At 38.5% G+C, this 144,179-nt stretch overlaps 1 protein-coding gene across 7 annotated transcripts; it reads left to right on the forward strand.

Annotated features, from left to right (window-relative positions):
- Positions 1 to 14,533: 14,533 nt before the first annotated feature.
- EFEMP1 (EGF containing fibulin extracellular matrix protein 1) lies at positions 14,534 to 84,704 on the forward strand. Of its 7 annotated transcripts, none has more exons than XM_012171221.4 (11): positions 14,534 to 14,687; positions 15,864 to 15,951; positions 20,074 to 20,122; positions 20,286 to 20,687; positions 66,905 to 67,027; positions 70,971 to 71,090; positions 72,030 to 72,149; positions 73,348 to 73,467; positions 77,877 to 78,000; positions 78,080 to 78,275; positions 84,076 to 84,704. In XM_012171221.4, the coding sequence occupies exons 2-11, from the start codon at positions 15,871 to 15,873 to the stop codon at positions 84,235 to 84,237; spliced, it is 1,497 nt and encodes a 498-aa protein (XP_012026611.3). In that variant the 5' UTR covers positions 14,534 to 14,687; positions 15,864 to 15,870; the 3' UTR covers positions 84,238 to 84,704. The 7 variants fall into 7 exon arrangements, with proteins under 7 accessions (XP_012026611.3, XP_042102070.1, XP_027822617.1 ...); XM_042246136.1 differs by having other exon boundaries at positions 14,534 to 14,623; positions 15,801 to 15,951; XM_027966816.2 differs by having other exon boundaries at positions 14,534 to 14,623.
- Positions 84,705 to 144,179: the final 59,475 nt, after the last annotated feature.

The raw sequence follows: 144,179 nt of genomic DNA on the forward strand, positions 1-144,179 counted from the left end.
GCACCTTCCCTCCAAGCCAAACATTCAATAAAAAATGAGGATGACAACAAAGACCACACTACGTATTGTCTTTACTGCTCATTCCACAAACATCTGATGAGTATCTACCAAGTGTAAGGTTATCCTCATTTCTTCAGCAATACAAAGATAAAACTCCTTTCAGCTCCAGGTGGGTGGGAGCTGGGCTCTAGCACAGGCTATGGGCAGTATCTTGGGAGCTTGCAGTAAGGGCAAATACAAGGGTCATTTGACCAAAGACTATAGAGCATAGTGCTAAGCAGAAATGATATTAATATAAAAGGTAATCTCCAGGAGAAACACCAAAATCAAAGTCAGGTTAACCAAGCAAATTGTTAGTCCAAAGGAGGATACAGGAGGATAAGAGGCAACAGGTAGAAATCAAGATAGAAAGATTCATAGACTAGGGACCGGTAGAGAAATTTTCTAAGGCAGAGGACATTCTGCATAAAACTTCATAGAGCATGTTCTGCAATGTGGACTGGAAGGGAGGCAAATAAACATAGTCCCTGACTTCAAGAAAATCAGAGCCTGGCAAAAGAGATAAGATCTATGTCATCCTGCACACTTACTTGTCAGCTCCACCCAACAGCTCCTTAAGCCTTGAAACAGTGCCTCAGTCTAATGCTCAATTTGTATTGCATGAATAGATGATAACAATGATGGTTATGTGAAAGAGACCAAGGAGGCTGTAGATAAAGAGATTGGACAGGGAGGTGGAATGCTCCAAAGACAAGGTATGAAGACACCTAGTTCTAGTCCTTGGCTCTACTACTAACAAGGGTTAAGCTGGACAAGTCATCTAAGTTCTAATTCCCTCATGGTAATTGGAGCAGATGACTGCTAAGATTCCCTTTTTCTTCTTTTTCCTTTTCTCCATAAAAGGAATTCATCTTTCTTAGATCAGATTGGAAAGTCCTTTCTTATCCTGCCATTCTTCCAACTGTACTGAATAAATTCAAGTATTTTATAACTCTTGGCCTTTTAAAAAATTAACTGCAATTGAATCATCTGAATGAACAGAGTTTTGTTTTTTTTTTTTTTTAGGTGGACTTTTTTTTTTTATTTTTTTATTTTTTTATTTTTTTATTTTTAAATTTTAAAATCTTTAATTCTTACATGCATTCCCAAATTGAACAGAGTTATTTTTTAAAAAACCAACAACAACTTAAACCCAAGCAATATCTTTGTGATATCTCCCTTGCAGATATATAAACTTTTAGCCTCTTACCTTGAATAGAGTTTCCATATTTGCCTTATTTAATCAATGATAAAAGTCAGATATTTCATTCCTTATACTTTTTCCGTTAGCAGCATACTATAAATTCCAAGAAGAAGGGGATTTTTTTTCCCTTTCTACATTCTACAGTGAGAAAGAAGTTAATGCTAGTTTATCAAAATAATTTATGCCTTAAAATTCCTCCAAGGACAGAGAGAAAATAATAATGTCCATTCCATTTTAGGCTTTGGTCTCAGTAGTTCCATTGGTATAAGATAAGACATACTAAAGGGGGAAAATCATAAATCAGTTTTAGTAACTCTATTACACATTTTAAAAACCATTTTCAAAGAGATTTGAAACCTGCTTTGTTATCTTTAATCAGTATCAAGATACAAGTTTAAGTATTCACAAAAGGACAGATAAGGGAGATTTTCTATTCAAATAAAAATTCACAACAAAAGGGAAAAATACTTCAAATAAGGTAAACAAAATTGGAAAGTAGAACACAGAAAATTCTTAAAGTCAACAGAATATTATGGAAAGATTCCAAACTCACAAAAGTGGGAGAGTGATGACCCATTTCATTAAATTACATATTGAAATAAAGTTACTGATTTTCACAGGACGTTATTTCTAATTTCATGCTCTGCAGTCATTTCAAAATTCCATCAGCCTTGATTAGTCAAATGAAGTTTCCGGAAAAGCTAATTTTGAAAAAAGAGAGGGAGGAACTTGTTGCTGGAAACAAAATAAAGCTTCACATCTGTGTCCGCATCTGAAGTTGCTCTGTAAGATCTGATAACTTGTTAGAAAGCAACTTTGGTTTTTTCGAGGGTTTTTTTTGCCAGGCCATGGATTTACATCATACATTTTTTTCTCTCCAAGGAAATTCTAATTACTGGTTCCAATCATTTCTGATTGATTTGCTTTTTATTCATCCAAGGTATTCTCTGCTCTATGATGAAATCAAGCCTTCAATAAAATTCCAAAAATTTCAGAACAATTTACGAGCTCCAGATGACTGAAAGTTTTCTCATGTCCGTTTGGCATTTAGAAAAAGAGTTTCACCAAATATATTCTGAAGAAGAATACATCTGGCATTCACTAAAACAAAGAACTCACCAATGACATAATTGAGGCAAATTAATATCACATAAAAGCAAATTTGCCAATATTCTTTGAGGCCAAAGCTGCAATCCAACTTCCATGTATTTCAACAAGTCTTCTTCTAAAGCACAGGCCACCAATCACATAGGTTAATGTTTGGTGTTGTTTCAGCAATCAATTTCATAAACACACATTATCTTCTGTGGAGTGTGTGTGTGTGTGTGTGTGTGTGTGTGTGTGTGTGTATTTGAAAAGACTCAGGTGTGTGCTGAAAACCCACTTAAAATTCATATTTTCTCTTGGCCTGATGCTGACTCCAATTCAGCGACAAAAAATAATATTAAAATAAAAGAAACTTAGCACTAAAAAGACTATTAAAGACTACTTATTTAATAAAGACAAGTATATCAGAAACTCATATGTGTATTCACCACAAGAAAATTTTCTTGGATAATAATGATAAACTTAGCTATTAAAAAATGCTGAATTTTTAAGCATCAATATGAAAGCAGCCCAAGAAAATAAATAATTTAATCAACATTATTCTTGCAAAATGACATTACAGGGGCTACCAGTAGCCAGTAATCAAATTTTATCATGATACTAAGAAATCTAGTGTTTAACAAAAAAAGCTGTTTTTATGAAAGGCAAAGGTTTGTACAGGCAAATCTGATCCCAACATTGGCTTCTCTTTCAACATATTCATAACAGCATATACTCTCACAAACCAACTGGACCCAAATACTGTCTGATTTGGTTATATGGCCAAAAGTTATAGGCCATTTCTGCTGTTCATGTGTTGGTCTCTAGAATACCAGGGGTACCCAAAGCTGGACACAGCATGCACCTTAATCAGCCACTCCTGGACGGAGGAGCATGGTAGGCTGCAGTCCATGGGGTCGCTGAGGGTCGGACACGACTGAGCGACTTCACTTTCACTTTTCACTTATATGCATTGGAGAAGGAAATGGCAACCCACTCCAGTGTTCTTGCCTGGAGAATCCCAGGGATGGCGGAACCTGGTGGGCTGCCATCTATGGGGTCGCACAGAGTCGGATACGACTGAAGCGACTTAGCAGCAGCAGCAGCAGAACTGAGCTACACTCACAGGGCATCTTTCTTTTAGATATAAATGGAGACTTAAAACACAATGTGTAGTCATCAACATCTGTGAATTCCTTCTAAACTGTGATTGCCGTGCCCCCTGCCCCCCACCCACTCCAACCAAACAGATCTTCAAATCTTTCAAGGTGAATTTATTGCAATCTCCAATTACAGTCTGCTCAATCTACATATCAGTTTGAATCTCTGTAGTGGCAACACAATGCTTCTGTTCTGTCCCTGAAATCCTAAATTCCGTTGGTGGTGGGGAAGGAGTAACAGAGATGAGAATTCAGAACAAGGGTTCTGGCACCAGACAGCCTGCTTTTTGAATCCCCACTTTGCTGCTCACTACTATATGAACAGAGCAAGTTACTAAACTGCTCAGTGACTCAATTTCTTTTCTAGTAAAACAGGCACAATAATAGTTCTTTTACACATGGTGTAATGACTGTAAAAATGGTAACTACTACTATTTACTACCAGTAAAGAAGTATAATTTTATAAGCCACTTAGATCCATTTATTCAAAAAATACTATTGTCTGAGGACATTGTTCAGAGTGGGGCCACAGATTTCCATGACCCAGTCATCAAACTGCAGCAGACTAAGCGTCTAGACCCTGATTCTTCTAAATATCCCATAAATTAGAGAAAGTTACACACAAAAATATGAAGAAATTTTTTAACCTTAATGACCTCTTTCATTCTATCATTCAGTTAATCTGATTATCTGACTTAAGTCACCATGATCAGTAATAACAACTACAGCAATAGCTATGTGCAAAGAATTGTACTAAAGCCTTTATGTCCATTTTCTTGTTTAATACTCATAAAAACTCTATGAGCTAGGAATTATAATTATTCCCATCTCACATATGAGGAAATCAAGGTCCCAAAAGACTTAAGTAACTTTCCCAAGTTCACACAGTGAGTGAGTGGCACAGCAGGACTTGAACCCAAGCTCTCTGGACCCAAGCCCTACACGACACTAACTCCTCATTGGGGGTTATCTTAGGGTATGTCCATTATTTCTGAACCAACTACTGCATCTATAGTTTTGATATTTATTGGCACAGTCTGAGCCACATGCTCACTCAAAAAGTCAGAGGAAAAATAAGCTCCCTACAAATTACTTGAAGTGGAAATTCTCAAGACCAGATGGCGGTGTCTGGATTGAAGAACCATAAGAATAAGCAAGCAAAGGATACAGAAGTTCCCAGTTATCCATGGTTTTGCTTCCCACAGTTTCAGTCACCCAAGGTCAACTATGGTCTGAAAGTATTATATGGAAAATTCCATAAATAAACAACTCAAGTTTTAAATTGCACCATTCTGAGTGTCATGATGAAATCTTGAGCTGTCCTGCTCCATCCTACCTGAGATCCTAACCATCGACATCATCTGCCTACATCCAATCAAAGACATCATCATGGTCCAATGATCCAGGATCACCAGAAGCAGATACTACTTCTGACTTATTGTCAGAATGTCAATAGCAGCCTAATGTTAAGTCACAATTTCTGTTGTCATTCACCTCATTCATCTCGTCACGTGAGCATTTTATCACCCCACATCATCACAAGAAGTGTGAATACAATATAAGACATTTGAGAGACTACATAACTTTTATCGCAGTATATTATTATAATTGTTCCATTTTGTTACTAGTTATTGTTATTATCTCTTGTGAAAGTGAAAGTGTTAGTCACTCAGTCATGTCCGACTCTTTGCAACTCCATGGACTGTAGCCTACCAGACTCCTCTGTCCATGGAATTCTCCAAGTAAGAATACTGGAGTGGGTTGCCATTTCCTTTGCCAGGGGATCTTTCCAACCCAGGGATTGAACCCAGGTCTCCCACATTGCAGGCAGACTCTTTACTGACTGAATCACCAGGGAAGAGTTGTTGTCTCTTACTGTGCTTAATTTATAAATTAAACTTTATCATAATTATGTATGCCTAAGAAAAACATAGTATATATAAACTTCAGTACTTTCCATAGTTTTCAGCATCCACTGGAGGCCTTGGAATGTACACTCTCTGGATAGAAGGAGATGACAGTATAAATGAAAATAAAAGTTCAAGGTGGATGCCCCAGGTCCTGGCCTACCTTGTAGCTCAGAGTTCAGTTCAGTTCAGTCACTCAGTCATGTCTGAGTCTTTGCGACACCATGGACTGCAGCACACCAGGCTTCCTTGTCCATCACCAACTCGCAGAGCTTGCTCAAACTCAAGTCCATCAAGTCAGTGATGCCATCCAACCATCTCATTGTCTGCCATCCCCTTCTCCTCCCACCTTCAAATTTTTTTCAGCATCAGGGTCTTTTCCAATGAGTCAGCTCTTCGCATCAGGTGGCCAGAGGACTGCAGGTTCAGATTAAGTATCAGTCCTTCCAATGAATATTTTTCAGGACTGATTTCCTTTAGGATTGACTGGTTGGATCTTGTAGTCCAAGGGACTCTAGAGAGTCTTCTCCAACACCACAGTTCAAAAGCACCAATTCTTTGATGCTCAGCTTTCTTTATAGTCCAACTTTCACATCCATACATGACCACTGGAAAACCATAGCTTTGACTAAATGACCTTTGTTGGAAAACTGATGTTTCCACTTTTTAACATGTTGTCTAGGTTGGTCATAGCTTTTCTTCCAAGGAGCAAGCGTGTTTTAATTTCATGGCTGCAGTCACCAACTGTGGTGATTTTGGAGCCCCCAAAAATAGTCTCTTACCATTTCCATTGTTTCCCCATCTATTTGCCATAAACTAATGGGACCAGATACCATGATATTAGTTTTCTGAATGTTGAGCTTTAAGCCAACTTTTTCACTCTCCTCTTTCACTTTCATCAAAAGGCTCTTTAGTTCTTTTTCACTTTCTGCTATAAGGGTGGTGCCAACTGCATATCTGAGGTTATTGATATTTCTTCCAGCAATCTTGATTCCAGCTTGTGCTTCATCCAGCCTGGCATTCCTAAGCAGGGTGACAGTATACAGCCTTGATACACTCCTTTCCCAATTTGGAACTAGTCTGTTTTTCCATGTCCAGTTCTAACTGTTGCTTCCTGATCTTCATACAGATTTCTCAGGAGGCAGGTAAGGTGGCCTGTTATTCCCACCTCTTGAAGAATTTTCCACAGTTTGTTGTGATCCACACAGGCAAAGTCTTTGTCATAGTCAATAAAGCAGAAGTAGATGTTTTCTGGAACTATTTTGCTTTTTCAATGATCCAGTGCTGTTGGCAATTTGATCTCTGGTCCTTCTGCCTTTTCTAAATCCAGCTTGAACATCTGGAAGTTCACGGTTCACGTATTGCTGAAGCCTGACTTGGAGAATTTTAACATTATGTTGCTAGCGTGTCAGATGAGTGCAATTGTGTGGTAGTTTGAGCATTCTTTGGCATTACTTTTCTTTGGGACTGGAATGAAAACTGACCTTTTCCAGTCCTGTGGCCACTGCTGAGTTTTCCAAATTTGCTGGCATATTGAGTGTAGCACTTTCTCAGCATCATCTTTCAGGATTTGAAATAGCTCAACTGGAATTCCATCGCCTCTACTAGCTTTGTTCATAGTGATGCTTTCTAAGGCCCACTTGACTTCACATTCCAGGATGTCTGGCTCTAGGTGAGTGATCACACCATCATGGTTACCTGGGTTATGAAGATCTTTTTGTACAGTTCTTCCGTGTATTCTTGCCACCTCTTCTTAATATCTTCTGCTTCTGTTAGGTCCATACCATTTCTGTCCTTTATTGTGCCCATCTTTGCATGAAATGTTCCCTTAGTATCTCTAACTTTCTTGAAGAGATCTCTAGTCTTTCCCATTCTATTGTTTTCCTCTATTTCTTTGCATTGATCACTGAGGAAGGCTTTCTTATCTCTCCTTGCTATTCTTTGGAACTCTGCAGTCAATGGGTATATCTTTTCTTTTCTCCTTTGCCTTTAGCTTCTCTTCTTTTCTCACTTATTTGTAAGGCCTCCTCAGATAACCATTCTGCCTTTTTGCATTTCTTTATCTTGGGGATGATCTCGATCACTGCCTCCTGTACAATGTCATGAACCTCCATCCATAGTTCTTCAGGTACTCTGCCTATCAGATCTAATCCCTTGAAACTATTTGTCACTTCCACTGTATAATCATAAGGTATTTTGTTTAGATCATACCTGATTGGGCTAGTGGCTTTCCCTGCTTTCTTCAATTTAAGTCTGTGCTAATAAGGAGTTCATGATCTGAGCTACAGTCAGCTCCCAGTTTTGCTTTTGCTGACTGTATAGAGCTTCTCCATCTCCAACTACAAAGAATATAATCAATATGATTTCAGTATTGACCATCTGGTGATGTCCATGTGTAGAGTCTTCTCTTGTGTTGTTGGAAGAGGGTGTTTGCTATGACTAGTGCATTCTCTTGGCAAAACTCTGTCAGCCTTTGCCCTGCTCCATTTTTTAGTCCAAGGCCAAATTTGCCTGTTACTTGAAGTATCTCTTGACTTCCTACTTTTGCATTCCAGTCCCCTATAATGAAAAGACATCCTTTTTTGGTGTTAGTTCTAGAAGGTCTTGTAGGCCTTCATAGAACCGTTCAACTTCAGCTTCTTCAGCATTACTGGTTGGGCATAGACTTGGATTACCGTGATACTGAATGTAGCTTGCAGAGGCAAATCTAAATCCAGAAGTCCTGACAGCTCATGCAGAATGAGTTGTCTGCCAGTCAGAGGAACCTGGAATCATGGGCTCAGTGTTCTTTGTGTCCTCAGGCTCATCAGCACAGAAACAACTTAAACCACTAGAGAAGACAATCCTTCTACCATCTCACCAGACCTAACAGCCAGGTTCTGGACTTTGACATTCTTCTTTTACTGGCACTAGAGAAGACAATACTTCTGCCACAATTTACTAGACCTAACAGCCAGGTTTTAAACTTTGACATTCTTCTCTTACTGGCACTAAGTCATTTCTCCTTATTTTTCTGGACCTAGGAATTTTTCCTTTTTGTACTTAGGGGGCATTCTATGCGCAAGACTGCTGATGGCCTACCACTGTAAGGAAAGAAATGACGAACAGGCAAAAGCAATGTGAGAAATACAGGTAAGCAGAATGTGACAACAGGTAGGTTCAGTATAATAACTACAAATAAATGTTGTTACCCAGGTCAGTGTTTGTGTAAAACTGACACAAAGAAGTTGAGCAACTGCTATGATTACCCAGCTAAAGCACAGCAAAAATCCAGGCAAGAACTCCTGTGTCCTCTCATATTTTCTTTCTACCACACCTTTTCTCTTCACTTTTGTTTGTTTTGGCCACACCACACAGTTTTCAGGATCTTAGTTCCTGTACCAGGGATAGAACCCAGATCTCAGCAGTGAAAGTTCAGAGTCCTAACCACTTGCCTGCCAAGGAGTTCTCTTTTCTATACCTTTAAGTTTGCCTAGGATTGAGGGCTTTCCAAGGATATAGAACTTTCAGTGCAAAAACTGGAAAAGTCCTGGGAAACATGGAATGAGTCAATCACCCTGCCATTAATCCCTACATAATTGTTTCATCTTCACTGCCTTCTTCACTGCCTTCTTAACATTTTTTCACAGATTTCATTTTCCAGTTACCCACATACTAGTGAAAATTATTAATCAGGTTTTAACCACAAGATTTGTGGCTCCATGACTCAATTAAAGCCTGTGGGTCCTTGAGACTTCTAATTATTTTCAAGGAATTTTTTTTAAAAGGGAAATAAAAAGTGAAGTCACTCAGTCGTGTCTGACTCTTTGTGACCCCATGGATTGTAGCTTACCAGGCTCCTCTGTCCATGTGATTTTCCAGGTACGAGTACTGGAGTAGGTTGCCATTTCCTTCTCCATTTAAAAAGGGAGCAATATGAAAATTTTCTTTGTGATACATATAGTATAATATTTGGCAAACTGGAAAAGAGATGGCTCCCTTATCACTGGTTATTTTTCAAATCCTATGAAGAGAAGCCAGCGTTGTCTGCCAGAGTAGTCTTCCAGAGGCAGTGACTGTTAAAGGAAGATCTCAGTTCTTAAATCTTGAATATCACAAACACACACACAAAGGTTAAAGGATGGAGGGGGATCCAGAAGCTGATCCAAGCAGAGTGGTTGAAATGCTCAACGTGTACCAGGACAGAAAGCCTGGGAAGCTCCCCAATAGACTCTCCTAAGAAACAGCCAAGGCCTGGCACTCTGGAGTGCAGGACACAGGTACAACACTTCACAGGAACCAGAGCTCCCAGAGTGGGATTCTTCCCCTGTTAACAGCGAGATGTTTTCTGTTTCAAGTAACTGAACACCTGACTCAAACTGGCTTGAGCCATAAGGAAATATATTACTTCACAAAACAGGGGTGCAGAGTCAGTGCAGAGTTCAAGTCTGGCTAATTTGGAAGCTCAACAATCAGGGCCACATTATAACTTTCTGGTCCCTGGTAGTTTTACCTTCTTGGGCCCCTTTCTCCATAAAAATTATATTTTACAATTGTAATAGTATAGGGACAAATATAATCCAGACTGGAGGATATTTATTTATTCCTTCTGACTTTAAAAATTAAAATATTGTGGAGAGGACTTCCCTAGCGATTAAGTGGTTAAGAATTCACCTGCCAATACAGGAGACATGAATTCAATCCCTTCTCTGGGAAGATTCCACATGCCATGGGGCAACTAAGCCTAGGCACCAGAACTACAGAAGCTCACCTAAAGCCTGTGCTCCACAACAAGAGAGGTCACCACAATGAGAAGCCCACGCACCACAACTAGAGAGTAGCCTCTTGCTCACCAACTAGAGACAGCCCTCAAAGAGTAACAAAAACCCACCACAGCCAAATATTAATTAATTAATTCTTAAAACAACACTGCGGAGGACCCCTAAAAGTATCATGATTTCTAGGGTCAGTTGGCTCTCTGAACAATCCATCAAGATCCAGGTTTTCTCCATGTGGTTGGCCACACACAGCAGGTATCGCCTCTATATGCTCAGGCTGGCTTACCTCTGGGCTGTGTTATGGCTGCCATAACACAACGGCAATGGAGGCAAAGGGCTCCACTGTTCTCCAGTGAGGGCTTAGGAGACCTTTCACCTAGGAAAGAAATCCTTCCCCTCAGTTATGATTGGTTGAGGTGGGACGATGGGCTACCCTGAAACAACAGCCAGAGAATGCCATTGCTGATTTCATTACCTTAGACCTGTCAGGAGATGCCCTATTGTAAGGAATACCTGAAGAATCCTGGGTTAAGTTAAGATGGAGGAACAGTCTACTATAGCCCATCACACTATATATTCTAATATCTCAGAACAATCATTCACATGTATTTGATATTTACCATGAGTTTCTTACCTAGTCCCCACAACCTTAAGAAAGAAAGTATGTTATCCTTCCCATTTTATAGAAGCAGGAACTGAGGCTTATAGCACTTACAAGATTTCCCAAAGGTAAGATTTTATAAATAGTAAATAAAGAGGTCAAAACATAAAAGAAAAAATTAATGTTAGACTTCATCAAATTTAAAAATGTTTGCTCTCAAAAAAGCAGCATTAAGAGAATGAAAAGGCAAAACAAAGACTGGGAGAAAACATTCAAAAATCAGACAAAGAACTTGCAGGGAGAACTTGTATTTTTAAAAAAGCTCTTACTACTAATAAGACAAAAAAACAAAAATAAAGAAATAAATTAAAGATTTGAATGGGCTCTTCACAAAAGAAGACATAATGGTGGATAATGAGCATATAAAAAAGTTCAGTATCATTAGATATCAGAGAAACATAATATAAAACCACAATGAGCTGCCACTTACACACCTGCCATAAAATGGCTAACATTATAAGTTGCTCACAATATCACAAAGTTTCACATACTGCTGGTAGGAATGCAAAGTGGTATGGCTACTTTGGGAAATACTTTGGCACTTTTTTATAAACTTAAACATACCTATACCATATGACCCAGAGATTCCACTCCTAAGTATTTATCTAAATGAAGGGAAAACATATGTCCACACAAAATTTTCTACATTAAATGTCCATGATGGCTTTATCCACAAACAATCCAAATACCCATCAACAGGTGAACAGATAAACAAACCAGGGTATATCCACACAGTGGAACAATACTCATTTATTAAAAAGGAGTGAACTTCTGATATACCTAACAGCAAGGATGCATCTCAAAAGTATGCTGAGTGAAGGAAGCCAGATGCAAAAATGTACATGTTCTAGAATTCCATTTACATGAACTTCTGCTGAGAAATGGCTGCAGAGAAGTGAGGGTATAAGTAAGGAGAAAGATAAGGAAGCTAAAATAATTTGTGTGGAAGATGGTGGTGGCATGGTCATGAAAGAAGTTATGAGAAGTTGTTCAGTTCTGGATACAGTTTAAAGATGGAGCCAATAGAGTTTTCTGAAGGACTGACTGCAGGGTGTGTAAGAAAAAAAGAGAAACCAAGGATGACTCTGTGATCTTGGATCTAAGCAAATGGAAAGATGAAATTGCTGTTCATTGAGATGGTGAAGCAGGTAGGCAGAGAAGGTTGGGAAGAAGGGTGAAAGTCAGCAGACTGTTCAGTTTGAAATGTCCATTAGGTGCACAAATGAAGATAGCAGGTCAGGAGTTGGATGTACAGGAACAATTCCTGGCTGGAGATAGAAATTTGGGAGTTTTAACCCCCTTTTTTTCCTGGGGAAAGGGCTGAAGATAGGTAAAAAGAACTCAAAAAGTAGAAGAAAATGCCTAGACAGATCTTCTTACTGTACAAAAGCAAAGATACAATTTACTAAAGTTTGGAGGTCACTAATGGGTCAGACATGACTGAGCGACTGAACTGAACTGAACTGAACGACTGGGGAAACAAACACTGAAATTCTAGCACCAAAATCTTCAATACTATTACCAAAACCCCATACACTAAAATAACTGTGGTGAAGCATCAGAGTGGTGAAGCTCCTCTGATCTTGTCCACTGTTGTGGGACTTGCAACCAAACTAGCAAGGCTGGAAACCTACTACATACCCCAGAGATAAGGACAGAGGCTTCCCCCCGCCACCCCCCAGCCCCCCAGCCCCTTAGCCCCCCACCCCCCCACCCCCCCACCCACCCCCCGGCAGCCTCTCTCTCTCTCTCTTGCATTCCCTATCATTAGCTGCCCTTTGGTCTGCAGGGAAGGAGAAGGAGCTATTGGGCGGAGCCTCTGTCCCTGCTGAGGGGGTGCTGAGTCAACAACTTCAGCTTGCATATTGTCTTATTCATGAAACTATTTTCTTCAGAAGTCATAACTGCCTTGGAGGCAAACTATTAATCTGACTTTAGAGTTGGAGCTTTCAAAGATAACCACAATCTGTGTGGTATGATTTGAAGAAGCCAGAAAAAAAATTTTTTTTTCTCTCCAAATTCCTGAAATGCCACCATTAGTATGAAAGGTGAGAGTGAAATATCCAACTTTGAATGACCAATGTTGGGGACTCCCATAAATGAACCAGTGGAGAGAAGAAAAGCAGTAGATGATAAAGGGGTGAGGGGTGTGGTTGAGAGACAAAAAACAACGCAACCTCACAATTTTGTGTGAGTTCTACTTGGCCTATTCCCAACACCTCGCACACAGTAAGTCACAAATATTTGTTGAATTGAAGGAGGAAACAGACAGAACAGGCTCCATCTTGAAAGCAGGACTCCATCTTGGGCCAGACTATGGACTTTGAGCTAAATGCCCAGTATCTATGGAAACGATATACCAACTGGAAAACCAGGGCCCCTGGATGGAGGAGCCCCAGGGCTCGTACCTAGACTCTCTGTTGCCTAAAAGAATACCCTAATTATCTGTGTAACCAAATAGAATCATAACTTCTATTATGCTTATTGGGGTATGACCACAGGCCTATTGATAATTGTCCATTGTTAACTACCTAGGCTTAAGGCATATGAATCACGGGTTACCTTTGATTGTATCTTTCTTTTCCTTTGTTCAGACTAGTTTCAGGGAACTTGGGGAGGTGGGTTGGGCACCCCACTCCAGTACTCTTGCCTGGAAACTCCCATGGACAGAGGAGCCCGGTAGGCTGAAGTCCATGGGGTGGCTAAGAGCCGGATAGGACTGAGTGACTTCCCTTTCAATTTTCACTTTCATGCATTGGAGAAGGAAATGGCAACCCACTCCAGTGTTCTTGCCTGGAGAATCCCAGGGATGGGGGAGCCTGGTGGGCTGCCATCTGTGGGGTCACACAGAGTCGGACACGACTGAAGTGACTTAGCAGCAGTAGCAGTAGCACTTAGGGCATATAAGGTTTTCAGAAAAACTGGTCAGGGTCCTTGGCTAAGAGAAGACTCTGCCTTGGGCCCCCCCAGTGTAATAAACTGCACTCCACTATCTGCATTGTCCTTCTGAGTGAGTTTGTTTCCCAGAACGCATGGCTACAACATTATGAATGCTCTTTTTCTATATTTGAGGAAGTAGACACTCCCCTGGAGAAGGAAATGGCAACCCACTCCAGTGTTCTTGCCTGGAGAATCCCAGGGACAGCAGAGCCTGGTGGGCTGCCGTCTGTGGGGTCGCACAGAGTCGGACACGAATGAAGCGACTTAGCAGCGGCAGCAGCAGCCACTCCCCTATCCCCTCCCCCACCCCAAAAATATCTTAAAGATAAGGCAAAAGAACTAGTCCTATAAATGGGGTTAATTTACTCTCCTAGGATTCACTTATTGTGTGTGTGTGTGTGTGTGTGTGTGTGTGTGTTTAAGTAATTTCTCAGGACGCTCACAAGCTCTCTAGGAGAGCAGTTTTCCACTCCGTGGGGCACGAGAAATTGCCTGGGAGGCTGGAGCATCACCAAGGCCTATTCAAATCCCAAACATCACATGCCAAACGTGCCATCTTCTGCCTAGAGTTCCGGCGCGTCTGGGAACTAAGGGTGAGGGGTTGGGAGGGGCGGGCAAGCGCCCTCGGAGGAAGGGGCGCAGACCCAGCTGCGCAGCGCGCCCTCCCTCCGGGTTTGCTGCGCTCAGCTCAGCCCTTGCGCCTCCCTCAGCTCTCTCCTCCGCCCCCCTTCGCCCTCCCCTTTTCCTCCTTTTCTCCTCCTCCTCCTGCCGCGGCCGCTGCCAGACCTCGCCAGTTCAGACCCACGGGGCTGCCCTCCCCTGCGCTCTCCCCTCGCTGCCCGGGCCCGGAGCGCCGCGCGGCCGCGCAGGTAGGAGCCCCAGAGCGGGGGTCACACCAGCGCACCCAGTGCCCGCGGGGCCGCGCGCCGAGGAGTAAGTGGGGTGACTTGAGGGGTGCAGTGGACCTGAGGACTGCCCCCACACAGTGCAGGATCTCTAAGGCAGAGAGGGAGGTGGAGGTGTGAGGTCTCGGAATGCGATCTGTCAGGATGTGCGAGCACTAGGTGACATCTGTTTGGATGGGCATGTGTGTGCGTGCCGACAATCAACCGACAAGGCTTTGCCCGAAAACGAAGTTTTAAAAGTTTCAGGGGGCCAGTGTGTGAGATTTAAGCCGCACCTGGATTCCACCGGAACTGGTTAGAAGCTGGAGCACCGAGCAGCTCCCCAGAGACAGCCGCATGTTAATATAGTTAAGAAAGGGGACCTCGCCTCCCTGAGGACGCCTGGCCGGCCGCCCTGAAACTGGTACTTTGGGCTGCGGTGTGGTTCCCCAGTTCTGGCCTTAGACAGACCGGATCCTGAAGGTAGCATTTCGGGGACCGAGACACCCGTAAGGCGCGAGGGAACTAGACGCTTGGGCTGCTCCTCTACACCACCTGGGGCTTTTAAACAAAGCTGCTCACAGAGAACGCGTGGAAATGCCACTTGGAGAGTTTGCGCTGGGGAATGTGAGAAGGAGTTCTGAAGGGCAGGTATTTTACTATGGGAGGAGATTGCTCCGGAGTTTCGCTGTGGTATTTTGTTAAAAAAAAAAAAAAAAAAGTTTGAAGCCAAGATAATTGATATTGGTTCACAAGTTTTTCTACTGAACTTTGCAAGGAACTTAACTAGCTAAAGGTGAGCTTATAGGGAAAGCCTTAACGTTCAGAGGAATATGAGATTTGCTGCCCCACTTCCACCCTCGAAAAAAAAATGCACCGTCACCTTTGAAATTAATTACCCTGTATTCTTTCTCTTTCACCCCCTTTCTCGAGCCTATTGTAGGTGCAGTGTAAGTTGCGTATCTTACAGCTTTTGTGTATGTTCATCGTAGCCGGACAATGTAAATCGAAATGTAATTCTGCAGCCGTCTTCAGCCTTTGGTGTCCCGTTTGGCCAAGGGGAAGTTGAGGAGGGGGTGGGGAGATGAGAAGTAGATTAGAAGTTGTGTATGACAGAGCCTCAGCCTTCTACACCTTCTCTACCTTGCTCGTTACTTTACAGCTGAAGTTTTATTTTCCTCCGCTGCAGCTGCTAAGCATCGGTTTGTACTGTGTTTTATTTGAGATTCACGATGTTGAAAGCCCTTTTCCTAACTATGCTGACTCTGGCGTTGGTCAAGTCACAGGACACTGAAGAAACCATCACATACACGGTAAGGGGTGATGGAATTTGAGACAACTGCGGTTCAGTGGGATTCTGTGGCACAAGGGAGACTTTATCCAGTCCTGCCAGTCTATGTGGGCTATTCTCTGTGGAGGGTAATAAATTAAACCAGCGTTAGCAAGGTTCACGTTTAAGATCCGTTGTAAATAGCCCGTCCTTTCAAAAGTTCACTTAGATCGCCATTTGAGATAGGGACCAAAATGTAAGGATTTATGCAAGGCCAAAAAGGGAAACTCCTTTAAAACAAAAATCAAAGTAAGCTACATGTTTATATTCAGCATATTAATGAGTATAAGTAATTGGAAAACATGAATTACAATATATATGCAGATAAAACCAGAACTCAAGGAGTAAGACTCAAATAGGAATGTTAAATATCATAAAGCCCATCACCTCATTTGTGCATGTGACTTATGTTCTCATGTAAGTGGATTTTCTCGACTTTATAAAGGCTATTATTCACTTACAATCTAACTGATAGCTCATATAAATGCCACTCAGACATGTGTTACCAGGATGCAGTATTTGGTAAAATGCATTGTGTGAAATTTGGTTTTGTATTTTCTGATTAGCATATCTGATATTTCCAAGTAATTTTTATTCATTAGCTAATTGTATGAGTACAATCAACATTGAATAAAATATTGAAAATATCATCATCTAACCACCCCTCCCCACCACTGCCCAGAATGGATGGTGAGAACAGAGAGCAGTGCTTGCCTCACTTCTGTTAAGTTTGTTTGCACCTCTGTTTTGTGTTTTCTAGTCTTTAATCAGTGTTGTGAGGCAAATGACATTTGTCCTGGATCAGAATATGAAAAACATATTTTTCTACTTGCTCCCAACTTAAAATTAAGTAATCTTACTCAAAAGAATGTTGAAAAATTTTGAAAATAAAACTCTTAAAAGTGAGCTAAAGTTAATTACTGATAATAAACATTATCTCACTTTTTTGATACAGTAATATCCCTAGAATGTTAGTATTCATCTGGCAAATGTTCCTTGTTGTCCAGATCAACTATAAATCAAATGGGGTTTAGTATAAATATTTTGTTAACTTAATGGTAAATGTAGTTGCTTCCTCTGCTGAAGATAAATAAAGCAAGAGAAATGAATACATGTGTTGTTTATCTTCAGATGAAATTGTTTTGTTCTTCGAGCTAAACTTACTACCTTCTTAGGGAGTTAAAATTAAATTAGCTACCCCCTTTTATATTCATGTAATGATAGATTTTATTGCTTTTTACAATTGCTTATCTTGTACTCCCTTCCCTTTGCTAATCACCTAAACCTTACTCATCTTCAGCAAGAAAGTTCCCTGTGGTTTAGACACTGTAGTTTTAAGACCGCTAACTAGGGTTCACCAGTAGTGTACCAGGTTTCTCAGATATGGCACCCTTTCTGTGCCAAGATTAAATCTATTCTCTTTTAAACTGTATATGGCTATTAGTTCATGGTTAAAGGACAAGATGTAACTTTATTTTAGTAACTCCCTATGGAGACACTATCTCTTTTCATCCTCATAGCAAAATATGAGCTAAGTGGCATGCTCTTACTTCTACTAACAGTAGAACTAAAGATTAGAGAGGTATCTAAATTAAGGACTACACAGCCAATAAGTGGTGAAACTAAATTCAGTCTAGGCTTGTTTAATATGATCCATATTGAATGTCCTGGAACTGAAACCCTAAAACAAACTGCAAGTCTCCTCTATTTAGCATACAAATTTATCAAGTGAACTACCATTCTACCTGGCTTGAATGATACTTTTCAGAAGGATGGGATCATATCCACAAGACAGCCTCATATTCTCCTTTCATATTAAAGATAGGATCCATTCAGTTATGTATTCGTCTTGTACCTGCCCTGTGCATAAGCAATTCTCATCACTATCAAAACAATTCAAGCTTAATTGTTTACTAAAAAATTTCAGACCTTAACCTTGGGGAATTTAATCTGAGAAAAGTACTGTTGAAAAGTACAAAGTATTATGCAGCTTATACATGTTGCTAAAGAAATACAAAAGCAGAGAGGTGATTAATGTTCATACTGGCAACCCACTCCATTATTCTTACCTGGAGAACCCCATGGACAGAGGAGCCTGGTGGGCTACCACCCACAGGGTTGCAAAGGTTTGGATACAACTGAAGCGACTTAGCGCATGCTGCCTTCAGGCTTACTGAAGGAGTTAGAACTTGCTGCTACTTCTTGAAGGAAGTGAGGACTTTGGATTATTCTAGAAAGGCTGAAGAGGCACCTGAATCAGAAAAGGTAGCATAATCAAAGACTAGAAGGGAACATAGCCAAGTCAAGATCAGGAGGTGACAAGGGGCTGGGTGGTGTGGAGAACCTAAAGATGGTAATAGTGGAAGATGAGGGGTCCACAGGCCCCTGTGAGCTCTTAGATGGAGGAGCAGTGTAACCAAGAGAGCAAAGAAAGGTTATCATAGAGGCTTGTGTGCTGAATGTAGTGATATGGAGACCAGCTAAGGAGATTTGCCTTCTCATGAGGTCAGGAAGGCTTACACCAACATGGGAGATATAAAAATGGACGCAATAACAGCAGAGCTTGAAGGAAAATAATGGAAAAGTTGATGTTAAAATTGTTATCCTGGTTCCTGAGAAATGTGGTATAGTCCCTTGGACAGTGTTGGTAAAAGTAGAAGCATTAGTTTGGGAGATAAAATGAGTTTAGTTTTCACCTTATTAAGTCTCAGAAGTCAGTAAAATATCTAAACTCATCTCTGTCTCCATTCAGCTATTTATTTGCCAAGCATCTGTTGTTTGCCAAGCAACTCTTGGCTCTTATGGAAGAATTTAAGTTTATTTGTTTGTTTACTCTACTTTTGCTTAATCCTTCCTAAAACCTCTTCCTCAAATCTGCATGTGATCAGATGTTTTCTTGAGCTTAAGAATTCTTCAGAGGCCTCATCAGTTAGACCAGCATGTCTCAAGAAGTAGCCCATAGATAACTTGTATCAGAATCACCTGAGATGCTTGTTAGGAATTCAGATTCCATGCCCCCTACCTGACCTACAGAGTCAGAGCCTTTGGTTGGTCCCAGGAATCTCATTTTAACAAGCACCAGACTTTCTTAAGCATAATAAAGCTTGAGATTCACTGACCTTCAAGGTCAAATTCAGTTCCCGCTTGGCCTTTCCAAAGAAAGGCTTCCCAGGTTTGGCCCTGCCTACCTCTCGTACCTCACTCCATCCACCCAGGACTACCGGTAGCTCCTTCCAGCTTTGCACCTTTGCTTATGTGGTCCCTCATCCTAGACTTACCACATCTCCCTGGAAAAAAATCCAACTCACTTGTAGCTTTGCCCACAAAGCCCTCCTTTCCACCTTGTCATGCCTATCCACAGTCCTGAGCAGAGTCCATCACTCCTTCCACAGGTGAACTTGTCTCACGACACCTGACATCTTGCTTCAGCTAATCTACCTGTCTGTCTCCTCTTCAGGCCTGTGAGCTGCCTGAGAATGGGAACAAGATCTTAATCATCTTTGCTTTCCCAGAGACTACGATGGTGCCTGGTGTGAAAGGGTACTTGACAGATGGTTCTGTCAGTGAGTGAACTAGAGAGGACCTTTAGAAACTGAAGCTGGGAGGCAGGCCATGGTATGAGAAGATGGATCAGGACTTAACTGAATAGGAATGATAAGGAAAGTCAGGTGCTGGAGTGTTCTAAGAGGATTTAGAGAGAGGGGGAATAGTCAAGGGCTGAATAAAAGAACTCAGTTGGATTTTTTTTTTTTTTGGTAAAATTTATAATGTGGAAGAAGGGTCAAGTAAAGCAAAAAAAAAAAAAAAAAACCAGAGAGATTACAGAGTATTAGTATCAAGACAGAAAGGAATTCCAAGATGGTTATGGGCAACTGGATCCAATGGAAATGCAACAAAAGAGCTGAGACAGGTGGTGATTGAGAAGGGATCTCTGAAGCAGTCCAGTGCACAGATGTGTCTTTTTTAAAAAGCTACAGAATGTTAAACTATCTTATCATCTATGTGGGACCCTAGTACCAAGACTGTTGCCATAAATATGAAGCTTTTAGAGTGACTTTTTAGAGAGTGGATACTCAATTAACTGTCTCCTGGCCCCTCTTCACAGCAATGCACAGATGGATATGAGTGGGATCCTGTAAGACAGCAGTGCAAAGGTGAGCCAGCTTCAAAAACGTCCCATCTGACCATAGCTCTCTGTCTCCATCTAGTATGTCCTTCATGCCCCACCTGTATTATACCCAAAAGGTGTAAGCATGTGTTTACATGTTTGGTTTCCCCTGTAAGAAGATTCCTGACTTATTTTATTACTCACCACAGATATTGATGAATGTGACATTGTCCAAGACGCTTGCAAAGGTGGAATGAAATGTGTCAACCACTATGGAGGATACCTCTGCCTTCCTAAAACAGCCCAGATTATTGTCAACAATGAGCAACCTCAGCAAGAAACACCAGCAGCCGAAGGTGTGGGTGCAGCTGCAAATGCAGCTGCGACCTCTAGTACAGGCACTGGGGGTGTGGCAGCCACTGGCATCGCTGCCAGTGGAGTGGTGCCTGGGGGTGGTGTTGTTGCCAGTGCTGCTGTTGAAGTGCAGACTGGCCGAAATAACTTTGTCACCCGGCGGAACCCAGCTGACCCTCAGCGCATTCCCGCCAACCCTTCTCACCGGATCCAGTGTGCAACAGGCTATGAGCAGAGTGAGCATAACGTGTGCCAAGGTAAGCATGACTTTCTATGCTAATGAAAAAGTTCTTGCCCAAGTGCACCTTGTGGTGAGAAAGACAACAGCTCTCATTTATTGAGAGCTTCCCCCTCACCATTCTTTGTGCTAAGTGCTTTGCCTGCATTATCATATTCAATCATCACAAAAATCATAAAAGGTAGTTGCTGCCCGTGTTGTCATCATTTTACAAATGAGGAAACTGTGTCTCAGAGAGGTCACCAATGGTTCTCAACCTTAGCGGCACATATTTAGAGTCACTTGGGAGCCTTTAAAACTTCTCCATGTCCAAACCACACCCTAGCCCAATTAAATAACACTCTCTGGGGATGGGTTCCAGGAATCAGTATTTTTTTTTAAGCTCCCCAAGTGGTTCCAGTGTGCAGCCAAGTTTAAGAACCAGGGGTTACACAGGTGGTGAGTGCAGAGCCAGCCTTCAAACCCAGACAGATGGGGTTAGAGTCACAGCTGTCAAAAGGAGCAGTCAAATTACTCATTTGGAATTTGAAATTGTGCTGTCAAGCTACTCCACAAATGCCCCCCTTTAAGGTCTCTTAATTGAACTTGCCAGTGTCTTGTTTTCCTCACTGAGGAATAAAGAAATGGGACTTCTGCCTGTCATTACCTTTGAAGGAATCTTCCCCCACTCACACTTATATCTATTCTTAAGCTCTCATTTGAGCACATTTTGCTTATATCACTTGCACCATGGCACCATCTGCCTGGGTTTTTCTGTTTATTCTCACAAAGAATACACATCCGGTAGACTCATGCTAGCAAACTGATAAGAATCTTGGGCTTTGAAGACGTGTAGCATATGAACTAACTGGACTGTGCTAAGGGATTTTCTTCCTCTTTGCCTACTTAGCAAACCCTTTTAGATCTGCCTGATGTGGCCATAGAAGCTTTGGACTACTTTTTCACTGCCAGGTGCTGGCTGGGTATACCCCATATACACCATAAGTGCCTGGTACACACTGGCCAATAGGAAGGGCCTAGGAGTTCTTACCTTCTACTTACATAAGTGAAGAAGAGAGCACCTTCCTCCCTCAACACAGAAGGGTTCAACTGGGGTCACCTACCTGCTGTATTAAGTGAAAGAAGCATCTTTTGGTCTTCTAGGACGCTGCCCCTTATTCACGAGCGTTGAGTTTTATCTTCTGTATAAAAATATAGTAGATTTTAAATGGTTTATAGATGAAGTAAGGAAACCTATCAGGCTCTGACTTTTATTATTTCATATTTTGCATTCAGATTTTCAGTATCCCACATCAAGAGCTAAGCCATGCTGTGATGGTGTCACTTTTCAGAGTGCCTATCTTATTAGCATCTGTTTTGTGTTACTGTCATGAGTCAGAATTCCAATTCAGCATCTGCTTGATATTCAGATATTTAATTTAAGGATTATGTCAAAGAGATAACCTCATGAGGTTATTTATATATATATATAAATAAATATATATTTACAAATAAATATATATTTATATTTGTATGGTGTGTGTATTTGAGTGAATATTGGTTTAAAAATACCTTGAATTTATTTAAGATAGCAACTTTTAATTGTGTTATTTAAATATATAATTATATTGGAAGGTTTGGTGGTATTTTTCCTGAAACTGAAAAGGTTTGGTGAAAGTTTTAAAGGATTGACTTTTACATATTGAATTATTTTTTTATACTTTGGACATATGTTTGAATGGTACTTAGGAGGGGAAGAAAGCAGGTAAATTCATTTATCAGAAACTACAAAGTAGTTTATGATCCATTATTGACAGTTGTGGTTAAAAGCAAGAAGAATGCCTAGAATCGAATGAAGTTCTAGAATAAAACATATTCAGGATTTACAACATGCATTGGTTACAGTAAAAACTGTATAATAAAAAGTGAATAATAAAAATGAAATCCTACTTAATCTTTCTTAAAGATTTAGACTACCTTACAAAGTAAGGTCTTTTCTTCTTTGGGAATTTCTTTTTCAGTTATAAGCTAAAACTCTTAAATGCTTATGATAGATGCTAAATACATATTCATTGATTGTGTGCACATGAGGCATTTCCAACCCAAACTGTTTTGCATAATTCAACCAATTTCTACAATTTGAGATTGGGGGGTCTGTATCATTAAAAGCAGGGTTAAAAGTTTTTTTGGATGACTTAAGGCTTAAGTTGGATTTCTTCCCATCACACACTTTTGCAAAGTGCCCATAAATGTGGATTTACTAAATTGTTGATAAAAGGGGGTTATTTCATATGATAACAACAGGATAATCTGTCTAGGGAATCTGACTAACATAAGTCGAGTCACACTTGTGCCCATTTATTACTGAGCTGATCAAACATGCAGTCCAGCTTCTTCTAATTGCCTACAGATGTATGACATTCTCATTCCAGGCCAGCAGCACAAAATAATGTTTTATAACCAATGTGAAAGTGTAGGGACTTCTGCTTAAAACAATAATGTGCTCCAAGGACCTATATTACTGACATCATTGTAGAGTTTGAGGAACTTTCTGTTTTAATAAAGATCTCCATTCTCCTTTTAAATGTTGCATACTTATGACTAGTAATCCAAACACATTTACCATGATTGCTGGATCAGAATAAATGAATGCCTAAGATGAGTCATATTTTTGTCATAAAATTATTTCTTTTTTCCGTATATATTTTTCAACAGGTACAGTTTATCATTATATAACTTAAAGCTGAGGACATTTTTAATGTAATGACTGAAATCTGAACTGTATTTCAATGTTAGTTAACTGTGCCTTTGCATGCACTATTATCAATCACTGTTGGCACTTAATAATTTAAATACCACTAGATAGTTTAAAATATTTCTATATTAGGGACTTCCCTGGTGGTCCAGTTAAGACTCTGCATTTCCAATGCAGAGGGACAAGAGTTCAAGCCCTGGTCAAGGAACTAAGATACCTCATGCCATGGGTAGTGTGGCCAAAAATAAAAAAGTAAATAAAGAAATGTATTCTATTTTGTAAATATATTTTTAACCAGCTTTCCATGTTTTAACATTTAGTCAAAACATGATTCTTTAACCTTTATTCATCTATTTGTCCAGGTTTTTTTCAATTTTATGCAAAACCAAGGGGTTTAAAACATAACATCCAATTATCAATTCACAGTAAGCATTTTTTTCCAGGTAATTTTTACCAAATGAGCATGATACTGGGGAAGTCATTCACACTGAGAATTTCAAATGACAGGTGGCATCTTTCAGTTAAGTTTAGTCGCTCAGTCGTGTCCAACTCTTTGTGGCCCCATGAATCACAGCACACCAGGCCTCCCTGTCCATCACCAACTCCAAGAGTTCGCACAAACTCATGTCCATCGAGTCGGTGATAGCATCCAGCCATCTCATCCTCTGTTGTCCCCTTTTCCTCCTGCCTCCAATCCCTCCCAACATCAGGGTCTTTTCCAATGAGTCAACTCTTCGCATAGGGTGGCCAAAGTATTGGAGTTTCAACTTTAGCATTAGTCCTTCCAATGAACACCCAGGACTGATCTTTAGGATGGACTGGTTGGACATCCTTGCAGTCCAAGGAGCTCTCAAGAGTCTTCTCCAACACCACAGTTCAAAAGCATCAATTCTTCTGCGCTCAGCTTTCACCGTCCAACTCTCACATCCATACATGACCACTGGAAAAACCATAGCCTTGACTAGACGGACCTTAGTCGTCAAAGTAATGTCTCTGCTTTTGAATATGCTATCTAGGTGGGTCATAACTTTTCTACCAAGGAGTAAGCGTCTTTTAATTTCACGGCTGCAGTCACCATCTGCAGTGATTTGGGAGCCCAAAAAAATAAAGTCTGACACTGTTTCCACTGTTTCCCCATCTATTTACCATGAAGTGATGGGACCAGATGCCATGATCTTAGTTTTCTGAATGTTGGCAGCTATCAAATTTCATGAAGATCATTTCAGTGTCACATGCCTGGAGTCATGTAAAAATTAAGCTTTAGAAATTAATTATTTTTCCATGAAATATCATCCACTTCAAAGATAACAGATATTCATCTGTTCCTAAAGGAAGTTGGATCTTCAGTGCATAGTCACTATTGTAATCTTCAAAGGATATGGAGTTAGAAAACACTAGTTCAAGTTGAGAAAGAATTTTTTTACCATATATAACATTCTAAGAGCCCCATTCTTGTAGGGGGGAAAAAATAAGAGAAATAAGAGAATCAGTTGCCCAATTGAAAGGAATTTGTCCACTTAATTGAACTTTCAAAAATTACATGTAGAATATTTTGAATGACTAGTAATTAAATCATTACTAAACTCAGCCAGGGTTTGCAAGTATCATTACTTACTTGCTTAAGAAACCATGCCATTAGAAAATGAACTTGATAAAATGTCTAATAAAGCTGATTGTGGAGTCAAATCCAGAGTGCAATTCCTGGCTTGTATTATATAAGGTATAACTGAAAGATGTGAAAACATACCCTAAGGTTTCCAACCATCTGTGTCTACCCAAGACTGTCCTGATCTGAAAACTAAATGTCCCACTTCCCTGGAAATGCCTCAGTCCTGGAGAAATGGAATTGTTGAGCACCTCAGCAAACCCCCGTAAACAAATGTTCTGCACACCACAGCCAACAGTGGGAAAGTTTCAGTGTTAAAGCCACTTTTTCAGGTTAAGGCATTGTTTGTCCAGTAAGACTGTGTTTTCAATTTGTTTTAAACTTTGAAAAACAATATTTCATTGATCTTTATGTACCTGGACAGAGCCTTTCTTTGCAGTTGTCAGGATTCTGCCCATTTGTCAATTTCCACATTGTTCTAGATTGCATGTATAGGATACCTAGACATTAGCACCTACATACTTGGATATATGTCATACCATAGTTAGTTCATCTTTCCTCATTTCCACTGGGAAAAATTTTCACTCAGCTAAATTAAAAACCATACTTCAACTACAAACTTTTGTTTGCCAAATTTCTTTTTTCAGTTTTAGCTGTATTTTCAACAATTTTATTTGATTTCTGTTATTATTACCTATGATGCAGGAGCAACTAAAAAGCTAAAAAGAGAAATATGCTGCCTTTTGTAAAGCCTAAAGGAATTAAAAAATTATACTTAGGGTTAAAAAGCTCCACACTCTTGGAGACCATATATTATCTTCTGCACATTTCTTTGTAAACATAACTAAAGTACTGTTTTGAAAAGGAAAAAAGTTATTATCTATACAACTACTTTAAAAAAGAGAAATTTGAACTAACACATAGAGATTCTCAGATGTTAGGGACATCTCTTGTTGGCTTCTTTCATTTGAAACTTAAATGATATCATATCCAAAGGAGGATTTATAAATTACAGTGTAATCAAGTAGCTTAGCATACTTGGCATTGTCATTACCAAGCAACTTTCAAATACTAGCCTTTCGTTCATCCTCACTACTGTCATTAGGGTCTCTGGTTGCTCTGCTTAGTTTTGTGAAGAAGTGCCTAATTTTTGTTATATATAATTATACAGCCCAGCAAAGAGCTTTGATCTCAGAAAATAGATATTTTGCAAAAAGAAGACTATAATTGAGTAAATTATTATATTAACAGAAAAGAAATATTTCAAGCAGAATGTAAAATGGGTATTTCACCTACTAATAGTTTATTGTGTTTAGGTGTTAATTATCTTTGAGTATCTTAAAATTCTCTAAGGCCATGTAAATGCATAGAAGTTGAGTTTATAGGGAAAACTTAATTACTTTTTAAATAAGCTGATGCCATATAATTGCATTGATTTCTTCCTGAAAAATCTAGCATTGTTTCATGATTTATATCTCCGAACACTATAGTCATCAAATTTCAGTTAATTTAAGACATATTTTAATACACATTTGTAAATAATATGTACATCTTTGTGATTCATATATAGTCAGAAAATTCCTTCATAAAAATTGAATGATAGTTACTTGAGGTAGAAGGATGGAAGATATTGATATGATCACACTTCTGCCACAAAAGACTGCTGCTGTTGCTAAGTCGCTTCAGTCGTGTCCGACTCTGTGCAACCCGTAGACGGCAGCCCACGAGGCTCCCCCGTCCCTGGGATTCTCTAGGCAAGGACACTGGAGTGGTTTGCCATTTCCTTCTCCAATGCATGAAAGTGAAAAGTGAAAGTGAAGTCGCTCAGTTGTGTCCGACTTTTAGCGACCCCATGGACTGTGGCCCACCAGGCTCCTCCGTCCATGGGATTTTCCAGGCAAGAGTGCTGGAGTGGGGTGCCATTGCCTTCTCCGTCACAAAAGAATAAGTTATATAACTATTTAACTCAATGACTTTCTAAATGTGGTTTCCAGACCAGAAACATTAGCATCATCCAGTAACTTATTAGAAATGCAAAATCATGAACCCCATCAGAACTATTGAATTGGAAACTCTAAGGATGGGGCTCAGCAATCTATGTCTTAACAATCCTATGAGTTTGATCGCTACTCAAGTATGAGAACCAATGGTCTAACATAATTTTAATCTCAGGAAGTTGCATTCAGTTGTAAAAATCAAAGGGTGGGGTAAGAATACTTTATGTGGGATATGGGAAGTAATGAAGAGAAAACATCAAAAATGCTTTCTGTTTATGGGACAGAATAATGTGTCTACTTCTCTCACCATTCTTATTGCCATCACCAGTGCCCTCATCCCCAAACATGATTGACCATGAGTCCTGGTTAGGACTGTATTCCTGAACCAAGAGCATATATGTGCAATCTAGAGGAAAGAGGACATCTTCACAAGAACCCAGAGGTGTTTGGCCTGTCTGTGGAGCCTGCAAGTGTGAAGGCTTCTGCAAGTGTGCAATGCCACACTGCTGTCCTGTGCTCAGTCACTCAGTCGTGTCCGACTCTTTGGGACCCCAACGACTGTAGCCCACCAGGCTCCTCTGTCCATGGACTTCTCCAGGCAAGAATACTGGAGTGGGTTGCCATGTCCTACTCCAGGGGATCTTCCCAACCTGGGGTCAAATACACATCACTGGCAGGCGGATTCTTTACCACTGCATCTGGGAAGCCCTGTGAAATATTATAAATGCCCTTAAATTGTCAGTAGGTGAAACTCACAGTTATGTTTTGCCTGTGGTAATGATTGGTGCTAAGTGATACCCGTACCTTCTAAAGACATCCCCCTTACACTCGAGGCACAAACGTTGTGTGGTGGTTCAATTCATGTAGAGTTGCAATAGAGGAAGATGTTGATTCTGATTTTGGCCTTAAAAGTGTGCTTTATTTACCAAACTGATAGGAGATCCTTTCAATACCAGATACATGGCTGACATCCCCTTTAGATTCTGTGAATGTCATCAAATATTAGAATACTATTCATATGAGTATCTTCTGTTCAATTAAAACTTTATCGAAGATTTACTTCCCATCAAAGACAAGATTCTTAAAACTAGTTAACACTTAATCTGCAGAATGAATTTTCCTCACCCCATAGAAGCAAAAAGAAGCAGATTATAGTAGAATTGCAAGTCTGGGTAACTTCAGGAGTATGCACTGGATATTCATTATCTCTTTCTCCAGAAGAAAATGTCAAACTAGAGTCTCTGAAATCAACAAATAGCCCCATTGGTAAAGATTGCCTGTGCACTTGTTGAATTATTGGCACAATTCTGTTCTTTGAAACCAAAGAGTAAACAAAATTTGTCCCAAATGTGTTTGATTTTGCACGAATGTACAAATAAGTAATCTGTGCCACATCTGAAGTTCATTAGCATGCTTCTTTTTCCAGGAGGTAACTGCAAATTGCACACTCAAAAATAAAACTGACCAAGAAAACTGCATTCAAATATTGGCAGAAGAAAACAGCTCTCATTGTAAGCATTTAGCCACAATTGCAGACTTGTAGCTTGAACCTAAATGATCTGTAAACATTTAATAAAGATGAAGCTAAGGAATGACATGAAAGGAAGGCTGAGTGCCAGGATATTGGCAGCAGCATGGATAGCTTATTGCTATCAATTTTGCATAACCACAGATTAAAAGGAGGGACAGAGTGTGAATTAATGTTATATAAATGTGTACTAAATAAACTTGAAAACAAGATATTTGGCTAACTCAATTCTAAAACTTGAACTACCTTTAAAATAATTGTATGTTTATACTAATCAAGGGTAACCAAGCAATATCACGAGTGAAACTGATCAAACAGAATGCAAAACCATTCAGTTAATGTTCAGTAATTCCATCAAATTTTAAGAATCACTTTTTGTTGTTAAGGCACTTTGGTAGAATCAAAGTAGGAGTGGACATTGTCCTTTGGGAATTTGCCATCATCAACCCATGAATTATCAAATAACAATAAAAGAAACAAAATATAACTCTGGAAAATAACTCATGGGACATCACAAGAAGTACATAATGAATTGCCAGAAGTAGTAGCAAAATCAATATGTGATACAGGTATCCTTACAATTTACTAAAATCCACATTTGGACAGAAAAAAAGAACATGTTCCCAGATGTATGGTGAAGAACAAAAGTCTGGTTCCTTCCTGGAATGGAGTATTTAAAAGAGAATAATGAGGGGAAGTTGAGAGTTCTGAAGAGGAAATTAAGAGCCAAACAGCGAGGGAAGTAAGCATCATGTAGACAAGCCAGAACAAGGGAAAAACAGCTTTGAGTCCATGTTCCTCCTACTCAAGAGCGGTTTCCCAGGAGACTCCCCCAGAAGCAGGGTGCTGCTGATAGGAATGCTAACAAGGTTAGGGGTAATGGTATGTGGAGGAATACAAAATTAGACAGTACCCATGATGCTGAAGCACTGCAGAGCAAACATTTATGACTGGTTCCATCCTCAGTAACTCTCCCCAACAAAATACTAGTGTGGTCCTCCAGCTCTGTCTCAGTATCTTCCTAAATTATGTCCCATTTTACTTATTATTAAAATGGCACTAAGCAAATGTTTTGTGTTTGTGTATGTGTGTGTGTTGTTTGAATAAATGAATGTATTTTAATCACTAGAGAATTCATGCTTTAAGTTTACTTGAGTTCTAAAATCATCCTTGAAAATTAGCTATTATGTATACCATATATGTATAAATTATATTTCCCAACTCTGTATGTATCAAACTTTTTATTAACAATAGAGGTCTTAGATATCTAGTACCTGTCTTAAGCTTAAGACATTTGAAAGAAGAAACTATGAAATTTATTCTTTATATTATGGATTCTTAGGTTTTTAAAAAACATTGGCAAATAAATAAGTTGCTATTATTCCTAAAGCAAAAGTAATAATAAGAAACATAAGAAACACTATAATTCTTTCAACTTTCTGAAAAGCCATTTAACCGGTGATTGCATCTCTGTATCAGCTATACCCTTCATCAGAAATATAATGGTGAATAATGAAAATACAGTTGGCTCAGGGAAATGTTAATATTTATGGTATTTGAAGTGAAATAATCACAAGGCTAGAAAAATGTTTATGTAAGCTCTCCAATATTGTGGCGGAAATCAGGGCACTGGATAAAACTCTGTAAAATAAGAACAAAAAAGGAAGAAGGGATCAGAGCAATCTCTTTTGGTCCTGTCCCTTGACTGCAAGCCACAAACCATCTGTAGGTTTTTTGTTGTTGGTTTTTGGTTATGTAATTTTAAAAAATTGAAATATAATTGACTTACAATATTGTGTTAATTTTAAGAGTACAACAAACTGATTCAGTTGTATTTTTTAGATTTCCATTATCAGTTATTATAAGATATTGAATATAGTTCTCTGTGCATGTATGCCCAGTCCTTCAGTCATGTCCAACTCTTTGGGACCCCAAGAATAGCCTGCCAGGCTCCTCTGCCTATGGAATTTTCCAATCAAGAATACTGGAGTGGCTTGCCATTTCCTTCTCCAAGGGATCTTCCCGACCCAAGAATTGACACAAGTCTCTTGTGTCTTCTGCATTGACAGTCGGATTCTTTACCACTGAGCCACCTGGGAAGCACATAGTTCCCTGTGCTATACAGTAAATCCTTGTTGCTTATCTATTTTATGTATAGTAGTTTGTATATGTTAATCCCATACTTCTAATTTATCCCTTCTCCCCCTCCATTTCTCCTTAGGTAACCATAAGTTTGTTTTCTATGTCTGTGAATCTTTTTCTGTTTTGTATATAGATTCATTTGTATTATTTTTTAGATTCCACATGTAAGTGATACCATAAAACATTTGTCTTTTACTGCTTCACTTAGTATGATAATCTCTAGGTCCATCTGTTGCTGCAAATGACATATTTTATTTTTTTATGACATATTCCACTGTATATATGTATATGTGTGTGTGTGTGTGTGTATGGTTGTTGTTGTTGTTCAGTTGCTAAGTTGTGTCCAACTCTTAGTGACCTCATGGACGTCAGTGTACCTGGCTCCTCTGTTCTTCACTATCACCTGGAGTTTGCTCAAACTCATGTCCATAGGGTTGGTGGTGCTATCTAAACATCTCATCCTCTGCCACCTGCTTCTCCTGTTGCCTTCAATCTTTCCCAGCATCGGGATTTTTCCCGAAGAGTCAGCTCTTCGTATCAGGTACCCAAAGTATTGGAGCTTCAGCTTCAGCAGCAGTCCTTCTAATGAATATTCAGGACTGATGTCCTTTAGGATTGACTGGTTTGATATCCTTGCTGTCCAAGGGACTCTCAAGAATCTTCTCCAGCACCACAGTTCAAAAGCATCAATTCTTTGGCACTCAGCCTTCTTTATGGTCCAACTCTCACATCTGTACCTGACTACTGGAAAAACCATAGTTTTGACTATACAGACCTTTGTTATTAAAGTGTTGTCTCTGCTTTTTAATATGCTGTCTAGGTTCATCATAGCTTTTCTTCCAAGGACCAAGCATCTTTTAATTTAATGGCTGCAGCCACTGTCTGCAATGATTTTGGAGCCCAAGAAAATAAAATCTGTTACTGCTTCCACTTTTTCCTCTTCTATTTGCCATGAAGTGATGGGACCAGATGGCATGATCTTAGTTTTTTGAATGTCAACTTTCAAGCCATCTTTTTTCACTCTTCTCTTTCACCCTCATCAAGAGGCTCTTTAGTTCCTCTTCACTTTCTGCCATTAGAATGATATTATCTGCATATCTGAGGTTGTTGATATTTCCTCTGGCAATCTGAAGTCCAACTTGTGATTCATCCAGCCTGGCATTTTGCATGATGTACTCTGCATAGAAGTTAAATAAGCAGGGTGACAATATACAGCCTTGACATACTCCTTTCCCAATTTGGAACCAGTCCATTGTTCCATGTCTGATTCTAACTTTTGCTTCTTGACCTGTATACAGGTTTCTCAGGAGGCATGTACGATGGTCTCATATTCTCGTTTCTTTAAGAATTTTCCATAGTTTATTGTGACTCCATAAGTTTGTTCTGATTTCCATTGTGTAGTCAATGAAGCAGAAGTAGATGTTCTTCTGGAATTCTTTTTCTTTCTCTCTGATCCAGTGAATGTTGGCAATTTGATCTGCCTTTTCTAAACACAACTTGTACATCTGGAAGTTCTTGGTTCACATACTCCTGAAGCCTGGCTTGAAGAATTTTGAGCATAATCTTACTAACACGTGAAATGAGCACAACTGTATGGTAGTTTGAACTTTCTTTGGCATACTACATCTTCTTAAACCAATTGTCTGTTGATGTGACTTCAGCTGTTTCCATATACTGGCTATCATAAATTGTGCTGCTATAAACATTGGAGTGCATATATCTTTTCAAATTAGTTTTCTTCTTTTCTGGATATATGCCCAGGAGTGGGATTGCTGGATCATATGGTAGCTCTATTTTTAGTTTTTTAAAGGAACTTCCATGTTGTTTTCCATAGTGATTGTACCAGTTTACATTCCCACCAATAGTGTAAGAGAGTTCAATTTTCTTAACACTCTCTCAAGCATTTTACAATCTGTAAACTTTTTGATGATAGCCATTCTGACTGATATAAGGTAATAACTCATTGTGATTTTGATTTGCATTACACTCGCATCTGGTCCAATCACTTCATGGGAAATAGATGGGGAAACAGTAGAAACAGTGTCAGACTTGTTTTTTGGGGGCTCCAAAATCACTGCAGATGGTGATTGCAGCCATGAAATTAAAAGACTTGGTTGCTCCTTGGAAGGAAAGTTATGACCACCTGCTACTGCTAAGCTGCTAAATCACTTCAGTCCAACTCTGTGCGACTCCATAGACGGCAGCCCACCAGGCTCTGCCGTCCCTGGGATTCTCCAGGCAAGAACACTGGAGTGGGTTGCCATTTCCTTCTCCAATGCATGAAAGTGAAAAGTGAAAGTGAAGTTGCTCAGTTGTATCAGACTCTTAGCTCAGGCTCCTCTGCCCATGGAATTTTCCAGGCAAAAGTACTGGAGTGGGGTGCCATTCCCTTCTCCATGACCAACCTAGATTTCATATTAAAAAGCAGTGACATTACTTTGCCAACAAAGGTCCATCTAGTCAAGGCTATGGTTTTTCTAGTGGTCAGGTATGGATGTGAGAGTCAGACGGTGAAGAAAGCTGAGCACCGAAGAATTGATGCTTTTGAACTGTGGTGTTGGAGAAGACTCTTGAGAGCCCCTTGGACTGCAAGGAGGTCCAACCAGTCCATCCTAAAGGAGATCAGTCCTGGGTGTTCATTGGAAGGACTGATGCTAAAGCTGAAACTCCAACACTTTGGCCACCCCAATTTCACCCCATGTGAAGAGTTGACTCATTGGAAAAGACCCTGATGCTAGGAGGGTTGGGGGCAGGAGGAGAAGGGGATGACAGAGGATGAGATGGCTGGATGGCATCACCGACTCGATGGACATGAATTTGTGTGAACTCTTGGAGTTGGTGATGGACAGGGAGGCCTGGTGTGCTGCAATTCATGGGGTCGCAAAGAGTCAGACATGACAGTGACTGAACTGAACTGAATAATTAGTGATGTTGAGCATTTTTTCATGTGCTTGTTGGCCATCTGTATGTCTTTGGAGAACTGTCTGTTTAGGTCTTCTGCCCATTTTTTAATTTTTTTTTAATATTGAGCTATATAAGCTGTTTGCATATTTTGTATACTAACCCCTTGCCTTTTGCATCATTTGCAAAAATTTTCTCCCATTCTGTAGGTTACCTTTCATTTGATAATGGTTTCCTTTGCTGTGCAAAAGGTTTTAAGTTTGCTTGGCTCTGTTTGTTTATTTTTTATTTTATTTCTATTGCTTTGGGAGCATGATCTAAGAAAATATTGCTGCAATTTATGTCAGAATATTTTGCCTATGTTCTAAGAGTTTTATGGTGTCATGTCTTGTGTTTAGGTCTTTAAACTATTTTGAATTTATTTTTGTATATAGTGTGAGAGAGTGTTCTAGTTTCATTGATTTCCGTGTAGCTGTACAGCTTTCCCAACACTACTTGTTGAAGAGGCTGTCTTTTTCTCCATTGTATATTCTTGCCTCCTTTGTCATAGATTAATTGACTGTAGGTGTGTGGGTTATTTCTGGGCTCTCTATTCTGTTCCATTGATCCACGTGTCTGTTTTTGTACCAATACCATGCTATCTTGATTACTATAACTTTGCAGTTTCACCTGAAGTGTGGAAGGGTTATGCCTCCAGCTTTGTTATTTTTCCCCAGAATTGCTTTGGCAAGTATTTTTATGTGATTTTAAATGGGATTTTTTTTTTTTTACTTTCTCTTTCTGGTATTTCATTGTTAGTATAAAGAAATGCAGCAGATTTATGTATATTAATCTTTTATCCTGCCTGTCTTGCTGAATTCATTTATTTAGTTCTAAAAGTGTTTGGTGGAGTCTTTAAGGTTCTCTGTATAGAGTATCAAGTTACCTGCAAATAGTTTTACCTCTTGTATTCCAATTTAGATACCTTTTATTTATTTTTTTTGTCTGATTGCTGTGGCTAGGAATGAAACCATTCTTTTAAAATCTATCCTGTTAAAATGCTAAAGGGTAGAATCCAGGAAAGTTACTTAGTTGGTTATAGGTGACTTAAAGAAGCACACTTATGATCTGGTCCCAAGGTAGGAAGAACTGAATTTCCAGAGAAGTGAGAAAGAAATCCATAGATCTGAGAGTCCCAGGAAGAAAGAATGCAGAATACTGAGGGGACCCTGGGAGCTAATAGCTAGCTTGTACTTAACTGTACATGAATTAGGAGTGTGAAGGAGACAACAGAACTAGAGACAACCATGAAAGCTGTGTGTTTTGCTTTATGTGTGCCCAGCTAAAGTGGCGGAGAAGGCGATGGCATCCCACTCCAATGCTCTTGCCTGGAAAATCCCATGGACGGAGGAGCCTGGTAGGCTGCAGTCCATGAGGTTGCTAAGAGTCGGACATGACTGAGCGACTTCACTTTCATGCATTGGAGAAGGAAATGGCAACCCACTCTAGTGTTCTTGCCTGGAGAACCCCAGGGACAGGGGAGCCTGGTGGGCTGCCGTCTATGGGGTCACACAGGGTCAGACATGACTGAAGTGACTTAGCAGCAGCTAAAGTGAGAATCATGGTGGAAACCACAACTTCCTTTGTGCATATAAAATCTCAAAAAGCTCTAGGGATGTAGTGAAATAAGTTTTGTACTCTAAACAGCTGTGTGCTGCAGATAATCTAATCCTACTCCCTTGAGTGGACAGTGGAACACAATCTAAAATAGGAAACAACTCCGGGCTCCCACTCATTGTCCAACCTGGAGACCAGATCTGTCACTATGTGGATCAGGGAAGAATTTTTGTTTGGTGGTGATCAATTAGATCTCACTATTTTGCCATAAGTCCTCCTCTTATACATACATTCACAAAATGTCATTAAATTGTCATTAAATTGTTACTGTTCACTAAAAAATTTAAGTATCTCAATATTTTTAATATACCAAAATAATGCAGAGCAGTATAAGTCTGCTTTCCAGAGTCTGTTATTCAGTCCTTTGAATTTGTTTATTTGAAGAAGCTTCGTAAAGAATTAGTTCAAAATAAATCATTCTCCTAAAATATGTGAGCAGTTTATGTATCTGGCATCATTCAAAACCCACCAGTAAACTTTTTTCCTAATCACTGTTTTTCATCATTTGAGGCCTAAAGAGATAATGTTGTGTAAGATGGTTTACTCTGCTTATCCATGTCCTGCCCTGAGAAATTTGTGAGATCAGAAGGTACCTCTTTTAAAAAAGGAAAGGATATTCCAAAGGAAGTTGTTAAAAGACACCTTAGAGACCTGCCTACACGGCCTAAATGCACCCCCTTCCTTGCCTGGATTTAGTTCGTTCCAGCTATTTACATTCACACATGTGCACATATATACACATACCTACTCAAGTTTAGCCCACACAGATTCATGTGCACAAACATGTAATACACCATTTTTTTTTACAGGAAAGTAACATATATGAAAATTAAATTGATCAAAGCTGAAAATGCTTCTAAAAGGATTCTCTCATTATTCTTGTAAAATCAACTCTAGGAACTGCTTTATAAATTCCTGTTTTTACCTATCACAAGAAAACAGGTCACCTTGGACAGCTACTACATGATTCAAGCAACAAAAAACATGTTGGATGGAATATATAAAGAGTCAACAAAATAGAAATAAAAATGTTAAGACATAACCTCTAAGATTGTGTTCTCTTACACTTCTACAGCATCCTGGCCATGTCTTGACTAATCTTTCTTAGAGATTTACCAAGATTCTATCTTGACCTATCTTTGTGTTAGAAAATAAGAAATAAACAACTGAATTTTTAACAAAATAAACTTTTTTGACAGACCATCATAGAGTGAATTAGAAAATAATGTATCTGGGACTATTATTGAATTGCCATACTCTTTTATTCTTCAGTTCAGTTCAGTCACTCAGTCATGTCCAACTCTTTGCAACCCCATGGACTACAGCACGCCAGGATTCCCTGTCCATCACCAACTCCCGGAGCCTGCTCATACTCACATCCATCGAGTTGGTGATGCCATCCAACCATCTCACCCTCTGTCTTACCCTTCTCCTCTTGCCTTCAATCTTCCCCAGCATCAGGGTCTTTTCTAACGAGTCAGTTCTTCGCATCAGGTGGCCAAAGTATTGGAGCTTCAGCTTCAGCATCAGTCCTTCCAATGAATATTCAGGACTGATTTCCTTTAGGATGGACTGGTTGGATCTCCTTGTTGTCCAAGGGACTCTCAAGAGTCTTCTCCAACACCACAGTTCAAAAGTATCAATTCTTTGGCACTCAGCTTCCATTATAGTCCAGCTCTCACATCCATACATGACTACTGGAAAAACCATAGCTTTGACTAGACAGACTCTGGTGAATTATAGTCAGGATGTAGCCCAGAATAAAAGTTCACTCAACAGGCAAGCCAGAAAATTCCAGTCATTCTCAATTAAACTTCCCAATAAAAGCTATGGACCCTTTTTGTTCATGACCTGGCATATAAGAAGAACCCTAACCCAAGCAGGAAGGTAGCCAGAGAAAAAAGTTTTCCCACACAAGCTGGTAAAGATGCTGGGCTTTGTTCTAAACTTCGATTGCAAGACCTCTCTTCTTTAGTGATGGGGGTATAGAGGTGCTAACGATAAAAAGAACCTAAATGAAAGAAGGAAATTTAATTGTGGTGCAATTTATACCAGTCCATTCTGAAGGAGATCAGCCTTGGGATTTCTTTGGAGGGAATGATGCTAAAGCTGAAACTCCAGTACTCTGGCCACCTCATGCGAAGAGTTGACTCATTGGAAAAACTCTGATGCTGGGAGGGATTGGGAGCAGGAGGAGAAGGGGATGAAAGAGGATGAGATGGCTGGATGGCATCACTGACTCAATGGACCCGAGTCTGAGTAAACTCCAGGAGTTGGTGATGGACAGGGAGGCCTGGAGTGCTGCGATTCATGGGGTCGCAAAGAGTCGGACATGACTGAGCGACTGAACTGAACTGAATTTATACAGCTAATGATAATTCTGAAAGGCTGGGAAAGATTATTTGGTGACTAGTTCATTTTGAAGTGAAGTGAAAGTCGTTCCATTGTGTCCGACTCTTGGCAACCCCATGGACTATACAGTCCATGGAATTCTGTAGGCCAGAACACTGGAGGAGGTAGCCTTTTTCTTCTTCCCAACCCAGGGATCATACCCAAGTCTCCCATATTGCAGGCAGATTCTATACCAGTTGAGCCAAAAGGGAAGCACAAGAATACTGGGATAGGTAGCCTATCCCTTCTCCAGCAGATCCTCCCAACCTAGGAATCCAACCAGGGTCTCCTGCATTGCAGGCCGATTCTTTACCAATGAGCTATCAGGGAAGCCCCTAGTTCATTTTTTTAAAATGTTAATTAGAAAAACCATCATAAATTGGAGTTCAACTCTAAGTAAACTAAAAAAATATTCTCATTGATTTTTCAATTTAAGCAGAAAAATAGATTGTGTAAGCATGCCAGAACAAGTTTCCAATAAACCAAGCTATCACCAAAGGTTAATACCCAAATAGAATAATCACTCTTAGAAAAAGAGCTTGGGTTATTTAGTTGACATTGAAAAACCCAGCCCCAAACAGTATTAGGATTCTAATAGGGTTGTAAAAGAATTATTGGAAAAGCTGACTATAATGTCAAAGTCAGGAATAGGCAGAATTATACATTTCCCAAACCATTATTAATCCATAACAAAATTGTTATAACTGTTTTTCTTGGTGAAATACACTGTTTCTGGTCTCATATTAAAACGAAATATATATAGGGATAGAGAATAGAGAAGACATCAGTAAGGAAAATTGAATGAGTTATTTGATTAAATATGAATGATGTTTTTTCTTTTCTCAAGAACTTAAAACATCAAGTAGAAGTCCTGAGAAGTGGGTAAAACCAACTAGTAAGCAACTACCTATTCCTCAGTATAAATCTCACATTAGGAAAAGAAAAATCAGTGCAGAGTCAAGTCAGCCTTTGCAGTTGACTTGGAGACATTTTAAAATCAGTTTAATAGATGACACACTCTGTTATGTCAACTCTATTACTCAGCGAAAAAGAAAACACCACTTTCCCCTAAAGGAGAAGAGATACTTTCTCTTCTCTGTTGCTGTTAGGTGAATCTCTTAACTACAAAGATCATAATTGGATAACTACTGATGCTGAAAATTCATGACTTAAGTGTTGCTTGTGCATTGATCAATTTTAAATACAAAAGTCCCCACTCGTCTGCAAATACATTTCAAGACCTCCAGTGGATGCCTAAAACCATGGAGAGTACCAAACTCTATATATACTGTTTTTTCTTATATATACATACCTATGATAAAGTTTAATTTATAAATTAAGCACAGTGAGAGATAAGGAACAATAACTAATAATGGTATAAAATAATTATAACAATATACTGTAATAAAGGTTATGTGAGTGTGATCTCTCTCATTCTCAAAATATCTTTTTGTATAAATTTAATACTGTTTTCATTTTAACTTAGCACTTATTGCACACTGACCATGGCTTTTACAGTTTGAGTTTTAATAGCGAAACTAGCACAAATTTTTTTTTTCCTTCCTCACAATTTCATATTTAGAAGATTCCTTCTTAATGTAGATCTTAGCAGCCTCAGGGACAAATTTTTTTTCTTTCCTTGTTAAGTCAAGAACTTCCACATTTTCACTTAAAGGAAGCACTTTATAGTTTCTCTGCAGCATACCCTAATTGCTGGCATCACAATTCTTGAGCTTTGGGACCAGTGTTATGTGAAATATGATTAACTTGAACACAAGCACTGCAATACCCAAAAGAGTGGATTTGAAAGCTAGATGTTACTAACTGGTTGCTGGGCAGGATATGCTAGATGAAGGGATGATTCATGTCCTGGACAGCATGGAGTAGGATGGCAAGGTATTTCATCATGCTATTTAGAATGGTGGGCAGTCTAAAACTTATGAATTATTTATGGAATTTTTCATATAATATTTTTAGACCATAATTGACCATGTGGGTAACTGAAACTTCCAGAAACTGAAACCAGAGATAAGAGGGGCAACTATATAAACCACAAATTAAGATGAAACAGTGATGCCAGTTATGAAAATTTCCCTGGCTCCTCTGCTGAGTGATTCAAGGTAACAGTAACACTCTCCCCCCAACACCCACCTACCATCCCCACACACCACTCAGTATGAAAATTAGTTATCTAAGGAAAAAGCAAAAATGCAGTGAACACCTGTGAGGGTAGATGCCAGTACAATATTCACACTTTTGTGGAGGAAAAAGCAAAATAAACAGCTGAACCATATCCTTCTCTTCCAGGAACCTCCCGTTTCCCTGGGAGATGAGCAGCTGTAAGAGGAATGAGAGTCAGAAAAGGAGATGTTGAATGAGTCTGTGAGAGAGAGAAAAATAGAGCAAGGTAGAAGAGTAGAGGACAATGAGCAAAGATAAGACTATTCTCATCAAAAATGGGTCATACTGAAGATTCTTGTAAAATAGTATAACAAGGACCACTTTTTACCTATGTATATAGTAGGCATGCAGAAGGCAATGGCACCCCACTCCAGTACTCTTGCCTGGAAAATCCCATGGATGGAGGAGCCTGGTAGGCTGCCGTCCATGGGGTCACTAAGAGTCGGACACGACTGAGCGACTTCACTTTGACTTTTCACTTTCGTGCTTTGGAGAAGGAAATGGCAACCCACTCCAGTATTCTTGCCTAAAGAATCCCAGGGATGAGGGAGCCTGGTGGGTTGCCATCTATGGGGTCGCACAAAGTTGGACACAACTGAAACGACTTGGCAGCAGCATAGTAGGTATAAATGTATATTTTCCTCAAAAGACTGATGAAGGTGAAAAAGAAAAGGTGACAACTAAGTAAATCAGTTTTGCTGTTTTTATGAAATTGGCTAAGGGAGTCTTTAAATTTGAGATTCAATTTTCTAATATGTTTCTGAGAAACTTCTATATGCTATGTGTGGTAGACCACCAATTCTGGCCTAAAATTTTAATGTACATATGAATCCCTGGGATCCTATTAAAATGAAGGTTCTGATTTACTATGTGTGGGATGAGACCCAGGATTCACACTTCTAACAAGCTCCCAGATTTTGTTGATATGAACAGAGCCTACCTTCCAGTAGCTGGCAATTTGTACTTCCCACCAAGAAACTGATATGTCTAGCGATTCTTCATTCTCTTTTTTCTGCAGTTATCAAAGTGGGTATACTTTGGATAAAATTAGATCTGCATGTGGTGGGGCTTTTTTTTTTTTCCCAAAAATATATTCTTCTTCCCTGATTACTCAATGTCTCCAATATAAATCCCACTGTAACAGTTACAGCTCTAATACATAGATATTTCCTTTGCTTACTAATTAATAGAATTTTCTCCTGTAGTGGGATGTTTTTGTGCTTGAATGCTCAGGAGGATACAGAAAGTAGTTTGACAGGAAAAGAGTGGCAGAAATTCCATAAAACTTAGTAAGAGAAAAAGGTTCCCATCTGAAACTTCCCCAAGTGACTTTGACTGTATTAAACCAGTTAACCTCTCTGAGACTCAGCTTTCTCAGCTGTTAAAATTAAGAGTTGTCTCTTCCAGCTCTCATTCAAAATAATTTTAAAAGAATGAGAAAGAGAAAAAGAGAGGTAGAGAAAGTGTACTTTGTCTAGCTACAAGCCCTAGAAGTGTGGTCACTATATGGTTCTTGAACTATTTCTATTGATAGGAACTCTTTGCCTTTCAGTTGGCATTTTTTTATAAGGAAAAGCATACTAGAGCAAGTTAAAATCTGCCCTGAGAAGAATGCAGGTGTATTCTGTGATTATAATAAAATTAATGACTCAGAAGCAAAAAACCAGACATTTCTAATGATTTAAAGCTTTACTGACAAAACAGTTCACACCTAGTACTAGTTGTCTGCTGGAAGTCTGGACCAAATCACTGAAGCTTTAAAAGCTAGATCACTGCAGTCTTCCCCCGCAGGCACTGACAGAGGTAATTATTGTGGTTCATGCCACAGCTAAGGATTCCATTTCAGTCCTAGCTTGTAAAGGAGTTGGGTTGGTTGGTATGTGTGTGTCTGCAGGGTAAATATACTTTTTTGCATGTATTACTATCAGTTCAGTTCAGTTCAGTTCAGTCACTCAGTCGTGTCCAACTCTTTGCAACCCCATGGACTGCAGCACACCAGGCCTCCCTGTCCATCACCAACTCCCTGAATTTACCCAAACTCATGTCCATTGAGTCGGTGATGCCATCCAGCCATCTCATCCTCTGTCGTCCCCTTCTCCTCTCATCTTCGATCTTTCCCAGCATCAGGGTCTTTTCCAAGGAGTCAGTTCTTCACATCAGGTAGCCAAAGTACTGGAGCTTCAGCTTTAGCATCAGTCCTTCCAATGAATATTCAGGACTAATTTCCTTTAGGATTGACTGGTTGAATCTCCTTGCAATCCAAGGGTCTCTCAAGAGTCTTCTCCAATGCCACAGTTCAAAAGCATCAATTCTTCAATTCTCAGTCTTCTTTATGGTCCAACTCTCACATCAAATACATGACTACTGGAAAAACCATAGCTTTGACTAGACGGGCCTTTGTCAGCAAAGTAATTTCTCTGCTTCTTAATACGCTGTCTAGGTTGGTCGTAGATTTTCTTCCAAGGAGCAAGCATCCTTTAATTTCATGACTTTAGTCACCATCTGCAATGAGTTTGGAGCCCAAGAGAATAAAGTCTGTCACTGTTTCCATTGTTTCCCCTTCTATTTGCCATGAAGTGATGGGACCAGATGCCATGATCTTAGTTTTTTGAATGTTAAGTTTTAAATTCAAATTTTTCATTGTCCTCTTTCACTTTCATCAAAAGGCTCTTTAGTTCCTCTTTGCTTTCTGCCATAAGGGTGGTGTCATCAGCATGTCTGAGGTTATTGCTGTTTCTCCTGGCTGTCTTGATTCCAGCTTGTGCTTCATCCAGTCTGGCATTTCACATGATATATTCTGCGTATAAGTTAAATGAGCAAGGTGACAATATACAGCCTTGATGTACTCCTTTCCTAATTTGAAACCTGTCAGTGTTCAATGTCTGGTTCTGTTGCTTCTTGACCTGCAGAGATATCTCAAGAGGCAGTATTACAATATTACTATAGGAATATTAGTACAACAGAGGATGAGATGGCTGGATGGCATCACTGACTCGATGAACGTGAATCTGAGTGAACTCCGGGAGTTGGTGATGGACAGGGAGGCCTGGCATGCTGCAATTCATGGGGTTGCAAAGAGCTGGACACGACTGAGCGACTGAACTGAACTGAACTGAACTGATGTCATATAGTATAGTACACTAGTACTATACAGTGTACTATATTATACTACATAGTATAGTATATATGTTTATGTATTTTATATATTAAAATATGTTTATGTATTTTATGTATTTAAGTAGTTTATTTATTACCTTAAACTCATTTAAAATGTAAATGTGCCAACACTGAATGTTACAAGTTCTTTATTATTTTCTTTTTCTCTTTTTATTGCTTTTGAATTAAGATTTCCTGTCTTCACTGTGGGGCATGAATACCTTTCAGCAAAGAACAACCTGTTAAAAGTCTACAGGTTCGTTCATTTCACATTTCAAGACTTTTTCAGCCTCAGACTCAAACTAGGCTTATGACCAAAGGTCTTTCCTGACTTTGTGCATTATTATCTGTTACACAGAAACCATAACGAAGTCTATGAGTCATCTCTTGCCACATGACAAATTGACCTAAACATAGCAGCTTGAAACAACAAAAATTCATTATCTCAGTTTCTCTAGGTCAGGAATCAAAGTATGGCTTAGCTGGGTTTTTAGGCTCTGAGTCTTTTATAACATGAAATTGTCTCAAGGCCTGACTGGGAAGAATCCCCTTCCCAGCTCACTCAGCTAGAGTTTGTGGTAGGATTCATTTCCTGCCTCCATTCCTCATGAGGTCTTCCTCCATCAACTCCTAGCCACATATACCTCTCCATAGAGCATCTCACAGCACAGCAGCCTTCTTCATCAGAGTAAGCAAGAGAAAAGGCAAGAGGTGTCAGCAAAAGAGAGAACACTAATAAGACTAAAGTCACAGCCTTTTGTAATGCAATCACTGAAGTGACAGTCCAGAACTTTTAGCACATTTTGTTCATTAGAAACAAGCCACTAGATCAGCTCACAGTCAAGGGTGTGAATGCCAGGAATCTAGGATCATTGAGAGCCATGTCAGAAGCCTACATAATCTGTAATTAAAATTCTCCCTGAAATGATTCCATCTAAACCTTTAGAGTTAAATCTAGGATTTTAAATGGTTTCAAAAGGCAAAATATGGGTCAAAAAGCAAAATGCACCCACCTCCCCAGCAGTTCAGGAGAGTGGATGACTCATTCAGATATGCATCCTGATGGGTGCGGTCCAAACAGGCGAAGTCCTGTTCAAAAGAAGAGCCTCATAGCTTCTAACAGCTCCTTTTGAATGAATGTACCCTTCTCTTCTTCATGGACGTGGAACTTCTAGAATGCTATCAATTCTCTCCAAAACCACTCTAAATAATTATGAATATATTCTCTGACTTTCAAATGTTTTAGTTAAAATCCTGCTTTACTCCACTCTACAAATAAACAATATCCATGAAACAAGAACTTTATGAGCAAACACAAAAACTCCCTTTATTTTTGCAGATCAGCATGTATCCACATGCTTGTTATATAAAAGAAATTTAATAAACACAGTTCTTACTTCACGTGAACTTTTGTCCTAGACATCTGTGATATTTGTGTGTTTGTTAGAGGATCATGGAAAATGTTCTCCATCTCTCAAATAGAAATCGCTGTTATGTTTTGGTCACATTTTTCTTCCTACAACCTATTCAAAAGCCTGCTCCTAGAGTTGCCATTTTTGTGTTTAAATATGTTTACATCTTTTCTTTTGCCTCAAATTTCTACTAGGAGACCTGTGATGAATATAACCTAAGGTTACAATAAATAAGTTTTGTAAGACTTAAAAATTCAGCGGCAATAAAATCCAACATGAACTGTCTTAGGATTTAAGGAGCTGGTGTCTTGATAGGAGACAGAATAGTGGTTTGTTTTTCAACAAAAAGGCAATAATGAGGTAGAATAGCACTCTAAGGGGAAAAAAAAAAAAAAGGGAAAGGGTATATGAGCAAAAATAGAAAATCACCATGATGGGAGATACTAAGAATTGAACAACTTATGAAATCAAATGGTGACATGTAGGAAAGGCCATCAGCCACATCCAATCTCCCTAAAAGAATATTCTGGTAGCCAGATTGTAACTTAACCAGAGTGAAAGAACCAAGAAAAGGCTAATGCAGCTATTAAATGGAGTAACCAAAATCCAAAGGAAAGGGGTTTTTTTTTTTCCCCTAAAAGAAAATGGAAATGAACAAAATGTTCTTAAATTGCTTTTTAAAGTACATAATACAGCTCTGTATGGAGAGCAGTACATTTTCTCCTTGGTTCACTCTTCCCCAGAATTAGTTTCCAGGTTTTCTCAGGTGTTTCTGACGCCAATAATAAAAGGCTCTATGGACCTGTTGAGTGGGTAGTAGGATAATAGGTGCCTCAGCAGCCAGGTAGCAGCCAGCCTCTGGCCTTGGGCCTGGAGCATTCCCAGGAGGCTGGACTGGTTCAAGAAGCAGGCAGTGAGAGCTGGGGCCGCTCTCATGGGGCTCTCAGTCAGATCTGGTTCCCTTTACCATGAAATACAGGGTGGAGGTGGAGTGGTGGAGGGAGCATTATGCTCATAATATCTCTTCATATTCAGCCATCCATTTGCTAATACATTCCCTTGACATAAGTAGCCTCACTAAATTCCTCTTTCCTCATCACTAACTCTAAAATGACAGTGTAAGGATTATCCTTTCTGCCACTTAACCGTGAAACAGCTCCAGACCAGTTTGTTGCAGGCTCTTCTGAGCTTAACCACATAGCTCACAACTGAGTGGATAATCAATCATTCTATGACTAAATCCATCTGGAACAAATTTGAAGAAGTGGCCATGTAGGTTTCTTTTGAAAAAAATAAAAAAAATTAAACTGAAACCAGAGTTGATCTTTTCAAAGGTTCAGGAAAAAAATACATATATAACTTAGCAATGACTTTTCCCTCCAGAATTTGTGCATGCTCTCTTAAATAAGATTGGTTTTGTCCTGGACCCATTTTGCATTTCATTTAATCTTTGAGAGAAGCGGTCCTCAAATGCTTTTGGAGGAGAGTCCACTTTCCAGGGGATAAGGTCATGATCCCTCCATGGAGAGAAGGAAAAGGGGACATTGTGTGGCCAGGTAGTCACCATAACTTCACGCTGATCTTAAATTCCTAAACACACAGGACTCAATAGAGAGATTATGGAACTAAAAGAGCCCATTTCTGGCTATTCTTTCTGGACTCACTACTTTTTTGCCCTGCAGACATCGAAGAATAATTTAAATATCAGGAGTCTTGGCTTTTAAGAACTCTCCCTTTCTTTTCCTCGGTAGATTCCAAATTGTTAGTGTAAATTTAGGATGTATTTTTTCCATGTGTACTCTGAAATTCATACCATTCGTACATTCATTTGTTCAATTTTTAGTCACTTATTCATCAATTTTTGCATCAATGCATTCAGTTAATATGTGTTCAAACTATACTAGATGTTTAGACACACCACCTTTCTTGCAAGGACTTTTCAGTCTATCTGAAGAGATTTGTTGTTGTTCTTCAGTAACTCGGTTGTATCCGACTCATTGTGACCCCATGAACTGCATGCAACACGCCAGGCTTCCCTGTCCTTCACAATTTCCTGGAATTTGTTCAAACTCTGTATCGTCCTTGGGGTTGCAAAGAGTCAGATATGACTGAACAATTTTCACACTTTCGCTATGTCCATTGAAATAGGTGATGTCATCTAACCATCTCATTCTCTGTCTCCCTTTTTCCTCCTGCCCTCAATCTTTCCCAGCATCTGGGTTTTTTCCAGTGAGTCAGCTCTTTTCACCAGGTGGTCAAAGTATTGGAGTTTCAGCATCAGTCCTTCCCAGGAATATTCAGGGTTGATTTCCTTTAGGACTGACTGGTTGGATCTCCTTGCTATCCAAGGGACTCTCGAGTCTTCTCCAGCACCATAGTTCAAAAGCATCAATTCTTTGGCACTCAGCCTTCTTTATGGTCCAGCTCTCACGTTCATACGTGTCAGATTTAAAAAATGAAATGAAAGATAGATAGAACACATTGGTGGTCGCCAGAGGTGGGTGGTGGAGGGTGGGTGAAATGAGTGAAAGGAATCAAAAGGTACAAACTTTCAGTTATAAAATAAATAAGTCATGGGGATATAACATACAGCATGGTAACTATAGTTAATGACACTGTATTGTATATTTGAAAGTTGCTAAGAGAGTACATCCTAAAAGTTCTCATCATAAGAAAAAGGATGTTAACTAGATTTATTGTGGTGATCACAATATACACAAATATTAAATTGTTATATCCCTGAAACTAATATAATGTTGTATGTCAATTATACATCAATAAAAAAGAAAATTAACCAAATAATTCAGCTCAACAATTCAAGTCAACAAAACCCTAGTTAAGTGCCATAGTCCCTATGTAGTAAATGGTAAATGATGGTTACCAAGAAGCACTGGAGGGGGATGAACCTAGAGTCTGTCATACAGACTGAAGTAAGTCAGGAAAAGGAAAATGAATATTGTATATTAATGCATATATATGGAATCTAGAAAAAATGATACTGATGAACCTATCTGCAGGGCAAGAATAGAGACACAGATGTAGAGAATAGACTTATGGACACAGCAGGGTAAAGAGAGTGGGACAAATTTAGAGAGTAGCATTGACATAGATACACTACCATGTGCAAAATAGATAGCTAATAGAAAGCTGCTATATAACACAGGGAGCTCAGCTTGATGCTCTGTGATGACCTACAGGGGTGGGATGGGGAAAGTGGAAGGAAGGGTCAAGATGGAGGGCTATATATATATATATATATATATATTTATTTATTTATATATAGCTGATTCATGATGTTGTACAACAGAAACTAACACATTGTAAAGCAATTATTCTCCAATTAAAAATTAACTAATTGATTAATTTAACAAAAAGAACTGGAAGGGTCCAAAGGAGGGATTGGTTGCTGCAACCAAGGGCCAGTTAAGAGTTTTTTGTAGGGAGCAGATGTTGACAGATGTGAATAAATCTGAGAAGAAAAAGGGCAGGCTCTGCTAGATGGACCTGAGTAATGGTAACAGTACTGTATTACTGTTCAGGGTGATGGAAAGAGGGTCTTCTACAGGGGAAGCAAGAAACACGACAAGAAAGTCATTGGAGAAAATTTATATAGAACCTTGAATTCTTGTTAAGCTATTTAGATTTAGTACTGTCAAAATTAGTAAAATGTTTGAGCAAGGAGTGATCTAATAAAAATGCTACCTTCAGATAGTTGTAAGGTGAGGGGGAGAAATAAGCATACACATATGGTTAAATGTGTTAAATCACCTCAATAGGACTGGGGTGGGGAACTGAGACCAGAGGGCATATGTTAGTCTGATTTGCTTAAAACTGAGTTTTTAAGAAAGAATTGTACATAAATTTCAAGTTAATACATACAGTAATGATGCTAATAATTGGTATAAAAAAGTTTGCTCCATAAGGACTATTTTCAGAATCATAATAATAATTTAATACTTTGTTAGAAACTATTTCCAATAAACACATTCATTATTTTTGCATGCAAGTGCTTTTCCTGAGTCAAATGATGATTCAAAACAAGTTCCACTTCAAGTAGGGTAAACTGTTTATAATATTGTTTAGCAATCCATTTATTCATAGGTTTTACCAAAGTAAACATCAAATTTGAAATTAATCACATTCTGGTGTAATTCAGCTCCTGTACCCAATGAAATAGCCAATTAGGAGCTAAGTAAGCCCTTAAATGATCTTCTGAACAATCAGCCTTTGTGCTTCGTGCCCACATCCATTAAACTGTAGAATGCTCATTAGTTATACTGTATGACTGAAGGAATATGGAGCAAGTCTCTAACCATAAACTGTCTAAACATAGACTGTTAACAACAGTTTCTCTTATTTTAACATATTTAAGTCTGTGACACTGCATATGCAATGAATACAACTGAAGTAGAGTCATACCCTAATTAAATAAGGGTTTTGCAGTTATAGAAAATTATGGCAAGAGGCAATTATCCATGGCCCAGACTCCCCTGTGAGTCTCCTACTATCCATTTTGTAAATCAGCATAAACTAAAGGAGTAATCTGATTATAAACAGAGGAGAGCAACAAGTTCTCATGATATGTCATGAGAATATGCATGGAAAATGCATTTTCCAGTTAAAAATGATCTTCGTTTAAAAATACAAAATGGGGAACAGCAATTTTAGAGTGGGAGTGAGGCTAGATTGCTAAGCTAATACAGAAAGAACTTAAAACCATAAGAATATATAGTTTAGCCTATAGGGTACTCCAGAGGAATTTTAACTAGATTTAGAGATCACTAAGTCTTGATACTATTTGGTTGGGGGTGGTTGTTTTGGTTTGGTTTTGGTTTTTTTGAGGATCTACTCATAGCTAGAATTTTGCAAAGACAAAACACCTGACTTGTCTATGTATTGATCTAAGTGTCCATTCTGGAATACTTCATAAACAGTCATGCTTATGCTTTTCAAGAGTGGGTCTCCCGGAGATGAAATGTTAGTTGTCTAAATTTGCTTTTTAATGATGTTGGATTTTGGAATAATAAAATGGGAGGTAGAAATATTTTAACATTTGCTTTGTTTCTTATAGTTTGGGAGATGGCACAAGACTACAGAGACATCCTATAGCTGGATCCCTAATCATAATTTCAAAGTGTGAGATTATTCAACAAGCCTGAGTTGAGTAACTACTGTGTGCAAAGCATAGTAGGTATTGAGAATACAAGGATGAAAGCTTATGGTGCCTGCCCATAAAGAGCTAACAGTCTGAGTAAGAAGACAATAATACCAATGTGACATTTTGAGTCCCATTTCAGAAACTTCCCAGAGAAAGTATCACCAGACCTCAGTCTTAGGAAGTTGTGGGGATTAGCCTTTAATGAACTGGGGGAAGGGATAGAGGGAAAGAGAAAAAATGTTCTATGCAGAGGGAACAGCATTTGCTAGTCATTAAGTGAAATACAGGAGAAATAAGTGCTCTGTATAGTTCAGTGAGCATTTTAAATGATAAGCAAGTCAAATCAGGAAGGGGCCTGAACATCCTGTTAAAAAGTTTGGATTTCATCCTGAAGATAGGTGGGAGGTGACATAATCAGGTTTGTTTACAGAAGAGGCACACACATCATTTGCTTTTAAAACTTATTTCTAAATTATAAATTTGTTAACCTGGTGAGATAATTTTATTGTAGCTAATTAGAACTGGTTTAATTCTTCATTTCATACCAGTGCTACAAAGGCAAATTAAGTATGAATTTCATTATAAAAATGGCACAGTCCTGTTTATAAGTTTCAATCTTTATCAAACATAACACAGTGGGAAAAATATCTTAGCTCAAGGAAAAGCTTATAAAGTCAAATCCAGCCTTAAAATTCCACTCAGCATTTAGTCATTGTGCTAGGCCATTATGATTTTATCCACACAGAATATAACTGTAAACTCTTAAAGGATTTTTACTACTTGAGATCTGTTCCATCTTAAAATTTGTACTAAAACTTACTGGAAAACTAGTTTGAAAATAAAATTGTAACTCAACCTCTCTGTAACTTTGCAGAAGCTACAAGAGTTTCCACACATTCACCTTATTTGGCATAGCATCCCTAGCCTTATAAAAAAAAATTGTTATAGTGACAATATAATTGTATAAATGCTATGAAAGTATCGAGTGTTATTTATCTTAAGTGTTTTGCCAGTTTATAATATAATAGTGCTAGAAACTACACATCAGATCTAATAGAGAGCTCAACTGGTACCTTCAACAAATTGAGGCTATAAAATTATATAGGCCACTGATGTGTGCCTAGGTTTATTCAGCTGTCGGTTTTTCCTAATGGAGTGTGCCAAAATTCAGTAGTCAGAGAAAAACTTATTTAGGACCCTAAGCCAGACAAAGTGCCAGAGGCACTCCTTCATCCTTAAGGTGAGTCTAGTTAAGCAGGAGGGGATAGGAGCAGCTGTCACCAAGATCTCTCCAAGACAGTTGATGATTTGTGGATATGGCAGTCCAGGAGCTCAAATGGACAGGTTACTTTCTGCAGTCATCTTACACTGGGCAAAGGAACCTGGGAAAAGAAGCTTCAGGAAGGTGGATAGGAACTGGATAGAAGGACAATCTATCCTGTTAAGGTAGAAGGGTTGGGGAGAGGCTCGTGGGCAAAGGCAGACAAGTGGCAACATGTGTTCGCACCATGGAAATATGTAGCCTGGCTGATATTGAGGGTCATACAAGATGATATTGATGAAAAGACTAGTTTTTATATGAAATTACCTGTTATAGTATAGTGAGGTTCATCCAGTTATACGGACCTTCTGCATTTTATTGACGTCCATGTGGATTTGCATTAGTCACAGGATTAAGTTACTGGTGTTGGGGTTCTGGGGACCTGGGTAGCATCAGATCACCTCATTGAAGAGATGGAGATGGCAGGGACAGTCTGCTGAGCTCCTGAGGGGTGCACTGGAGAGTCACAGCCCTGGGTCAGGGAAACAGCACTCACAAACCATTGCTAAAGCAACAGTGCCCAAGGCCTGCACTAGTAGGAGATCCTCACACTACCCTTGGATGTGGCATCAATCAGAATTCTCAAGGTAAAAGAATGGTCTGCCTGACTGAAGTGAAATTAAGAAAGGGCAAATACAGGATCAACTAGAAATGCAAACTGGAATCAAGATCACCAGGGGAAATATCAATAACCTCAGATATGCAGATTATACCACCCTATGACAGAAAGCAAAGAGGAAAAGAGCCTCTTGATGGAAGTAAAAGAGGAGAGTGAAAAACATTCAGAAAATGAAGATCATGGCATCTGGTCCCATCACTTCATAGAAAATAGATGAGGAAATAATAGAAACAGTGAGAGACTTTCTTTTTTGGGCTCTAAAATAACTGCAGATGGTGACTGCAGTCATGAAATTAAAAGATGCTTGCTCCCTGGAAGAAAAGCTATGACAAACCTAAACAGCATATTAAAAAGGAGAGACATTACTTAGCCGACAAAGGTCTATATAATCAAAGCTATGGTTTCTCCATATGAGAGTTGGACCATAAAGAAAAATGAGTGCCAAAAAATCGATGCTTTTGAACTGTGGTATTGGACAAGACTCTTGAGAGACCCTTGGATTGCAAGGAGATCCAACCAGTCAATCCTACAGGAAATCAGTCTTGAATATTCATTGTAAGGACTGATGCTGAAGCTGAAGCTCCAATACTTTGGCCACCTGATGGGAAAAACTGACTCATTGGAAAAGACCTTGATGCTGGGAAAGATTGAAGGCAGGAGGAGAAGGGGACAATAGAGGATGAGAAGGTTCTATGGCATCACTGACTTAATGGCCATGAGTTTGAGCAGGCTCCGGGAGTTGGTGATGAACCAGGCAGCCTGGTGTCCTGCAGCCCATGTGGTTGCAAAGAGTTGGACACGACTGAGCAACTGAACTGAACTGAAATGCAAGATCGAACACTGAAATAGGAAGAAAGAGTCAGAAATGCAGGATGGAAAAGGTGGGATAATAAGACAACAGAGAATGAAGTCACCCTTGTCACTTGCTGATTTGTCACACTGTCACCATAAGCATAGTGTCTTTCCTCAGGCTTTAAATTCTTTAATTTTTCCTATTAATTTTCTATGTTTACTTTTAATATGAGAACAAGAATTTATCATATACACCTATATAATCTATATATGGATATAATGAAAGCATTTAGAGGTCATTTGGTATCCAAAGGAACCAAAATTAATTTTCCCAAGTTTATTTTCCTCATATGCCATGTTTTTTTGCTTTATTAATAGCATAACTTTTAACCAACAAAAATTGGCTCCAGATCAAACATTCCTGTATGATATGATTGAATGGGTGTTTCATTAACTACAAATGATATACATCACCATTATGTCTTGTGGAGATTCCTCAGATCTCCTCATTTGAGAAGTTAAGCACCTGATGCTTTCATCTTAGAATGTGATGCTGAGCCTTGTCCCTAATGAACAAACACCCAGAAACATTTGTCATGACTTTACATGTAGCTTTTCCCACATGTTTGAAAATATTCCCCATCTGTTCTCAAGTTCTGATTTATAATTTCATTGACACCTTGAGAAATGATGACCATATCCTTGACATGTGCTGTGCTTAGTCATTCAGTTATGCCTGACTCTTTGTGACCCTATGGACTGTAGCCCACCAGGCTCCTCTACCCATGGGGATTCTCCAGGCAAGGATACTGGAGTAGGTTGCCATGCCCTCCTCCAGGGGATCTTCCTAACCCAGGGATCAAACCCAGGTATCCCACAAATATAATAATAAAAATTGCTTCTGAAATTTATATTTTTCACAGTTTTTTCAAATCTATCAGAATTACATGTAGGTTCTAATCAGAGTGCCAATTAAAGCTATGTTTGCTAAACATTAATACTTCATAAACATTAATACTCCATTTCTGTGGATGGGTCCTATTGCCACCAACTGTCCTTTCATATCTCAAAATATGAAATGCAAATGATGTAGACTCTTTCTGTTTTGCCAGATCACATTTGTGTAACTGTTTGCAATTTCCCTAATGAGAAATAACTTTAAGAAAGAAAGGGTGATTTTGCCTATTCTTTCATCCATGCATCTGGAATATGCCAAAGGAAGGGAAGTCATTCGATGCTATGGTTGTTCCTCCTAAGTGGATTTCAGTCATGACCACCACATTCAAAATATGACACTGAGCAAGGAAACCAAGATAGGATATGTAATTATATACCAGGACATCTGCAGTTTTCTTGCTTCCTTCCACTTGTCTATAACAGAAGTACCATCCTGATATACAACAACATGTAAAAACCTCACAGTGTTAAATACAATTTATTGAGCCCTTAGTGTCAGTGAGGTGCCATTTGGGATGTGTATTACTTCAGTCCATCCTCACAAGAACCTTATGAAATGCATATTATCCCTACTTGACAGACATGGCAGTGAGACTTGGAAAAGTTAAATGACTCTCCCCTGACAAATATCAAAAAACTGGTGTTGCTTGGAATTTGAATTGAGACTTGTTTGACTCCAAATCCCATGATCTTACCTACTCTTGTATCTCAATCATATTTCATATCTTTCTGTCAGGGAGGTGCACAGGGAAAAAATTTATTCTGTGGTTCCCAAATTTTCTAAAAAGATTGAGTCCTCCCATAAACTCTTAATTCTTGGTATAATAAGGCTAGGACAAAATCTAGCACAAGCAACTAAAGAAAGAAACAATCTCAAGTAATATAATTTAAAACTTAAAAATACTATGTACTGAGAAAATAGTTCAGTTCAGTCTCAGTTGTGTTTGACTCTTTGCGACCCCATGAATTGCAGCACGCCAGGCCTCCCTGTCCATCACTAACTCCCAGAGTTCACCCAAACTCATGTCCATGGAGTTGGTGATGCCATCCAGCCATCTCATCCTCTGTCATCCCCTTCTCCTGCCCCCCAATCCCTCCCAGCATCAGAGTCTTTTCCAATGAGTCAACTCTTTGCATGAGGTGGCCAAAGTATTGGAGTTTCAGCTTTAGCATCAGTCCTTCCAATGAACACCCAGGGCTGATCCAACCATGGATTGGTTGGATCTCCTTGCAGTCCAAGGGGCTCTCAAGAGTCTTCTCCAACACCACAGTTCAAAAGCATCAATTCTTTGGCACTCAGCTTCTTCACAATCCAACTCTCACATCCATACATGACACTGGAAAAACCATAGGCTTGACTAGATGGACCTTTGTTGGCAAAGTAATGTCTCTGCTTTTTAATATGAAATCTAGGTTGGTCATAACTTTCCTTCCAAGGAGCAAGCAAGTCTTTTAATTTCATGGCTGCAATCACCATGATTTTGGAGCCCCCAAAAAGCAAGTCTGACACTGTTTCCACTGTTTCCCATCTATTTCCCATGAAGTGATGGGACCAGATGCCATGATCTTCATTTTCTGAATGTTGAGCTTTAAGCCAAGTTTTTCACTTTCCTCAAGAGGCTTTGGAAGAAGCACAAGCTGGAATCAAGATTGCCAGGATAAATATCAATAACCTCAGATATTCAGATGACACCACCCTTATGGCAGAAAATGAAGAGAAAATAGTATGGCTATTCAAATTCCAAAAGCCATGGAAAGAGATCTGTAGTTGAAGGTCACTGATAGGGGACCTCCTTACAGCTATCTGGCAGCTTCACAGTCATCCACATTGACCATATTATATATGTGCCTGAAGTAAAAGGTTTTCATTTAAAGGTTTCCATAAACAAATTGTTATATTTCTAGGAAGAAATAATTATAGGCTAATTTTAAAATTAACAATATGAATTACTCAATTTTTCCATTTTTCTTCTAAAATGAAAACTTGGAATATGATAGGCTCTATGGATGTGCCCCATGCGGTAACCATTTTAAGTGTATATAACAGATCTAAGAATATAGACTTTTTTTAATCTGTGTTTATTCATGCCAAGAAATTCTCTTAAAGACTAAGTTTGGCATCTACCTTTAACACATAACTGGCACAGGTCCACCTCTCTTTGTAGTCTACAGACAGAAACCGTGTATAGGGCATGTTTCCCCACAAGATTTTTTTTCAGAGTTTAAGCTGGCAATCAAGCATTAAGCTTCTCTAAATTCTGGGCAAGTATGTAACTTTACAGGTACACAGTACTGCCTAAACATTGAAGAGAACTTTCTGTGCATCCCCCTCTGCTAACAGAGCCATTTAATCCTGTTCAGAAGATGAGTCCATTTTAAATCCTCCTTTGATTCTACAGATTAGAAGGGGAAAAAGGAAAACAAGGGACGAAGAAACAGTCATGGCTCTCAAGAAGCCAGAGCATGTTTTTCAGGTTTTCCAGGATCCAATGTTGTGTGTTAGAAAGGGTAGAAGTGATAAGAGCTGGAAAATGAATCCGTTTTACAACAGCATTCAGGAATTCAGCAAAGTGAGCTTTAACTTCAGATTTTTAAAACTGAAAGAAATTTCAGAGAATATATAGTATTTTTCCTTCTAATGGAAATGGAGGGCAAAATGCCCCAAACTCATTTAAAAAGTCCAAAGACTATTTATATGCTAGCTTGAGAAATCTTTAGCATCAAAACTCACCAGGTCATAGTTTTAGGGAACAGTATTTTCTTTTGCCCCTATTGCCTTTAGGTACTGTTTGAACTAATAATCAGGAGTTATTTGAATGCTATTGCTTCACATCACTAAAAGTGTTTTAACAGTGGGTAAGGGGATATCCCATAGCTTATCTAGGTCAAACACAATTTATCGGCAAATTAAATTCAAGTATGCATGATAATTCATGAATGACTTGGAGGAAATGGTAACTATAGTATCAGTTTGGAACAAAACCAAAAAGTCAAATCTTACTTGGTATGATGGCACATGAAACACTTGGGCACAAGCTGATAGTTGCTTGCATTTAACATTTTGAACACTGAATAATCTTCTGCCTTAATATGGTAAAGCCTGCAGAGTCTTCCTTCCTGAAAAATTCTTAAAACTAACAAGGAATTTGTTAGTATACTGTATATATTTTGTTAGTATTTGTTAGTAAACTATATATACCAGTAATATATAGTATATTATACAGTATAGTATAGTATAACATATAGTATATATTAGTATAATAACAAGTCTAGGATTTCTTAACTACTTCCTTGCTCAAGGAAGAGAGAATGAAAAATAAAACACTTAAGATGAGATCTTTCCTTGTTATACTTTGTCATAGAGTAAGTTTTTCAGATGTTAGAGGAAAAATTATAAAAGTATAAAAGCAAACATCACAATATATATTGTGTATACACAAAGATATATGTATGTACACCATATGTCAAAGAGAGAAAATATAGATATTTCATCTTATTGAATCCTCACAACTTTCTACACTGGGGTAGATGCAGCACCTATTTTTCAGTGTTTTTATCAAAATTTTCAAACTTAAAGTTGAGTGTGTGATAAATGAACATTGATCATCCACCATCCAGATTTAGAAACTATTAATATTTGCATGCAGTACCTTAACACCATCTTTAAACACAGATAACTGGTCAAATCCCACCTCTGCCCCTGCCACACATATATACACACACTACTGGGATTAAAGTTACACCAGTTGCATATTTCCAGTGATAGGAACCTTGTTATCTCTTAATATCTTAAAATGTTCAATGACCACAACATTTTTTTCTTTCACTGAACTAAAATCTGCCTTCCTCGGATTTTTGTTTATTCTAGTTCTGCTCTTTGGAAAGACATGGTCAAGATCTTTTTCTTCTTCTTTAAGCAGACCTTCAAAATCCTCAAGTCACTCTCACAGCAGACTAGCTCAGATACAAATTTCATTTTGTAGACTGGGTACAGTGTGGGGGGAAGATAAGGATGATGTAAGGAGAGTAGGGGCTATAGTCCTTCTTAAAGGCTGGCATTTTCCCCGCCCCCTCAGGCCTTGATACGTAACATTTTCATTTTCACTTAGTTTGAAATAGTCTTAAATTTCAATTTTGTTATCTTCTTTAAATCATGAGCTCTTTTGAAGTGTATGTCCTTCTTTTCCAAAAGAGAGTGATTTTTCTAGTTTTGTCATTATTATTGTTGTTGTTTCTATCTTACTTGCCTTGCAGTTAGAGAATAAAATCTGTATACTGCAGTTTTTGAAGTTTATTTAGACTTAAAAGCAGCATATAGTTACTTTCCATTAATGCTTTCTCAATATTTGAAAAGGTTATATATTCTGTACAGTGTTCCATATATGTCAGTTCAAAGATTTTAACCATGTTATTCATATTTTCTATTCATTTTTGCAAATGTGTGTTTATTCTTTTAGTTACTGGGAGAGATTGTTAAAATCTTTTACTGTATATAGCCATTTGCCCTTTAGTTTGACTCATGTTTGCTTTATCTATATTGAAGCTATGTGATTAAATGCAGTTAAATTTAGAATTTCTACATTTTTCTGGTGAACTAAACTTTTATCATTACACAGTATTATTTTTTATCCTTTCTAATCTTTTTTTCCTTAAAGTCAACTTTGTCTGATATTACTATTGCAAAGCCAACTTTCTTTGGGTTAGTGTTTACATAGTATATTTTCCATCTTTTTTCTTTAATCTACCTGTGTCCTTATACTTAAATCATTTCTATTGAAACAGCATATTTGGGTTTTGTTTTTGTAATCAACCTGAGAACTTTTGGTTTTCATAAGAGCATTTAATTCACTTACCTTTAATGTAACTATTGATAAGTTTAGGTTTAAGCTACCATTTTCTATTTGCCTTTTTCTTTTCATTCTGCATATTATAGTTTGTTTTTCTTCCCTTTCTTTTTTGCTTTCAAACTAAAATGATGGACTATTTTGTATTATTCCATTCTCCCCTGTATTATATTTGAGTTTTATATTCTTCTACTATTCCTTTTAGTGCTTTCCCTAGGGAATACTTTAACATATACCCTTGACTTATCTAAGTCCAGAATAAACTGGTTTTATTTATTGGTTTTACCTCTTCCCAGACTATAGCAGGACTTTAAAATACTTAAAATCCATTTATATTCCTGCCAGCATATGCACTTTATTCCCATGTAATTTAATTCTAATTTTTTATAAATTATGAAAGACCTTACTATTATTGTTTTATAAAGTCAGTATTCATTAAGATTTACACACACATTTATCCTTTCATTGCTTTTCATTGTGCTGAAATTTTGAATGAAAAAGAAAAGGAAATTTAGCACAAATTTGGTGTCACACACCTCACTCACTTCATCCTACCTATCCATTTGGAATTCAGAAAACTGGAAGGGCATTCAGGCATATGGGGAAACATTATGCAGAAGCATCATAAGTACAGTGTAATGAAATGGGTAGGAAAGTACACACAAGAACGGAACATGCTCTGAGGGCAAGAGGCACAAAGATATACTTTATTTTCAAAGTCTTAGGTAGTTAATGATTTGGAGAAGTATTGCCAAGTTACATTCAGCAAATTTAGTAGTATGCCTCAATTTAGTGGGCACAAAAGCTGTTTATTGTTAAATGAACAAGAAGTATAATGTAATTGGTCTCATACAATTAGAAGGTCCTCAAGCCATGCTTATAATTGGCATTGCCATAGCCAGCGGTTTATGTGACCTCAAGTGATGACTGGGCTGAAGGAGTAAGCCAGGAATGTGTGTGCCTTGGGCTAGAGAGGCTGACTAATCTGGCTGTTAAAGCCTTAAGGATTGGGGCCAGGAGTCGAATCACAGTGTTCAGGGAAGGCATGGTGGACTCCTTCGAATATACTCAGCCTCCATTCAGTTCATCACTCTCCAGTGGTGTGATCTGGAGCTGGAAATAGGAGGGAGGTGGGAGGGGCAAGATGAAGTAGTGGGGCACCAGAAAACACAATTGAAATATAAGTGCAAGTGAGGTGAAAATCTCTCAGTCATGTCCAACTCTTTGTGATCCCATGGACGTCGCCCACCAAGCTCCTCTGTCCATGGAATTCTCCAGGCAAGAATACTCGAGTGGGTTTCCATTCCCTTCTCAGTCAATGCAAAGGCATCCCCTAATAAAATGGGATCACAACTCCTCTGAAGGCCATCCAGTGTAAAGTAGGTCCTTGACATGTATGGGATGGGCTTGAACTTTCACACAGAATCCTTTATTCCTGGTACTGAGCCACCCTAGAACAAAGACTGATGGTACTGCTTGTTTCAAAATACAGTTTTACCTCCACTGTATTAATGATTGATTATAGATTAATGATTGATTGTAATATCATTCAAATACCAGGGTCATCTTTTCTCAAATATTTTTAATGGATTATTAAGATTAAGAAGAAAAAAGAGAGTTTACCTGGATGTGACATATTCACAGAGATTCCAGAGAACACTCCTGACAATTAACAACCATTTACCAGTAGAAAATGTCTTTCCCTTAAGACTGAAAGTAATAAGCTTCACTTTGACAGTGTGCAAAAAGAGCTGAAGAATGAGGATTAAGGTCTTTGAGTCCTTGCTTGCTGTCTTGTTTTGGCCTGATGGGTCCATTTGGTTTGTTTGTAGTAGAGATGAGTCATAAGTTGATTATTTATGTTTACCAGTTGATTTTCTTCCCCACATTCATGAATGTTAGATATGACTTCATGAGGTTAGACTTGAACCTCATGTCTAATCTCATCCAACATCTTGCAAATGAACACCTCTAGACAGAGGAAACTAGGTGAGAGAAGGTCATTTGAAGTGCAAATCCACTATCAGGGCTGACAAGGCAACCCCAATACACATACCATGACTTTTCCACATGGTGATAGCACACTTCAAGGGTCTGTTAGAACTCGGTGCGGTACCAAGGACTTCCAGTATAGTTGATTGACTACTCTTCTAAAAGGAACAAATGAACTATCTGGGAAGCTGATATTTCTTGATTTTGGTGATATTTTTGTTTATCATTGAAAGCAAACCAAACTATTAACAATCTGTCTTGCCAAAACAGATAAGAATCTAGAACTATAAATCTACTGCTGGCCATCAACAAAGACAGTCCTCTTTTGTTACTCAATGTCAGTATTTATTTTCCCCACTAGAACTGCTTAGCTTGGGTGAATTCTAGCTGATAATTTCAGAAGGGTGAAAAGCTAACTAGAACTGGGCATCTGTCCCAGATAAATCTGATTCCAGGGCTATTAAAGAAGCAGCAAGGGAAATAGAAAGTCTTTGACAAAAATTGTTGATAATTGGCTAAGGACTGGGGAGGGAAACGGAAGACTTGGAGAGCTATGAATGTTACTCTGATGGAGCAGAAAGATGCAAAGGAAGAATCAAGACCCTAATGATTAACAACCCTCTCTTTAATTCTAAGAAAAATTATATATATTATATACAGTAGAACTTCTACTATCCAGAACTCTTAAGAAATAAGCCTTTCTGGAGACCTAAATTACAGAAGCAAAAGAGAATGTTTCTTGACTCCATGATTTCTCTGTTCTGTGTTACCTTGAGCAGGTCACTTACCAACCTACATTTCAGTGGCATCCTCCTGCCTCATCCAATAATTGTGGATAATGAGACCATTATTCTACAGGATTGTTATTAGGATAAAATCAGAGACTTGTAGGTCTTATTTCCTAAACAAATAATAGATGTTTAAATACTATTAATGTTTACCTATTTTTATACCAGTTAATTTTAGAATTTTAACAAATTTGTATGTGAAGCCATATAAAATATTACACATTTTATCCTTAATAGATTTCAGTCAATATAATATAATGCCTTGATTACTCAGGCTATCACTATCAATAGCCATTAATGGATGAAACAGCAATAAAATAGCAATGCCTCAGCACTTGCTGAAATAGATGCTATCTTCCAGGATTGTACTGAAAAATAAGATTAATATCCAAAATAACTATAAGATCTTCACCCAATGAATCTCTTTTTTTCAAAAAGTTTCATAGATTAAGTAGAAAGTGTACTTTGCTAGGAATTAATTTATTATCCTGTCACTATAGAAAAAAAAGAAGGAAAAAAGAAAAAAGAAAGGAGGAGGGAGGGAGGGAGGGAGGGAAGAAAGCAGCTAGGAGTAAAGAAACTTCTCCTTACAGCAAATGTGAATCTTGACCTTTTTCTCCTACTTCTTTTCATTTATGAGATTAAATTAGTATTGTTGGTGAAGACATAATAAGGTTTTAGAGCCACAAAGATCAAGAAATAGCAGCAACTTGAATTTAACCATTACCTTTTCTTTGCTATCAAATAATATTTTACAGTGGCCCACTCGGAACTAGTAAAGATCTGGTTATTTTACTCTAAGGATTTATGGTCTGGAATTAAAAAGATGTATTTTGAAAATTCTGAACTAATTAAAAATCTGTGCATATCATTAAGGACAAACAGTCCATTTTACAGACAGAGAAACAGAAAAGGAATTGATGTCATGGCCCTAGATCACAGAGGCATTGACAGAATAAAAATAATTTAAGTCCCTTATTTCTATTTCAGTGCATTCTCATAAAATACAACATCTAGTGAATGGTGGCTTATTCCAAAGTAGCTCTAAATTATTCCCATAATGTAAAGCAGCACAAGAAAAGTATAAGTGGTAGTATAGAGCGTTTAAGGTACACAAAATCTTTGCCCATGAAAACACACTGAAGTAACTCCATGTCGTGGTAAGTTATCAAATTATGGAAAGAACATTGCAAAGATTAAAATGTTGCATAAGAGAGAGAAAGCAGCATGAGTCAGGGGTTTGGGAAATATGAGTCATACTGAAGGGCAGGAGCCAAAAACATAGAGAATGAGGGCCTAAGCAGGGACTTAATGGACACCACAGAGATGTGGACACAGTTGCCTCTACTAACTCTGAGAGAAAACCAAATATGCAGTTCCATAGACTGGGGATCAGTGCGATAAAAAGGCTAGGAGTGAGAGCTGAGCGAAGATCAGCTGGATTATTTAACGCAGTGATGATGCCAAAGTCAGCAAGAGAGGGACCTACAATAGTATAAATCACTAGAAGGGAGAGTGTGGGCACATTTTTGAAAAATGAAGGAATCACCAAATATTGCCATTAGCTATTCTTAATACATTAGAATGATGAAATGTGAGTTGATTTATGTGTCGTGATATTTTAGGAAGCACATTCTATTATTTTGTACTTTGGTAATGTTTACATTAGGCTGTGTCTACATAGTTCAGAGCTGCTTCCTGTGGTGTTCAATCTAAACTCTAATCACACCTTTGCTCTGCGCTCTGTGCCGTGCTCAGTCGTGTCCAACTCTTTGCAACCCCATGGAGTGTAGGCCGCCAGGCTCCTCTGTCCATGGGATTTTCCAGGCAAGAATACTAGAGTGGGTTGCCATTTCCTCCTCCAGGATATCTTCCCAAGCCAGGGATCGAATCCACGTCTCCTGCATCTCCTGCATTGGCAGGTGGATTCTTTACCACTGTACCACCTAGGAAGCCCAATCACACCTTTAAGGCCTTGAATTTTGCTCATGACTTGAGTTACCATTTTATGAGTGCCTTTAACCAGGCACTGCACCAAACTCCTCATACACAGTACCTCCAGCCATGCTGACTCCAGCTGTCTGCCATTCTTCTCAAGCAAACCAATTCTATCTTATCAGCATTTTCTAATGTAATCTCCCTTCTGCCTAGAAATAGCCTCCTATTTCTTTTTCTTTTCAAATTTTTTTCACATGTGTTGTTTTATTTATTTTTGCCTGTGCTGGGTCTTCATTGCAGCATAGGCTTCTCTCTAGCTGGGGTGTGTGGGCTTCTCATTGCAGTGGCTTCTTTTGTTGTGGAACACAGGCTTCAGGGTGTGTGGGCTTCAGTAGTTTGCAGCTTCTGGGCTCTAGAGCACAGGCTCAGTAGTTGTGGCACATGGACTTAGCTGTTCCATGGCATCTGAGATCTTCCCCTGACCAGGGACTGAAACCATGTCTCCAGCATTGGCAGGCAGATTCTTTACCACTGAAGCCATGAAAAAAGCCCCTAACCTCCTATTTCTCCCAATCCACATACCTTACCTTTTTCAAAATGCAGCTCAAAATTCACCTCCTTGGGCCAGCCTTCCACCTCTGATGCTGCCTTTTTCTTCCTAGCTTCTATATTTCTCTACTCCATTGCTTTATAGCCATTTCCATTTGCTGACATTTTGGTGTGTTTCTAACATTTTACCTGTTACTCTGTCTTGTAAATGTTTAGTTCGGTGAGATAAAACACTGACCCTACTTTGTTTAAATTATAGGCATCCATTCTTAGAAAACAACCTTGATTCATTCATCCATTATTGAACTATTATGTTTTGAAAACCCATCATGTTTCATGCACTCTATAAGGTTCTAGGAATACAGGAAAAAAAAGTAATACATAGACATTGTCCTCAAAGAACTTGGTTTCAAGGCCCAAGAACCATGATAACTGTCTACCTAAAGAACCTAGTGAGCTGAACTGTCAAAGATAACTTACAAATAGTTTAAAAACAACACAAAAACTCCTCTCCCCAGAGTACTATTTCCTAGATTATCAGGGAAACTGTGGCTTACCTGAGTAGTTTCCCGTATGAATAAAGAATTGCTTTTGCCAGTAAGGTATTCCCACCACAGAGGACTTTTATAAACATATCTGGGAAAGCTAGGTCTGCTGGTACATCTGCACAGAGATGGATATTCTGCTTTGAGTTTCTAGCATAGTAGTATATTTTAGATGCATACAAGTAGAAAAGATAATCATAAAAGAGTATAACAATGTAAAATTATTTTTGCATGATTTTGTATAGATGTGTAGATAAACAATAACAGGATCTCAAAGAACAACTTTCAAATTAATAAAACCATGTTATTTAAATAAACCAACAAATTTACAGTCTTATTGAAGATAGTTCAGAGAAATCTAGTCTATCTACACATAATTTCAGCATTACATAACTTGCAAAGAGCAAAGGAGATAAATATTCTAAACTCGAGTCAGAAAAGCCATAAATGAAAATGTAGTCTGTTCATTTACTAGCAGATGGCAGCTCAAGGTATAAGATGAAGCATCCCTTCAACTCCTTTGGAAAAATTTCTTGAAGGGGATTTCATGCAATTGTGTTTTATTGAATTTCAGGGAGATTTTCCATCTGAAAGAATTAAAACTAAAAGTGAATCCAGGTAAATAGAAAGTATATTAAAAATATCACCAGTCCTACGTGAGGTAAACCCTGTTTCAGTTTTGTTTGTTATTGACAGAGAAAGGAATATAGTGGCAGTAGAGATGGTGGCATTTTATTTGCTTTTTGGGTTTTTTTTAAATTAAATTACTTTAATTCACCTAATACTTTTATTAAATTATCCTTCTTAGAAGGTAAACAAACCTGGCTCTTAAAAAAGAACTGGTCCAGGGAGCATGACTTTTATGTACGAAACCTATTTAATGATATATTAATTCCACTGGAAATGTTAGCCTATTTATCAAAGAGAACTGAAAGACAAAAAAAAAAAAAAAGAATAGGAAGGAAATCACATCAGGAATGCTATGGGGTGGAGGCAGTTTGCAAAGGGATGTCTCAGAAAGAAAAGCCACAGTCACTGGTGAGGCCTCCTTTAGAAAATGTAGCAGCCAACCCAAGCCCTTGATCTTCCGCCAGCATGTACTGAGGAAACTTGCCACATCTGAATCTCACACTGCTGTATCTCTCAGGGCTGTTATCACTGCAAATGCTGGCAAATGTTCTTGACATAAAACAATAGGAATTCTGCTGTCATTTCTGTATTAGCGAGTCATAAAGCTCTGAAGAAACCCCAGTAGACATGTTTTCATCAAGTGCATATGAGAAAATAATAAAAGACACACACACAAAAAGCAGATAATCTCAAAGAAAGATTGCTGTACCTTTGCATAGTACCTAGAAAGGACAGAGTTGTAATCACTGATTTAAAAATAGCAATAAAAATTTTCAAAACAGACAAAAATAATAACAAAAATTTTGCCAGAACTTTAAACCCGTATAATAAGAATTATGTAAGTAGATGCTTTTATAGGTTATTATCCAATAAACAGCCAGGCACCCCTCGGGGATTCTTTATCTTCCCTCCCTCTTTCTCTTGGAAAGAATCCCTCTTGTCTTTTCCACACCCAGCTAACCAAAGCCGATATCTGAGGACAACTCTCTTATAACCTGAGCTTCCTACATTAATATGCTGGGTAGTGTAAGTGCAGCAATTATGCTTGAAAATAAAGGAAGATGAAAGGCAACACACCCAGGGCTACTCTCTGAGCCTCTTAAAGGGAAGGCAGGATTTAGGAATAAATTCTAATTACTGATGGTTCATTTTCAGTACTGATTTTTGGCCCACTATTTCCTCCAAAGCACTTCCATGGGTCTACCACAGTGATGATTCAAATACCCCAAAACCTCTCTCAGTTTTTATGTAAAATCTGTCATCTAGGAATTACAAATTTTAGATATTTTTGAAAGAAGCTTAGAGTCTTCAGTTGTTGAAGAATGCCAATATTTCATAATCTTTTCACTGTGCTATTTAACCTCATAAATATGAGATTCAAATGAATGCAAAGGTGATGTGGAAAAGTTCAGAACTAAATTTCACTTATAAGTTATTCCAATATGAGTGCACACACACAAATCCACATCATATTTTTCCCCAGACTTTAAAGGTTTTATTTTGTATTGGGGTAGGGCCGATTAACAATGTTGTGGTAGTTTCAGGTAAACAGTGAAGGGATTCTGCCATGCATATACATGTTGATCTCAAACTGAACATTTTTTTTTTACTTTTCTAGAACTAAATCTATCTACTCCTTAAGGTACATTTAGTAAATTATTCCAAGATGTGAAATGCTTTGGTAAAATATGTATTTTAAACTACACCAGCCTATCTCTCCTAGAGAAATATGATTAAATTTAATCCCTTTTATTTTGAAATCTGCAATGAAAAGTTTATTCATCCATGTTATGCTAAAGTTTATGAAAAAAAAAAAACAGCAACAAGCAATGCATAATATTAAAGCTTTATTTTTACCTAGGTATTAGGCAGATTTTTAGAGATTGGTCACTAGAAATTATTTCAAATGTGATATATTGAGTGGAAAAGCAAGTATCATACAATTTAACATTTTTAAACACCCAAAACAATACCATATATGCTAATGGGTGCATATATGTTCAATGAAAGTATAAAAAAAATCTCAAGGAAGGATTCACACCTACCAGGATGGTAGTAGATGGATGAATAAAGGGATGAGAAGAAGTAAAGCTTTGGTCACACCTCCAATGTTTTATTTCTTAACAAAACAAAGTGAACTGAAGCATGCATGGCAGAATGTTAGCATTTGTTAAATCTATTAATAAGTGATATACAGTGGCATCTATGAAATTACTTTCTGAACATTTGAAATAATTTATCATTTTAAGCATTTCCAATAAAACAGTATTACAGAGTAATGTTTTAAGAATAGAGTGAAAACTTGGTTTCTTTAAGAAAAGTATGGCAAAAAAGATGGAGGAAATACCAACATCTCCACAGTCAACTCAAACTCTCTCTGTGCTGCGTGTCTTTATCAGACATAGATGAATGCACTGCAGGGACACACAACTGTAGAGCCGATCAAGTGTGCATCAATTTACGAGGTTCCTTCGCCTGTCAATGCCCTCCCGGCTATCAGAAGCGAGGAGAGCAGTGTGTAGGTAAGTACAACAGTGCAGTGAGACAAATCCTGTCTGGAGCATCTTAATTGTTTAATACTCAGGCCTTCAAATCAAAGCACTCATCTTTATTTGCAGAATGATAATGCTTATTCTTTCGTTGACTACCAACCCATTTTCCATATTAATGAGAAAAAACCAACTTTATAGGTTAAGCATATTCTGGATATCAAAGTGTCAGTTATGTCTTAGACTAAGCAAAAACAGAAATTTAGGGTATGAGTGAAACCACAAAAGCAAAGAGGAAAATTATTTAAATTAGTTATTTGGTGTCCTAGCTCTAAAACACTGATGCTATGGGCTTCATTCACTAGGTTTTAGTGTAACATAGCTTACAGAGCAAATGTGTGCTGTGTGTATGCTCAGTCACTCAGTCATGTCCAACTCTTTGTGGCCCCGCAGACTGTAGCCCACCAGGCTCCTCTGTCCATGGAATTTTCCAAGCAGGAATACTGGAGCTGGTTGCCATTTCCTACTCCAGGGGATCTTCCCAACACAGGGATGGAACCTGAATCTCTTGCATCTCCTTTATTGGCAGGTGGATTCTTTACCACTGAGTCACCTGGGAAGCTCTATAGAGCGAATAGTAAGGTTCAAATCCCAGCTCCATCCCTAACTCACTTTGAGTTACTTAAATCCTCTGTGTCTCACTTCTTTCCTTTGCACTGTGGAAATAAAACCAGCCCCTATCTCAAGAGCTCATGTGCAGGAATGCTTAGAATGGTGCCTGGTCCTGGGTTGAATAGTTGTGTGCCATCATTATGTAATGAGTTAACAGACTTGTACTAAACATTCTTTATGTTACAAGTGGCTCCAGTACTAGAACTGCAACACATGAGCCCTCCTTGAGAACTCTAGTTGAGCTCTCTGAGGGCAGGGGCCAGGTCTGGTTTGTGTCATTGTTGTCTCCCCAGTCCCTGAAGTCTGCCAGCCAAGGAGATGCTCAGTGCAAGCATTTTGAATGACTGGAAGAACACATATGGGGAGGCTGGCAAATAAGAAGTCAACTCAAGTGTTCTGGGTGCAATGTTGAGGCCCAGCACTAGGATGAAACTCTGTAATTGACTCCCTTCGTCCACTGACTTACATACTTCCTTGTACCATTAAATCAATGAAGAGTTCTTATTTTCTCTTAGGAACAGAGGATAAAAATGTCTGGGGACAGGCAACGCCACATTCAGTTTTCACCGATGAATGTAAGCTGTTGGTGTCAGGGTGTCCACTCTGAACTCTCATAGGCCCTGGCCCTGCTCTCTCTGCCATTAGGCTCTGCTAGGTGCTGGGGCTAGTTAGTCCAGTCTCTGATGAAGGACCAGGAATTTGCAGTGACTGAAGCTGTGATTTAGGAGAAAATTGTTTAGAAAAAGTCATAGGCACCAAAGTTTTGCCCGTTGTAACAGGAAAATAAACAACTGAGGGTATAATAAGTATAGAAAAAGAACAAACCCAGCCTACTATGGGAAGAATCAAAGCAAATGGACCATATGGTTAGAGCTCTTTATAAGATGGTAGGAGATGTCCTTAAATTCAGATCTAATCATGTGACTTCCCTGCTGTTCCCCTCACTCCCAGAATCAGCATTGCATTCCTCAGCAGCATATAAGGACTTCCCCATCTTATCCTCGCCCAACTCTGTTGTAACAACACCCTTTTCCTGCCAAAACAATTATACTTTAGCTTTGTCCCACGAGTTATAGTTCCCCTGTACATCACACAGTGTCACACTTTGCTACCTCTTTATAAGCTTTCAGTACCGGAGACATGCACTTCTGGCAAACTCCTATTCAAATCTTAAATTCCAGGTCAAAGTCACTTCCTCTGGGAAGTGTTCCATATCTCCCCAAATATAGTCACTCCCTCCTCTATGCCAGTAATTCTCAAACTTTGATGGATTCTTTTTGTAAATTTCTAGCCTGTTATAGATCAGTACTTCTGCAGAGTACAATAGGAATGTTGCAGTAACACCAAATTGCTCTTCCTAAACACATGCTTCCAATTTCTATATTTATTCATTGTGGACTGGTCCAAATAGACCAGCAGTGGTCAGCAAGTCACGTGGAATGGTGCTCCCTCTATCTCTTGTACACTTCTCTATTTTTAATCTTATAATTCCATACAATAATTTGTTTTCATGCCTGTTTTCCATATAAGATGGAGTAGAATATACATATGATCATCATCATATGTTTAGCAGTATAAACCTACATTGCCAACCACAATGCTAACAAATAACAAAGGTTCAATGAATGTTTACTTGTTAAAAAGACATGCACCATTTATTCATCAAATATTTATTGAGGGCTTACTGTGTGCCAGGTGCTGGACCACTGTGGTAAACAAACAGATTTTACAGAAGCATAGCCCTCGTGGAGCTATTAGAAAGTACCAATTACATAACTTAGCTATTGATATTGTCACCTGGCTATGATACTAGGTACTAGGAAGAACTGTGCCACAACAAATTAGTATGAACTTTCCATTCATTCAACTAATGTTTATTGAGCACCTACCGTGCCAGACCCTATTCTAGGTATTAAGCACACAACAGACAAAAAATACTTTATCTCTACCTCAAGGGAAGAAAATGGATATTATTTGCCATGCATTATAGTGAAGAAGACAGACAAGAAGCAAATAAACACATAACACAATGGCAGGGAGTGTCACTGGCTACAAAGAAATATAAAGCAGGACTAGGGGTAAGTGGAGCAGAAGTTATTTTATATGGATGGACAGAAATGGCCTCCCTGACATGACATCTGATCAGACAGCTAATTAGGAGGGAAGCTATGTGAACATTGTTATTGTTTATTTAATATTCAAGTTAAATCACATATATTTGCAGCCTATTCATAATAGCTTCCATTTGTTTTTACCTATTTTGTGCAAGGAAGTTCGCCTGTATCATCTCATGTTATCCTCCCAACAACCCTACCACATTGTTGTATTATTACTCACAAAAGAGGAAGTGGAAGTTCTGAGAGGTTAAGACCAAGCTAGTAAATGCCAGAACAAAGAATTAAACTCAGGTTACCTCGTGGTACACTACCTACTTAAGCACACTGCCTCCCACACTTGTAGTTATTAAAATACCAGAAGAGTTCAGCATAAAGTTATGTTTTGTTTTCATTTTTCCCGTAAGATAGTATCATTGCATTGAAAGTATATAATTATTATTTTAAATTACACATGCCATATTTGAGTTGTCACAAAGTGTACAGTTGTAAATTAATGAAATTTTATTATGCTTCTAAAATATTAATTCTATTCTGCAAGTTCTCAATTGAGCATTTTATAGTTGGAAATATTTATATGAGAAGGACACAGGCTGGAACACTTGATCAGTGTGTCAGAAGGGCACTCTCAAAAAGTAACTTGTTTAGTATTCCATTCCTTCCACAGCATTCTTTCACTTGATTCTCACAGAAACTTCATAAGATACACATAGCAAGCATTACTGTCTACATTTATACGGAAGAAAAAATGAACTACTGAACATTTGAGTGACTTCACCAACGTCATCCACTAAGCAACAGCCTCCTTTCTTAGTTTTATACTATACCTCAATTCTTCCGTAGTTCTTTTCTACTTCTTTAATTATAAATAAGCTTTTATATTCCCAGCCTCACATTCTCACTTATATGTGAAATAGTCTTAATTACTTTTCCCTCTTTAAATCTCAACCATCCAGCCAGGTTTATGAAATCTTTGTTCTTAACATTTCATTAGCTACAGAGAGTATACAAAAGTATATTTAAAGCACAGATACCCCAGTTTTTTTAAAAAAAAAATAATTACTTTTAAAATGAGGTCTCCAGGTTTTCTAGATAATGCTCTGCTGAGAACTTGAGATTAAACAGATCAATGATAGTAATTTGGATAGTCGGTAATTTGGTTCTCTTTGCGTGTGTGCTTAATAACCTAGATGTAGACGAATGCACCATCCCTCCATATTGCCACCAAAGATGTGTGAACACACCAGGATCATTTTATTGCCAGTGCAATCCTGGGTTTCAGTTGGCAGCAAACAACTATACCTGTGTAGGTAAGTCTTCTGGAAACAGCCAACCAATTTCTGTCTTCCCAGCAGTATCTCCAGTTTTCTATATTCATGGTTCCCATCAACTTCCCCATAGCTGAAAAGACAGTAACCAATCTGGTTTTTAAAAACACATCAAGATGTAAATGGAAAAAAATTTTAACTTTGGTTTTAGTTCTCCTCTGTGACAGTATCAAAAAAAAGTTTTAACTGTAGATCAATTGATATACACACACCAGTTAGTCAACAGTGTGTGATACAAACACTGAAGGTGCCAAAAGGGTTACTACAAGTTCAGATACATAAACTTTCTGCTGAGAGTGCATCTGATTTTCACATGCTTCTTCTACCCTTTCAGAATGCAATGTCACGGCACACAATTTTAAGATTGGCATGACATGGAAAAAATCTAGTGCAGGAAAAATGCCTTTTCACAATATTTTCAGTGCCTTAGAGCATTGCAAAACTCTGTATGGGTCTCAAAGGCTTATGTTATAATTGTAATGGAATTTAACAGGACCCATTTAAAAAGTAATAAATAGCACAGATAAATCTTCACTACAGCATGCTGAGAGACCGTATCAGTATGTGTCTTATATCAATTATTTATAGACTTGGCATTTTGCATTTTAACAATAAAAGAAAATAGATATTGGAATGTTTATTTATTAGAATCATTAAATTCTTTTGGAAAGATTCATCAAACACCAAACTAACTGTCATTCCCAGGAAAAAAAATATTCTGGTATTTCTGAAAGTACATGACAGATGTTTGAAGTTGTTCCAATAAATATGAGACCTGAATGGATGTTCTCCAGTGAGCTTCTGCAAGGCAAAGAATCCAGTTAGGGAATTACTCACTTATCATCAGATGACATAGGTACAAAAGAGCAAGACTATATTTAAAGACATAAATATATAAGTGTGTATGACCTTGCCTTTCAGATATAAATGAATGTGATGCCAGCAATCAATGTGCTCAGCAATGCTACAACATTCTTGGTTCATTCATCTGTCAGTGCAATCAAGGATATGAGCTAAGCAGTGACAGACTCAACTGTGAAGGTAAAATATTATCCAAATAATTGGTAGTAATAGTACAGTTCCTGTCTTTGCTGTTGCTTTATCCGAGTATATACCTGTTTAAGAAAGCAAATTTTTATTATGTTCTAAAATCCAGTTAACTTAGTTCACTTATAATACTGTCTTTTTAGTATGTTATCAAAAGAAAGAAGAAAAAATAATTGAAATACTAGATGTAGGCTGGATCTGATAATTAGCAAAGATGGGCCAGCAGAACTGGCACCTCCTAGGGGCCTGTGAAATTGTAGACTCTCACACCCCAGCCCGGACCTACTGAATCAAATTCTGTGTCTAATGAAAATTCCAGGGGACTAGTGGCATATTTAAGTTCAAAAGTAGCTGATTGCATGTCAGGAACACTAGAATAGAAACCAAAAGATCTGGCCTCTAGGCATCCCTGCCACTGCGTGCTCAGGGCACATTTCTTAAGGTGCTTTCGTTTCACTCTCCACATGATCAAGAAGAGGGCCATTTAACTAGAGGGATCACAATCAGAGTCCCCTGCACATGCTCGCTCCACTGTGTACTTCAAATGGCCTAAGACATCCTGAGGAATGCCATTGACACTTCACGCTCTTGACTTCCTCACAAACTGTCCCAGCTTTACTTGGGGCCACAAAGATCACACCCTACACAGAGAGGCCTCCCATCATGCCACTGTGCTCAAAACCAAAAGGGGCTGGCCCTGGACGGCTGCCTCTGCCCTTCTGAGTAAACTATAAGAACAGCACCATTGAGAAATGCAAAGCCTTCTGCCAGGACATCAACCTCTAGAAGCTAGCATAGGGATGGAACTTGGAGTTCAAAACTCAAATGAACTTGGAAGCAGAGCCACCCAATTTCTGAGAAGGCAAATATGAATCTGCATCAAGGGTGGGTCTGCCAAGCACAACACGAGGATCATCAACCACAAACCACTTCTTTCAGTCTGCTCAGCTAGGATGGTTAGTTCCAGGATTTGCCAAAGTGTCAGCAGTAATTGAGTAAAACTGATGGTAAGAAAATTCTCTGCTCTGTGAAGTTCCATGAGAAATAAGCTGATATTGTTAGAACTTGCATTTGAGCCTCTTATAAAGTATTACATTTCTGTTTCAGAGATTGCAATGTTTTAAAAAAAAATACCGAAATAATGACATGTACGTATTCAACTCTATGGTGTTGCTTTTGTCTGGTTCAACAGACATTGATGAATGCAGAACCTCGAGCTACTTGTGTCAATATCAGTGTGTCAATGAACCTGGGAAATTCTCATGTATGTGCCCCCAAGGATACCAAGTGGTGAGAGGTAGAACATGTCAGGGTAAGTTTATTGTTTTCAGATCTGTTAAGTTTTAACCAAGAAAAGCAGGGAGGAAGTATTGGAATCTCTACCACAGACTCTCGTTTTTTACAATTTGAGCTATTTTTTCCCCTGTTGATCATGAGACATGCACACCTCATAAAAAGGATATTCACTGTTATCTTTCTTTGAAATTTAAAGTAATTATTTTTTCTTAAAATAGAAATAATTTTAATATTAATATGCCTTCTAAATAGCCTACATAATTCCTATGATATACATCTTCTAATCATCCAGCAAAAATTATTCAATTATTAAAATATTTTGCCATGAATTTCAGTATAGAACATAAGCTTAATGTGTGGTTAGGTGTACCTCAAAAAGATCTCAATACTCTAAAGCGCTAGGATTATAAACTGGATAGTAATAAGTGTTGACAAAGTCAGCATCATGTGTATTAAATGTGCCTGAATTCTTCAGTTAAAAAAAAAAAACTAAAATAGCTAATCTCTTTAAATCCAGTTTTAAAGTAAATATTCAGGTGATCTTCATAGTGACATATAGGTAGAAAAGATACAGCTCCCTACATAGGATGATTTCAGAATTTCTCTGAGAGATTTGAAAATCCTGGATAAATTGGTACAAACACATGTTTATATAAATAAGTGAAAAAAATGACTGAATTTGAAGACACAAAATCTGTTGTAGACCCAGCTATATGACATTCTATCTATACAATTTTAACAAACTATCAGACTTCTCTGAGCCTGAACTTTCTCATTTGAAAAAGGGAGTTGAGGGAATGAAACAGAATAATACACAGAAAAACTATAAACTATAAAGCCTGGAAAATTCAAGGTGTTTTTATGAAATTTACCTAGAAATATTAATTACCAGTAGCAAATCTTTTTCTAGAAGGACAGTAAAATTTTGTTAAGGAAAGAAAATATCTCGGAAAGGAGACAGGATTCTGAGTCTGCATCATGATTTTGCAGGGAAATATTAACTCACAGGAACATCTATTACCTGATGCTTTATAGCATGCATGTGATTATTCAACTAGAATCTAACCACAAAACACGAGCATAATCAGAATGTAGTTCATTACACAAGTAACATCTTTCTAACCCTTTCAAGGTTACTAGAGACTCTGTAATGTTAATTGTGGAAAAACGTTGCATTCCAGAGGTTTTATTTTCTGAACTCTAATTGAGACTTTTAACATGAATATTACATGTAGGAAAATGTTAGCCAGAGGGTTATCCTAACCAATTTCTCTGGAGCCCTTCAAACAAATATCTATGTGTTTTTCTAATCATAAATAGACTTGATACCCTGCAAAAGACAAGTTAACATTCAGTTACCTGCCTACTTTATGGAAACATTTATATCTGTTAGGATGAAAGGTGAAATGCAAATAAGGGATTCATCAGTGTTATATCTTGAAGAATATTTGTTAAACTAAAACATTTTTTGTGAAAGAGACCATTCTTTTAAGGTATAAAATGATTGGTTTACCCAACTGAAAGCATCCCTTCCCAACAGTCCACAGGTTAAATTAATACCAAAAGAGTTTCGATTCTCACCTTCCCCTAAAAAGTTTATTTGAGGGATGAAATAACTGTTCTCATTTCCACAGTCTTGCAAAAATGAAAATTCTCTGTGTATGTGCTGGTTGGTGTGGGAAGGGGAAAGGGACAGTGGTGAGGAAGAGAAACAGAGAGAGAATACTCAGATACACAGACACACTCATGAAATATTTTAATACTATTAATCATTTCTGAAAAACCTTCCAAAATGATTAAGGAGCTGATTATGCTAGGCTGTAAATTACTGGAAGTAATAAATGAAATTATTACATAAAGTTTCCTTTTGCCACTTTTGAACTCCATATAACAAACCAGTCCTGTAGCTAAACAGCATCTTTATTTTTCAAAAAAGTAAAAAATATTGAAAGGACAAGTCAGCTGTGATTTCTTCTGAGGAATCTAAGGTCTTTCTTTAGCCACAGCTAGTCCAAAAGAGATACTTTTTGTAACTGACTCTTGGAAACTGCATGGCTTTTCCAGTCTCCTCTTGGGTTCCAGAGAGCTCTTGCCAGTTTGGAAACTAAAAAAAAAATTTTTTTCTCCAAAGACAAAGAATGGAATTATTCTCATTTAGAGGATGCAGTACCTTGTGGTAGAAAGATGCCTGTCACTATCTGTATACACTTGAGTCAGCCACTTAACCCTTACTTGTTTTTCCTTCATGCCAAATAGAGATAACTTTCTCACTATCTCCGCATGTTGTCTGAAGAGCAACTTAGTTCAGTTCAGTCAGTTCAGTCATTCAGTCATATCCAACTCTTGGCAACCCCATGAGCTGCAGCATGCCAGGCCTCCCTGTCCATCACCAACTCCCTGAGTTTACCCAAATTCATGTCCATTGAGTCGGTGCAACTTAGTTCAGTTTCAGTCAGTTCAGTCATTCATTCGTGTCCAACTCTTGGCAACCCCATGAGCCACAGCATGCCAGGCCTCCCTGTCCATCACCAACTCCCTGAGTTTACCCAAATTCATGTCCATTGAGTCAGTGATGCCATCCAATCATCTCATCCTCTGTCATCCCCTTCTCCTCCCGCCCTCAATCTTTCCCAGCATCAGGGTCTTTTCAAATGAGTCAGCTCTTCACATCAGGTGGCCAAAATATTGGAGTTTCAGCTTCAACATCAATCCTTCCAGTGAACACCCAGGACTGATCTCCTTTAGGATGGACTGGTTGGATCTCTTTGCAGTCCAAGGGACTCTTAAGAGTCTTCACCAACACCACAGTTCAAAAGCATCAATTCTTTGGTGCTCAGCTTTCAGTCCAACTCTCACATTCAGTTTAATATTTGCTAAAATCCAGGTGCCTCCAGTGCATTCATGCTATGTGATAAAGGGATAAAAAGATGTGCACAATGGCGCTTACCCTCCAGGAGTTTACAAGCTAATAGAAGGATTGAAACAAACATGCAGATTTCAATAATGCAAAACAGAAACCAATAAAGGCCCCAAAAGAGCAAAAATGAGATATAAGAATTCAGAGGGAAGAAAGAGATCACATCCCAGCAACTAGGCCATGACTGCCTTGTTAACAAGAATTCAGTAAATTATTTATGGAATAAGTAAGTTAATGAATGAAAATATCTGATTATATGGAAGGAATGATTCAGAAAAGACTTATATCGGATAAAATCTTATCACTATTCAAATGTAAAGGGAGGCACACATAAGGTTATGCATAGTAATATAATTTTTGTCATTGTTGTAAATGTAATGGTTCTCTGGAGAAAATTCTCTCAGATGTTATCTGGGAACTCTTGATTCCCATGTCTAAACTTAAGTCTTTGTCCAGCCTGACCTTTCCACAACCCTCCTTCCTGAGACTCTCTTTTCTTCTGACCTCCTTGAACTGCGTTTTCCTGGGTTGCTTCTCACTGCTGACTGCCTTTTCCTTAATTCCTCTTCTTCCCCATGATCTTTAAATAGCCACATTCTATGGGCTTCCCTGGTAGTTCAGCTACCTGCAATGCAGGAGACCCCAGTTAGATTTCCAATTCGAGAAGATCTGCTGGAGAAGGGATACGCTACCCACTCCAGTATTCTTGGGCTTCCCTGGTGGCTCAGCTGGTAAAGAATCTGCCCACAATGTGGGAGACCTGGGTTCAATCCCTGAGTTGGGGAGATCCCCTGGAGAAGGGAATGGCTACCCACTCCAGTATTCTGGCCTGGAGAATTCCATGGATTGTATAGTCCATGGGGTTGCAAAGAGTCAGGCACGACCGAGTGACTTTCACTTTCACATGCTGGAATGCTTCATAGCTTTATTTCTTTTCCTGTAAACAGCTTCTTAAGGACAGTGTAACCCACTCCCAGAGCACCCACTATCCAGCAGCATGTTACAACTTACTGAAACCACATTCTAGCTTTTCCCTCTCTTCAAGCTCCTGAGCCTGACGATAAACTTCCATCTCCAGAGTTTTTGTTTGCTGCTTTCTCACCCTGGAAGGCCCTCCGCACCCCCATGATAAAAATCCTATCTAACCACCACCTTTTCTAGGCCAAGTTGAGAGGGCTCCTCCTTCCTTCAGCGTTCTCTAATCCCCCAAGAAGTGGTGTCTTTCACTTTTATTTAAGCAAAGTCAATGGCCTAGCATTTGGCTTTTAATTCAACAGATGAATAATAGATGCTTGATAAAATACAATGAAATGACACATATTAATCAGTTGAGAATGGTTTCACTATATCTGTTCTGAATTAAATGCAATGAATTCAGGTCCCACCAAATTTTAGGTCTAAAATCAAATTAAACAGTCCAGATATACTTCTTTCTGGTGGCAAACTGGCATCTGCCACTTAGACAATTTACTTATATCAGTAAACTCTTTGACTCTGCATCTCTACAGATATAAATGAGTGTGAGACCACAAATGAATGTCGGGAAGATGAAATGTGTTGGAATTATCATGGCGGCTTCCGTTGTTACCCACGAAATCCTTGTCAAGATCCCTATGTTCTAACATCAGAGAAGTAAGAAAAACCAGAACTTTTGAAACTGAGAATCTTCTGATTTTACCAAGCCTAACAGTGAATACTTTTGTCTCTGCAGCCGATGTGTTTGCCCAGTCTCAAATGCAATGTGCCGAGAACTTCCTCAATCCATCGTCTACAAATACATGAGCATTCGATCTGATAGGTCTGTACCATCAGACATCTTCCAAATACAGGCCACAACCATTTATGCCAACACTATCAACACTTTTCGGATTAAATCTGGAAATGAAAACGGAGAGTTCTACCTAAGAGTAAGTATCCTGAGGGCAACCTTAGCAAACTTGGTTCAAGTTTGTTGTTGTTTGATAGTAATTCACTTGGAAAGAAAGCCAACATTTAAAAAGTTTTAATGTGCAGGCATTGTGTAAGGCCTTCCTGTATGTATTATCTCATAATCCTCTTAGTAATATTGATACTTAGTAAGATTAATATTTATCTCCATATTTTACAGAAAAGTGAGACCCAGGGAGATGAAATAGCTTCTCTAAAGTCACTCAGATAAAAATTACAGACTCTAACAGAGTTATATGTGATCACCAAAATACAAGCCTGCCTGCACACACACACACACACACACACACACACTAAATAGATACTACAAATCAGTGATAGCTATTTAATTGTACATAGAAAAACTAATTCTTACAGAACTTTTCAAAAACCCTGAATTCCTTATTGCTACATTCACAAGATTTGCACCAAAACTAAGACCCAGAAGTATCTGAGAAGTGACCCCAACCTCCCACCCTTTTACCATGTATACAACCAGTAAGTTGTACCATTCTTGCAAATTTCCAGGAAGACAGTGTGAGGTCACCTTTATGTTTTCCTTTTCTTTCATTGCCTATACGAAATCTATCTCTGAATTCTGCCATTTCTCTCTTCACAATGTCCCCTGTGTTATCTTTGCTTCCTCATGTCCCTGACTCTGTTCCTTTAAACTGGCTCTTAGCACCTCTCTAATCCCTCCAAAGGTTTCCCAGCAGATCTTCCTGACTCCAATGCTTCAGTCTTCTAGTCCCCCTGCAAAATCTTAGCAAGTTCATTTTAGGTTAAAATTCTGACATTTTAAATATGGCTCACCACTTCATGTGAAAATGATGGCACCACACCAACCAATTTGCAGAGTTACGGTAACTGTTTCATGTTAAGGATGTTATTCATCCAGTTACAATTTTCTCAAAACTCCTTTGGGCACTCTTCATTTTTAATCAAATTTTAAGGTCAATATTTCATTTTGAGAATATGAAAAGTAATTTGGGAAATTCATCCTTGTGGTAAAGTTTACAGATTTTTAATGTTTACACATTTATCCTGTTCTTTGATATATTAAGTTCCCTTCCAGCTCTAGAATTATGTGATTCTGTTTCTTTGCCAGTAAATTAAAAATGATTAATTTCTCATGACCAACTTCTGAAGAGAAAAACCCAACCCAAATACAATCTGTTACTATTCTTTTTTCTAATAACTAAAAATAAACTTCTTTAACATTTGATGCTTTAAATTTGAGATATAATAGATATTTATAAGAAATTTACTTTAAAGAAACTTCACACAGTTCAGATAATATCAATTTAATAATTTTAGCCAAAAGAAATCACATTATTTATAACTCATGGCAACAAAATAGGTTCATTTAAAAATAATTTTCCACTTGGGACTCTTAGGTATAATTGAAGAAAAAAATTTCCTAGGAGTTTCAACAAATAGTTATGCAAAGTTCCTGCATATTTTTTAATAAACATGGCATTATTAAAGTTTTATGATTCATATCAGTGCACTTATCATAAATACAGTATTTTTCTCAAGTAAAAGCCCTTTTAATGAATGGTATAAAACATTGTCAATTTTTATAATCCCAGAGTTAAATACTACTATTTGAAAAACAAAAAGAAGCATTTAAAATAAAAAGATATTTCAAGACTACTTCTTATCACATAATTCAAAAAGTAGTTGTATAAAATCCTACAAAATGTCTTTATTGAAATTCCACTTGTGCAGAGGACATTTACAATCAGCAGGCATTAATTAAACACTTATTATATGCTCAGTTCCATGCTAAGTGTAAGTAATATACAGTTCCTTATATCAAAGAGCTTTAAATATTACTTTGTGGCATAGTTAACATCTACGAAAACAGCAGCAGTGTTTAACTATGTTTAATTCCATGGCCCAAGACATCAAAGAATTAGGAGTTAAAGACAATTTCTTGAGAAGCATAAGACTGGACCTTATCCTTGAAAGAATCTGAGGGATATAGGATTTTATTTATATTCCTTTTGGAAGAATACTGAGAAAATCTTCTTCCTTAGAAAAGTGAACACATTAAAAAGAAGTAATACGTGAAATTGAAGGTAGAATACCATCCTTCACCCACACCAACCAATATCTTTCCTCCCTTACTGAGACTTATTTTTCTTCATAACCCTTAGCACCACCTTCCATAATATTTGTCAATGTCACCTACTATAATGTGAGGGCAATGAGAAGAAACATTATCTATCTGTTCACTTTTCCATGCACAGCACATAGAATGAATGGTACCTGGCATTTTGCAAGTGCTCAAAAATATTTTTAAATGAATGAATTAATTCAGTCAACACCTTCAAGGTATCACTGTTACCTATAAGAGGCAAGTACCATGCTAGGTTCTAGAGATAGAGCAGTGAATAAAACCAAACCAGTTTTGGCCCCAGTGGGCCTTATGGTCGAGACATTGAACAAATGTTCACAAGTGTGCTGAATGTTTCAACTGAACATGGCAAATTCCTCATGAGTACACTACATGTCAACCCTAACCAAGGTAGTGGTGGTCTGGGAGCTTCCTGGAAGTAGATTTAAACTGAAGACTAGCAGTTAGAGACTAGCAAATGGAAGCAATAAAAAGCAGACAAGTTGATCTACAACTCCAGGTGCTATAGGCAGAGTGATTTGAGAGAAGCCTGGAGAGATGAGCAGGGCCTATATCACATAATGCATGACAAACCATACTAAGGGTTTCAAGAAGAGGAGTTGCTATCATATTTTCATTAAAAAAATAAAAATAAAAACAACCCTGGCTACTCTGTAGAGCCTGGATTGAAGTGGAGCAAAAATGGAAATGGAGAGACCATTAATTCAAAAGATGGGGGACTAGGGTAGTAGCAGTGTGTCCAAAAGAAGTGGACAGATTAATGATGATATACGAAGAACTACATGACTTTGTAAGCTGTTTTTTATGGGAAGGTGAAGGAGAATGAAACATCATGGATAACCTCCAAGTTTCTGTCTTGAGCAACAATAGATGATGGGGCCATTTACTGAGATAAGGAAGAAGGAGTTAGTGTGGAGAGGAAGCCAAGGAGTTCAGTTTGGACATATGGAGTACTGGTTGCCTTGAGACTTCCAAGTAAATCTGAGTAGGGTATTGGATATGTGAGCTTGGAATTCATAGTATAGACTTTAAAGTCACTGGCAGATATGTCATACTTGAAGCCATGGCTATGGATGAGCTCACTCGGGGCGTGTGTGTAGGGAATAAGTGAGATCACTCAGAATTGGGCACTATTATAGTCATCCAGGACCTTAGCCTACAAATCTCTGGCCATGTCATCCCCCACGAACTTCAGCTTCATGTCACTCTGCCACCATCCCATAGCCACGTGATGGACACTTTTATCATGCAGAACAGTTCCACACTGGAATCTTAGTCTCCAGTGATCCCCTCAGGGACTGATTCTCCTTCTCTTTCATGCCCTCACTTTACCCTCAAAGTTCTGTTAGTCCTCTGACCCTTCACCCCCCATTTTCTTATAGCCTATCAATTTCCTAATGGACCCTTGAACTACTGTGATCAGCACTTCCACTCCCTGTCCAGCAACCCTAGATCAATCGCATAATCCATATCTATTTTCATACCCACCTTGTCAGCACAGATTGGTAATATTTTAAGTCTTCAGATGTGTCCTCAATATGCTCAACAATCCTATTACTTTCTTTTGTTCCTTCTTTTCAGTCACTGATCGCAAATGTCCCCATACTCTTTAAGTACTTCAGATCAGTTGCTCAGTCATGTCTGACTCTTTGCAACACCATGGACTGCAGCACACCAGGTTTCCTGGTCCATTACTAACTCCTGGAGCTTGCTCAAATTCATGTCCATGGAGTAGTCACCATTCATTTTCAGTAGGTGAACTCACCTCCTACTCTTCTGAAACCACTGAAACCAACAGTCATGAATTATTTGAACTTAACATCCTATCCCTTGCAAATTTAACTCCATGTGTCTCCTTTCTATCCTTCTTGCTTGAATTTTCCAAAGACAAACTCTTTTCATTTCTATCCATCAAGGCCAACTCACTCCTGTATTCTTCATTCCATTTCCTTTGGGAACTTATCCTATTAAATTCTAATATACCTCCTACATATCCAACTTGTTTTCCCTCTAGATGTTGCCTCCTCTCTCTGTTCTCCCTTCCTAGCCAAGGTTCTTAAAGCATAGTCTGTAATCACAATCTCTACTTTCTCACTTCCTGCTCTTCCGCCTTCTATTCGCACTACCTTACTGAAATTGCTCTGGTAAAAAAGCCACCAACAGCATCCATACTGCTATATCCAGAGGCATTTTTCATCCTAGTCACCCTCATCCTCCCCTGCTCTATTGGGCGCTTCTTGCCGTTCATCTGTTTTCTACTTAATTATCTATTTCTTCTCAGCTTCTTTCAATGGCTTCTCTTCTGCCCATCCTTAAATGCTGGCCTCTCCCAGACCCAGTATTATCATGTATCATGTATTATCATACATTTTCTCCCTTGGTTTAATGTCCATCTGTTGAAGTGACTGGGCTCCCCAGGTGGTGCTAGTATTAAAGAACCCGCCTGCCAGTGCAAGAGACATAAGAGACTGAGGTTCCATCCCTGGGTCAGGAAGACCCCCCTGGAGGAGGGCATGGCAACCCATGCCAGTGTTCTTGCCTGGAGAATCCCACGGACAGAAGAGTCTGGCAGGCTACAGTCCATAGGGTCACAAAGAGTCGAACATGACTGAAGCAACTTAGCACACACACAGTTGAAGTGACAGCGAAAGTCCTAATCCATTGTTTCTATCCCTGCCCTCCTCTTGGCATCCAGATCCACACATCTACCTGCCTGCCTGTCCAAACTGATCTCTCTGGAGTCTCCAGTGCCCATGATATTGTCCATTAAAATGAAACTGCATCCACTTCTCCAGAACATCCTTCTTTACAAAACTCCCAATTATTCTGGGTGACTGTCCTCAGGCAATCAAAGGCCTTCCCTTAATGCTTCAGAGTCCCTCTCTTTTTCCCTGTGTGTATACACCTCTATATGGACTTCCCTGGTGGCTGAAATGGTAAAGAATCTGCCTGCAGTGCAGGAGACCTGAGTTTAATCCCTGGGTCTGGAAGATCCCCTAGAGAAGGGAACAGCAACCCACTCCAGTATTCTTGCCTGAAAAATTCCATGGACAGAGGAGCCTATCAGGCTGCAACCCATGGGGTCACAAGGAGTCAGACACGACTGAGCAACTAACACATACACATACATATGCCTCTATGTATCTTCATGTAACCCTGCATATCCCCGCATATCTTAGCATTTTCCACATTCTATTAAAACTATTTACATATCTCTTTACCTATTAGAATATAAACAGATCCACAATGGTGAGAAGTGAAAGGTGACAACTTTTTTTATCAGTCAAAAAAATATCAGATTCTCACATAAACTGCAGTCTCTATGAGTCATTCTCACTTGAACTGCAGTCTCTTATTGATATAACTACTCAATAAAAATGAAGAGACAATTTAACACAGAGAGATGAAAGAAAACAAAGAACTATCAAAAAAGCATGTCCCTATATCTGAAACTAATGACTGTGTGGGCAAGAGACAAGATTCAAGAAGGATTATAACCCAGAATGGACTAAGTAGTGACTTTAATCCTACCTCAGAATTCTTCCCCTAATTCTTATAAGGAAGTGTATTCACAAATAATAGAAACTCCAATAGAGGAAAAATTATTCTCTCACTCCCTCATTTTTCTTTCATTTTAGCAAACAAGTCCTGTAAGTGCAATGCTTGTGCTGGTGAAGTCGCTCTCAGGACCAAGAGAATATATAGTGGATCTGGAGATGCTGACAGTCAACAGTATAGGAACCTTCCGCACTAGTTCAGTGTTAAGATTGACAATAATAGTGGGGCCATTTTCATTTTAGTGTTTTTAAAGAATCCACTGTAGGCATTTAAATCAGCCAAAGAATATTGTTATCTTAAAGCACTATTTTATTTATAGACATATCTAGTTCATCTACATCTATATACTGTACACTCATAAATAATTCAAACAATTACACCATGGTATAAAGTGGGCATTTAATCTGTAAAGATTCAAAGGTTGTCTTTCTTACTGTATGTAAATTAGACATTAATCCACTAAACTGGTCTTCTTCAAGAGAGCTAAGCATACTCTATCTGGTGAAACTTGGATTCTTTTCTGGAAAAGTGGGGCCACGCAATGATTGTCTTCTGTGGTGCTTAAGGAAACTTACCACAGCTCCACTGACAGTCTCATAAGGAGACAGCCACCGTTACATTGAACAGCATGCAAGTTCAAGAATGAGATTTTAACTGCTTTGTAAGAAAATGGAAAAAGTCAATAAAGATATATTTCTTTAGAAAATGAGGGTATTTGTGTTGGTTTTTACTTTTATGATCAGTCTAAATGTAGTTGTTTATTACATAGTAATAAATCACTATTGCATAGTATAGTAGTTTCTATATTTTACATTTTTCCAGAAATTTTTGTTATGAATGTAAACAAAAACAGTAAGCAAAATTCCCCCAAACGATTAAGATATCCCCTAGAAAATTATTATATTGAGAAATCTATGGGGAGGAGATGAGAAAACAAATTCATTTCTAAACCACTTTAGAGCTGACCAGCAGAAGCAAACTTAGTGTATTAGTCAGTTTGAGTTGCTATAACAAAATACTATAACTAACAGAGTGGCTTATAAACAACATACATTTATTTCTCACAGTCTGGAGGCTGGAAGTCCAAGATCAGGGTGCCAGCATGGTCAGGTTCTGATGACATGCATAAGCCCTGACCTTCTACCCCAACCTCTAAAATATATATAATTATAGAAGTACGTATAATCCATGTATTAAAATGTGTCTATGTGCTCAGTTGCTCAGTTGTATCTATCCCTTTGTAACCCCATGGAATGTAGGCCACCAGGCATCTCTGTCCATGGAATTTTTGAATACTGGAGTGGGTTGCCATTTCCTACCCCAGAGGATCTTCCCAGCCCAAGGATTGAACTCACATCTCTTGAACCTCTTGCATTGCTCCACCTGGGCAGCCCCTGCATAGGTTATATATACTTCTGGCTTCCCTGGTAGCTCAGCTGGATTCTTTCTCTACCTGCAAGGCAGGAGACCCCAGTTCAATTTGTGGGTCAGGAAGATTCTCTGGAGAATGGATAGGCTACCCACCCCAGTATTCCCTGGTGGCTCAGTCAGTTAAAGACTCCCCCTGCAATGTGGGAGGCCTGGGTTCGATCCCTGGGTTGGGAAGACCCCCTGGAGGAGGGCATGGCAACCCATTCTAGTATTCTTGCCTGGATAATCCCTATGGATAGAGGAGCCTGGCAGGCTGCAGCCCAGAGTTGCAAAGAGTCAGACACAACTGAGTGACTAAGCACACACAGTAATATATTCTACAAATATTTTTTGTAGAATATATTATTTATATATTTATATAATTTATATAACATAATTTATATATTTGTACAAGTTAAATATAATCTATGATAAAAAAAAGACTGAAGCGACTTAGCAGCAGCAGCAGCATCATGATAAAACAATAATATATTTTATGTATATATTTTGGGGACCTACAGAAGCCATTAATTGCAAACAAGATGGTTTCCCTTTCATCTCAACACCTAGTCCTATTCACAAACCATAAACACATGAAAAGGGTTGATAAAGTGTCACTGATGCAATCCTCGTTCTTCTTTTTAATTGTAAAATATGGATAAAACTCACCATTTTACAGTGTAGAATTCAGTGGTGTTTAGTATATTACAATGTTTTGCAAATATCACTACTACCTAGTTTTGTAACATGCCCATCACTCAGAAATTAAGTCCATACCCATTAGCAGTCAATCCTCATTCCCCCTTCCCACAAGCTTTGGTGGGAGTTCCCACTTGTCTAGTTTCTATCTCTCTGAATTTGCCTATTACTCTTGCCTGGAAAATCCCATGGATGGAGGAGCCTGGTAGGCTGCAGTCCATGGGGTTGCGAAGAGTCGGCCACGACTGAGCGACTTCACTTTCCCTTTTCACTTTCATGCATTGGAGAAGGAAATGGCAACCCACTCCAGTGTTCTTGCCTGGATAATCCCAGGGACCAAGGAGTGGTGGGCTTCCGTCTATGGGGTCGCACAGAGTTGGACACGACCAAAGCGACTTAGCAGCAGCAGCAGATGTTTCATCCAACTAGAATCATACAACAGATGTCCTTTTGTGTCTGGCTTCTTTCACTTGGCACAATGTCTTCAGAGTTCAGCCATGTTGTAACATATGTAAGTGTTTCACTCCTTTTTATGACTGAGTGATATTCCATTGTATAAATATACCACATTTGTTTATCCATTCATCAGTTGATAGACTATAGTTGATAGGTTGCTTCCACCTGCAATTTCTTTGTATCTGGAGTATCCAAAAGGAAACTGATTAACGTCTAAATCACCCATTTTTAGTTTCATTTTTAACTAAAAGGAAGAGCAAGTGAAAATAAATTTTATTCACAGAAGCAAAATCCTGAAAGAAGCTAACACATGAGTCACTTTACAGGTACAATTGTCCTCAGTAAACATAAAAGTCTCGTGCTGTCTTCAAACATAATTTGAAATTCAAAATAAAGTAAATATCATCACTGAAAACAAACCAAAGCAGTAAAGCAAAGTTTTGTTTTCAAACTACACGTGACTCCCACCTTCCCTCCTCCATGAGAATCACTGATTTAAACCAGCTCCCATGAATAAAAATTATGAAAATAATTCATCATCAGAGTCATTATTATTCAGCAGCAAACATTAATTGAGCAGCTTCTATGGTAGTCTCTTCCAGCATCTAACAGTGTGATGGAGCATAGAAGAACCAGGGTTTGAGTCTCAGTTCTAACATTAACGAGGTATGAGACTTAGCTTCTTGGTACCTTGGTTTCTTTATACATAGGATATTGAAACAAGATGTTTTTTTCATCATTAAAAACTATAACTATTCCTTATACCTGAGCTGCATTGACAGAAAAGGTGGCTCTATTTGCCAAACTTTTTACAACATTTGAGTCTTCTTTGTATGCAGTGGCTGTTGGGAAGCGCTGCTGCTGCTGCTGCTGCTGCTAAGTCACTTCAGTCGTGTCCGACTCTGTGCGACCCCATAGATGGCAGCCCACCAGTCTCCCCCATCCCTGGGATTCTCCAGGCAAGAACACTGGAGTGCGTTGCCATTTCCTTCTCCCTTGGGAAGCACAATGTCTGCATTGGTAAAAAAGAAAACTAATAGCTCCTACCCCAAAACATGTCTTCAAAATGAGAGTTCATTGCTAGGGACAAGGACATGAGAAATAATCCAGTTTAGCTATAAATTTTAAAATTACAATTAAAAATAACTTTTTTTAGTTTTCACTGTTAAATTATGCATGTTTTGCTCCTTTCTACTGATTCTAACCGAAATATTATTTCTCATGTTAAACTGAAAATGATTTTACTTTGTTTTGCCAGCAAAAAATTCAAGTCATAGGTTCCCACACTTCCGAACATGCTTCCAGAAAAACCACATGTTCTTACTCAGTAAGCCTCAATAATGAAGATTGAACTAGTAATTTCCATCACCAGTCCAATGCCCATACCTGGGTCCTGAAAATTCCATGCTCTCCTACTGGACAGAGGTATTTTCTGATAGCAGTTAGAAAAGACCTCTTGGTTGCTAGCACTTCTCAAAAGGGGAATAACTTCCCTTTAGCTGCCAAATTTCCCTCTTTAATAGGTTTTTTGACAATATGCAGACTTCGTTTCTTCTAAACGTCAAATCTCCCATTACCTACACTTCTTTTTAATAATAATAGGATTCTAAACTTAGATGCCACCTGGTGAAACAAGTTATTAACACTTGCTCAACCTACTCAATGCTTTATGGTGACCTAAATGTGATTCACTTTGCTGTACAATAAAAACTAATACAACACTGTAAAGCAACTATACTCCAATAACAAATAAACAAAACTTTTTAAAAAAGACTTTCAAGGTCACAGTTTATTGAGCAAGAGCACTGTGCCTTGAATGAATGTCTTATGACTTAGATTAGGGCTCTTTTAGTTGGCTATACTCCAAATTTCAACACCAACAAGCAATCACTTTCCTTCCAAGCTTCTTCCTGCAGTATCCACCCCAAACTGTGGACCAGCTTTGCTGATTACCACGAGCAGTTGTCACCACTGCTGTTAACCACAAAAAGATTGAAATAGCACAGGTACTAACCTGATTCTGATTTACTCTGTTAAACTTTGCTCATTTGTTCTCTAAAAAACTCCAGTGAGGCGAAAATAACTGTTACACAAAATACTTCTGAACTCTAGAAACTGAAACTCAAGGACCAATCATGTAGACCTTACTATACTTGAGAGCTTAGACATTTCTAAAAGGAAAAAAGAAAGCCTACTCCTAAAGGTACAAACAGAACTCTCTGCACGGGGGAGCTTTGAGAGCGACAGTAAGGGTGGAAAGGGGTTAGCATTCTCCTCATTCAGAAACTAGACCAAAAGACAATGAGTCCTTCCTCCCATAAGATCAGTGGAAGGTAAGGGGTTAATGAGAGATTACTGCCAGTCCTGATATCAGTTAACATTCATTAGGTGTTGAAGGAGCAAACAACAAACATCATCACCTCATCACCTAAAGCATTCTTGCTTTAGAGGCTTGAAATAACACAAGAGATACCATATTTTATTAACAGCTCAGCCGACTGTGGGGCTTTTGGTTCTTTCACAATGTTTAAGTTAAAATGATCTCCCTGGGGCTTCCTTGGTGGTCCAGTGGTTAAGAATCCACCTTCCAATGCAAGGGACATGAATTTGATCCCTTGTTCAAGAACTAAGATCCCACATGCTGTGGGGCAACTAAGCCTGTGCAGCACAACTGTTAAAGCCCACGCACCCTAGAGCCCATGCTCCACAAGAGAAGCCATCACTATGAGAAGCCTCTGCAACTAGAGAATAAAGCCCCACTCACTGCAACTAGAGAAAGCCCAAGTGCACCAACAAAGAGCCCATATGCTGCATCGAGTACCCCGTGCAGCCAAAATAAATACTATGATGACATCGTTTACTTACTTAGTTCACCTCATCCTCAATTTGAAAAATGACCCCCCAAAAAAGTTAGGACTTTTTACTGTGATTTAAAACATAAATATTAGAGAGTGGAAATAAGCTAGAAATCAATCCCCATTTTTATCTAAAGAATATAGTTATCTCTACCACTCTGCCTCTACAAGGAAGTTGTTTTCGTAAATGCAAAGGAGGGAGATAGAAAGATTGTTCAATACCCTAAGACCATCTGAACACGACCCAGTGAGATTATTATTTGGGGAGAAGATTCACAAATACAAGTTTATTGTTGAACCCTGTTTCCATGATTGCAAGCAGTTGCTTATGTTTTGAATGGCCATGTATGCTTCTAACTTTCTAGTTCTTCTTTTTAAAATATAGAACAGCTGCTGGCCTACTCATATGTTACACATAAGAAGCCCACAAGGGACAAGGCCTTCCATTAATATGTTGAATTATTTTTAACACGTTTGTATTTCTATCCTGACTCATCATCTCAGAGAGAGGGCAAGTTTCCATCTTCCCAGCTGGGGGGGAGCACCTGCAAAATACAAATGCAAACTGTGACACATCTGGTACCAAAAAACCAATCTTGTTTCATCTGGCCAGCAGACTAAAATATCAGGATTGCTGAACAGAAACAAGGCAAAAGTTAACTGCCATTTATACGTAGTCAACACAGATGTCTATTTAAGCTGTTTATATTATAAGCGCATGTGTATGTTAACAGAGCACAGACTCCTTTAATAAGCCAGAGTTGGATTATAAACACAAGAGAATTTTAAAGCCCTGAATGCAATAATTTGGTTCTTTTTTATCTTCCCATAGAAACTAAATTAATTTCTTCAGAATCTCAGCATTCTTTTTAAACAGACGCATTTAATACAAATAAATAATTTTGTTGAATACCAAACTATTTCCTTTAAAAACTGTATTCCATGTTTTTTATTTTAATGTTTATATTATGTTTCTTAAAGTGACTTAAACCAGGTGTCTTGCTTTCTGTTGCTCCAGAAGTAGACCCTGTCACAGAACTGAGTGTGGGAAGTTTGACAGGTTAACTTAGGAAGCACAGGTGAGAAACTAGGGAAAGTGAGTCAGGGAAGGGAGAGATGCTAATAACTGAGTGAGTAAATGAGTGGGTCTCTTCTGTGAGCAGATTAGTACTTAGTTTCTCTGGGGATCCTCTGAGATACAGTGTGGAACTCTCCTCAAAAGCCTCCCACCAGAAGCTGCCTAGACAGACTCCCATCCCTGTGGGAGGGTTACCCCTGGGGCATTAATGCTACACACACCCAGTTACAACTACCTGTAGCAGGGTGAGTTTTCTGGCACTGGAGAAAGCCCTCAGGCAGAGGAGAAGAGAGACTAAGGCTTGATACCAGATGTTGTCAGGGAGCTAGAAACTTCTACTGCAAACCTCAGTAAGCTCTTGCTGCTGAAGGACTGTCTGCCAGGCAGCAATACCCACATTGCTTGGATTCTGACCACAGAAGCACATGGCCTGATGGTTTCACACCACATAAGCCTTTCCTGAACCTTTTTCTGTTGGTTCTTCATCTTTCCCCCCGCCCTCTTCCTTTCTCTGGCAAAAACTCAAGTTTTCTTCTCCTCTGTGTATCACTCATTTAGCAAATCAGGCCCCAAACATGTTCATTCGATGCAAAGACACACAAGATATTATGTACAGTGGTATTGTACACTTAACACCATGAGCCTGATTCCAGAGCACAAGTCCAATTATAGAGTTTTATATAAAATTAGTTGTCATTCAAAGATGAATTTTCATGGAAGCTAGTAAAGCTAAAGCTTCAAGGCCTTTCCCTTGCATCATCCTTTCCAAGGCTCTGAAGCTACAATGTGTCCATGTTATCATATTATTTTTGTAAAATTTGAAAAAGTAATACATTTTAGCCAAATGGGTTAGGACTGATCATCCCTCTTAGGTGCCCCCTTTCACACTTCTTGTGTTATGTAGCTCTGGGATGGTCATAAGGATTTAGGGGAATCCAGCCCAGGAAATTGAGTTAGAAAGTACATTTAACTTCGCCTTAGAGAAATATAACTATATAGTTCACAATCACTTCTGCTGCTGCTGCTGCTAAGTCACTTCAGTCGTGTCCGACTCTGTGCAACCCCATAGAAGGCAGCCCGCCAGGCTCCCCTGTCCCTGGGATTCTCCAGGCAAGAATACTGGAGTGGGTTGCCATTTCCTTCTCCAATGCATGAAAGTGAAAAGTGAAAGTGAAGTCACTCAGTTGTGTCCAACTCTTAGCGATCCCATGGACTGCAGCCTACCAGGCTCCTCCATCCATGGGATTTTCCAGGCAAGAGTACTGGAGTGGAGTGCCATTGCCTTCTCCAACACTTCTATGTATGTTTAATTCCAGTTCCTGTCTGGTATAGGAATATCTCCTAAAAATATTCCTACCACCCACCCTCTCTGTTGATTTTACCTAACAGCATGCACAGAGATTCAAGGCTAGGGGTCTTATCACATTTTAATGTGTCCTACGAGAGTCGAACGTGACTGAGCAACTAACACTTTCACACAGTATCCAGCACCAGAGTAGGTAGTAGAAGAAAAAGAAGTTTTGAAAGAGCCAGAAGCTAATCTATGAAAAATTCTCCCAATCATCAGAGGTGTAAAATGAAAACCAAAAAATTTGGTGTTTATTCGATACGTTTTCAGGAATATATTTAATTATGTAACATGTTATTGCTCAGTTTCCCATGTCCAACTCTTCACAACCCTATGAACTGCAACATGCCAGGCCTCTCTGTCCTTCACCATCTCCCAAAGTTTTCCCAAGTTCATGTCCATTGCATTGGTAATGCCATCCAGCCATCTCAACCTCTGACATCCTCTTCTCCTCTGCCCTCAATCTTTCCCAGCCTCAGGGACTTTTCCAGTGAGTCAGCTGTTCATATCAGATGACCAAAATGCTGGAGTTTCAGTTTCAGCATCGGTCCTTCCAACCAATATTCAGGGTTGATTTCCCTTAAGATTGACTGGTTTGATCTTCTTGCTGTCTAAGGGACTTTCAGGAGTCTTCTCCAGCACCACAGTTTGAAGGAATCAATTCTTCAGTGCTTCGCCTTCTTTACTGTGCAGCTCTCACAACCATACATGACCACTGGGAAGGCCATAGCCTTGACTATACAGACCTTTGTTGTTAGAGTAATGTCTCTGCTTTTCAATGCATTGTCTAGGTTTGCCATAGCTTTCCTGCCAAGAAACAAACATCCTCTGATTTCATGGCTGCAGTCACCATCCACGATGATTTTAGAGCCCAAGAAGAGGAAATCTATTAACTACTTGCACTTTTTCCCCTTCTATTTACCATGAAGTAATGAGGCTGGGTGCCATGATCTTAGTTTTTTTAACATTTAGTCTTAAGCTGTCTCTTTCACTCTCCTCCTTCACCCTTATCAAGAGGCTTTTTAGTTCCTCTTCACTTTCTGCCATTAAAGTGGTATCATCTGCATATCTGAGGTTGTTGATGTTTCTCCCACCTATCTTGATTCTAGCTTGTAACTCATCCAGCCTGGCATTTCTTATGATGTGCTCAGCATATAGATTAAACAAACAGGGTGACAGCAGACAACACTATCATACTCCTTTCTCAGTCTTGACCCAATCAGTTGTTTAATATAGGATTTTAACTATTGCTTCTTGACCTGCATACAGGTTTCTCAGGAGACAGGTAAGATGGTCTGGTATCCCCATCTCTTTAAGAGCTTTCCATTTATTATGATCCAAACAGTCAAAGGCTTTGATGTAGTTGATGAAACAGAGGTACATGTTTTTCTGAAATTACCTAGTTCTCTCTAGGATCCAGCAAATGTTGGTGATTTGATCTCTGGTTCCTCTTCCTTTTCTAAATCAAGCTTGGACATTTGGAAATTCTTAGTTCACATAATGCTGAAGTCTTAGCATGCAAGATTTTAACCATGGGAGATGAGTGCAATTATCCAATGATTAGCATATTATTTAGTACTACCCTTCTTGGGAACTGGGATGAGAATTGACCTTTTCCAATCCTGTAGCCAGGTCTTCCAGATTTGCTGACAAATTGAATGCAACACCTTGATGGCATCATCCTTTAGGGTTTTGAATACATTATTCTTCAGTGAACAGTGCATGTAGCATATGCAATTATAAATGCACCATATCATGAAAATATTTTCCATGTATTTCTATAAGAACTCACTAGAAATTATTCTGACAATGAGAATTGAATTATAATCCCCCCAAATCTATAGTTCCCCCCAAAACTGTAATTCACTGAAATGAAGAAATAAATTTCAAGTAGAAATAATAAATAGATGCTTACATTGATCAAATTAATAAAAAAGAAATGAGTTATGTGAACATGTTGGGATGGAATTTAAGAGTCCTGCTACTTTGATATGGAACACTAATATCAGTAAAGAAAACATAAAACTGATAATTTTACCACCACAACAAGGTCATTGACAACTCATTGGTAAGTGAATGTGGCCATTTCAAAGGGTGTTAAACATTAGTTCTTGCACAAGAAAACTAGGAGTGATTTACAGTTGTATATATCTTATATGATTGAAGCTTGCTAGAGGTTTCCAAATTTGACAACAATTTCAAAAATTCATATGACATTGCCAAAATGGCTCTTGAAATGAAAGAAATCTTTTTGTAAATGTGTCCATTTAAAATTGTTCTCAACCATTCTAGAAGAAAGATTGTGTTATCTTTCTATTCTTTCTATAAGAAAGCACCTACTGTAGAGCACAGGGAATTCTACTCAATAGTCTGCAATAACCTAAATTGGAAAGAAATTTTAAAAAGAATAAATACATGTATATTTACAACTGAGTCACTTTGTTGTATACCTGAAACTAACACAACATTGTTAATCAATAATACTCCAATATAAAATAAAAATTTCAAAAAAATAAATGATGTTACAAAGTTGTGGCCATAGGCAATCAAAAGATATGTATTAAAAATGTAGAAGGAAAAGTATTACCAAGGAGTTCCTGGTAGCTAATTAATAAAAAATATTATTTTCCTAGACTTTGTGATGTCTACTGTCAGCTTTTAAATCTTGTGATTTGTGATCTGTTTTGTTATTTTAAATAATAATCCCCTTTTGTGTCTAATTTTGCATTTATAATTTGTATTCTTTCCCGTAAAGTGAGCTTCTAAATATGTAAAGGCTTTGCTCAAAGCCTGGATGCATCCCTGATCACATGAAGTAGTCCTGCATCTAGCAATTATGGGGCTTTTGTGAAAAGAGAAAAGAATATTTAATCTGAGCCTTAGAATATTTGCATAGGCAGGGGAAAAAGGTATAGGAGATAACCCTTAATTTCAAATTTAGCAGCACAATGCATAGCCATTAATTAATCTTATTAATAGCAACTGTGTATTTAAAAGTTGCTAATTTCTGATTCAAGCTCAAAAGCTGAAAAGTCTCTTTCAACCTCTGGCCTCCATTAGGTGTGTTCTTACAGTGATTAAACGTAAGCTGCTCCTCCACTTTGTCTCTTAGCGGTGATTATCTGCTTTTATTTCCTCCTAAGATCTGTTGATTAGCCATTAATAAGAGTTTTCCTTGTGGCTCAGCTGGTAAAGAATCCACCTGCAATGCGGGAGACCTGGGTTCGATCCCTGGGTTGGGAAGAGCCCTTGGAGAAGAGAAAGGCTACCCAATCCAGTATTCAGGCCTAGAGAATTCCATGAACTGAAGAGTGGAACATGACTGAGCAACTTTCACTTTACCTTTCACAAAGACCTCAAAGAGATAAGCTTTCCAAACCCCTGGTTACATCCCAGCTCCAGGCCTGGGGACATGTCATATAATAATTCCAGTGTAATTCACTTCAATAAACATTCACTGGACATCCACTATACATAGGGCACTGTGCTAAGTACTAAGGGAGCAAAGGTAAATATGACATAGTCCTTGGCCTCAAAGAAGTTACAACATGATTAGACAATTAAACACAATAATATCAGTTCAACTTTTTTTCAATAGTCACTATTTATTTAGCTTTCAGTCCATTACCTCATTTCTCATATTCATCCAATGAAGAAGGAGTTCCATTTTAAACAATGAAGTTTAGTTCCATTTCACTGGTGAAGAAGCAGATTTAACGACTTGCTTAGGGCCAGATGTCAAGCAGGAGCAGGATCAAGACTGGAAACAAGACCTATCTTTCTCTAGAGCCTTAATATGATCTACCAGGAGCACAACGGAGAGCACTTAACCCTGACTGGGGGACATCGGAGAAAGCAGAGCTGGTCTGAAAGGTGGAATGCGTTTGTCCCAGCAAAGAAAGGTTATTCCTGCAGAGGGGAATTTACACACAAAGGCAAGGAAGTAAAACACAACAAGGGACATGTCAAGAAACCTCTTAAACCTTGTAGCTCCTAAACTAACCAAGATCCTGACTCCTAATACTGAATAATGTGGTGACAAATCTCACTCCATCCATCAGTTTTTTCATTTCCCCAACCTTTCTTTATATGTCTCCTTATTTTAATCTTCCCACAAGCATGGATACAGTGGCTTTTAAAATACTCTTCCTATTTTTTAGTAAATTTAGTAATGGGGGAAACAAATAAATAATCCCACAAACAAATATAAAATTGCAGCTATGACAGATTCTACCAAAAAGGGAGGTGGTGTTCCAAGAGTCTATAATGAGGGAAATCAAATGACCCACCCAGGCATCCCTTGAAAAATGTTTCCAGAGCTGAGCTATTGGAAATGAGAAGGAGATAACCGAATAAGAAGGGAGGGAAGGATGTTCAGAAAAGGATCTACATACACAAGGGCCCTTGGGAGGGAAGAAGTATTTTGTGGGACGGAGTCCAAGGGACTGGAATACCAGTGTAGATGAAGCTGAAAACATAAGAGGATAGGAGATAAAGCTAGACAGGGTACCACTGAAGAATCTGTGGCTTTATTCTTAGAGCAATGGAGAGCTACTTAAGTATTTTAAGCAGGTAAGTAATGTCATCATATTTGCACTTTGGGAAAACTCCCTTTGATCTTCAGATAAACTGGAAAGGAGTCAGAATGAATTTTTTTTACACACTACCATGTGCTTGCTCCTTGGAAGTAAAGCTATGACAAACTGAGACAGCATATTAAAAAGCAGAGACATCACTTTACTAACACAGGTCTGCATAGTCAAAGCTATGGTTTTTCTAGCAGTCATGTGAGAGTTGGACCACAAAGAAGTTTGAGAACCAAAGAATTGATGCTTTTAAACTGTGGTTCTGGAGAAGACTCTTCAGAGTCTCATGGACTGCAAGGAGATCAAACTAGTCAATCCTACAGGAAATCAACCCTGAATATTCATTGGAAGGACTGATGCTGAAGTGGAAGCTCCAATACTTTGGCCACCTGATAGGAAGAGCTGACTCACTGGAAAAGACCCAGAGGCTGGGAAAGATTGAGGGCATGAGGAGAAGGGGGCAACAGAGGATGAGATGGTTGGATGGTATCACTGATTCAATGGACATGAGTTTGAGCAAACTCAAGGAGACAGTGAAGGACAGCAAAGCCTAGTGTGCTGCAGTGCATGGGGTGGCAGAGTCAGACACAACTGAGTGACTGAACAACAACAACAATGTGAAAAATAGATAGCTAGTGGGAACTTGCTGTATGGTACAAGGAGCTCAGCTTGGTGCTCTGTGACAACCTAGATGGGGGGGAGGGGTGGGAGATGAGAGGGAGGCCTAAAAGGGAGGGTAAATATATATACATATATATATGTGTGTATATATACACACATATAACTGATACCCTTCATTGTATAGCAGAAAGTCACATTATGAAGCAATTATACTCCAATTTTTAAAAAAAGAACTAAAAAAATACAGAAAAAGAAGAAGAAGATTATGCAAGCAACCCAGGAAAAAATGATATGCTAATTTGGACAAAAGAATTGGTGGAGAGCACGGAGAGAAATGAACAGATTGTACATAGCAGACAAAATAAAGGACTTAACGATAGGTTGGAAGTGGAGAGCAAGGGAGAAGGACTTGTTGGAAATAAGCCTAGGTGTCTGGTAGCCCAATAGGCAGATAATTGTTTCTAAGCAGAGATTCAGGAATCAAGCTTCTTCCATTTGGGCGCTCTACCACCTGCAACTGATGGCTTCCAAGGTCCCTGTGATCATCTACATCAAGAGCTAGATCAATAGCAGATTGAAAATGAGAACTTTTTATGGAGCAGGACTGGAAGAGGCTTACATCACTCTGTTATATTCCTTTGGCCACACTTTTGAGGAAGGCTGGGAAACAGAGTCTATCTAGTTGTATATACAGAAAGAAGAGCAAAGGGATTTTGTCACTAGCTAGCAGTCTCTGCCTCAGTGGAGAAACTAGAAAATGAGTACAGGTGACCATTGAACAAATGGGTTGGGGTAACAGCCCTTTGACCAGTCAAAAATCCATTTGACTCTCCTTATGCTCTATATCTGAGGTTCCACATCCATGGGTTCAAGCAACTGTGAACTGTGTAGTACTGTTTAATTTACTACCAAAAAATGTGCATATAAAAGGACCCATTAAATGAAAACTCTTATTGTTCAAAGGTCAAGTATATATTCTTTAGTAGGGCAATGGAAGTGTTCCACTGGGGCAGAGAACAGTTTTCTAACTCCTCGAATTTTTTCAGTTTCATTTGTTTTTCTCTATATCCCTTCTCTTTACCATACTGTTTGTGTTCAAGAATAAGTAGGAGCATTACTTAATTCCACATCCGTATGTATTCACTTTTAATGAGAGCAAATCACCTTTTCAATACCTATCCATTCAGTGGATATTTAAGGGTCTACAGTTGTCTCAGTCTAGTTGTTTACTTCTTATCCAGAGAAGGCAGAAAGAAAGAAAATTATTCTTTTACTGTTAAAAAAAAAGGTTATCAATACTTTAAATTTATAAGAAAAATGTTTATGTGCAAATATGATTACTTTGGGCTTCCCTCATGGCTCAGACAGTAAGAATCTGCCTGCAATGCAGGAGACCTGAGTTCCATCCCTGGATCAGGAAGATTCCCTGGAGAAGGGAATGGCAATCCACTCCAGTATTCTTGCATGGAAAATTCCATAGATAGAGTAGTCTGATGGGCTTGAATCCATGAGGTCACAGAGTCAGACATGACTGAGCGACTAACACACATATGATTACTTTAATGTTATTTCTAGTAACCAAACAAATGAAAACAGTTTGAACAGTACAAAAAATGGGGGCATTTAAATTATGGCACACCTATAAAATGGAATATTATGCAGTGATTAAAATGTTTAGAAAGAGATTTTTATGGAGTGGAGAATATTTATGACGTAGTGTGGGCAATGCATAAAGGACTATCTCAATTACATAAATATATGTATGGAGAGAAGAAGTACACCAAATATTAACTATAGTTATTTCTGAGATAGGATCAAAAGAACATTGTAGTCTCCTCTCTGTAGTTCCTTTTATCTGTAATTGTTTTTTTACAATGATATTCATATCAAATTAAAGGTTTCTTTTTAAAAACTAAAGCAAACTCAAAGAAGCCACAGAAATCTTGAAAATATGATAGGTAATCACAGACGGAAAACTCGGCAGTGGTCGCAGGACTAGAAAAGGTCAGTTTTTATTCCAATCCCAAAGAAAGGCAGTAACAAAGAATGCTCAAATTACTGCACAATTGCACTCATCTCACATGCTAATAAAGGAATGCTCACAGTTCTCTAAGCCAGGCTTCAGCAATACATGAACCATCAACTTCCAGATGTTCAAGCTGGTTTTAGAAAAGGCAGAGGAACCAGAGATCAAATTGCCAACATCTGCTGGATCATTGAAAAAGCAAGAGAGTTCCAGAAAAACATCTATTTCTGCTTTATTGACTATGCCAAAGCCTTTGACTGTGTGGATCACAATAAACTGTGGAAAATTCTGCAAGAGATGGGAATACCAGATCACCTGACGTGTCTCTCGAGAAACCTGTATGCAGGTCAGGAAGCAACAGTTAGAACTGGACATGGAAAAAGAGGCTGGTTCCAAATAGGAAAAGGAGTACGTCAAGGCTGTATCTTGTCACCCTGCTTATTTAACTTCTATGCAGAGTACATCATGAGAAACGCTGGGCTGGGAGAAGCACAAGCTGGAATCAAGATTGCTGGGAGAAATATCAATAACCTCAGATATACAGACGACACCACCCTTATGGCAGAAAGTGAAGAGGAGCTAAAAAGCCCCTTGATGAAAATGAAAGAGGAGAGTGAAAAAGTTGGCTTAAAGCTCAACATTCAGAAAACAAAGAATATGGCATCTGGTCCCATCATTTAATGGCAAATAGATGGGGAAACAGTGGAAACAGTATCAGACTTTATTTTTGGGGGGCTCCAAAATCACTGCAGATGGTGATTACAGCCATGAAATTATGACACTTACTCCTTGGAAGGAAAGTTATGACCAACCTGGGTAGCATATTCAAAAGCAGAAACATTACTTTGCCAACAAAGGTCCATCTGGTCAAGGCTATGGTTTTTCCAGTGGTCACATATGGATATGAGAGTTGGACTGTGAAGAAAGCTGAGTGCCAAAGAATTGATGCTTTTGAACTGTGGTGTTGGAGAAGACTCTTGAGAGTCCCTTGGACTGCAAGGAGGTCCAACCAGTCCATCCTAAAGGAGATCAGTCCTGGATGTTCATTGGAAGGACTGATGCTGAAGCTGAAACTCTAATACTTTGGCCACCTCATGTGAAGAGTTGAATCATTGGAAAAGACCTTCATGCTGGGAGGGATTGGGGGAAGGAGGAGAAGGGTACAGCAGAGGATGAGATGGCTGGATGGCATCACTGACTCAATGGACATGAGTTTGAGTAAACTCCGGGAGTTGGTGACGGACAGGGAGGCCTGGCATGCTGCGATTCATGGGGTCACAAAGTCGGATACAACTGAGCCACTGAACTGAACTGAAGCAAAAACTGGACAGTGAAGCTGAAGGTTCAGTCTAAAATTTTGGAGGTGGTTACCACAATCTTTCATATGAGTTCCTGTTCAATAGTAGTAAGAGCCTACCAGTCCCATTAACTGGGGACTATAACATCTTAAAAAGACCCAGCAATCCCACGGCTGGGCATACACACCAAGGAAACCAGAATTGAAAGAGACACATGTATCCCAATGTTCATCGCAGCACTGTTTATAATAGCCAGGACATGGAAGCAACCTAGATGTCCATTAGCAGATGAGTGGATAAGAAAGCAGTGATACATATACACGATGGAGTATTACTCAGCCATTTAAAAGAATACATTTGAATCAGTTCTAATGAGGTGGATGAAACTGGAGCCGACTATACAGAGTGAAGTAAGCCAGAAAGAAAAACACCAATACAGTATACTAACACATATATATGGAATTTAGAAAGATGATAATGATAACCCTGAATGTGAGACAGCAAAAGAGACACAGATGTATAGAACAGACTTTTGGGCTCTGAGGGAGAGGGAGAGGGTGGGATGATTTGGGAGAATGGCATTGAAACATGTATAATATCATGTAAGAAACGAATCGCCAGTCCAGGTTCAATGCTTGAGGCTGGTGCACTGGGATGACCCAGAGAGATGGTATGGAGAGGGAGGTGGGAGGGGGGTTCAGGATTGGGAACTCATGTACACCCGTGGTGGATTCATGTTGATGTATGGCAAAACCAATACAGTATTGTAAAGTAAAATAAAGTAAAATATAAAAAAAAAATTAAAAAGCAAAGACATTACCAACAAAGGTCCATCTAGTCAAAGCTATGGTTTTTTTCAGTAGTCATGTATGGATGTGAGAGTTGGAGTGTAAAGAAATCTAAGCACCAAAAAATCGATGCTTCTGGTATTGGAGAAGACTCTTGAGAGTCTCTTGGACTGCAAGGAGATCCAACCAGTCAATCCTAAAGGAAATCAGTCCTAAATATTCATTGGAAAGACTGATGCTAAAACTGAAACTCCAATACTTTGGCCACCTGATGTGAAGAACTAACTTATTAGAAAAGACTCTGATGCTGGAAAAATTGAAGGCGGGAGAAGAGGATGACAGAGGATGAGATGGTTGGATGGCATCACCAATGCGATGGACATGAGTTTGTGTAGGCTCTGGGAGTTGGTGCTGGACAGGGAAGCCTGGCGTGCTGCAGTCTAGGGGGTCGCAAAGAATCAGACACTACTGAGTGACTGAACTGACTGAACTGATAATATCTTGGTGACCTACATGCTTCAAAGATTACTTTCACCACCAGACACATCCACAACTGAGCATCACTGTGGATGTGTCAGGTCCATCAGTGCTGATAAGGCAAACCCAAAAAGCAGTACTGAGGCCAGAAAGTCGGCCCTCAGTGGATGATTGGCATAACAAAGCCAAACTTCCTAGTAAAAGAGAACTGGGGGAAAGGCTGGACTTTGGCTACACAAAAGCAAAGCAGGAAGTCCAGGCTTTGAACAAGTTGATGTAAAAGGCAAAGCTGCAGGAGCAGTTTGGACTCAAAAGTGTTAAGTGAGGGCGAGGAGCAAGGAGTTCACATTAATCTCCTAGGATGGAATTCCGTGCCTCAGGTGAAAATCTAAGGCAAGCCTGCAAACATCTTAACAAACAAACATTTTAGCTTAGTGTTACCAAATCAGTGTTACCTTTTTCCAAGAAAAGTACTTTTTAATGCCTTGATATTTCAATAGTAATGATGATAACATTTCCTGAGCACCTATTATATGCTTTTTACTGTGGCCTTACACTGCACTAAATACTTTATATGCTTGCAGATATTATCTCATTTTATGACATGAGCATTTCTATCTCATTTGAAAGATGAAGAGACTGAGTCTTGGACAGGGACACTGCCCAAGTCACACAGGTAGAAAGTGGTGGTACCAGGTCTGCAATCCAAGTTAGTCTGACACCAAAGCTCATAGGCCTAACCAATTCATTACAGTTCAGTGCTTAGTTCCCTGTGGCCATGGATATTTTCTGTGCTTCTTTTTTTAAACATGTCAGTAAACAAAAAATCCTATCTACCAGGGATGAGGCTAATAGAAACCACAGGTGAGTAAAGAACATTAAAATCTTCGATGCCTGTTAAAAGAATATTACTACTTAAAAAAAGAAATATATATATGTATATTTATTTATGAGCATTAATTTGGAAAATAAGGAAGTCTCCTCAGCATTCCTAACATTACATCATAAGCTCTGAAGTTGACTCTTCTTTATCTCTAGCCAAGGTAAATAAGGAAGAAATGAAAAGTTTATACTAGAGATGGCTAAGAAACCATGAAAATTAGCCCAGATTCAGGAAGGATCTAAATGGAATAAGTAAGGTATTAAGCAATTAAGATTTCTGTTTGAAAACACAATGTACAGTCCTTACGTAATTCTTCTTTGGATCACTGAATTGTACCTTCTTTAGACCAAACATCCAAAGAACAGTAAAATATAAATATAAAAATGCCTTTACAGTACAACAAACATTTCTGTGGGCTGAAGCATAAAATCAACTGGGCAAAGCTGAACAATGAATAAAAGAGTAAATACTCCCTTCTTTGCTTCTCAGAGATTTATGTAGTGCTGTTGAATATCAGTTGTAACTTAATAACATGCTTAGTCGTTTTTTTTTAATGTGTCGATTTGATATGTTTTCTTCTGTTGAGTGAAAGCTCATGCAATTAGCTGTGCAGAAAGCTACAAACATGGTCAGGCCACTTTACCTTAACAGAGGTAATTGTTTGCAAATCATCAGAGTGTATACACTCCACGTGCTGGTCAAATCTAGCAGACCATTCCAAAAGTAACCATGGGGCCCCAGTACGAATCATTTACTTCCTCCTGTTCAAAATAACAAAAAAGGTTAACCCTTCAGCAGCAATTCTCATCCTTTCCCCAAGAGATGCTTTAAATACTTTGGGATGAAACTGAAGTAAAATGAAGTCAAGTAAAGTCAAGTGAAGTGAAAGTCACTCAGTAGTGTCTGACTCTTTGCGACCCCATGGACTGTAGCCTGCCAGGCTCCTCTGGTGAGAATTCTCTAGGCAAGAATGGAATTCTTTCCATGGAACTCTCCAGGCAAGAATACTGGAGTGGCTTGCCATTTTCTTCTCCAGGGGATCTTCCCAACCCAAGGATCGAACCTGGGTCTCCTGCATTGCAGACAGACTCTTTACCATCTGAGCCACCAGGGAAGCCCATGATCACCTTGGAGGAAGGTAAAAATCAAACATCTGCTCAACAACAGCAAAGAAATTTTGGATTTGTTTTTTTTTTAAATGATTTGAGTGCCAATCTGAAGATTTCATTTTTAATTCACTGCACTGATATCAAGATACACTTTATATTCTATGAGTGTACTTAAAGGAGGGTGGGATAAGTTTTGATGTCAAATAAACTGAACTAGAGGGTAAATAAAAAACAACAAATGCAAAATTATGTAACACAAAGTTTTTCAGCTCTGCCATATGCTTCTGTAGCAAAAAAGGTTCCCAGCAAGTCAAATGCCCTATTATCTTCACAATAGCTTCAATAAGGAGCTATTTGGTGTGGAAGCAAGCTTGGGCCCTGGCTCTTAACAGTTTTATAGCCCTTGGTCAAAGTTTTCAACAGCATTTGGGCAGGAGTGACTAGGCAGTTAGATTATACATACTGACTTTCCACTTGCAGATGTACAGTATTTACTTTACAGGGTGAGCCACTATATCAGCTGACCAATTAGGCCACAGATTCTTCGTGCCTCATGAAAGCTAAGACTGAATATAAAAAATCTCAGAAACGCAAGCAGATTGGACTTTCCTTTAATGTGTCTTCATATAATCTCCATGAAAAAGAATGTCAATGACCAATAATCTTCTGAACCACTTCAGTGTAAAAAACAGAGTGTCTCTCAAGTGAAGAGCTCTAGTTCTTTGGGTTTATGGAGACCCACATTCAGACAGTAGATAAGATCAAACTTCAGAAAAGAAGGCAATTTTTATAAGAAATCTCCAGAACTCCTCTAAACCCCACTGCTATTTGGCCTGTCATTCAAGTACCTCCACAGTCAATATTCCAACTTTTTTACCAATATGTCTATCAATCAATTCTCTCTTCTAGCCAAAGTGGTCTTCCCTTAGTCCCCTGAAAATGTGATATGCACTGCTACCTTGCTGCCCTATCCTGAACCATTGAACACCACTTAGAATGTCATCATCCTTGCCCAGCGGCCTGTAGGTCACTTCTACTTGAGTGGCTGCCATACTGCAAATTCAACAAATCTAGTCTACCATCAAGACTGTATTCTTATTGAACTTCCATCACCAGTACCAGCATTCTTACATTTCAATGAGGCTCAAAACCTTGGACTTACTTTTGAGTCTCCTTCTTATTCCATATATCCCATATTTACTCTTCCAAGAGTCCCACAGCCTGTAGATTCTAGCATGGTTATATTTCTTGCAAACAACCACCTGCCTTTTTCAATTCCACTGCCAACACCCTTGTTCAGGCCTATTTTCTCACCTGGGCCATTTTAAAACTTTCCCATTGTCCTCCCTGTCTCCAACTTCTCTACCTTTAATCCAATCTAGATACCTCAGCCAGATTAATCTTCCTAATTTCAGCTCCAAGTCACATCACTTCTCTGTTAAATACCTTCAATGGCATCTCATGGCATAATAAAGTTTAATTTAAGAGTTGACCCCAAGAGCATTCCCCAATAAACTTTCTATACTGAAATCTTTATCTCAGAATTTATGTTCAAGGAACCCAAGCTAAGACACCCAAACACCTTTCATATCTTTCACTTCTGTCCTTCATATAATGCCTACATTTCAGTCAAGCCAGGGCATCTGCCATCCTTAAAGACATCCCATGCATTATCACTAACCAATTCATCCACACAGTATCTACTAAATATCTAAAATATTCCATACTCTAGAAGAGGTATTGACAAACCTAAATGGATATAAACAAGTGAACAAGCCATGAGAATTCAGGATGAACATTGACTTTCCAGCTGAGACCAGAGGAAGAGCAAGGGAGAAGAGTGTGCTAGCTCAGGAAGAGTGTGCACAAAGACCTGGAGATAGGAGAACTCATCTGAGGAGTCCACAAACTGCAAGAGCACTTCAAAATGGCTGAAGCTCAGAGAGCTTAAGTGGTGGTAGCAAGACATGAGGCAACAAAGGCCAGCAGGACCAGAACAAGAAAGAACAGTAGCCTTATTTGGGGATCTTGACACTATCCTTAGGGCAGAAGAGAGCTATTAGACAGTTTAAAGTAAGAAAAAAATGACCACATTTGTGCTTTAGAACGATTTCTCTGCCTACAATGTAAAGGAAAAATTAGCTGGAGGAAATATTGAAGGCAGGTGGTTACTGTAGTCATTCAAGTAGAAGATAATGGAGAACTGGCCCAAGGAGGTAACAGTGGAGACCAAGAGACCGGACAAATTCAGGAGATATTGAGAAACTAATATAAAAGGTGTTACGATTTATCATATGGAGGGTATTGGGGAAGGAGGAGTCAAAGACTAAATCATGTTTCAGACTTCAATAACTATGTATATTATTCACTGAAAAAGAAAACACTAAGGAAGAAACTAGGGAAACTAGGGAGAAAAATAAGGAGTTCAGTTTTGGCCATGCTAGATTTAAGGTACTTAAATAAGAGTTGGATATGTGGGTATGTACAAAAGACAGTTAGCTATATAGGTCTGACTTTTGAGAAAGCAGTCTGGCTAGAGGCACAGGTGAGGTATCATCAGCCTACATTTGGTCATAGAACCTGGGGATGAGACTGAAAAAAGCTGTCAGAAAAGCAGAGAGAAACGCAGTGGAGTGTGGTGTCATGAAACCAAGAGAATATTTCAGGATAAAGCCAAGGGTCAACAGTATCAAATAGGCCAAATAAAGTGAGGACCAAAATGATTGTGCCCTAACTATAAACACCTCTGTGCCTTTGCTCAAACTATTCTACAACTAGAAACCATAGAAACATTTCCCATATTTCTTTCAAGGATAGTCTCAAATTGCCTCACATTTGCGTGGTGATTTACTGAACATCATCACATGTTACCTCATTTACTGACTAAGATTTCAAGGGTTAAAACCACCTCTTATGTATCTTGGCATCCCTCTAAGCTCATTAAAATGTGAATGCAGTAAGTTCAGAAAAGGAATCAAATTTGCAGTGAAAGCTCCATGAAAAGAGAAGAATCTATGGATGGGAAGAGCTGGTCCACAGGCCAGAACTATTGCTTGTCCCTATCAGCAACGTGGCACAGCTAAGACAAGTCTGTGTCCACACTGACAAGCCATGAAGCATTGCCCTTGATTGTTTAGAAAGAGATACAGTCATTATCCTTATAAGCAAACTTACTGAATGAAATGATGGTGACAAGCTCATCCTGACTTTTCACCATGACAATAACCTCCAGGTTAGTAACAGATCTGGAGCAAAATACCCACAACCCCCAGATCCTGACTAACCTCACTCACCCCAAAAGGGAGGCCATGTGTAGACAAGGATAGGGAGGCATTTGTCTTCTGACTGTTCTTTTTTCTGGAGGGCAAATATCTAAAAAGGAAAACCTATTTGAATAGGTGCAACTGCCAGCTTCACTTATCCCTTCATAGTTAATGAGCCTATTTTGTTTTATAGGTGCTTCAAAAGAGCTGACAGAGAGGAGACAGCTCTGAATGGAAAACACGAAGCAACTTGCTGAGCTCTCATTGTGAGGTCAACTGCTTGCCTTCTCGTGCTCTTGCAGACCTACATTTAAATGATTCCCTTTTCAAACACAGAGCAAAACCCAAAGGAGAAAAGAATTCTCACGTTTCAAGTGTCAACAAGGCAGCTTGAGGGAGATGCAGCCACCAACACAGTAACAGTTAAAGCAATAGTGATACGGTACATGTTTTGAAGACATTCAGCCTAAACCTCCAAAACTTGCAGCTCGGCAAGTTGCCCTCCCCCATCCCTGCCTACGCAACATTCCTCTTAAGTTCTCAAGAGGCCCTGGCATTTAGAACACTGGCAAATATTTATTCAATACCCAGAAAAGTACTTTAAAAAACGGTGGGTCCTTGATAGTGGTAACACTTTACACTGGTAACAAATAACCATTTACACAGTACCTTTTTATAAATGGAGAAGACAAGAGTAGTGAAGATGAAAGTTAAAGATAAAAATTCCCAGCAGTTTCTGTCTGGAATATGTTGCCTAAAGAAAGTTTGGTTCAGTAAGATGTTAGTCAATGCCTATTAGTATTCAGCACCACAGGAGTTTGGGTGGTCCCTTCTTTTCATCAAGTCATCTTGTCATTCAACACTGCCTCTATATTAATATTGCATATAATATTGCAAACTTCACTCTGGATGTCTTTACCCGTTATACTGTGGTTTCCACTGACAACCCTGAGTGGCTTAAAAATAGATGATCCACCTTACACTAGCCCAGCCTACAGGTGGGCAAGCAGGCATGGCATCATTAATGTGGGACCAGCCATGTAAGGAGCGAATTTCAGACAGAAGAAAGAGTACTACTACGAATCTGAAGTTTAAGAAGGAAATTAGGGATTTAATCCAATGCCAGCATTTTACACGACTTGAAACATTTTTACACAAGCCAAGACATGAGAGAAAGTATTTTACCAAGTTCACATAGTTACAAGTATCTTCTCAGAATTAGTTATTCTCTTGTGCCACCACTGTTTTAATACCTGTAATACTAGATTCCTATCACAATATAATGGCTTCCCTGGTGGCTCAGCGGTAAAGAATCTGCCTGCCAATGCAGGAGACACGGGTTCAATCCCAGGGACAGGAAGAGCCCCTAGAGAAGAAAATGGCAACCTACTGCAGTATTCTTGCCTGAGAAATCCCATGAGCAGAAGAGTCTGGTGGGCTATAGTCCATGGGGTCACAAAAGAGTTAGTCACGACTTAGCAACTAGACAACAACCACATAATAATATGCATAGCTATGCTTTATAATCTTAATAACCACACAGAGCCAACAGTTGACTAGCAGGCCTTCTGGAGTAACACATATAGAGGGATTAAAAATAATTTAGGCAGAAGAGAATATTCTCCAAACACCAACTAAATGTTTAGTTGTAAAGAAGGTTATTTGTAATAGACCAGAAATTTTTCACCTGTAGCTAGTAAAATAATAACAACAACAAAAACAGGTGGAATTTTTTAGGTATATTAACACACCTAATTCTGACAACAATCCTATGTAGCAGAATTATTATTACCCCCATTTTAGAAGTGAGGAAACCAGGACTCAAAAAAGGTTAAGTAATTTTCCCAATTGTTTACAGGTTCTATAGCTAATCAGTGAGAAATCAAAAAGTTAGATCTAAGCTGTCAAGCTTCAGAGATTGTCCTCTTAACCATTATGCTGGTACTGACTAGCCTTAATATCAATCAGTTCAGTTGCTCAGACAGACCTTTGTCAACAAAGTAATCTCTCTGCTTTTTAATATGCTATCTAGGTTAGTCATAGCTTTTCTTCCAAGGAGCAAGCAAGCATCTCTTAATTTCATGGCTGCAGTCACCATCAGTCAGACTTAATATACACAACCATAAACAATATGCATAAGATTGATTTAATTTTTTAAAGTTTTATTCTATATACAAAATTAAAATTTTTTCTACTTTTATATAGATCTTGGAACTGTTGATCTAAGTCAGTAGAATAATACAATATCCCACAGTTTTCAAGCTGTCCTCTTCACTGATGTGTTGCATTTCATTGCACTAGCTAATGTTTATGACTAATTAATATGACTGCATTCAGTTTAATAACTAAAGGTATGGACTTATTTTAACATTTCTCAAGAATGCAGGCTTCTTCTCTAAATATTGTCTTTTTTTAAACTAGAGATTTAGTACCTCTATATTTTGGTCATCGTTCCTAAGTTGTTCCAGTCCTCATAATTTATTAGTGGAAATTATGCTTGGTTTGAATAACTCATTGCAGATTGTAAATGGGATTACTTTTCACTAAGTGTAAATAAAAGATGCCAATTGTTACTACATATTTTATCAATGATAAATTAACTGTAACTACAAGTGAGCTCACTTTTTGAAACAAAAAGCCTGAATTTTTTTAATGGTCAAAATAGGAGATGGCTTCTCTGTCAAATACTTATCACATACATTTAAGCTGATCAGAATTCTCCAAAGTGTCAAATTATAAATCACTGCTGAAAAACAACAAATTAATTCATTTTCAATTTACAAAATAATCTGAGTAATTACAATTCAATAGAATTTGTTGAATATAATGTAACTAGTCAGTACCAGTAACAAACAAGCATCCATGTTATTTATAGGCAGAAATAAAAGGGTTAATTATTGATTAAATGTGGAAGATCAACTTCTTTTTAGCTCTTCTTCTCTAAGTAGCACATGAGCCTCAACAGTTCATTTTTTCTCTCACTTTTCAAATAAGATAAAGTAAAAATCTGATTTCAAAAAAAAATTATAAACTAAGCAAACCAAGCATGGTATCTTGTTTTAGTAAGATAAACATGATGAACAGGACTACATAATAGATGCTCATGAGATATACCTAAAAATTTTTTAAATAGGTCTAAAATAGTTTAGCACCACTAGTTTAACTACATTTTTAATGGAGAAAGACACAGTGTAGTAAATTTCACTAAATCATTAAAATTCTTTGACCAAGTTTCTACATACACTTGTAGTATTTCTAATTTTTCTATTTTATTTTCACTTTCTATATTATTTCCAGTGTGATTACTTCTTTTGGGAGTAAGTTTTGCAATGAAGCTTTTATCATTTATGAGATTTTTATATACATCAAATGTTACTGATTATACCTTCAGTCATTCCAAATTTTCTTTTCATGATCATTTTTTTCATACCAAGTAAGCATTTTGCCATCTCAATTTTGTCAGTATTTTATTCTTCTGTTAAATTTTGTAAATAACACATTTTATAATGTGAAGTTTTAATGACTGTCATTGTTATTTATTATTGATTCTTTACATATATAATATTCATTATGATCTTGATTAAAAAATAACTGCTTTGTTGGTTCATGATAATGCATAATTTCTCTCAGATAATCCAGTATTAACATAATTATTAATGGTCAGCCAGCTGTATGGTTTGTATACTTCTAATCACCTCTGTATTCCATGAGCTAACTGTCTACATCCTATATCATTGACTGAATTATCTTGATCAAGTTGTTTAACCCGATGACCTGGCTGTTTCTGTTTTCTAATTTATAAAATCAAAGTTATAATAGTGCATACCTTATAAATTGCTATGAGAAAATACATGCAAACCACCTAAAACAGAGTCTGGCACCTAGAAATCAAAGCTATCATACTTTTCACTTTTGTTATTAGTGTTAAGTAAAAAGCAGAAGGGTCAAAATGCTATTGATATCAATGTAACGGAGTCAAAATGGTAAGATCAAAGCAGCAAAATCAAATGTGGGATCAAAATATCCTGTTTTATTTATACCTAGTACCTAACTCTCTTTGAAAGAAAGAAGAAACTTTCATTATTACATTCTCTATCATAATTTAGCAACCATTTTACTTTCTTAGGAATGACTATATTTAGTTCATTTATGTAAAAAATAAAATAAAACACTATGTAATTCATAGTAAAGACTGCTACCTCCTAGTGACTTGGTTTTGGCTATAACAACTGCTCACAGTTCCTAAAAATTGCAATATGTGTGTTAACTCACTTCCCTGATGTATATAGAGGCAAACATCCTCAGTGAAATACTAGCAAAACAGAATCCAATAACACATTAAAAGACTGATACAATATGACCAGGTGGAATTTATCCCTGGGATGCAAGAATGGTTCAGTTATGTTCTTGTTGTTGTTCAGTTGCTAAGTCATGCCTTACTCTTTGCAACGCCATGGACTAAAGCACAACAGGCTTCCCTGTCCTCCACTATCTCCTGGAGTTCAGTATAAGAAAATCAATGAATGTGATACCATACATCAACAGAACAAAGAATTTAAGTCGCATGATTGTCTCAGTAGATGCAGAAAAAAAGTGTTTGACAACATTCAACACTCTTACATGATAAAAACTCTCAACAAACTAGGAATAAAGGGAAATACTTTTACATAATAAAGACTACATATGAAAACTCCATAACTAACATCATACTCAATGGTGAAGAAATGAAAATTCTTCTTCTAAAATCAAGAATAAGACAAGGATGCTCACTCTTACTACTTCTATTTAACATGGTACCAGAAGTTCCAGAGAAACTAGATAAGAAAAAAATAAAATATATGCAAATTGCAAAAGGAGAATTAAAATTATCCCTGTTTTCAGATATCATGATCTCATATACAGAAAACTCCAGACATTTAAAAAAATGTTAGAACTGATAAAGGAGTTCAGTAAAATTGCAGGATACAAAATAAATGTACAAAAACCAGTTGCATTTTTATACACTAACAGTGAACTAGCTAGAAAGGAAATTAAGAAAACAATCACGTTTTCATTAACACCAAAAAGAATAAAGTATTTAAGGGTAAATTTACCTAAGGAGGTCAAAGATTTATACACTAAAAACTATAACACATTGATGAAGAAAATTAAGAAAGGCAAAAACAATGGAAAGACACCCCATATTCGTGTACTGGAACCTTAACACTGCTAAAACATCTGTACTCAAAGTGATCTACAGATTCAATGCAATCCTTATCAAAATCCCAAAGACAATTTTTATAGAAATGTAAGATACAACTCTACAATTTATATGGAACCACCAAAGGTCACAAATAGCCAAGTCAATTCTGACTAAGAACAAAGGTTGAGGCATCACTTTTCTGATTTCAAAATAGATTATGAAGCTATAGCAATCAAAAAAGTATGGTATGAATATGAAGACAAATAGACCGATGGAACAGGATAGGGCCCAGAAATAAACTCACACAGATATAGTCAAATGATCTTCAACAAAGATTTCAAGAACACACAATGTGGAAAGGATAGTCTTTTCAACAAATGACTTTGGGAAACTGAGTGTTCACATTCAAAAGAATGAAACTGGACCTTTTTCTTACGCCATTAAAAAAAAAAAAAAAAAAAAGACTGAAATAGAAACCCCCAAACCATAACACTCCTAGAAGAAACATAGGGGAAAATCTTCATGACATTGGTTTTGGCAATGATTTCATGAATATGACACCAAATGCACAGGCAACAAAAACAAAATTAAAAAGTGGAGCCTCATCAGATTAAAAGACTTCTGCTCAACAAAGGCAACAATCAACAGACTGAAAAGCAATCTATGGATTGGGAGAAAATATTTGCAAATCAAATATCTGATAAAGAGTTCATCTCCAATAGATACAAGGAAATCCTGCAATTCAATAACAACAACATCCCACTAATAATCTGATTTCAAAAATGGGCTAAGCCCATTGTAAAAAAAAATTGTAAAAAAAATAATGTTTTATAGTAAATGTCACCTGTCCAAGGGAGGCCTGGCATGCTGTGGTTCATGGGGTCGCAAAGAGTCAGACACGACTGAGCGATTGAACTGAACTGAACTGAACACCTGTCCAAAAAGAAAATGGGCTAAGGACTTGAATAAATATTTCTTCAAATACATAAAAACAGTCAACAGGTATACAGAAAAAGTGAGTGTTCATCAAAACCACAAGATATTATCTGATACCTGTCAGAATGACTATTATGATAAAAGGCAATAAGAATTGGCAAGTATATAGAGAAACTGGAACAGTTGAACACTGTTGGTGGGAATGTGAAATGGTGTAGTCACTGTGGAAAATATTATGAAAGTTTCTCAAAAACTTAAAAATAGAATTACTGTTATGATTCAGCAATCCCATTTCTGGGTATGCATCCAAAGAACTGATATTAGGATCTCAAAAAGGTATTAGAACTTCCATATTCATTGCAACACTATTCACAATAGCAGAGGTGGAAATAACCTAAATGTCCATTGACAAAAGAATGGATTTTTAAAATGTGATATACACTTACAATGGAATACTCTTCAGCATTTTAAAATAAAATAAATTCTGCAATATTTGACAACATTGTGGGCCCTTAGGACATTATGCTTAAATAATCCAGGTATAGAAGACTAAAGAGAGTAGGAAATGGCAGTCCACTCCAGCATTCTTGCCTAGAAAATCCCATGGACAGAGGAGCCTAGAGGACCACACTCCATAGGGTCACAAAGAGTTGGACACAACTGAGCAACTGAGCATAGAAAGACAAATATTGCATGATTCTACTTGTATGAGATATTTAAAATAGTCAAATTCATAAAACCAGAGACTAGAATGGTGGTTACCAAGGGTTAAGAGAAGAAGAAAATGAGGAGTTTTTCATCAACAGCCGTAAAATGTTAGTTAACATGAAAAAGTTCTAGAGATCTATACAATATTTGTGTCTGTAGCCAACAATAATGTATTGTAAACTGCAAATGTGTTAGGATAGTAGGTCTCATGTTAAGTGTTCTTGCATTAATAAAATAAAACAGAAAACATATCTCAGTTTTAAATGCTTGAGGACCTCCAATAATTCACAGGGTGCTTATTATAATAACAAAATAAGTATTTTTGACATGGAAGTCTGATCACCTTTCCAACCTTCTCCCCAAAGCGTTTTGATGGCTCCCCATTGTGGCTCAGATGGAAAAGAATCCACCTGCAATGCAGGAGACCTGGGTTCAATCCCTGGGTTGGGAAGATCCCCTGGAGGATGGCATGGCAACCCCCTCCAATATTCTTGCCTGGAGAATCCTCATGAACAGAGGAGCCTGGCAGACTGTAGCCCATGGTGATGGAAAGAGTCAGACAAGACTGAGCTACTAAGCATAGCCACAGCCCCATTGTTCTTAGGATTAAAGAACATGGCCTTTGAGCCTCTGGATGATCTGGGCTCGGCTGCCCATCTTCATATTAGCCCCTCCTGCTGCCTCATCCTCACTCTAATCCAGATTCCCTGTCCCCCATCACAGAGCTTTGGTACTTGGCCACAGCCTCTAGGGAATGGCTCACCCCACTCTCCAACCGAGTAACTCCACTTCTTCCTTCAGATCTCCTCCCACCTCACAACTATGTCAAACCCACCTACTTTATGCTCTAATAGCTCCATGTACTTCCATTTTTTTAACTCTTACTACTGATATCATTTTGAATATATTTGTGTGGTTATGTGATTACCATCTGTCTTTCCCACTGGATTCTAAACTCCATACCTGGTTTTACTCACCATTGTTCACCACTGTTTAACAGTGTGCCTGGAACAAAGTAGATGCACTATGAAACAAATACATAAATGAACGGCCTCAACAAAATAAACAGATTTAAATTTACATTTATCATTTGTGATACATAAATGTGTAGTCTCCCAATACGTAGCTCCCATTTAGGGCACATTCCCATAGAGGAAGCAGGTTTTTCACCCTGAATAAAGCCCTCACCATAGGAATCCAAGGGGAGAGCATGAAGAACTTCAGAGATCAATGACGTCTAATTCCCCTGGGAGAGATTAAAGTTACCATACTGGTGGGGAAAACCAGGAGGTGCTAAAGCAAGGCATGTTAACTGCATTAGGAGTTATTCTTGCCACAGCTACCCTCCCTTCTGAGAGTTCCTCTCTTCTCAGATATTATAAGGATTTCTGACCATCTGACAATATTGATCTTTTGACCTCTCTGAAAACAGCCAAAAATTTTTATGGCTTGGAAATTGTTTCATCTGTTTTTCAGCTCACCATAACCTAATTTAAAACTATAATATTTGAAGGAGAATCTAAACATGCAAAAAAAGTTTACATGATACACAAATCTCAAGAGTATCTCTTCATGGAATCATGGGGTCCTAAGAGTGGAATGGACCTACAAGAGGTCATAACCCATCACCTTTCACACCTGCAATCATGAGTCACTCCAAGCTTCTCTCCTGAGTGTTCCCTTAAACTAGGGCAATCTGTCCCACATAGTTTAAGGAGACTTGGCATAGAATTTCATGAAAGTTCTGTGATAAAAGAGCAAAGAAGGTTATATTTCTCCACAAAGATGTAGAGAAATAGGAAGAGATGGAGCAGAAAAGGGAGGCTATGTGGAAACAGGAGCTGGGAAATGAATAACAGGAAAAAAAAAAAAGAATTAGGGGAAAACTGAAAACTAAAAAGAATTCTGGAAACATGCACAAATTGAGATAGCCCAGGATATGAGTCAGAGAGACTTGATTAAAAAAAAAAAAAAAAAAGACAACCAAAGAAAAATAAAGAAAATGAAGATGGCTTTGCTGTTTTTGTTGTTGTTGTTCTGTTGGTGGCACAGAAAACAAACCCTTCATTAAAATTCAGAAATAAATATATATATATATATATATATGAACCCAGGAGGTTCCTGATATTGGCAAGACTCCAATTCACATATACTCTTAGGCTAGACCCACTAACATTAAGAAGCCAATTTACTCTTAGTTCAGTAATGGAGAAGGTTCTACTAGCCTTGGTTTCTATGTACTAGGGTACTCTCTATAAGGAGCAAGACGTTTCCAACAGATCTTCAGAATTCTTTTATACAATATTGCTGCAAGGTGTAAACTCCTCCTGACTACCAGTCTACAACAAGGCAGTAACTGAAGTATCAGAAGACAGTGAAAATTTGGCTCACTGTATTTTTGACCAATAGCAGTGTAAGAGCTTAAGAAAGAATGTACTATTCATGAGCGTGAAACCTATAGCAGGGAAGCCATCTCTTAGGATAAGACACTTGCATGCAGTAAAGGACATTCTACTCCTCAGAAAGATCTAGTGCTGATCAACAATAAAGCAAATAAGGGCTCTGTCAAAACAAACAAACAACCACTCTTTGAAAGGGACAAGGTGCAGATCATATAGAGTAATCTTAGCTGAAAAATGTCAAGAAGGAGGCACAGTAACTCCCTTTCTGCCAAAGGCTGACTCCCTGGGAGGGACTCCCAGAGCAGTCTTCAAGTCTGTTGACTTGTTTTTTCAAGCTATTAATGTAACTCTCAGCTACATTGGTTTGTTTTGTTGTTGTGACATGGTCTCCATAGATGTGCACTGAAATTGTGCCCAGCTGCACTGAAGCCAAGAACCATGCAATCTGGAGGTTGTGCAAGCAAGATTACAAGGCTCCAAGGTATCCAGTGCCTGCGCTGCTCATCTCTTCCACTTACCTCGAAGCTTGGCTTGTCCAGCCTGGGCAAGGGAATGCTGCACTGGGACCAGATCCAAGTGCTTTAGGAAAGTGGCTACATTTACAAGGAAGGAACAGAGTTTTATCTTCACATCAGGGCTTTATTTGCATGCCTAAAGAATGGTCAGCTTAACCAGGATCAGTTTAGTGCCTGTTTGTTTTTAGTTGTCCCTCTTCCTTTTTGTACGGAGCCCAACTCTCTCACCTTTATTCCTCTCAGGAGTCCATTATCCTTATGTTTTCTTCAGCCTCTGTCAATCTCAGGAAATGTATTAGCAAGAAATAACTTGATCAATTCATTTACACCAAACTTAGAAAATAAAAACACAGGGGGAAAAATACAGGGCATCCAGTTAAATTTGAATTTCACATAAACAATAATTATTTTTTAGTGCAACCATGTCTCATCCAACATTTAGGAAATATTTATATTAAGATTATGTACTGTTTATTTGAATTTCAAAATTAACATTTGTCCTATGCACTAAATAAGTAAATGACTACATGTAAGAGTAAATGGCTTATGATGTTTTTACCTCTCCCAAGGCTATTGTCTGAATTTTAACTTAGGGTTAAACTCCCCATACTGCTACTGCTGCTGCTAAGTCACTTCAGTCGAGTCCGACTCTGTGCCACCCCATAGACGGCGGCCCACCAGGCTCCCCTGTCCCTGGGATTCTCCAGGCAAGAACACTGGAGTGGGTTACCATCTCCTTCTCCAATGCATCAAAGTGAAAAGTGAAAGTGAAGTCACTCAGTCGCGTCCAACCCTCAGTGACCCCATGGACTACAGCCTTCCAGACTGCTTCATCCATGGGATTCTCCAGGCAAGAGTATTGGAGTGGGGTGCCATTGCCTTCTCCCAAACTCCCCATAGCTCTAACTAAATTAATAATTAGGAGATCTTAACAACAAACTAGAAGAAAAATATATTGTACCAGGTAAGCAATCACTTATTATGCCCAGCCATAAGGAGTCACATTTTCTAAAATTAAAAGACTACAACCTAGAGGCAGAAAGCATCACTTGATTTTTACCTGCTTGTACTTAAGGCTACTTATCAATGTTTATTTCAAATCAGACAATGTAATTGTTCACATTAATTGGTGTTTTATTCTTCTAGATGGAGAGAACACAGTTTAAAGATGCAAACCTCTGCACCAAAATACCTGTTCTCAAACTGTCTTCCATGAACTGGAGACACGCATGGTGTTAGCTGAACATCCTAGGCCTCAGCTCATATCTCATCAACAAGGATATTACATGCCATATCTACTAACAAAGCCAAGCGTAAATAAATACTCTTCAAGTTCTCAGAAAACCTATAGTTAGGGTGAGAGAAAAGGAAAGATATATGAAGTTAATGCTAATCAAAGAGGAGCTATCCCACATTGAAGGTCAGGAACGGCGGCGGTAAGGAGATACCTCCTGTCCAAGGTAAGGAGCTACGGCTGTGCTTTGCTGGAGCAGCTGTGAAGAGATACCCCATGCCCAAGGTAAGAGAAACCCAAGTAAGATGGTAGGTGTTGCAAGAGGGCATCAGAGGGCAGACACACTGAAACCATACTCACAGAAAACTAGTCAATCTAATCACACTAGGACCACAGCCTTGTCTAACTCAGTGAAACCAAGCCATGCCTGTGGGGCAACCCAAGATGGCTGGGTCATGGTGGAGAGGTCTGACAGAATGTGGTCCACTGGAGAAGGGAAATGGCAAACCACTTCAGTATTCTTGAGAACCCCATGAACAGTATGAAAAGGCAAAATGATAGGATACTGAAAGAGGAACTCCCCAGGTCAGTAGGTGCCCAATATGCTACTGGAGATCAGTGGAGAAATAACTCCAGAAAGAATGAAGGGATGGAACCAAACAAAAAACAATACCCAGCAGTTGATGTGACTGGTGATAGAAGCAAGCTCTGATGCTGTAAAGAGCAATATTGTATAGGAACCTGGAATGTCAGGTCCATGAATCAAGGCAAATTGGAAGTGGTCCAACAAGAGATGGCAAGGGTGAACGTCGACATTCTAGGAATCAGCTAACTAAAAAGGACTGGAATGGGTGAATTTAACTCAGATGACCATTATATCTACTACTGTGGGCAGGAATCCCTCAGAAGAAATGGAGTAGCCATCATGGTCAACAAAAGAGTCTGAAATGCAGTACTTGGATGCAATCTCAAAAACAGAATGATCTCTGTTCGTCTCCAAGGCAAACCATTCAATATCACAGTTATCCAAGTCTATGCCCCAACCAGTAATGCTGAAGAAGCTGAAGTTGAACGGTTTTATGAAGACCTACAAGACCTTTTAGAACTAACACCCAAAAAAGATGTCCTTTTCATTATAGGGGACTGGAATGCAAAAGTAGGAAGTCAAGAAACACCTGGAGTAACAGGCAAATTTGGCCTTGGAATGTGGAATGAAGCAGGGCAAAGACTAATAGAGTTTTGCCAAGAAAATGCACTGGTCATAGCAAACACCCTCTTCCAACAACACAAGAGAAGACTCTACACATGGACATCACCAGATGGTCAACACCGAAATCAGATTGATTATATTCTTTGCAGCCAAAGATGGAGAAGCTCTATACAGTCAACAAAAACAAGACCAGGAGCTGACTGTGGCTCAGATCATGAACTCCTTATTACCAAATTCAGACTTAAATTGAAGAAAGTAGGGAAAACCACTAGACCATTCAGGTATGACCTCAATCAAATCCCTTATGATTATACAGTGGAAGTGAGAAATAGATTTAAGGGCCTAGATCTGATAGATAGAGTGCCTGATGAACTATGGAATGAGGTTCGTGACATTGTACAGGAGACAGTGATATTGACCATCCCCATGGAAAAGAAATGCAAAAAAGCAAAATGGCTGTCTGGGGAGGCCTTACAAATAGCTGTGAAAAGAAGAGAGGCAAAAAGCAAAGGAGAAAAGGAAAGATATAAGCATCTGAATGCAGAGTTCCAAAGAATAGCAAGAAGAGATAAGAAAGCCTTCTTCAGTGATCAATGCAAAGAAATAGAGGAAAACAACAGAATGGGAAAGACTAGAGATCTCTTCAAGAAAATTAGAGATACCATGGGAACATTTCATGCAAAGATGGGCTCGATAAAGGACAGAAATGGTCTGGACTTAACAGAAGCAGAAGATATTAAGAAGAGGTGGCAAGAATACACGGAAGTACAAAAAAGATCTTCACGACCCAGATAATCATGATGATGTGATCACTAATCTAGAGCCAGACATCTTGGACTGTGAAGTCAAGTGGGCCTTAGAAAGCATCACTACGAACAAAGCTAGTGGAGGTGATGGAATTCCAGTTGAGCTGTTTCAAATCCTGAAAGATGATGCTGTGAAAGTGCTGCACTCAATATGCCAGCAAATTTGGAAAACTCAGCAGTGGCCACAGGACTGGAAAAGGTCACTTTTCATTCCAATCCAAAAGAAAGGCAATGCAAAAGAATGCTCAAACACCGCACAGTTGCACTCATCTCACATGTTAGTAAAGTAATGCTCAAAATTCTCCAAGCCAGGCTTCAGCAATATGTGAACCGTGAACTCCCTGATGTTCAAGCTGGTTTTAGAAAAGGCAGAGGAACCAGAGATCAAATTGCCAACATCTGCTGGATCATGGAAAAAGCAAGAGAGTCCCAGAAAAACATCTATTTCTGCTTTATTGACTATGCCAAAGCCTTTGACTGTGTGGATCACAATAAACTGTGGAAAATTCTGAAAGAGATGGGAATACCAGACCACATAACCCACCTCTTGAGAAATCTGTAGGCAGGCCAGGAAGCAACAGTTAGAACTGGACATGGAAAAACAGACTGGTTCCAAATAGGAAAAGGAGTACGTCAAGGCTGTATCTTGTCACCCTGCTTATTTAACTTCTATGCAGAGTACATCATGAGAAACGCTGGACTGAAAGAAACACAAGCTGGAATCAAGATTGCCGGGAGAAACATCAATAACCTCAGATATGCAGATGATCCCACCCTTATGGCAGAAAGTGAAGAGGAGCTTAAAAACCTCTTGATGAAAGTGAAAAAGGAGAGTGAAAAAGTTGGATTAAAGCTCAACATTCAGAAAACGAAGATCATGGCATCTGGTCCCATCACTTCATGGGAAATAGACGGGAAACAGTAGAAACAGTGTCAGACTTTATTTTTGGGGGCTCCAAAATTGCTGCAGATGGTGACTGCAGCCATGAAATTAAAAGACGCTTACTCCTTGGAAGAAAAGTTATGACCAACCTAGATAGTATATTCAAAAGCAGAGACATTACTTTGCCGACTAAGGTCCGTCTAGTCAAGGCTATGGTTTTTCCAGTGTTCGTGTATGGATGTGAGAGTTGGACTGTGAAGAAGGCTGAGTGCTGAAGAATTGATGCTTTTGAACTGTGGTGTTGGAGAAGACTCTTGAGAGTCCCTTGGACTGCGGGGAGATCCAACCAGTCCATTCTGAAGGAGATCAATCCTGGGATTTCTTTGGAAGGAATGATGCTAAAGCTGAAACTCCAATACTTTGGCCACCTCATGCGAAGAGTTGACTCATTGAAAAAGACTCTGATGCTAGGAGGGATTGGGAGCAGGAGGAGAAGGAGACAATCGAAGATGAGATGGCTGGATGGCATCACTGACTCGATGGACGTGAGTCTGAGTGAACTCCGGGAGATGGTGATGGACAGGGAGACCTGGCGTGCTGTGATTAATGGGGTCGCAAAGAGTCAGACATGACTGAGCGACTGAACTGAACTGAACTGAAAGAGAAAATAGGAAGGAGAACTGATAAAAGAAAGAAGAAAATTATAAATACAAATATCAAAAATGTCAAGGAAGTGAAGAAGACCCTTGGACCAACCCCAGTTATCTAGAATAGGTGGCTACCTCCTGGTGTGAGTTAAGTTCTGGGAAGAACCCTGTGGAAAATACTAGAGATAAGCTTATTTAACATCTGTTCCAACCTCCTTCTGCAATGCCTTCTTATGTATTACAGAGGCTAATAAACAAAACTGCCTTTTTCCACACTTTCTTATAACAAAGGTTCTAGATATGATATAGACTCCATTATTAGATTCACTTTCAGAATGGGAATTCAGACTCTGTAAAGCAAGGAGAGGGACTGGACATGAAGTATCGTTCTACTGCTGCAGATGGAGTATTAACTCCCCAGTTTAGCAGAAGTGGTTTCCTGACCACAGCTTCTCTGTTTGACAGGCAGCATCCAGATCAAGTCAAGTACAGCTGTTTCTATGATGATTCAGTTGTGATGTGGCCTCGGGATTTGTTTCTGGAAGCTCACCAGCCTAGATTCTATTTCTTCTACCCACAGACCAGTTCTGTAGACCATTGAATACCCTGTCATTAATACATTTCAGCTTAAGCCAGCTAAAGTGGGGTCTGTTCTCTGCAACTGAGCACTAACTGAGACAAGCTGCTACTACCAAAATATCTACTTCACTAGCCTAATGGTTCTCAACTTGACAATGTCTGGAGACATTTTGGGGTCACATATAAAAGGAAGATCACTCTTGGCATCTAGTGAATAGAGACCAGATACTACTAAACATTCTACAATGCACAGAACAACCCCCACAACAAAGAACTGTTCAGTCCAAAATGTTACTAGTGCCAAGACTGAGAAACCCTTCCCTAGCCTAGAATCGAATTTGAAAGTTTATCATTTAAAATATAGTATTTGCCTCTTTCTGCCATCTTTCCATGCTGCCATAATGGTGTGCATGAATTTCCTGGCTGATACTCTTAAGAATATCAACATATCTGAAAAAAGAGGCAAACATCAGGTGCTTATAAGGCTGTGCTCCAAAGTCATCATCAGGTTTCTAATTGTGAGGATGAAGCATGGTTACATTGGTGAATTTTAAATCATCGATGATCATAGGGTTGGGAAAATTGTAACATACAGGGAGAATAAATAAGTGTGGAGTGATCAGCCTCAGATTTGATGCAAGACTCAAAGATCTAGAAAAATGGCAGAATAATCTGCTCCCATCCCACCAAGTTTGGCTACATTGTACTGAAAACCTGAGCTGGCATATGGACCATAAAGAAGCAAGACAAAACACAATAGGGAAAACACTTGGATTCTTTTTCTAGGGATGTAATACAAATAAAATGCCTCAGAGGACAAAAAAAAAATACAATGTTTGCAATATGTTGGTTTAACAAGAACTCTTTCACAATGCATATGGTCCTCAAAAAATTACAGATTAAATTTTTGTTCTCTGCCAATGTAGTACTGAAAACCACATTCTCTTTCACACTGTAATATTTCTGCAATCATGTCATGACCTAAAAGGTGTGCTTTTAACGTAGTCATTTTTTTCCTATCGACAGAGTTGGATATTTGTAGTCTCAACCCTAGCTCTTCAACACAATCAATGCAGTGCTTTTCATTGGTTTAAGCATGAGGTCCAGACATCAATATTTCTTCAATGCTCCTTGCAGTCAGGGTCAAGAACCACTAATTCAGAGCATTTTAAAGAATTTGGACGCCTGAAGATAGAGAAAAGGAAATAAAAGGGATGCCACTAGGAAAGATAAGCAAAAGTGATGGCAGACAACCAGACAGACTTCAGAACCTCACTCTTCCACCCAGGACCAAACCTTGTTACAATCACCAAAAAATGTGCTAACACTCCAGCCTTATAGTTCTTGAGTAACTTTCATGAGCTCTCTGGGACCCAAAGAAAATAACAAGTGGAGAACTGAACTAATAATTGATCCTGACAAAAAGAAATGGAAGATGCTTTCATCTACTCCAAACTCAGTACGTATTTTTTTCAGCACATATGTCGAAGCAAGCTGTATCCTACAAATATATTTCCTATAATTTGTAAACATCTCATTCCCCTATAAAGTCTAGCTCCTCCCTTGAATGAAGAGGTGCTCTGTAAACATTGGCTAAATTGAATTAAATATACTCCCTAAATGTGCTTCTGACTTAAAATGTATAGGGAAGAGATATTAGCCCTCTTTAAAGGAGAGAGCAAAAATTTAAGAGAAAATAGTAAAAGGAGACAAGGGAACTAGCCCAATCCAATTATCTCTTTCTCCAGCAGTAGAAGAGATCTACACAGGTCCAAATAAATTTTGCCTCAAAAATTTGCTACTACTCCAACTTAATAACTGTACTACTTCATTGTTAATTTTTTTAAGTCAAAATTGACACAGTAAATTCTACAGTGCCCCCACCTGCCTCAAAACCCAGATTGTAGACTTTCTAAAGCCAGATCTTGGATAAGATTTTGAAACCATGCTCTGCTATACAAAAAAGGTACGTTTAGGTAACAGTCCGTAATATTGCAAAGGACTGAGTCTCAAGCAGTAAATAGAGTCTGAAGCCTAAATCCATCTTTTTAGAAACAATCATTTTCATCATTTCAGCAGAGTAAGTTTTCCTTTGTTTTACATTTATTTATTCAGAGACCTCTAAATATAAGCTGCTCTGTTGAAACAGCCTCTGGACCCAAGTACAATGAAAACATTAATTAAAATATATGGTTAAAAACACCCAGCAGCAAGGCTGGAACAGTATCAAATGAGCAGTCCCATTTAAGTGTCAGTCATAGAGGATAAATCCACCTCCGGTGACCAGTACCATGCTCCCCCCGCCCCCACCCCACCCCTGGCTTTGCCATGGATTCCGACCAGCTGATACTGCAGTGGACACTCTCTGCAGATGGAAGGGTACACTCGAATATTCCATTTCTTTCCCCACCCTTGATTTGGCTTCCCTGGTGACTCAAATGGTAAGAATCTGCCTGCAAAGCAGGAGACATGGGTTTGTATTCCTGGGTTGATAAGATCTCCTAGAGAAGGGAATGGCAACCCACTCCAGTATTCTTGCCTGGAGAATTCCATCAACAGAGTAGACTGGCGAGCTACAGTCCATGGGGTCACAAAGAACTGGACACGACTGAGCAACTAACAGCTTCACTTTTTTTTTTTCATGTTCCTCTCCTTTCATTCAGCAATAGGCTAAAGAGAAATTCACAGAACCCCCAAATCTGGAAGACACCTGGACACGGGAATTTTACACAACATTTTGGCTTTGGCAGGTCAGGAGTGAAGAGTTGGAAGCCCTCGACTGAAAAGGACCCTGTACTCTATAGGCAGCATTATTCTTCCTGAGGTGTTCTACCCTTGGTTCTGGCTCCAAACCCTTCTGAATGCAGAGGTAGCAGCAGAAGTAATATGGAATACACAATGTAGAGTCAAAGGGAACACCACCAGGAATAGCATGGATTTCAGACAATGTAGACATTTCACATTTAGGGGGTGGGGGTTCCCATCTATAAAATAGAACCTTCTACAAAATTACCATCTACATAACAGGTTATAAACCTTCACTCCCTTGTGACACAGAAAATTCCCTAAATTCCAAATGTGTTTACACAGCTAATTAGACATGAAAATTTTAAATCTAGCACAGGCCTGTTAAGAAGGTCTTGTTATATGCAGACATGTTCTGTCAAGGGTGTGTATCTAGTGAGAGAGGCCATCAATGGCTAATATGATTTTGTTATAAGTTTTATCCTTTTCTTAAAAGTTCACAAGTTAAAAAAAAAAAAGCAAAAGATCTTGGCTTTCTTCTTTATTTATGATTTTCCCACAAATCTCCCACCATAGGAAAATAAGAAAAGAGATTTGAAAGAAAAGAATAGTAGATCAATACTAGGTAGGAATAGTATTTCAAAAGTGGTGAAAGTGAAAAGTAAAAGTGAAGTCACTCAGTTGTGTCCGACTCTATGCGACACTGTGGACTGTAGCCTACCAGGCTCCTCCGTCCATGGGATTTTCCAAGCAAGAGTACTGGAGTGGGTTGCCATTTCCTTCTCCAGTGGATCTTCCTGACCCAGGGATTGAGTGGGACCATGTTATTTTATGTTCCTCTGTATTCTGTATTATTCATCCTCTTTTTTTTTCTTTAATGACAAGTGTGCCCATATCTTATTACAAAGTGGCTACCACCAAAGAAGATAAAAATGCCTTTTATCATGCATCTGGCCCAAATTATATTTCTAGAACTCCTTTTCAATCAACCATGGGGTTTTTCATAATTTTGTGATTTTGTCAAATTGGCTGAATCTCACGAGCTGCCTGCTACTACATTCTTAAGTGCCAGGCTGGTATCTAAAAAAAAAATAATAACATTTTCCTTCACTCTTAACCCACAATCTGACTTCTTATGCTGAATTCAATCCCTAGCTAATTAGTTCAAGAGTAAGCAACTTTAACCAAGATTTGGTATTACTTTACTGTTTCTGAGAGCTGGACTTTCCCCAGATATAGCTCTCTTATTACCCTTTGCATTTTAAATAAGCCATTTTGGAGCATGGCTCTTGCTTTTTCTTTAATATATGCACCCCTTGGGGCTGTACTGAAGCTTGTGATGGCTCTTCGCCAGCAGTCAGGGCAACAGAATATCTACAAGATCCAGCTTTGCCCTACAGTTGGCATTCATTGTGTAGCCCCAGTTGAACAGAGAGGTTGCAAGTCAATTTTCTCAGAAATTCAGGGTCCCTAATATTCTAACATAGAATCTCCCTTCACTTCCTCCATCATGTTTGTTTTAAACATGCAGTAACATTTCCCTTATTGATAGTTTCTGGAATAAAGTATTCCATAGAAGCTACCTTACAGATAACTGAAGACTTGCTAAAGTAAGAGTTTGATTAAAAAACAGAAAACTTTCTAAAATGTTAAATAGTTCTGCTGCTGCTAAGTCACTTAGTTGAGTCTGACTCTGTGCGACCCCATAGATGGCAGCCCACCAGGCTCCACCGTCCCTGGGATTCTCCAGGCAAGAACACTGGACTGGGTTGCCATTTCCTTCTCCAATGCATGAAAGTGAAAAGTGAAAGTGAAGTCACTCAGTCATGTCCCACTCTTAGCGACTTCATGGACTGCAGCCTACCAGGCTCCTCCATCCATGGGATTTTCCAGGCAAGAGTACGGTAGTGGGGTGCCATTGTCTGGTGGGTCTCAAACAAGGTATGCCAAAAGTATTTTTGACTCTTGATGAGTTAGGGTCATCTTTAAACCATCAGTTATTTTATACTGGAGTATACCCTGGTGGCTCAGATGGTGAAGAATCCACCTGCCATTCAGGAGACCCAGGTTCAAATCCTGGGTAAGGAAGATCCCCTGGAGAAGGGACTGGCAACCCACTCCAGTATTCTTACCTGGAGAATTCCATGGAGCCTGGCAGGCTATAGTTCATGAGGTCGCAAAGAGTCAGACACAACTAAGCAACTCACACTTTCACTTTCATAAAAAAATAATAACAATAACCAGTGCATAAAATTATTTGCCCCTACATTCAGAAGTCACTATATTTTCTTGGTTACTTTGGCAAATTTTTATATTTATATTTCTGTCCCTTTCCATACTATCAAACTATTTCAAACTATCTGTGTTCACTTTGCATGTGACTGTGTTCACATGTCAGTTTGTAGAAGCAAACTGTGGGTTCATTGCTTTCAGCTTGCAGATGGCTGGAAACCCAAATAAATTTGCTGTAACAATATCTACATGAAAATTAAATCAGTTTTGGATGGTATTGTGAAGCTCAGCCTTCTGATCTAAATGCATAAGCATCAGGATATGAATGTGTAGTTGCTGTTCTGGTTACTCAAAGCCATTTGAGCTCTTCATCTGTATTACACAGAAGAACATGACCAGGTACTTGTCCTTCGGTAGTATTGCACACTCAAGTTCAGCAATTTGTTCACTCTCAGTGTTCTCCTCTTTCCTTCTTGTTCTTGTCTTCTCTTCATCCCTCTGGTTCTTTCTTTGAGCAATTTCCATAAGCATTAAATCATCCATTGTGATAAGGAAAGAAATCATAAAGGAAAGAGTAAAATATTTTAATCAATGCAAACTGAATCTTGATTTTGGGGAGGCAGTGGGCAGTGGTTAAATGATGGGCAGGAGAAGGATAAAAGTACATCAAAATGAAGATTTACTTTTTAAACTTGCCTTTCATCAAAATGGAAGCATTAAGTTTGGCTATGCTCACAAAAGTCTCTGACACTCATATGTGGCCATCTCCCCAGGTTATAAAATCTCAGCCTCTTTGACTAAAATCCCAACAGCTGTTGGAAATGCCTGTCCTGGCAAAGATGATCCAGGCAAAGCTGACCTGGAGTGTCAAAAAAAATCTCATCAAAAAAAGATAAAAGTTCTTACTCAACCCTACACTTTATCATGTTGGCACTGGTTGGGGATAGGGTGACCAACTCATCCTGACTTGCCAAGAACCGTCCTAATTTTGAAACCAAAACTCCCATGTCTAGGAAACCTACTTAGTCGCAAGCAAATTGGGACATTTGGTCATCCTGATGGGAGATGATGCATCAAAGGTCTCTCATGTTTCCCCTAGCTGATCATTTTTACCTTCAAAGCAAAACTTTTCATTTTTACATTTAAAATTTCTAAGAATTCAAAGAGTCCTCCTTTTTTCCTTTTGCTCAGTCAGTCTAGAGAATTATTTCTTAGTAACATCATTAGCATCAATTTCCTCTTTATTATTGCCACCAACTTGGACTTTATCCCCTGATACTGGGCTATTGTAAAACTTCCATGAAGTCTTCCTGTCTTCACTACATTGTGCATGCCCTTCTCAGATTAATCTTTTCAAAATCTTGTTTTTTTTGTGTGTGTAATAAAGTTTTATTAAAGTATAAAGGAGATAGAGAAAGCTTCTGACATAGGCATCGGAAGGGGGAAGAAAGAGTGTCCCCCTGCTAATCTTCAGCTGGATGTTATATAGTCACTAGCAGTCTGTTAATGAAAGAAAGTGAAGTGAAGTGAAGTCGCTCAGTCATGTCCGACTCTTTGCGACCCCACAGACTGTAGCCTACCAGGCTTTTCAGTCCATGGGGTTTTCCAGGCAAGAGTACTGGAGTGGGTTGCCATTTCTCTCTCCAGAGGATTCATTTCATTTGCACCATGATCTCTTCCATTCAACATTATTTTACAGTATCCATTTTTCATTACCCATCACAATTTGTTTTATTTTTTTATTTTTTTTTATTTTTATTTTTTAAATTTTAAAATCTTTAATTCTTACATGCATTCCCAAACATGAACCCCCCTCCCACCTCCCTCCCCATAACATCTTTAGGGGTCATCCCCATGCACCAGCCCCAAGCATGCTGCATCCTGCGTCAGACATAGACTGGCGATTCAATTCACATCTTGTTTTGTACAAGGTTCAGCTGAAATCCCACCTCTTTCATGAAGCCTTATATCTTCCCTGGCAGGAGGGCAAACAGGGTAGGAGAAAGAAGTGGCAAAAGGTAGGCTTAGGAAACGTAGGGGTGCTATGAAGCCAATGCAGGCTGCCACCTCACAGAAGCTGCTAAAGAACAAAATCAAGACAGGCTGCAGAAGGGAAGGACAGGCAAGGCACAGAGTCAGTAATCCAGAAAAGGTGGTCTGAATCAACCACCAAACCAAGGAGGTTGAGCCACAGACACAAATCTGCAGGGTCCATGTGGATATCCAAGAGCCAGGATGCCTTGTTCTCAGCACACTAGATGAAAGAGGGTCACATCAAGCAAATCCCTCTGAGAGCAGACTACCCCACAGCTAGTTCAAGGCAGGGCTGGCCACATGAGAAGGGGAAGGAAACTGCAGTAGGAAGAACTGCCTGTCCCACCCTTTCTACAAACAGAAGGTTCTAATTTGGAAAGTTGTTAATATATTAATGTATGCATCCCTTAAATGCAAAGACAGTATCTTTTAATGCTCTAAAATTCCCCACACCTAGCACAATATGTCGTCAATAAACATTTGATTTATACAGTATAAAGTGTGCTTCCATGTTCTAAAGGCCATGTGCATAGGAAACCATGAGAAGCACACAGAAACTCCACTTCTTTTCAGGAAGTCTGGAAGTCATCTGGCTGGTTGGGGTTTCAGATATACTAATCAGCAAATAGAGCGAACACAGTTTCTCCCTTTCCTCTTTTTTAAAACTTCAGAGTAAACCATTAACTCTCCTATTTCTTTTCATATCCTTGTTCAAATCCTAAGTGCAAGAAAAAATAATAACAAAACAAACTATCTTTCACCAAGACTCAGATCCAAATCAGCCTTATGTTTTCAAGCTACAGTGTTTATTAGTACTTGAAGTTCAACCAGAGAGAAAGAAAAATTGATCTAGTTCAGTTTCTCAACTTCAGAATTTTCAACACACATGCTAAATCACTTCTTGAGCAAATGTCATGGTGTGTCCATGCTGAGAATCCCTTTAAAATGATGAAGTCTTAAAAAGACTTTGCTAAGAATGTATTTTTCATTCAATAATACTTAGAGGGGAAAGATCCAAGGTAAAAAGAAGGACTATTATGTTAGTTTTATAAGTGTAATCACCTTTCTTTTTTCATTGATCTATGAAGTCCCTTGAGTACACAGGGTAGGGAAAGCAATAGTTAAGATTTACAAATAATATGCTATTGGAAATGCCTCAAATGAGGGTCTTGTTTTAAGTGCCAAAGTAAACAAACACCTGCAACTACTAATATAAAAGGAGACCACTTTGTTTTCTATAAAAAACAAATGTCAGATGTAATTTTGAAATCTCTGGAGAAAAAAAGGAAGGCTTCAAATGAATCTCTGATAAGAAACAGAATGGCATGCATAATGCTAGAAGTATTATTAATCTAAAGAAAGTGACTACCTTAAACTTGGTAAATGGTCTAAATCAGGATTTCTCAATACTATCATGAAGAGTGGACATTTTGCACCAAATAATTCTTTGTTTTGAGGGGCTGACCTATTTATGGTAGTATACAGATGCAGTGGGCTTGCCTAGTGGCTCATTGGTAAAGAGTCCGCCTGCCAATGCAGAAGATATGGGTTTGATCTCTGGGTTGGGAAGAGCCTCTGGAGAAGGAAATGGCACCCACTTCAGTATTCTTTGTCTGGGAAATCCCATGGACAGAGGAGCCTGGCGGGCTCCAGTCCATGGGGTCTCAAAGAGTCTGACACAACTTAGCTAACGAACAAGTACCAGTCGCAGCCTCCAGCCCCCACCAGTTGTGAAAAACAAAAATGTCTCCAGACATTGCCAAATGTTCCCTGGAAGGCAAAACCATCCCCCAGTTGAACACCACTGATTAAATGAGAGAGATTTTTTTTTAAGTGAAGGCTCATAAGACAGCAGACATAGGACACAGCAAAGAATCGGTGGTGTCAAGATGTCAAAGGAATGCTACACTAAGATAATCAGCTTAGACAAGCAATAGAAACAATGCACAAGACTAATCATAGCTGGAAAATGGAACCTTAAACCTAACCAGCAAGAACAAAGTATACTGAAGAAAATGAGGACAGCCAGCAGCACTTGAAAACCATTTCTTAAATTTTTATCTGAAAAAGCATCAGTCTGGATAAGAAAGTCAAACAGTTTCACTCAGATACATACTACAAAGAATGACAGTTCCCTTCCCTGCCCCCTCAAAACACAGACCTCTACTTGCCAAGTATTGGTAAGTTTATATATGCATCTGTGAATGTGAAGGGTGGCTTAGAACTCTCTGTATCTCCCACACCTAGAAGTATAGGTATTCAATAAATATTTGATTTAAATGATAATAAAAACGTGCTTTCATGTTCTAAAAGGTTCTAAAGAAGACATATCAAAGAGGGATGAAATGAATGATTTTGTACGTCTCACTTGGAAATGAGAAGCTAAAGGAAAAACCCAGACAAAGCTCAGCAGAAATATTGGAATGGGAAAAACAAAGGTCAAAGAGTTGAAAAGACTTGAGTTAAATCCCAGCTGCATTGGTCCTAGATAGGTGAATTTGGTTCCATTTACTCTATTATACCCTATAGAGTGAGTACAATAATCCTACCTCAAAAGACAGTTAGGATAATTACTAAGATGAAGTACACATAGTGAGGGGAAAAAAAAAAATCAGCTCTCGATCTCCCTCTCCAAGATGAATGGATTTATAACCATAAGTGCAATATCTACCCAAGTTAATTTTCTCTTTGAAGTCAGAAAGAGAAAAATCTCAAATCACTGTGGACCTAAAACTAAGTGTTAACAAAGTCCCACACCAACAATAATAATGCAAGAAACCATCAAGGAATTTAAAAAAAGAAGACAGACTCTTGAGAATAAGTGGATAAAATATTAATAGAATACTATCAATACAAAGTCAACTTGGTAATCTTTTGAGGAAACCCTAAGGCATGAAGAGAAAATCAGAGCCAAACAACAAATAATGTCTTTTATCTTCTATAAAGTATTTAAAAGTCCACATAGTTAATTGCAGCATTTTTATTAATTAAAAAACTTTTTTAATATCCATGCTAATTTTTTTAAAAAACCAACGAAGATAGATTAAGCTGAATATGATTAGAATTTTCTTTCAACATCTAAAAGCTTTTAAGTTGAAGGTTATTTCTGGGGCCATGGATATATTCTATTATTTCACAATCGGGTTTTGATAAAACAGATATATCTATTTGTCATAACTCATTAATTGTTCATTTAAGATCACTGTATGTGAAAAATGTTACATAAATATATACATATGCACAGATATATATGTATGTATATATATGTATGTGTACATATACTTTTGTATATATGTACTTGAGTATATATTTATATATACAAATATATGTATGTATATATATTTATTTTAAAAACTTAAAAATTTTTAAAAATATAGCTGTAGAATTTATGTGATTCAGATCTTTTTCCTCCCCCTCAAACTGGTCTATTTTTATAATCAATTTTAATTGCCAAACAAAAAATAATTTTTAAAAGAAAGAAAATTAGTTCACACAAACCATATAAAGAAAAAAGAAAAGTAAAAAATGAGCTCAAAAACTTTAACTCCAAATACCATACTAAGACATAAGATATCTCTTTTGCTGTGTTTTTTTCCCTCATTTTTGCTGTTTTATTTTTAATTGTCTTCTGCAAGAGGAACATATCCAAGTTACATTAGCAGTGGTTCTTACATACTCGGGAATTAGACTAGGAATCCTTTGAATCAGAGTAGGAAATACATATAGGCATACAGACAGAAATTTGGAATATAATTCTAGATACCTTATAGGTCAGGTTAGAAAACTTTCAACTAAAAGTTACCAAATGGTCAAAGGCCTGTTATATCTGTATGATTATAAGAGAAATATGTTATTATCTTAGTAGTTAATAAAGGTGATTTCTTAGCACACATTAAACAAATAATCAAGGGAATGAGTGAATTAAGAGATTTTAGTCATATTTTAAAATTAAATTTTAGCTGATGCTGGTATATTTTCCTCTCAAGAGCTTTAGAAAAGAAACAAACTTACACATTTTTTAAAAGGGGAATATTAAAATCTCAAGGATAAAAATAAACAAAATTGAAAAAGGACAGAATTGAAAAGACCAATAATTGGCAACTTGAAAACAACCTTTTGTGATGCTTCTCGGGTTACAACAACCTCAGTGCCTCCTTCCCCAGTCAAACCAAGGCACCAAAACACTGAACTCTAATGGTCACTCTTAATGATGAATGAACAGCCAAGGCTTGCCAGATATTTAAAGAAAAATTATAACAAATAAAGTCCCAGACAAACTCTGAGGAAAAATAATTTTCAACATCAAAATGTATGAGGTAAAATAAAGTCCTTTCCAGACACAGATATCTCACACAAACTCCTAGGCACTCTTTTTCTGAAAGCTACTGGGGAATGTGCTCCTCTAAAGTGATGGCATAAACCAAGAGAAAGGCAGATTCAGCACAGGAGAGAAAAATTTCTCAAGATGGTGTCAAAATGAATAATTCATAAACAGATGTATCACAGATTTAAAAAGAAACCAATCCTGATTGAAAAGGGAAGATAAAAGATAACAGGATGGATTTCCCTAGGAAGGAAATAAAATGGACATTGCAGATTATCCTACAGATTTTATCATGTAGAAAGCTGTATTGAGGGTAACTTTACTTTGACTTTTACTTTTACATCTTTGACTAAATACTATAAGCATATATAATATAAACTATATGTACAATATATAGTATAAACTATATATATATATGCTATATAGTACAAACTATATACAGTATACATCATATGAGTGCGTCCATGCTAAGTCGTATCAGTCGTGTCCAACTCTTTGCAACCCTATGGACTGCAGCCCACCAGGCTCCTCTGTCCATGGGATTCTCCAGGCAAGAATACTGGAGTGGGCTGCCATGCCCTCCTCCAGGGCATCTTCCAGACCCAGAGATTGAACCTACCTATCTTACCTCTCCTGCACTGGCAGGCAGGTTCTTACCACTAGCACTACCTGGGAAGCCCATACATAGTATAACTATTGATAATATATACAGTATAAACTACATATATCTCATATATATACAAAAATCATATAAATATACAACTATATAAAGTTATAATAAATCACTGAATATGAATTCAACCAAAAATTGTGACTCTGCTATCTTGGAAGGAATGGAATGAGGAAAGGAAGTATAAGAGAGCCAAAATAAATAATGTCTAAAAATGTTTAATCAAATAATAGCAGTATATGCATAGTATTTTGATATGAAAAGCAAACACTGAATTAAATAGCTGAAGAATTTGAAAATGGTTACCTAAGGGAGTTGGGAGAGCCAGAAGGATGAGAGGCAATGGAGTAAAGAGGAATTAAAAGAACATTGGATTTTGCCTAAACCTGTTAGCATTATTTGACTTTAAGACTAAGTGCCCATATTACTGTGAAGAAAAGAAGGTAACAATTTTTTATAAAAAGAAAGAAAGGAAGGGAGACAAGTGAAGCTTTCCCCTTTAAAATAGATTTATACACATGTGCGTGCTAAGTTGCTTCAGTTGTGTCTGACTCTTTTGCAATTGCCTGTAGTCTGCCAGGCTCCTCTGTCCATGGGATTCTATAGGCAAGATTACTAGAGTGAGTTACCATGCCCTCCTCCAGGGAACCTTCCTGACCCAGGGATTGAACCCACATCTCTTATGTCTCCTGCATTGGCAGGGGGTTTTTTACCACTACAGCCACCTGGACCAAAGTAAATAATGTCTAAAAATGTTAAATCAAATAATAATATGCTGTTATTTGCATGCTATTATAAACATGCTGTGGTATAAACATATTATACAACCATAGTTCTATGATAAGAAAGCCAACTGCTCACAATTTTTCAGTTTGTAAAAAACTTACCCTTAGAGTTCAGGTATTCAAGTTCAAGCTCAATCTAAGTGATTTTGGACCTAAGTATTAGGTCCAAAAACAATGGTCGAGGAATTAATAGGAACTCTGGCCTTTGAGGTTTCATTTACAATCACTTCTTCAAACCCAGCTTGTGTGCTTCATGAGGGTTTGGATTACCACTTCCACAAGGATTGAGGACCTACAACACAGCTCCTTCTCCTTTGGCAGTTCTCACATTACAGTAGATAATATATAGTGAATAGTTCAAAATTTAATTATTGGAACAGGAGGTACAGAAGGACAAATTTACCTAATTTATGAGAGTAAAATGGAAATCAGTATCTTATTCATGGTAATATGAATACAATGGATGAAAAGCTATCATTCATAAAGACTAAGTATGCCATTGTAAGCATTCCCAAAACTCATACTCACTTGGTATGCATGCTCACTACCAAGTAATTCAGGAGCGAAACAAACCCTCCATTATATAACTCTCATTTTACTTTTCTTAATCTTTGAGTAATTAACATTGAATAAAGTTGTTTTCTGGGCCACTCCACAAATAGTTTCCCAGAAGAGAAAAGCAAATAGGCCTAAGCATGTGATAGGCTTGGAAAGCAATGAATCTTAACAAATTTGCAGTTGAATTATTGAACTGTTAAGATTGTGGAGTTAAAGAAAAAAGATTTGGATTAATAAGTGAGGTTTTGTTACCTTTATTTCTTTGCTCATTTTGTTTGGTGCAGCTGCTTGTTGCCATGAGCACCAAAAGTTATGATGCTGCAATTCACACTGAATATTTTTATTTGGAAAATAAGGTCTCACTTACGTAACTGAGCTTTATCAACCACATGAACTGCAAGTGGGATGTTTACATATACCATAAATTTATTTGCTAAACTATTGATCTTGTTTATTCTTAGATGAACTACAAAATGGTGCTTCTTCAATTTAGAGAATGAGAACCTTTTCACTTATTCATTCAACAAATACTTGCTGAGTACCTACTATGGGCTACTATATACTGTGTGCTCTAGGATCTGTGCTAGGTGCTAAAAAAATACAGCAGTGCAAACAGATAATTTACAATCTAGTAGGGTAGCTAGATAATTAAGCAATTAAACAAGCAATTATAATAGGATGATTTAAGTGCTTGGAACACACTTAATAAAACATTCAACATACCCTAGGGCTCAGAGGTGAGGAGGGCTTAGTCAGCTAAGTTTCCTAAAGGAAGTGACATTGACAGGAACTGCAAGGAGATCAAAGCAATCAATCCTAAAGGAAATCAGTCCTGAATATTCATTGGAAGGACTGGTGCTGAAGCTGAGACCCCAATACTTTGACCACCCAATGCAAAGAACCGATTCATTGGAAAAGACCCTGATGCTGGGAAAGATTGAGGGCAGGAGGAGAAGAGGATGACAGAGGATGAGATGTTTGGATAACATCACCAACTTGATGGACATGAGTTTGAACAAGTTACGGGAGCTGGTGATGGACAGGGAAGCTTGGGGTGCTGCAAGCCATGGGGTCGCAAAGAGTTGGACACGACTGAGCAACTGAACAGAACTGAACTGAACTGAAAGATGACTGGAAGTTATCTATGCCGAGTAGGATGAAGATGAGACAAAGAGGCTAAGGAAGGCCAGGGGCCAAAGAGAGTGATGAGGAAGCCACTGCAATAACCGAGGGAGAGGTGACAGTGGCCTGAACCTGGGTAACAACAGTGTTAGAGAAAAGGAGATGGATCTGAAAGCTAGTAGGAAGATAGAATTGGTGGGATTTCATGACTTACTAGATGTGAGAGATGAGGAAGAATGAGGAATGAAACATCGCTGGTTTCTGGCTTGAACCACTAGGTACATTGCAGGTGTTCACTGAGCTAAGGGCACATAGGAAAGGGAGGTTGAGGAGGGAGATAATGAATTCAGTTCTGAAAATGTTGAGTTTAAGGTACACAGCAGACATTCAGCGGGAAGTTTCTAGCAGACAGTTAGAATATAGGGTCTGGGCTACAGATACAGATTACGAAGTCATAGTCTCAGAGCAGACAGTTGAAGCCTCTGGTTTAGATTATATCATCCAGAGGAAGTCTACAGAGTGGGAAAAGTAGGCCTTTAGGGAACTAGTCAAGGAAGGGAAGCAAGAAAGTAGCCAAAGTAAGAACAGAAAAAAGAGAATGATAAAGTATCAGATGCCACAGAGAGGTCAATTCCATAAATATTTATTAAGCACAAATATTTATGTGCCAGGGACATGCTACTGGGTAATGAGGATAGAGCAGTGAAAAGCACACACCCAGTCACTATCATCAAAAGGAGAAAAAGTAGCCATAGGATTTGGAATTATAAAGCTGTGTGACTTTGGGAATAGCCATTTTACTGGAGAGAGAAGCTGAATTACAGTAGATTGAGGAAAGACTGAGAGCTGAGTAAGCTCTAATGGCGAATGGAGACAACTCTTTAAAGTGGGGTGACCATGAAGAGAGGCAAGAATGAAGAACAGTAATTAAAGCAGACAGAGAGTTAAGGATAAGGGAATACTTTTCCGGTTTCATTTCTTTGGTTTTTAATTATATGAGAGGTCTGAACATGCTTACATGCAAAAGAAAAATGTGCCATGGAAAACAAGAAGTTAAACTATCCCAACATTGTTAATCAGTTATTTTTCCAATATATAATTAAAAGTTTTTCAAAAAAGAAAAGAAGTGGTTAGTAATACAAAAAAAAAAAAAAAAAAAGGTGGAGGTTTCAGGAGTGGATGAAGATGGTCCCTGAGGGAAAAACAGGAAATGGGAGGACTCTCTAGTTCATCTTGCAGTCTTATGTGTATCATCTCCTGCTGTGTCCAAGGCACATGTCAGCTCTGAAGGGAGCATCCAGCTATGTAATGACTGCCCCACTTTACTCTCAGAATCATTAACCAAGAGTCTTAAATCTCCAAACCAGTGGGATTTGGAAACAGGTGGTAGAACTCTTATGCCTCAAAGCCAAAGACTCAGGCACTTCAATGCTGCTATCAATAGCAAAACTTCTTTGCCATCCTCACCAATCCCTAAACTATAAGGAGACCACTTCAGCCTAGCTTTGTCCACATCCCCAGGGCCCTAGTACAAACAGCAAGTGGTCAGGAAGGTGAAGAGACAATCCTGCCTTCTATCTCGGGTACCTGATTAGGTGCATAATACACACACATGTAAACCTGTGCCTTGGGTCTGGAACTTCTTCTACTCCCTGCCCTATTTTTAAACAGGCTTTCTAGCACAACCCAGCTTTGCCTATTTCCTTTACCATTGCTATTCTGTAATTTAAAATCATCCCCTATGGCAGTCCCCACAAAAGAAACTCCTTTTGAGCCTCCAGTGTCTGCTGAGAACTAGACTAAAATTTCCTCACCTCTATCTGACCTTCATTCAGCTTTCCTCTAACTTCTCCATCCTCAGCTCTCACTCTCCTGGGTTCCGCACATGCCTGAAGGTCAGGGCTGTGTCACACCTCCAGTGGGATTCCAGAGCTGATAAAGAAGTTTGCAAGGCCTTGACTCTGAAGTTAAAACATAGAATATCATCTCCTTTTACTAGCCTAAAATCTGGATTATTAAACACTGTCTATGTTGGTAGTGAGGTGGGACTTGACTAATTCTTGATTGGTATAAAAGAACACTGAGTCAACCACAGCTCAAGTTTCCACTTGCATTTTATTAGTTCTGTGAGTTTTGGCAAATTGCTCAAGTTCTCTGAGTCTTACTTATCTAATCTACAAAATGGGGATGACTAATGCCAGCATTTGTATATTTATGGCATTCTAAACACTATGAGTGACCTCATGTAATTCTCACAACAACCTCATAAGGCAAGTTCTATTTTTAATCATTAGTACTTGATGAGCAAAGTTCAAACCAGGGCCTTATTTCAGAGCCTGCCCCATTACCACTGCACTCTAGCGAGCAGTGCACTCTAGCAGAGCACTGCACACTAGTGAGTGACATTCCCTCATACTTCCACGGCTATAGACAGGAGCCTGAGATATAAGATAATATGTGAGAAAACACTTAGTAGATTATCATTTAAAGGATACAGAGTTTCAGTGTCACGAGGTGAGAAGAGTTATAGAGCTAGACGGTGGCGATAGTTGCACAGCAACGTGAATGGACTTAATACTACCAAATTATACACCTGAAAATGATTAAGATGCTAAGTGTTATGTAATGTGCTTTTACCACATATTTTTTAATTTTTAAAGAAGAAAACAGTAGATTATAAAGTGCCACACATATGAAAACTATTAATGATGGTTTTTATTCTTTTTAATTTCTAAATCAGCAAGTTCCAGAAGAGGATTTTATATGACTCACTTTTAGTTCTCTCTGAATATCTTGAATAAATTATGAAAATAGGGGAAGCCTAGGGTAAAATGGTAGTATCTTTACTTCAGCAGTCCAAATGGAAGAATAGAAATGAGGAGGGAAAAAAGTGGGTCCAGGTTGGTTTTCACAGGACAATCAGCAGGTTCAAAGCCTGACTACATACACCGTCTCTAGCCACTTTCTGCATTGTCCAATGGAGGCTAGAATATGCTTTCAAGAGTTAGAGCCATCTTCCAAAGGGAAAGGTCAAAACTGAGTCTCAGGAGATCACATCAGTGTAAGGGGTGGGTTTCAAATCTGCTCTTTCACATCCACTCTTCTTCAGGCTGAGGCTGAGAGCCACCCAAAGATTGCCAGCATCAAAGGTGCATGATTCCCAGCAGGGTACACATTTCCTACCCTCGCCTTGACCACAATGGGTCCTTCTGTCATTTATTATACTTATGCCATTCTAATACCTCTCCCTTTCTTCTAAAAATAAATTTTTTCTTTATAAAAAGAAAAATTGAAAGCATTTCCCCTAAAGTCAGGAACAAGACAAGGGTGCCCACTTTCACCGCTACTATTCAACATAGTTCTGGAAGTTTTGGCCACAGCAATCAGAGCAGAAAAAGAAATATAAGAAATCCAAATTGGAAAAGAAGAAGTAAAACTCTCACTGTTTGCAGATGACATGATCCTCTACATAGCAAACCCTGAAGACTCCACCAGAAAATTACTAGAGCTCATCAATGAATATAGTAAAGTTGCAGGATATAAAATCAACACACAGAAATCCCTTGCATTCCTATACACTAATAAGGAGAAAGTAGAAAAAGAAATTAAGGAAACAATTCCATTCACCATTGCAACAAAAAGAATAAAATACTTAGGAATATATCTACCTAAAGAAACTAAAGACCTATATATAGAAAACTATAAAACACTGATGAAAGAAATCAAAGAGGACACTAATAGATGGAGAAATATACCAAGTTCATGGATCAGAAGAATCAATATAGTGAAAATGAGTATACTACCCAAAGCAATCTACAGATTCAATGCAATCCCTATCAAGCTACCAGTGATATTTTTCACAGAACTAGAACAAATAATTTCAAGATTTGTATGGAAATACAAAAAACCTCGAATAGCCAAAGCAATCTTGAGAAAGAAGAATGGAACTGGAGGAATCAACCTGCCTGACTTCAGGCTCTACTACAAAGCTACAGTCATCAAGACAGTATGGTACTGGCACAAAGACAGAAATATAGATCAATGGAACAAAATAGAAAGCCCAGAGACAAATCCACACACATATGGACACCTTATCTTTGACAAAGGAGGCAAGAATATACAATGGAGTAAAGACAATCTCTTTAACAAGTGGTGCTGGGAAAACTAGTCAACCACTTGTAAAAGAATGAAACTAGATCACTTTCTAACACCACACACAAAAATAAACTCAAAATGGATTAAAGATCTAAATGTAAGACCAGAAACTATAAAACTCCTAGAGGAGAACATAGGCAAAACACCCTCCGACATAAATCACAGCAGGATCCTCTATGATCCACCTCCCAGAATTCTGGAAATAAAAACAAAAATAAACAAATGGGACCTAATTAAACTTAAAAGCTTCTGCACAACAAAGGAAACTATAAGCAAGGTGAAAAGACAGCCTTCTGAATGGGAGAAAATAATAGCAAATGAAGCAACTGACAAACAACTAATCTCGAAAATATACAAGCAACTTATGCAGCTCAAGTCCAGAAAAATAAATGACCCAATCAAAAAATGGGCCAAAGAACTAAATAGATATTTCTCCAAAGAAGACATACAGATGGCTAACAAACACATGAAAAGATGCTCAACATCACTCATTATTAGAGAAATGCAAATCAAGACCACAATGAGGTACCACTTCACACCGGTCAGAATGGCTGCAATCCAAAAGTCTACAAGCAATAAATGCTAAAGAGGGTGTGGAGAAAAGGGAACCCTCCTACACTGTTGGTGGGAATGCAAACTAGTACAGCCACTATGGAGAACAGTGTGGAGATTCCTTAAAAAATTGCAAATAGAACTGCCTTATGACCCAGCAATCCCACTGCTGAGCATACACACCAAAGAAACCAGAATTGAAAGAGACACAGGTACCCCAATGTTCATTGCAGCACTGTTTATAATAGCCAGGACATGGAAGCAACCTAGATGTCCATCAGCAGATGAATGGATAAGAAAGCAGTGGTACATATACACAATGGAGTATTACTCAGCCATTAAAAAGAATACATTTGAATCAGTTCTAATGAGATGGATGAAACTGGAGCCGATTATACGGAGTGAAGTAAGCCAGAAAGAAAAACACCAATACAGTATACTAACACATATATATAGAATTTAGAAAGATGGTAATTATGACCCTGTATGTGAGATAGCAAAAGAGACACAGATGTGTAGAGCGAACTTTTGGACTCTGATGGAGAGGGAGAGGGTGGGATGATTTGGGAGAATGGCATTGAAACATGTATACTAACATGTAAGAAACGAATCGCCAGTCTATGTTCGATGCAGGATACAGGATGCTTGGGGCTGGTGCATGGGGATGATCCAAAGAGATAATATGGGGTGGGAGGTGGGAAGGGGGTTCATGTTTGGGAACTCATTAAAAAAAAAAAAGGGCATGTTCATTATTTTAAAATTTAGAAAATACAAAGGTGTTCTTGGCTAAGTAAGAAATCAGCCCAGTAGCTCCAAAATTGTTTTCTGATTCTCTTCAGAGAATAAAAAAGTGAAGTCCAATCTTATTTTGTAGGTAAATTAAGTTCTGAAATTTTCCTTGGAAGTTTATTATCTGGCATTCTGGTTGCACTCTTCCTTTCAAATAATATCATGAAAGGCCAATAGATTTCTAGATAAGCCCACGAAACCCTACCTAATGAAAAATGAAACTGAACTGCAGCATGGGTAGGGCTCTGACACAAAGCTACCAGATTCCAAGCTCCTTCTAGGAGGCAGAGACTTTGCCATCCATTTCTGAACCCCCAGCACTGGCATACATTGGGCATGAAGCAATGGTGATTTCTAACTTTGACTTTACAAACAGACAGCAACCAGTTTTATGGGCATCTCCTCCCTCAAGCAGCATTAAGAGTGTCCAAAGTTTCCATAGCTGGAAGGAAGATGAAACCATCTGGTTAAAGAAAAGGACTTTAGTGTGTAAAGGTCACTGGTGGATTGAATGTTCACAAACTGGGAGCCTGTTTACTAGAATGGTCTCATCATATCCTACTTTATTGGTGACACATACAATCAACAGCCAATCATATTTATCAGATAGCTTCCTTTTATTTGTTAACTAACATATTGGTTCTTGGAAGGAAGACAAAAGTATTTCTGAAGGCAACACATCACCTGACTACATAAATTTTCTCCTTTCTGGACCTACAAAATTAGGCACAAAAGAACTGAGACTAACAAATGTACAAAGCAAATCAACAAAGCCAAAAGCTGGTTCTTTGAAAGGATAAATAAAATTGACAAAACCAATAAAATTAGAAATGAAATGGAGAGATCACAACAGACAACACAGAAATACAAAGGACTACTATCAGCAGTTGTATGCCAATAAAATGGACAACGTGGAAGAAATGGACAAATTCTTAGAAAAGTACAATTTTCCAAAACTGAACCAGGAAGAAATCAAAAATCTTAACAGACCCATCACAAGCACGGAAATTGATACTGTAATCAGAAATCTTCCAGCAAACAAAAGCCCAGGTCCAGATGGCTTCACAGCTGAATTCTACCAAAATTTCGAGAAGAGCTAACACCTATCCTACTCAAACTCTTCCAGAAATTGCAGAAGGTAAACTTCCAAACTCATTCTATGAGGCCACCATCACCCTAATACCAAAACCTGACAAAGATGTCACAAAAAGAAAACTACAGGCCAATATCTCTGATGAACATAGATGCAAAAATCCTCAACAAAATTCTAGCAATCAGAATCCAACAACACATTAAAAGATCATACACCATGACCAAGTGGGCTTTATCCCAGGGATGCAAGGATTCTTCAATATCCGCAAATCAATCAATGTAATTCACCACATTAACAAATTGAAAAATAAAAGCCATATGATTATCTCAATAGATGCAGAAGGCCTTTGACAAAATTCAACATCCATTTATGATAAAAACTCTCCAGAAAGCAGGAATAGAAGGAACATACCTCAACATAATAAAAGCTATCTATGACAAACCCACAGCAAACATTATCCTCAATGGTGAAAATTGAAAGCATTTCCCTAAAGTCAGGAACAAGACAAGGGTGTCCACTTTCACCGCTACTATTCAACATAGTTCTGGAAGTTTTGGCCACAGCAATCAGAGCAGAAAAGAAATAAAAGGAATCCAAATTGGAAAAGAAGTAAAACTCTCACTGTTTGCAGATGACATGATCCTCTACATGGAAAACCCTAAAGACTCCACCAGAAAATTACTAGAGCTAATCAATGAATATAGTAAAGTTGCAGGATATAAAATCAACACACAGAAATCCCTTGCATTCCTATACACGAATAATGAGAAAGTAGAAAAGAAATTAAGGAAACAATTCCATTCACCATTGCAACGAAAAGAATAAAATACTTAGGAATATATCTACCGAAAGAAACTAAAGACCTATATAGAAAACTATAAAACACTGATGAAAGAAATCAAAGAGGACACTAATAGATGGAGAAATATACCATGTTCATGGATTGGAAGAATCAATATAGTGAAAATGAGTATACTACCCAAAGCAATTTACAAATTCAATGCAATCCCTATCAAGCTACCAGCCACATTTTCACAGAACTAGAACAAATAATTTCAAGATTTGTATGGAAATACAAAAACCTCGAATAGCCAAAGCAATCTTGAGAAAGAAGAATGGAACTGGA

This window comes from Ovis aries, chromosome 3, assembly GCF_016772045.2.
Source record: "Ovis aries strain OAR_USU_Benz2616 breed Rambouillet chromosome 3, ARS-UI_Ramb_v3.0, whole genome shotgun sequence".
In the NCBI taxonomy this organism is placed as follows: domain Eukaryota; kingdom Metazoa; phylum Chordata; class Mammalia; order Artiodactyla; family Bovidae; genus Ovis; species Ovis aries.

Bases quoted from the DNA above. Each gene is read 5' to 3' on its own strand.
- EFEMP1 (XM_012171221.4), top strand. From the start codon at position 15,871: ATGTTGAAAGCCCTTTTCCTAACTATGCTGACTCTGGCGTTGGTCAAG. The intron at 73,468-77,876 runs GTAAGTTTATTG...GCATCTCTACAG, and splicing joins GAGAGGTAGAACATGTCAGG to ATATAAATGAGTGTGAGACC. The intron at 78,276-84,075 runs GTAAGTATCCTG...CTTTCATTTTAG, and splicing joins ACGGAGAGTTCTACCTAAGA to CAAACAAGTCCTGTAAGTGC.